General features: G+C 37.4%; 1 protein-coding gene across 1 annotated transcript; it reads left to right on the top strand.

The window, feature by feature from the left end:
* The first annotated feature begins 50578 nt into the window (after positions 1–50578).
* Positions 50579–109580, top strand: TAOK1 (TAO kinase 1). The gene is made up of 19 exons (XM_052657470.1): positions 50579–50710; positions 65382–65453; positions 68674–68775; positions 69984–70029; positions 70573–70669; positions 72661–72774; positions 77408–77499; positions 80785–80878; positions 82471–82552; positions 85203–85370; positions 87452–87655; positions 89403–89537; positions 91996–92232; positions 94433–94561; positions 94649–94852; positions 96495–96734; positions 102631–102843; positions 103717–103899; positions 109119–109580. Exons 1-19 carry the CDS (start codon positions 50579–50581, stop codon positions 109578–109580), a joined length of 3006 nt encoding a protein of 1001 aa, XP_052513430.1.
* Positions 109581–121896: the final 12316 nt, after the last annotated feature.

The following is a 121896-nucleotide window of genomic DNA, read 5'->3' on the forward strand; positions in this document are numbered from 1 at the left end:
ACACACAAATTTATAACAAAAATCCAATCTATAGACAAAAATAGTCAAGCATTTGGAAACTGGGTATCATGTGTGGAGAGGAGGAAAGGAGAGACCAAAAGGGGCAAACATCTGACAAAGTTCTTTAAATTCCTGAGGCACTGGACTTTTCCGTTACAGGGTTTAATGCATTTCCTCCCCCTCACCCCCTCCAAGCTGATTTGAACTGTCACTTTCAACCAAAGTCTTCTTGCTAGTATTGCACTACTGCCCAGCAAACAGAAGGCTCAAAGACGAAGCCCAAAGATAATCTTAGGCCAATAAAATGTCAACTTGTTTGATGTTTTGATTGCCAGCTGTTTGTTTCATATCTTATGTAGCACAACTCCCTTAGGACTTTGTGTTTTTGTTTTTAATCCTGGCAGATGTCAGCAAAAGACAAGGGCATGACAAAATCACCAGTTGATCCAGAAGTGCATTCCAAAAACCTCTCAGTCTGCAACCATGCAGCCCAACCCTTGCCACATTCACAGATGTCCCAGACAATTGTGATGTACTGATCATGGGTGCCTGCCAGACAGTAGCATCAGAGAAGAGTGATGAATATTTACCTCCTGACATACACACACACACACACACAACATCTACCACTTGAAAACATTTCCCATGGGTTAGGCACTTTACATATTACCTTATTATTTTTTAAATAATTTTAAAAATTTATTTATTTTTGGCTGTCCTGAGTCTTTGTTGCTGCACAGGTTTTTCTCCAGTTGGAGTGAGCCGGGGCTACTTGTCATTGCATTGCACAGGCTTCTTATTGCAGTGGCTTGTTTTGTTGCATAGCACAGGCTCAAGGGCACCCAGCTTCAGTAGTTGCGGCACGTGGGCTCGGTAGTTGCAGCTCCCTGGCTCTAGAGTACAGGCTCCGTAATTGTGGCACATGGACCTGGTGGCTCTAAGGCATGTGGGGTTTTCCTGGATCAGGGATCAAGCTCGAGTCTACTGTTTTGGTGGGTGGATTCTTGACCTCTGAGCCACTAGGGAAGCCCCATGTTACCTTATTTAAATCCTCACACAACCCTGTGAGGGAGGTAATGTCAACCCCGTTTTACAGAAAAGGAAAGCAACACAGCCGGGTTATGAAGTCAGCACAAAGTAACATACTCACTGACAGGAGTAAGAGAGGGAGATGGAACTCCACAGTCAATTTTTTTTGTTGTTAGACACTTTAATTTTCTTTGTTAATATACATGCATTGCTTTTAGTTGTTAAAAATAATTTAATTTTGTTTTTAGTTATCTTAATATATATGGTTAATTGGCAACATTGTTTACAACATATTGTGTCAAGTGCACCACATGGAACATTTAACAAGATAGATAATATCCTATTTATATTCTCACAATACAATGAAAAGGATTCAACTCAAGCCAGAGCCTGTAAGAAACTATTTGCATATCATGTACATCTGATAGAGAACCTCTACAGCCCGTGTTTTTAACTCCGGCCGTATAGCCTTCACATCTACTGCCTGATATCTTCAGGGCTGGCTTTCTTTAAGACTCCGGGGCAGCTGCTTTAATTTATTCATGGCTTTTGCTACAGATGCTTATCTGATAGATACCTGAGACTGAAAGTTTTCTAGGGCAGGACTTTCTTGAACTAAATTGTATTCTACCATCCTTAGAGACCTTGGCCCAGCGTTTATTTCTGTGTGGTAAAATGGAACAATCTGGGACTTCCCTGGTGGTCCAGTGGCTGAGACTCTACAACCCCAGTACAGGGGAACCTCAGTTACCTCAAGTGAGAAACAGGTATGAACCACCACAGCAGAGGCCATGGGGATGAGGAACCAGGCCAATTCAAGAACTGTTCAGGAGTTAAATCCACAGAAAGCACAGTCCTTGCAACCATTCTAAGTACTGACTACCACTGATGAGTGTAAATTTCTTTTCTTTCTTGGATAAATTCTAAGAATTGAATAACATATATTTTACAGTATCTACTAAAAATACCTTCATGTTGAACAAATCTGACGTTGGGATATGCCCCTGTAGGTGTGTGTGTGTGTGTGAAATTTGAAGAATTTGAGGAAAGAGGCCTATTAGCACAAGATCAGAAGCACAGATCTGGAATAATAATAATAATATTAAGACAGCCAGAGTCTCTTAAGATGCCCTATATATTGAGGAAACAGAGTGGGGTGTGGGGGAGCTGTAATTTAGGCAGAGATAAGTGTGAGAACAAGGTCATGGCTGATACAAAATTCTATAAAAACACTCCCTATACAACATCAAACCTTTATTAGTCTTAAAAAAATTTTTTGGGGGGCTATGCCATAGGTCATGCAGGATCTTAGCTCCCCAACCAGGCAGAGTCTTACTCACTGGACTGCCAGGAAAGTTCCCAACATCAAACCTTTAGATTTAACTCCCAGTTTACAAGAAAAATAGTGACTGAAGCAAATGTGAAATGACATCGTAAGGATGCAACTGGCCAAGTCCAGAATGTGGAAAGTTCTTAAGATATGTAATCTGGTTTCTTCAACAAATAGACTGTGTGTGAAAAAGGAAGGAAGACGAAAAAAAGGAAGGGAAAATGTTATACATGAAAAGAAACTTGAGAGACATATTTATCAATCAAGTGCAAAGTGGAGATCCCGATTCGGATAAATAGGGTATGAAATAATATTTTGGAAACTATTGGGGAAAAAACTGAACATGAGTTGGGTATTAAATCGTATTAAGGACATATTGTAAAGGTGTGATAAAGAAATCATGGTTATGTTAAAAGTATTTATTAGAGATACATATTCAGTTCAATTGCTCAGTTGTGTCTGACTCTTTGCGACCCCATGGACTGCAGCACACCAGGCTTCCCTGTCCGTCACCAACTCCCAGAGCCTGCTCAAACTCATGTCCATCGAGTCAGTGATGCCATCCAACCATCTCATCCTCTGTCATCCCCTTCTCCTGCCTTCAATCTTTCCCAGCACCAGGGTCTCTTCCAATGAGTTAGTTCTTCTCATCAGGTGCCCAAAGTATTAGAGATTCAGCTTTATCATCAGTCCTTCCAATGAATATTCAGGACTGATTTCCTTTAGGATTGGCCAGTTTGATCTCCTTGCAGTCCAAGGGACTCTCAAGAGTCTTCTCCAACACCACAGTTCAAAAGCATCAATTCTTTGGCACTCAGATACCAGAGTTATCAGAAAACAGAGATACATATTAAAGTAAATATTTACAGGTGAAGTGTTATCATGATTTATTAGAGATTTACTTAAAAGTGCATGGGGGTGGACTTCCCTAGTGGTACTGGATAAGAATGGACCTGCCAATGCAGGGGACAGGGGTTCCATCCCTGGTCAAGGAAGATTCACGTGCCACAGAGTAACTGAGTCCATGCGCCACAAATATCGAGCCCGCATGCTACAACTACTGAAGCCTGTGCACCTAGAGCCTGTGCTCTACAACGAGAGAGATGCTGCTGCAATGAGAAGCCCATGCTCAAGAAGAGTAGCCCCTGCTCACCTCAACTAGAGAAAGCCTGTATGCAGCAAGAAGACCCAGCACAGCCAAACAAATAAACCCCCATTGGGGTGAGGGAGAAGGTTGTGGGAGAACAGGTGAAACAAGAATGATGAAGTGTGATAACCAGTGAAGTTGGGATAATGGTCATGAGGTTTACTATTCTGACTCCTTTTTTTGTTTGAAATTTTCTGTAAAAAATTAAGAACAAATATTACAGGAAAGCATGAATCTCTTTCCATTCCCAACTGTATAAAGCAGCCAGAAGAGAACATTCTTGCTGTAACACTTTCAGAAAATGGGATCAGGATTGGAGGGCATTATTTAAGGAGTATGTGGCGGGAGAGGGGCTCCAGGAACAGGACGGTACAAGAAAAACTGTTTCTGAGCAGTGCTGAAAGAGCCATGCTGCTGCTGCTGCTGCTAAGTCACTTCAGTCGTGTCCAACTCTGTGTGACCCCATAGACAGCAGCCCACCAGGCTACTCCGTCCCTGGGATTCTCCAGGCAAGAACACTGGAGTGGGTTGCCGTTGGAACACAAATTTCAAGGTGAAAGGAGTATCAACTACGCCAACTATTGTAAATGTCAAGAAGAAAGGGATCAAAATGAAAACTCCACTAGATATAGCTAGGAAGTCACTCTTGACCTTGGCAGGATCAAAGTTTTCATTTTCAGTGGAGGTGGGATGATATACAACTTTTCCACGAACTTGTCTATGAAGGAGAGGTAAGGTGAAAATTGTAATCTCTCCTTCAACCTCAAAGAAGAAGAAATTAGGGCATTTTTTTGGTTTTTCATGTTGAGGGGAAGTTGCCCCTTTGAGAATGATTGATGATATAGATGAAACGAGTAATGACTGACTGATTTGCAAAGCAAGGAGTCTTACTAGGAGAGGGAACATTGAGAACAAATTATACATACATCCTGCTGAAGCAGAGAGCTAGTTTTTTTCTGATCACAGCCAATGTACTTGCCTAGCTTAACTTCCAATTATTGTTCTGGTGTACATATTCACTCACAAGTCCCACACGGCAGATCTATTTATCTCAGTTTTATACGCTGAAGAAAAAAGATTTTTTTTATGACTGCACTTTAGGCATACCTTTTGGTTCTTGAATAAAATTGCTCTCTTTGTGGCCTACTGAAGAGGTTTTCCCCTTTAAAAGGTTTTCATTACAAAAACTGAGAAGCACTGCGTCTTCTCTTAGAACTCTTCAGTTTGTTTACTGTTCTTATTACTCAGCCTACTCACTCTACAAAAACTTTTCAAGAATTTCTCCTTTTTCTACCATCGCTAACATATAGGACGGTGTAGATTTGTATTTCTCTTATTAACGTTCCAAAAATTATTATAAACTTTTCGAATCTGAAAAACTCAGTTCTATACTGATTAAGCTGACCAGCTTATCTCCGAATTCCAAGGAGGCATTGAAGTAAGGTGTGTAAGAAGGGGATTATTCAACACGTCAGGGAAAACTTCATTCTCAGGTTTATTGGGGAGGGGGGTGCACATACTTTGGGAGTGGGAAAAGCAGAGGCGGAGGAGAGCAGATAAGCTCTTCTTTCTTAGGTTTCAGGGTGAAATAAACGCACCTGACGCCCGCGTGGCAGAAAAGCTCCGCCAGCTGAGCGAGCCAGGGCTGGACAGAGGCTGTAAACTCGGGGACACGCGTGAGACTCCGCCCAGTGGAAGCACTCGCGCGTTCCCGTGAGGGCGTGCACGCGTACGCAGTCTTGTCTCGCGCAGGGTCGAGCCTGTCAGGCGGGAAATCTCGCGAGATCGGAGACTGGGATGACTGTCGGGAGGAGGGGAGTGGTGTCGGGGAAGGGGGGGAATCTGGGCAGCGGCCGGGCTCTGTGGCTTCAGGGCTCGGAGAGAGAGAGGGAGGGTGGCAAAGAGAGTGAGTCGGTGCCGCCGTCTGCCTAAGCAGAGAGGAGGGGTCCCGCTTGCCTGCGCCCTTCGCGGGCCGAGAGCGCGAGGCACCCGCAACCTCTGAGGCCTCCGGCCCCTGGGGACCCCGCCCCGCCGCCGGCCGGCCGGCCCGGGGCCTCTCTTCCCTTTGTGAGCGCCCCCTTCCCAGGGGTGGTGGTGGTGGCGGAGGGCTGTGCGTGGGCCCGCCCGCCGAGGGGCCGCGGCGGGGGACCGAGAGGGCCTCGGCTGTGTGAGGACAGGAGGCGGCCGAGGCCCGGGCCGGTTCCCCCGAGGCGGCGGCGGCGGCGGCGGCGGCTCCCGGCACTTCCCCGCGCCATCTTAGCTGAGCCCAAGCGCTGAGGGCGCCTCCTCGACCCCGGTCGTCCCCTCGCCCCCCCCCCCCCCCCCCCCCGCCCCTTGTCGCAGAGCTTGGGCTGGGCGGCTTGCTGGGGCTCCGGGGGGGGGGGCGGCGGTCTGTCGCCTGGCCCCCTCCTCCTCCTCACTCCTTGCCCTCCAGCGTAGCGGCTCCCCCGGCGCTGCAGGGGGCTGCGCCTGCCTACTCCGCCCCAGACCTGTCGGCGAAAGGGTAAGGGCACCTCTGCTTTGGGAAAGGGAGACATGGAGGGGGCGGGGAAATTCGGCCCACTCTGGCCGCTGCGCGGAAGCTGGGATGTGGGGGTGGGGTGGGGGAGGGAGACAAGGAGGGTCTGTGATTCTGTGGGTGGGGTGAGGAAGCTGGTGAGCGAGGCGCCCTCCTGTTTTGAGGGGCAAGAGCAATTGCATTCCTCTTTCCTGAGGGTCACCGGAAGGGGTGGTGGAAGGGGATGTCTCGAGGAAGGTGTGGCTCTCCTAGGGAGACAGGGTTGATGTGCACCCCGACTTAAAGGCGCGGGGTCCCCTTCCCTTCTGATCCCTCTGCTCCTCCCCTCTTCTTTGTAGTGTCTGTGTATTCTTGAGAAGGGAGACTGCTCTGGGTAGTCTACTGGGTAGATTCCTCCCGCCCCCCAGGAAGTCTGTACCCCACTTCTGTAGGGGTGATGGAAGCGTTTCTTTCCCCCTACCCTTCCCCATCCTTTAGTCTGCTGCAGTGCTGCAGAAGTCCAAGGCAGTTTCTTCATACATAGGCCCGTGTATACACTGAAGGGAGGGGGAGCGGGAGAGGGAAGTAATGGCGCTTCCCTTAGAAAGGTTACCCCTTTTCCTTTGGTTTCAAATCGATAACAGTACCGGTTTAATACTCTTCCTCTGAGATCTGTCCGTGGGAAGTATATCTGTTTCTGTTGTTACTGCGAGGATATGGCCACTCAAGAGGGACCCTGCCATGTTAGGAACCGTTTTGATGGTCTCTCTTGCTCTCTCATTTGAACACTAGATTGACTGTGTGAGCATATTGGGTTTTCGTTAAGATTTAAGTAAAATAATTTTGTTTTCTCTGATTTCCCACTTTTTCTCCCCTCTTCCTATGACTTTTGTAGTACTTGAAGAATTATTCAAGATTGTTCTGTACAGACAGGATGTCTGATGGACATTGCTTCTCCCTGAGCTGTGAATTTTTAGGGTTAATACTATTTTGTATACATCGAAATTGGAATTTTCCCGAAATGATTAGGCCACACACTTTTCTATTGCAAATGCTTTGTTTCTTAGTGTAAGGGAAAAATAAACGTTAATTTGCCTAATTATGCTGTAATAGAATATTCTGTAGTCAAAAAGTCATTTTCCACTTTTGCTTCAGAATGTCATATTTGTTTAAGACAAATCATCTTATCTGGTTTACAATAGTACTTATTGGTTTTGCTTAGTAGAATAGAAATAAATTTTTTAAAAATTACATTCTAGAAGTATGTTGCCAAGTTCTTGTGACCAGAGTAGTCTTGAAGTCTATAGTTGATACTTTTCTCTTTACTGATGGGTGAGTTCAAAACGTTCCATACTTGAATATTCATATAATTAAAAAACTGTTACACAGAGTGATGAAGATGACTAAATACAGAGATCATGTCTTGACATTTTACTAGCAAGTTGTATTTAGTGTTTAAGTTTTACTTGGTGGCTGACTTGTTTTTAAATACTTCCCTGCCATCTACATTTTACATTGTCCATCAGAGCTCTTTTGGTGTGTGTTGCATTTTGAAACCCATTTTAAGACAAAGATTTAAAGATGTTAGAGGCAGTAGTAGTGTTAAGCATTAATTTAGTTTTTGTCTTATTTCATGATTTTAATATAGGAGGACACGTTAATGCTATATTAAGTCAGTTTTTATTATTTTTACTTGGCAAATGGAATTCTCCTTGCTTTCTTTATTCTCTTGATTTTTTATCTGAATTCATTTAAACAGCACTTCTCATTTGAATCTTTATTTCATGGCACGATGCTGCATGTTGTGGTGGGCAGTTTTTCCCTGTATGGCAGACTGTGATGTAAAGTTTAATTCTCTATGTTATGGCTTGTTGTTGATAATTAATTCATATATTACTAGCATGTGTAAACCCCATCTTACTGCTTATTAAAGAGTGTCTGTTTTTGTCTTTCAAAGATGTAGAGAGAGGATTTATCAATAAGGGCTACAAAACTGAAGGATGTAGACAGGATATAGGTAAACTACTTGCTGTACATCAGAATGCTGGAACTAAGAAGTACTCTTTAGAACAATTATAAAGAGACCCTTGTCAATAGTTGGTAGGAATTCTGCTACAAGTGGTAAAATTATGTTCATGACCAATTAGATAAATTCATTTTTAGGGGAAAAACAGGGTTATGGCAGCTGAGTTTTGATGCTGCTGTCAGAAAGAGAATACTGAGAACTATTAGTGTGAGTTGGTTGATTCCAGATTAGTATGGTACCTCTTGTGTTTCTAAATAGTTCATCTACAAAATGGCAGTGGACATCACTTCCTGTTCTTTCACAACTGACTCTCTGAATTCCCTTTTAATGACTTAATTTTTGGCATTCTCGTATCTGATTTGCTAATTTTGTTGTATTTCTCATGCTTTATAGATGGAAGAATTTGTTAGAAAGAATTTGGTTTTAAAAGGTTTTATATAGAATTATCTTGACAGTAACTAAGTATCCTTCCAAATTAAAGGTTATTTTCTCAAACATTTAAACTCTGAGAGGTTTTAAAGAAACATAACAATATACAGGACCAAAGGTATGAGTGAACTGAATAGAAAGTAGTTACTGTATTTTCTGTAATATATATTTTAGGAGAACAGTAGATATGTAGTTAATTGACCATGTTACTATACACCATGCTTTCTGCATATCAAAGTATATGCATGATACTTGATCCCATGTTATGATGCCATCCCACTAGTATGAAGGAAACTAATTACTTGCAAAATACTAGAAGAACCAAATACTCTTAACCATAAAAAGTGTAATTTAAGAATTTGCTAGTACTTAGTAGATATGGAGCTGAAGGAGGGCACAGCAACCCATTCTAGTATTTTTGCCAGGAGAATTTCGTGGACAGAGGAGTCTGTGGGTGACGGTCCATAGGGTCACAGAGTCGGACATGACTGAAACGACTTAGCATGCACGCAGTGGATATGAATACTTAGTAAATCCAGAAGTTATCTAGAGGGCCAACTGTTGGCATTGAATTTACATTTGAGATTAATCTGTTATTCAGATTACCTGGAAATAAATTCTGTTTTTCATTTGACCACTTCAAATATTAAAATCATTTTATCTCTCTTGTGTATATCTTTTTGGTTATCGGTAGTCTGTTGTAATAATTGCACTCATACTATTAACCTTTTAGAAATTAGGAGCTTTTTTATATGTATAGTTAAGGGCTGGTGTTCAGTTCCGGATCATATATGAATGAATCTCTTCTAAAGTGTCAATTCCGTAGTCAAAAATAAAAGTGAGATTGTTGTATTAGAATGCCAACGTATGTTCATCCACCTTTAGGTTTCTGAACTTGTTCATGGCTGGATTATTTTTTATATTGTTCAAGGTTTCAAATTTTAAAATGTGAGTGTAAGAGAAAGAAATGGCAACCCACTCCAGTATTCTTGCCTGGAAAAGTCCATGGACAGAGGAGCCTGGCGGGCTATAGCCCATGGGGTTAGATGACTGAGCATGCATGCAAGAGGGTGGAGGGAGATGGGTTGGTAGCAATAAACTGGTAGAACTAAAAAATAAAATGTAAGTGTAAAAAATACAAATCCATTATATTGGATTAAAATTTTTAATTTTTAATGATAAAATTAATATTTAATATCATTAAAGTGTCTCATACCTTCTTAAAAAATCCACATGAATTTAAAAATTGTATGGAGGGACTAGAAACAATTTCAATTGGGATGTTCTGTCAACATTTGGTAACAATTATTTCTATATCAGTCTCTCTTGCTTGTGCTAGAAGATGACTTTTTGTTCTGAAATAGAGTTTAAGGCTGCATCCTCTTACCTAGTGACAAAATTGAGTGGTCCATAAAATGCCCATATTTCACAATATGAAGTACTTAGCATGTAAATAGACTTAGTGAAAGTACAGGTTACTAAATACTTTACATAGTAAATATATAGCCTGTTAAAAATCTCAATGACAGTGGCATTGTTACGTAAACATAACTACATTTAATGTACCCTAATTTAACTTTAAAGTTAAGAAGGGGATGGTTTTTACTTTTGATAAAATTATTCTATATGTTAGTGTTGTGCAGATTCAGAAATAAATGAATTACTTCATTTAAGGAAGACATATGCGAAGTTCAGTTTTTGAGAAAAGCTGCTGCTCCTTCTGCTAAGTCGCTTCAGTCGTGTCTGACTCTGTGCAACCTCATAGACAGCAGCCCACCAGGCTCCCCCGTCCCTAGGATTCTCCAAGCAAGAACACTGGAGCGGGTTGCCATTTCCTTCTCCCATGTGTGAAAGTGAAGTCGCTCAGTCGTCTCTGACTCTTCGAGACCCCATGGACTGCAGCTTACCAGGCTCCTCCGTCCATGGGATTTTCCAGGCAAGAGTATTGGAGTGGGGTGCCATTGCCTTCTCCTTTGGGAAAAGCATCAACAGATAATGGTATGGAGCACAGTATTTCGATCTGTAGTCATCAATAATAAACTGGTGCTTAATGTATCTTATTTTCACCATTTATTAGCTGTGTGACTTCTTTATGTCACTTTTTTAAGCCTCACTTTCCCTGGTGGCTCAGAGAAGGAAATGGCAACCCACTCTAGTATTCTTGCCTGGAAAATCCCATAGACAGACAGGCCTGATGGGCTACAGTCCATGGGGTCTCAAGAAGTCGGACACAACTGAGTGACTAACACACTTCCCAGTTGGCTCAGACGGTGAAGAATCCGCCTGCAATGGAGGAGACCTGGATTCAGTCCCTGGGTTGAGAAGATCCTCTGGAGAGGGGAATGGCAACCCACTCTAGTATTCTTGCCTGGAGAATTCCATGGACAGGAGCATGGCAGGCTACAGTCCTTGGTTGCAAAGAGTCGTCAAGTTGTCTGACTGAACACTTTTTCCTGGGCTATAAAATGAAAATAATGTCTACTTTATAAGGTGGTTAGGTTTAAATGGGATAATCCTTGTTAAGTACTTAACATATTGCTTGATACGTAGTAAGCACTCAGTAAGATGTTGGCTTTCACATACTGGCCACTTAATAATTTTACAGATGAAGATAGGGAGTCTTAATTTTTAAGAATGAATTATATTCCATAATTTTTATTTGAAGTTGGATTTATACATTTGGAGCTCTCTTTCTCTCTATATATCTGTGTATGTGTGTATATGTATAGACCTATATATCTGTGTATGTGTGTATATGTATAGACGCATATAACATATTTTTGAAAGAAATCGTTAGAATTTCTTTTTTTAAATAATATTTATTTGGCTTACTGAGTCCTACTTACCATGTGGGATCTTTGATCTTCATTGCTGCATGCGGGATCTTTAGTTTCGGCATGTGGAATTTAGTTTTCTGACCAGGGATCAAACCCCAGTGCCCTCCATTGGGAGCTCAGAGTCTTAGCCACTGGACCATCGCAGAAGTCCCAGAAAAGGTTACACGTCCTAACCAAGGGTAGCTTGCAAACTTTTTGTACCTATAATGAACTACTATGTGGTTCTGTAAGAGATTTTCTTTTTCCTTTGCTGGATGTAAACCTGTCTTAAAGACAAAATTTCCTTTCCCTTTGGTGGTTGTTGGTGTTCGCTGAGTTTGCATCTAGCTTTTTGCAACGCCATGGACTGTAGCCCGCCAGGCTCCTCTGTCCTCCACCATCTCCCGGAGTTTGCTCAGATTCATGTCCATTGAGTCAGTGATGCTATTAATATCTAACCATCTCATCCTCTGCCACCCGATTCTCCTTTTGCCTCATTTCCCCCTGCATCAGGGTCTTTTACAGTGAATTGGCTCTTCGAATCAGGTGGCCAGAGTTTTGGAGTTTCAGCGTTATCAGCAGCCCTTCCAATGAATATTTGAGGGTTGATTTTCTTTAGGATTGACTGGTTTGATCTTCTTGCAGTCCAAGGAGACTTCTAAGTCTCATACACTACTTCCTGAAACTCTTTTCAGTGTCCCTGGCTTTGAAGGAATTCAAAGTAGTTATGTTCTCCTAAGGCTTTTTCTAGGTATGTTTTGTAGGTATGTCCCACCTTGAACATGCTTTATATTCCACAGTATATTAATTCAGCAAATGTTAAGTGATGATTATGTGCCAATAAGACTTGGTCCCTGCCGTGGAGGAATTCTATCTTTTCATTTTTTCCACTTAAATAGTTTTCTCAAACTAGATATTCAGAGGAAAGCAGGGACCTTCCCGTGGTTGTCAGTTCCTCTAAACCAGTTCTTTTCAAATTTTAGGTTGTGACCCATTAGTGACTTGTCAATTCAATTTAGTGGATCACAACACCAGTTTTTTTTTTTTAATGAAAAATAATGGGGAAATGTCAGAGTGTGATGTGTAAGTAAAGGTGAGCATTGTAATGGGAAACTTCTTTTGACTTTATTTTTATGAGTTCTGGGTACACAGTTAAATTGTTTTGAAATTTCTTTTTGAACCCTCATATCTGAGTATGCTTATTTTTTCTTTTTCTTTCAACAACTCTACTTTCAGTCTCTCCTGATTCTAGTCTCTCATCTATTTGTTAGTTATGTTGCACATATTTACCTTCCCTAGGTCTTAAATCTTGTAGGGTACTGAAGACTTTGTCTAGTAAGTCCTGGGCAGGATGCCAGCAGTTTGGGATAGGATGATAACTTCTGAGGTTTTTATTTTGGGGAATATATTATCACATATCTAATGTCACATCTTACTTACGTGAGGGCAGTTTCTCACGAATTGCAGAATTTATTTAAAAAAAACTTTATTGGAGCATAATAAAATATATTTTTATTTGAGGCATATGTAGATTTAAACTACTAGTTGTAACATGTAATTCAATAAAGTTTGTTATATGACTAAATGTATTGAGTATATTTGAAAAATTTCAGTGTACTTCTGTGCATTGTCTAATGATATCCTTATGTTTTGATGTTTTTAATTGACTTATGATAGTAGTTACAAGTCTCTATAGTTTGTATTTTGGATTGATTTCTTCCAATTTATTCCCATGAAAACTGAGAAAAGTTTCAAAAAAAAGTTGATGAACAGCATTATTAAACAAGGTCAAGGTTTTTTTCCTTTTTTACACCTGGGAATTTAGTGTCACTCAAAATTGGAAAAGCTTTGTCTCTTTGCCAAAAGCATCCATAATCCTCGATTGTAATAACTTATTAATATGTAATTGTACTTGATAAGGAAACTTGACTCTTCAACGTTGCACAGAAAACTGTATGGTATCTATTATAGTATTTAATATATAGAATTTAAATAAACTCTTGCTGTGTAAATGGTAGATGATGATTGTGATATTTTATACAGACCATCACTTCACAGGAGTATACTATTTCAGTTGTTTCTTAAAATTCAAGGGTTCTGAGTCCTGGGGTGCAGTATAATGTGCTCACTTTCACATTCTTTACTTTATGTGATTATTAGTGATGGTAATTTTTCCGTTACCTGGAAAAGCACAAATAATTTAAACATAGAGTAATGAAAAGATCCTTTTATCTTTAATTTAGAGACTGACAAAATCGTTTTGTGTATTATGAAAGTTCAGTTCTATGAAGTAATGCCGCAAAACTTAAGGCTAAAAGGATTTTAAAAAGGAAAAGATGTGAAAATTTTCTGTTTAGGAGAGAAATGTTCTGTAGTAGAAAAACTTGAATGCTAACAGTAGAAAGTATAGAATTTGGATATTTCTTTATGTGATACTTTGAGCTCATTGTAGATATGCATGCAAATGTAAACTGGAAAAATCACTGTGTTCAAAAATAGCATGGTTTTAGGGGAAAACAAAAATAGTGATACATGAATTTTGTTTTGTAATGTATATTAGATACTTTGATAAGTTAGAAGAATAAGCTTTACAAGAGAGTTTATTCCTGTAGTAAAAGAAGTTTTACTAAAACCCTAAATAATGGATTGTTACCAGATGAGTTTTTCTTTGGTTGAATACATAAGAAATAGATATTGTTTATTATTTAATCATCAAATCAATGATAAGGGTGGTGGGTTTTTTAATTTATTTTTTGTTTTGCTTTTGCATTTGGTATTAATAGGTTCAGTTCAATCGCTCAGTGGTGTCCAACTCTTTGTGACCCCATGGACTTGCAGCACACTAAGCCTCCCTGTCCATCACCAACTCCTGGAGTTTACCCAAACTCATTTCCATTGAGTCGGTGATGCCATCCAACCATCTCATCCTCTGTCATCCCCTTCTGCTCCCGCCTTCAATCTTTCCCAGCACCAGGGTCTTTTCCAATGATTTTGCTTTTTTTTTTTTCCAATGAGAATGGACCCACATTGGCAGTTAAATGTTTTGAGAACTTTAGATAGGAATCAAATTAAGAACTTTCATTTTTATTTATCAGATTTGGAATACAGATAGTTTAATAATAAATCATTATCTCAAAAATTTTCCTTCAATTGAATACTTAGTCTCCTAACATTTTACAGTCTGTCTACTCTAAACAACTAAATTTAACAAGGCATCTGGTTAATTTAAGAGCCTTGTAAATACACATTTTCTTTCAACCTTCCAGGAGATGACATGGAATATATTAGGGGAGGAATAGTGAAATAGATACAGTAGGCAAACATCTAAAATGTATTTTATGGTTATCTTAGAGGTGATAAATCCAGTCATCACCAATAAAATGGTTCTGTTGTTGAGATACAAAATGTTTATTAAGTAATACAAAAAGTGTAATTGTTTTTGACAATACATTAAGGTATACCACCATTATGTTTTTTTTTTAATGTAAATTAATATTAAGTGAAATGGTATCCCACATTTTAGTTTTCTATTATTCTGCTTTATCTTATTCAGGTGGCATTGTGATATGTGATTAAAACATTTTTTTTTAAGTTTTATTCTTTTAATCCTTTTCAAACATAGTCATTAAGCTATTTGGTTTACTCATATTTGGTCTAAGCTTAACTTAATATCGGAGAAGATAGCAATGGCACCCCACTCCAGTACTCTTGCCTGGAAAATCCCTTGGGCAGAGTAGCCTGGTAGGCTGCAGTCCATGAGGTCGCTGAGGGTCGGACACGACTGAGCGACTTCACTTTCACTTTTCACTTTCATGCATTGGAGAAGGAAATGGCAACCCCCTCCAGTGTTCTTGCCTGGAGAATCCCAGGGACGGGGGAGCCTGGTGGGCTGCCGTCTATGGGGTCACACAGAGTCAGACACGACTGAAGTGGCTTAGCAGTTAGCAGTAACTTAATATAGATATCAATTTCAATTTAACTACTTGAAATACATAGATTATAGTTTATGATCTGTTGGTTTGTACTATGAAAGCATCAAATCAGAATGGTAATTGATGGAATTTAAATTTAAAGACTACCAGTGTAGCTAGTATACTGTATAGCTTTAGTATTAAAATAAGATTCTGTAATAACACATGTACTTGTTATGTACCTTTTGAGTGCTACATTCCAGGCACTGTGATTATCAAAATAGGTTCAGTGATGATATCTCTTATTATACATTTTTAAATGCTATTTGCTAGGTACTATGGAGAAGACTCTTGAGAGTCCCTTGGACTGCAAGGAGATCCAACCAGTCCATTCTGAAGGAGATCAGCCCTGGGATTTCTTTGGAAGGAATGATGCTAAAGCTGAAACTCCAGTACTTTGGCCACCTCATGCGAAGAGTTGACTCACTGGCAAAGGCTCTGATGCTGGGAGGGATTGGGGGCAGGAGGAGAAGGGGACAACAGCGGATGAGATGGCTGGATGGCATCACCGACTCGATGGACGTGAGTCTGAGTGAACTCCAGGAGTTGGTGATGGACAGGGAGGCCTGGCGTGCTGTGATTCATGGGGTTGCAAAGAGTCGGACATGACAGCAACCGAAGTGAACTGAACTGAACTGATGCTGGAATACTGAAATGAGTATGATTTAATCTCTCCTGTTTTTTTTTTTCAGTTTAGCAGGGAAACAGACTTGCAGACATATTGTATCATACAAAAACGTAGTGCAGAACTTCTCAACCATGGCAATATTGACATTTTAGGTAGAATTATTCATTGTTGTGGGGGTCTGTGTTGTATATTTATAAGACCATTTGCAGTATCCCTAGCCTTTACTTTTAGATACCAGAAACACTCCCTCTCCCCAGTTGTGACAATTAAAAATGTTTCCAGACATTGTCAAATGCCCCCTGGGGAGTAAAATCACCTCTTATTGAGACTCACTGGCATAGTGAATAAGTTACAAAGAGCTGTTATTGTACAAGTGAAGGAAAGTCAAGGAATGTTTGGGTGGAGTGACCCCTTATGGGAGTGAAATATTGTATGAATCTTGAAGAAAAGTAGGAGTGGAAAGGAAATTGTATACGTGAGAACATGAAAGATCAGTGTCTAAGAGTGTAATTACTGATAGTTTGTGGCTGTAGGCTGTTTATGTTGTTTGGAATGGAAATTCAGTAAAATGAAGCTGAAAAACTAGGGCCATGTATCTTTTAAACTATTTAATTGAGTTATAATTAGTGCAGCAAAATGCATAAATATTAAGTGTAAGCTTGTTGAATTTTTGCAAATTTATATGCTCATGTAACTCCCATGCACAACAACATATGGAACATTTCCAGCATCTCTCACAGTTATTTCTTTTTTCCTTTTTTTAAAAAAAATTAATCCGTGTTGTTTTTTAAAATTAATTTAGAAAAATATTTGTCTGCACTGGGTCTTAGTTGAGGCATGCAGGATCTTTTAGTTATGACATCTGGAATCTAGTTCCTTGACCAGGGATCAAACCCAGGGCCCCCTGCATTGGGAGTGTAGAGTCTTAGTCACTGGACCACCAGGAAAGTCCCTCTGACAGTTATTTCTTGAAGGCCCTTTTTTGCTGTGCTCCTATTTGATATGAAAACCATATAAAACCAAGGGTATGGTATGATCAGATTTATGTTTTGAAAAGATTATTCTGAAATTATTGCAGAGAATAGATGGGCAAAAATTATACATAGAGAGGTTGGTTAGAAGGTCATTACAGAAGCCTATAAATAAGGAGTAGCGCTCAGATGATGGATTTGAGAGAGATTACAAATAGCTGTGAAAAGAAGGGAAGCAAAAAGCAAAGGAGAAAAGGAAAGATATTCCCATTTGAATGCAGAGTTCCATAGAATAGCAAGGAGAGATAAGAAAGCCTTCCTCAGCGATCAATGCAAAGAAATAGAGGAAAACAACAGAATGGGAAAGACTAGAGATCTCTTCAAGAAAATTAGAGATACCAAGGGAACATTTCATGCAAAGATTGGCTCGATAAAGGACAGAAATGGTCTGGACCTAACAGAAGCAGAAGATGTTAAGAAGAGGTGGCAAAAATACACAGAAGAACTGTACAAAACAGATCTTCACGACCCAAATAATCACGATGGTGTGATCACTCACCCAGAGCCAGACATCCTGGAATGTGAAGTCAGGTGGGCCTTAGAAAGCATCACTACGAACAAAGCTAGTGGAGGTGATGGCATTCCAGTTGAGCTGTTTCAGATGCTGAAAGATGATGTTGTGAAAGTGCTGCGCTCAATATGCCAGCAAATTTGGAAAAGTCACCAGTGGCCACAGGACTGGACAAGGTCAGTTTTCATTCCAATCCCAAAGAAAGGCAGTGCCAAAGAATGTGCAAACTACTCCACAATTGCACTCATCTCACATGCTAGTAAAGTCATGCTCAAAATTATGCAAGCCAGGCTTCAGCAGTACGTGAACCGTGAACTTCCAGATGTTCAAGCTGGTTTCAGAAAAGGCAAAGAAATCAGAGATCAAATTGCCAACATCCGCGGGATCATGGAAAAAGCAACTGTTCCAGAAAAACATCTATTTCTGCTTTATTGACTATGCCAAAGCCTTTGACTGTGTGGATCACAAGAAACTGTGGAAAATTCTGAAAGAGATGGGAATACCAGACCACCTGACCTGCCTCTTGAGAAACCTATATGCAGGTCAGGAAGCAACAGTTAGAACTGGACATGGAACAACAGACTGGTTCCAAATAGGAGAAGGAGTACGTTAAGGCTTTGTCACCCTGCTTATTTAACTTATTTGCAGAGTACATCATGAGAAACGCTGGGCTGGAAGAAGCACAAGCTGGAATCAAGATTGCCGGGAGAAATATCAGTCACCTCAGATATGCAGATGACACCACCCTTATGGCAGAAAGTGAAGAAGAACTAAAAAGCCTCTTGATGAAAGTGAAAGAGGAGAGTGAAAAAGTTGGCTTAAAGCTCAAGATTCAAAAAACGAAGATATTGGCTTCTGGTCCCATCACTTCACGGGAAATAGATGGGGAAACAGTGGAAACAGTGTCAGACTTTATTTTTCTCGGCTCCAAAATCACTGCAGATGGTGATTGCAGCAATGAAATTAAAAGACACTTACTCTTTGGAAGGAAAGTTATGACCAACCTAGATAACATATTAAAAAGCAGAGACATTACTTTGTCAACAAAGGTCCATCTAGTCAAGGCTATGGTTTTTCCAGTGGTCATGTGTGGATGTGAGAGTTGGACTGTGAAGAAGGCAGCAGCTGCTGCTGCTGCCAAGTCACTTCAGTGTGTCTGACTCTGTACGACCCCATAGACGGCAGCCCACCAGGCTCCCTCGTCCCTGGGATTCTCCAGGCAAGAACACTGGAGTGGGATGCCATTTCCTTCTCCAATGCATGAAAGTGAAAAGTGAAAGTGAAGTCGCTTAGTTGTGTCCGACCCTCAGTGACCCCATGGACTGCAGCCTTCCAGGCTCCAAAGCTGAGCGCAGAAGAATTGAATCGTTGGAACTGTGGTATTGGTTGTAGAAGACTCTTGTGAGTCCCTTGGACTGCAAGGAGATCCAACCAGTCCATCCTTAAGGAGACCAGTCCTGGGTGTTCATTGGAAGGACTGATGCTAAAGCTGAAACTCCAATACTTTGGCCACCTCATGCGAAGAGTTGACTCATTGGAAAAGACCCTGATGCTGGGAGGGATTGGGGACAGGAGGAGAAGGGAACGACAGGATGAGATGGCTGGATGGCATCACCAACTCAATGCACATGAGGTTGGGTGAACTCTGGGAGTTGGTGATGGACAGGGAGGCCTGGTGTGCTGTGATTCATGGGGTCACAAAGAGTCAGACACAACTGAGCGACTGAACTGAACTGAAGGTAGAAATATTGATGGAAATCGGTTTACTAGAGGTAGGGGAAAGGATAATGTGAAGAATGACTCTAATTTTTCAAGAAAAGGGAAAGATAGTGATTTTGGCTTTGGTTGTGTATCCGTCAGGAGAGACCAGGTTATGTAGTGGTAACAAACAGTTCAAAGATTTCAGTGACTTTTAACAGGACAAATGCTTTTTTGCTTGACATGATGTGTATATAGTGTGGGCTGGTGGGGCATTCTGTTTGTTCTTACTATGTAGGATCTCAGATTAATGGAGATTCCATCACATGGTTCCATGATCTTTGGCCATGGGAAGGAGACTTAAGAACTCACTGGTTCTTAAAGTGCCTTTCTAGAAGAGGATCATATCATTTTGGCTTATCATTTATTGGCCAAAACAAGTTAAATGGTCTTAAGAGATTTCACAGAGAGGGTAAAAAAGTACAGTACGTCCTGAAAAGGAGAACTGAAATATTTTAGCTATGATAAATATATGTTGATATACAGCTTATTTAGTCATTTCAAAAATGAATTATGTGACATTTATGATTAGAATTTTAGTAGTAAAAAAGACCCACTGTTTATTGAGCATTTAACTGTGGGCCAGGTACTACTTTATATGTGTGTGTGTACACACACACACACACACACACACACATATTAATACATGTTTTATTTAAGTTTTTCATAACATCCCTGAAAGGTAAATAGCAAGTTGCATTTTATAGGGGGTAACTGATGCTCTTGAAGTTAAATAACTTAAGATCACATAGCCAGTAAGTGATGGAGCCAGGAGTGTCTGTAAAGCCTGAGTTGTACTCTTATTTGGTTGGGTAGAAACTATTTGGTGTAGGGTAGAAGGAGGGGAAAATACTGATTGATTAATCAATCAAATATTGTTGATTCGACTTAATATTGTTAATTAGACTTAAATGAATTAGTGATATTCTTGTAAATAACATTTTTTGTCTAAGATTTTTGCAAAATGTTACAAGTATAGACTAATTTCACTGCATTTTAAAGTTTCACAGATTAATATCTGCCGTGTCTTATTTATTTATTCTGTTTTTTACTGCCTTCTCTCTGGGTTTCTGCCTGTATCACTCTACTGAACCTTTTCTCTAATTTTTTTCACTCTTCTTTTAGATTTTTAAAATTTTTAATTGAAGGATAATTACAGTATTGTGTTGGTTTCTGCTGTACATCAACATGGATCAGCTATAGGTATACATATGTCCCCTCACTTTTAAGCCTCCCTCCCACCCCATCTCACCCCTCTAGATTGTCACAGAGCTCTGGTTTGAGTTCCCTGAGTCATCCAGCAAATTCCCACTGGCTGTCTATTTTACATAGGTTAGTGTGTATGTTTTCATGCTACTCTCCACCTGTCCCACTCTCTCCTTCGTATTCACTGCCCCCCACCATGTCCACAAGTTTGTTCTGTGTGTCTGCATCTCCATTGCTGCCCTGCAGGTAGGTTCATCAGTACCATCTTTCTACATTCCGTTGTTGTTTAGTCACTCAGTCGTGTCCGACTCTGCAACCCTGTGGACTGCAGTATGCCAGGCTTCCCTGTCCTTCACTATCTCCCACAGTTCGCTCAAACTATCTGCTGCCCCCTTCTCCTGTCCTTAATCTTTCCCTGCACCAGGGTCTTTTTCAGTGAATCAGCTCTTCGCATCAGGTAGCCAAAATTTTGGAGCTTTTGCTTCAGTCCTTCCATGAATATTCAGGATTAATTTCCTTTGGGATTGACTGGGTTGATCTCCTTGCTGTCTATATGTATTAATATATAATTTTTGTGTTTCTCTTTCTGACTTACTTTACTCTGTATAGAAGGCTCTAGGTTCATCCACCTCATTTTCTCTAATTTTTTGAGTGTGAGAATCTTTCATCAGTTCTTTGTACATGAAATGCTAGTGTATGTGATATGCCTTTCTGTTACTCTTAATGAGCATTTCTTTTTAGGTATGTGAATTGCTGGTCATAGGGGTGTTGGTAATTAGAATAAGAGGGAGTCTAGCTGTTGAGAATAGAAAATTCAAGTTGAAAGCTGAGTCAGGAGTAGGAATTTTTATAAGAAAACTTAGAAAAGATTAAAGGAAACAAGTAACTCTGATCTGTAAAACTGTCTTCTTACCTTGGTTAGAAGAAAAGGGCTTATTTTTAGATTATCTCCTTCTTAAGAATTTGTTTTACTGGTTCTTTCTGACTTCCCTTAACTGTAGATGTCTCTCAGCACTTGATATTTTTCTTTCTCTCTCTGGTCGTCTTTTTCTCCCTGTTCTTTCCAGTGCCTCTCCCAACCCCATCCTGTATATCCAACTGCCTGTCTAAGAAGTTTTGTACTTCTTGGTTATCTATAGGCACATCAGGTTCAACATATCTAAAAAGAACTCATCTTTTTCATCTCTTCTTGCAAAACATTTCTTTAAAAAGTTAACTTTACCAAGGGCACAACTTAGTGACTAAACAAACAATTTACTTGGCAGTAAAATTCACATTTTTAACGTACGGATCAGTGACTGTAACCGTCAACCTAGTGAAATTTAGAACATTTTTATTTCATCTAAAAATTCCTGAACAGTCTCATTCTACTCTTATTCTTAGACAGCCACTGATGTGATTTCTGTTATTGTGAGTTAGATTTGTCTTTTCTAGAGTTACGTAGAAATGGAATCACACAGTATGTGTTTTTGTGCTTGGCTTCTTTCTCTTGGCATAATGTCTGTGATATTTACCCATGTTGTTGTGTGTATCAGCAGTTCTTTTTTATGTTCCTTAGTAATATCCCTGTGTTGTGATATACCGTTAATTCACTTATTGGTTGATAGTTGCATCATTTCCAGTTTTTGACTATTGCAAGTAAAGCTGTTTTGAAAATTTGTGTGCAAGCTTTTTATGGACATTTATTTTTATTTCTTTTTTCAACCTTTCTAAAGTCTTGTAACTAGAAACTGGGATTTTTTTTTTTCTTTTAGTCTCTTTCCTCACCTATATTCATCCAATAGATCATGAAGTCATGGAGTTTCTTTTTTAAATGGTTTTACCCTTATGTTCTCTTTTCCAAAGATCTTTAGCATTCTTGAAAAGTTTTTTAATTTTGTGAAGCCTTATTTTAGGAATAGGGCATGTAAGGGTGATTAGGAAGAAGGTGTCCTTGCTAAGTGAGGTTTATAGTCAGCTGGGAATGCTGACTGAAACTGGGGAGAGGATGGTGTTGACATTGAAGTTATAGGATGGGGGAAAAGGGATGTTGCTGCTGAATGCGCTCCATCCCTGCCTGATAAAGCACTGTTGTAGTCCCTATTCTTGTTGGTAGGTTGAGATTGCCATTTTTAGTTTTTTGTTTTGTTGTCTATTTATAGGTATATATGTAGTGTGACTGACGAAAAGAAAGTTCTTTTTTCATGGATATGCTCATTGCTAAGAGATCTTCAGCCAGTTACTTAACCTGGGCCTTGGCTTCCTTATCAGTAAAATGGGGATAATAATAATAGGCTTGTCACATAGGGTTATTAAGAAGATTAGAAGCATTATTATATGCAAAGTTCTTAGAACAGTACCTGGCATATTGTGTTCTATAAGTGTTTGCTAGTATGATTACCTTAGTTCTGAGTTACTTAAAAGGCTGACTTTTCCTCTCCCATTTCAGTTCCTCTTCCATATTACTGTAAGATGTATCTCCTAGCACACCACCCTTCTGTTACCTATTCACACCTACAGAACTGCTGTATTATTTGGCAACTATTTATGTGTCTTTTTCTTTTTTTCAGTTGTGGTAAAGTATACAGACTACTAAAGTGCACAAATTAAATTTTACAAATTTATCAACCATTCAGACTAAGCTATAAAAGTTTCTAACATTCCAGAAGCTTCCCATTTGTCCCTTTCTGTTCCCTCATCTGTTTTGACTTTGTTGTTGTTGAGTTGCTAAGTTGTGTCTGACTCTTTGCAACCCCATGGAATATAGCCTGCCAGGTTCCTCTGTCCATGGGATTTCCCAGGCAAGAATACTGGAGTGGGTTGCCATTTCCTTCTCCAGAGGATATTCCTGACGCAGGAATCGAACCTGCATCTCCTGCATTGACAAGTGGATTGTTTACCACTGAGCCATCAGAGAAGCCTTTTGATTTTTTTACCATAGGTTATTTTTGCAAATATGTCCTTTTTAAAATTGAGGTATAATTGACATACTAGTTTCTGGTGTACAACATGATTTGATAGCTGTATATATTGTAAAATGATCACTATAATAAGTCAGGTTAACATTTGTCATCATACATAGTTATAGATTTTTGTGTGTGTGTGTGTGATGAAAACGTCTATGATCTACTCTTAGCAACTTTCAAGTGTGCAATACAATATTATTAATTACAGCCACCCAGCTGTACATTACATCCCTGTGACATTTGTTTTATAACTAGAAGTTTACACCTTTTGATCCACTTCACCTCTTTAGTTCACCCCCAGTCCCTGCCTCGATTCTCTGTATCTCGAGGTTGTTCCTGACCCCTCCCCCACAAGATTCCACATATAAGTGAGATCCCATGGTGTTCTTTCTCTGACTTATTTCACTGAAGGTCCATCTATGTTGTCCTAGATGGCAAGATTTTCTTCTCTTTTTTGGCTGAATAGTACTTCATTGTGTGTGTGTGTATTTATGTGTATGTGTGTATCTCAGATTTTCTCTGTCCATTCATTCGGTGATGGACATTTAGGTTGTTTCTCTATCTTGGCTGTTGTAAATAATGTTGCAGTAAGCATGGAGATGTATGTATCTTTTAGAATTTTCATTTTCTTCAGATAAATACTCAGAAATAGGATTGTTGGATCATATGGTAGTTGGTTTTTTTTTTACACACCCTCTACTGTTTTTCATAGTGGCTGCTTCAATTTACATTCCTACTAACAGTATGGAAGGGTTCCCTTTTCTCCACATCTTTGCCAACACTTCTTTTTGATAATAGCCATTTTAACAGATGTGAGGTGATATCTCATTGTGGTTTTGATTTCCATTTCCCTGATGATTAGTGATATTGAGCAGCTTTTTATGTACCTGTTGGCCTTCTGTATATTTTCTTTGGAAAAATACCTACTCACATCCTCTGCCCATTTTAAACTTGGATTGTATGGTCTTTTTCTCTTGAGTTGTATGAGTTTTAAAAGCTGTATATTTGAATATTAACCCCTGGTCAGATATATGATTCATAGATATTTTTTTGTGTTCTGTAGATTGTCTTTATTTTGTTGTTGGTGCAAATAATTATTTTGTTTAATTTTAAGCTTATCTGTGATTGGCCCCTCCATACCTATGAGGTCTTATTTCTCATTACTGCCCAGCATACAGATTTTATTATACCTGTTCTGCCTATGTTCATGATGTCCTGTTAGTACCCTTTTGATCTCATCTGTTCTTCCTGTCCACTCCAGTGTTCTTTCATGAGATTGTCCCCAACTGGTCCAAATTATTATTGTCTTTGTCCCCTTGGACCCTCTGGGATATTCGGCACGTGGGATTTTAGTTCCTTGACCCCAGATTTCATCCATGCCCCCTGCGATGGAAGAGCAGTGTCCTAACCACTAGACCGCCAGGGAATTCCTCCTGTCCTTGTTGTTATCTAAATTATTTTTGGCTCATTTTCACTATCCCAGGTTAGTACTTAATGAGGTATTTTCTTTTTTTGTAATTACTTAATTGTCTTAACTTTAGTGGTACTGTGGTTATTTTCTGTTCCTCCCTTATGATGCCTAGCATAGGATACATAGCACTAATTGTTGAGTAGAATCTAACTGAATTTTTGATATTTAAGTTCTCTTAAGTATTGGATAGCAACTAGCAGTCATAATAAACAGCTTGTCAGTGAACTAGGATAACGATAAAACTACACAAAGTATAAAAATCACATTTTCATGAACCTGTGGAAATCTTGAGGCTATTCCAGTATTAGACTGCATTAGAATGGGAAATTTAAAACTGAAAGGATCATAGAGATAAGCTAACTAGGTATCCTTCAGTCAGTTCAGTCCTCAGTTGTGTCCAACTCTGTGATCCCATGAATCGCAGCACGCCAGGCCTCCTTGTCCATCACCAACTCCCGGAGTTTACTCAAACTTGTGTCCATCAAGTTGGTGATGCCATCCAGCCATCTCATCCTCTGTCGTCCCCTTCTCCTCCTGCCCCCAATCCCTCCCAGCATCAGAGTCTTTTCCAATGAGTCAACTCTTCGCATGAGGTGGCCAAAGTATTGGAGTTTCAGCTTTAGCATCAGTCCTTCCAATGAACACGCAGGACTGATCTCCTTTAGAATAAACTGGTTGGATCTCCTTGCAGTCCATGGGACTCTGAAGAGTCTTCTCCAACACCACGGTTCAAAAGCATCAAATTCTTTGGCGCTCAGCTTTCTTCACAGTCCAACTCTCACATCCATACATGACCTCTGGAAAAACCATAGCCTTGACTAGACTGACCTTTTTTGGCAAAGTAATGTCTCTGCTTGTTAATATGCTATAGGTATCCTTATCCCCCACCTTAATGCTGAACCCATGAGAATTGCTTGCATGAGTTACAGTAGTTCTGTGAACTTCTTGAGATTGTATGTAATTTGCTATGTATATATGTGCATACATACATTTTTCTAGGGTAGATAATCTATAGCTTAATTAGACTTTCAAAGCTGTCTGTGGCTCTAAAACTGTTAAATATCCTGTGATCAAACCAAAATATGACATTTCACCAATAAGATAACTGAGGCTCAGAGATAATTAAAACAGAATAGGGGTGACTTACTCATATATTCATTGTTGTTCACAATGATGATCCTGAGTCAGTGGGAAAATATTAATTATGTTCAGTGTGCTTTTCTTTATAGAAAGGGAAACAACTATACGAAAGAGTCTAATGCAGCTAGTAAATATTTCTATCCCAGTGGTTAGAATGGACTTTTAAAAATTTGAAGTGAAATTCATATAACATTAAATTAATACTTTTAAAATGAGTGATTCGGTGGTATTTAGTACATTCATAGTGCTGCATAATTACCACTTCTTTCTAAGTTCCAGGGGCTTCCCTGGGGTGGCTCAGAGGTTAAAGCATCTGCCTGGAATATGGGAGACCTGGGGGGAGACCCAGGTTCGATCCCTGGGTCGGGAAGATCCCCTGGAGAAGGAAATGGCAACCCACTCCAGTACTCTTGCCTGGAGAATCCCATGGAGGGAAGAGCCTGGTAGGCTACAGTCCATGGAGTCGCAAAGAGTCGGACACGACTGAGCGATTTCACTTCACTTCTAAGTCCCAGAGCATTTTACTTACCCCAGAAGCAAACCCTTTACACATTAAATAGTTACTTCCTCTTCCCTCTTTTCCCTGCTGCTGATAACCATCAGTCTGTGTTCTGTCTCTGTAGATTTACCTCTTCTCAATATTTTATATATGTTGAATCATGAAATGTATGTGTCTGACTTTTTTCACTAATGTAATGTTTTAGAGGTTCCTCATTTCAAGACCATCCCCAAGAAAAAGAAATGCAAAAAAGCAAAATGGCTGTCAGAGGAGGCTTTACAAATAGCTGTGAAAAGAAGGGAAGCGAAAAGCAAAGGAGAAAAGGAAAGATATACCCATTTGAATGCAGAGTTCCAAAGAATAACAAGGAGAGATATGAAAGCCTTCCTCAGCTATCAATGCAGAGAAATAGAGGAAAACAAGAGAATGGGAAAGACTAGAGAACTCCTCAAGAAAATGAGAGATACCAAGGGAACATTTCATGCAAAGATGGGCTCGATAAAGGACAGAAATGGTCTGGAACTAACAGAGGCAGAAGATATTAAGAAGAAGTGGCAAAAATACACAGAAGAGCTGTACAAAAAGGGTCTTCACGACCCAGATAATCACCATGGTGTAATCACTCGCTTAGAGCCAGACATCCTGGAATGTGAAGTCTAGTGGGTCTTAGAAAGCATCACTATGAACAAAGCTAGTGGAAGTGTTGGAATCCCCATTGAGCTATTTCAAATCCTGAAAGATGAGGCTGTGAAACTGCTGCACTCAGTATGCCAGCAAATTTGGAAAACTCAGCAATGGCCACAGGACTGGAAGAAGTCAGTTTTCATTCCAATCCCAAAGAATGGCAGTGCCACAGAATGCTCAAACTACCGCACAATTGCACTCATCTCACATGCTAGTAAAGTCATGCTCAAAATTCTCCAAGCCAGGCTTCAGCAATATGTGAACCATGCACTTGCAGATGTTCAAGCTGGTTTTAGAAAAGGCAAAGGAACCAGAGATCAAATTGCCAACATCCGCTGGATCATGGAAAAAGCAAGAGAGTTCCAGAAAAACATCTATTTCTGCTTTATTAACTGTGTCAAAGCCTTTGACTATGTGGATCACAAGAAACTGTGGAAAATTCTGAAAGAGATGGGAATACCAGACCACTTGACCTGCCTCTTGAGAAACCAATATGCAGGTCAGGAAGCAACAGTTAGAACTGGACATGGAACAACAGACTGGTTCCAAATAGGAAAAGGAGTACATCAAGGCTGTATATTGTCACCCTGCTTATTTAACTTATATGCAGAGTACATCATGAGAAACGTGGAGCTGCAGGAAGCACAAACTGGAATCAAGAGTGCCGGGAGAAATATCAATAACCTCAGATCTGCAGATGACACCACCCTTATGGGAGAAAGTGAAGAAGAACTAAAGAGCCTCTTGATGAAAGTGAAAGAGGAGAGTGAAAAAGCTGGCTTAAAGCTCAACATTCAGAAAACTAAGATCATGGCATCTGGTCCCATCACTTCATGGGAAACAGATGGGGAACCAGTGGAAACAGTGTCAGACTTTATTTTGGGGGGCTCCAAAATCACTGCAGATGGTGACTGCAGCCATGAAATTAAAAGACGCTTACTCCTTGGAAGAAAAGTTATGACCAACCTAGATAGTATATTCAAAAGCAGAGACATTACTTTGCCAACAAAGGTCCGTCTAGTCAAGGCTATGGTTTTTCCAGTGGTCATGTATGGATGTGAGAGTTGGACTGTGAAGAAAGCTGAATGGCGAAGAATTGATGCTTTTGAACTGTGGTTTTGGAGAAGACTCTTGAGAGTCCCTTGGACTGCAAGGAGATCCAACCAGTCCATCCCAAAGGCAATCAGTCCTGTGTGTTCATTGGAAGGACTGATGATGTTGAAGCTGAAACTCCAATACTTTGGCCACCTGATGCGAAGAGCTGATTCATTTGAAAAGATCCTGATGCTGGGAGGGATTGGGGGCAGGAAGAGAAAGGGACGACAGAGGATAAGATGGCTGGATGGCATCACCGACTCGATGGACGTGAGTCTGAGTGAACTCCGGGAGTTGGTGATGGACAGGGAGGCCTGGCGTGCTGCAATTCATGAGGTCGCAAAGAATCGGACACGACTGAGCAACTGAACTGAACATTTAGTAGTTCATTCATTTTTATGAGTGAGTAATATTCTATTGTATATATAACACATTCATTTATCCTTTTATCTGTTAATGGACATTTAGGCTGTTTTTACTTTTTGGCTGTTGTGAATAGTGCTGCTGTGACCATGTGTATACATGTACTTCTTTAAGAACCTGTTTTTAGTTCTCATGGATATATACCAAGAAGTGAAATTGCTGGGTCATATGGTAATTCTCTGTTTAGCTTTGAGAACTGCTAACTATTTTATACAGTGACCGAATGCACAGAGGTTCCAGTTTCACCACATCAATGCCAATAGTTGTTATTTTTCATTAAAAAGTTTTTTTAAAATAATAAGCCATCCTCATAGATATGAAATGCTTCCTCTTTGGGCTTTATTTTATATTTCTCTAGTGACTAATGATGTTGATTGAACATCTTTTCTTTTGTGTATTGGCCTTTTCCATATCTTCTTTGGACAAACATAAAATAAACTTTCGGTTCTCAAAGAGGAATGCTTTGGTTATGAAGACAAATCTTTGAAGATATAAAATATTTGGTGTTAATATATAATTAAGTCCCAAACTGGTGTAAATACAACATACTATGGGTAATTAAAAGGAGGATATGTGGTAAGACTAGGTTAAACTTTAAGACCTCTTCTAACATTATGTACAGTGATAAATTTTAATGCAGATAAAATAACTGGGGCTCTTCTTCAGATATTTGATTATTGTTCTCTGACTTGGCATTGAAAGATGCGGGTTTGATTTTGGGCCTAAAAACATAACATTTGAAGTTATACGTACCAAAGTACTTGATTTCAGGGGACTAACATAAAAACATACAATACATTAAATGGACAATAAAAATAAGCAGGTGAAAATAAAGGTAGGATACTAAGAGGCTTATAGTAAAACACTCTGAAAGCATCCATGATATTTTTAGCTTTATTGAGGTACAATTGATATACAAATAATTGCACATATTTAGTGTATACATTTTGATGGATTTGGACATAAGCGTACACCTGTGATACTATTACCACAATCAAGGTATCCGTCACCTCCCAAAATTTTCTTGTGTTCTTTTGTGGTATTTTTGTTTGTTTGCTTTGTGATAAGAACACTTAACATGAGAACTATCCTCTTAACATATTTTAATGGTATTCACAGTTGAAAGAACTGGATTGAGAATTCATTCTTCCTTGCTTCTTTTTCAAAGTATGGAGGGAATCACATATAAGATTCACAGTGCCTATTAGACTTAAGAGGAAAAAGCCTGTTATTCCATGAGAAGTCGTAGAGGAAATAATTGGATCATTAGAAAAGGGGTGGTTATATTTTGGAAATTATTACAATGAATCAAATAGAATATATTGAATAGCTTCTTGCATTGATGCCAACTGAAGGAGTATATTTGCTATCCTTTAGCCTTGTTTAATTAAAAACTATTTGTAAAAAAAAGAGGCAGACTCACAGATACAGAGAACAAATCAAGGGAACCAGAGGGCAAAAAGGAGGAGGAAATTAGGAAGTACAAACTATAAAGTATAAAATGTGTTATAAGGATAATATTGTAAAACATGGGGAATATAGCCAATATTTTATAATAACTGTAAATGGAGTATAATTTTTTAAAAATTGAGTCATTATATTGTACACCTGTAACTTACATAATATTGTACATCATGTGAACTTCAGTTTAAAGAAAAGCAGAAAAAAAGACTTTCAATATGTTGAGTATAAAAATGATTCAAGACTTTCCCTCTTTGCAGTTAAATTTTGTACCTTGTTTGGTACTTCATAAAGGCAGATTTTGAACTCATTGATTTTCTGAAAGGGGCACACTTTTCAAGGTAGGGTTATCTTTTACTCATCTTCTACTATTAATATTTAATAAGTATTTGTTAAGTCAAATTCTCCTATATTTGCCTTCCCAGTTAATCATTTCTGAATCCCTAGCATCTAGGACGGTGTGTAGACTTGGTAAAGACCAAGTAAATACTGAATGAATTATGCTTATTCTGGTTTACTAGTTTTGCTATTGTCTTGTTATGTCAGAGGAAGGCAGATTGGTTCAAGCTTGATAGAAATAAGAATGCTTTATTTACATGTAGTTCCTCTTCCTGTATGAATTATTGTATATATTTGGATATTAGAACATGGAGCACTATTACACCTCAGTGTTAATGATTTGCTAAGATAATTATATCCTTTAATGTATGGTCAAACTGATATTTCTCCCCTTAAAATTTTATATATTTTAAAGGGTTATTTTGCCCCTCATTTTAGGTAATCATCCTTTTATTTGAACTATTACAGTAATTACTGAGAATAAAATGTATTTCTCAATTTGCTAATATTTTGGCATACCATAAAAATTCATTAACTGCAGAGGAATCAGTATTAATTATTTTAATATTTCTTCCATAGAATTAAGTTTCAATTGTAGAAATCAAAGTAAATGCTAGAATACCATTTTAATACATAATTATTGGTAAGGGTTCTAAGTTTGGCAATTTCACTAAAGAGTCAGGAGGTTTTAAAATTTCTTATTGCAGTATAATTGATTTAGAATGTTTTGTTAGTTTCAGGTGTACAGCAGAGTGAATGGGTTATACATATACATATATCCTCTCTTTTTTAGATTCTTTTCCCATATGGATCATTACAGAGTCTTGAGTAGAGTTCCCTGTGCTGTACCATAGGTACTTATTAGTTATCTGTCTTATATATAGGAGTGTGTATATGTCAATCGCCATCTCCCAATTTATCCCTCCCTCTTTTCCCCCTAAGCATAAGTTTGTTTTCTATATTTGTGACTCTCTCTGTTTTTTAAAGAAGTTCATTGGTACCATTTTTTAGATTCCACATATAACCAATATCATATGATATTTGTCTTTCTCTATCTGACTTTCTTCACTCAGTATGCCAGTCTCTAGGTCCGTTCATGTTGCTGCAAATGGCATTATTTTTTTACGGCTGAGTAATATTCCATTGCATATATGTATCACATCTTCTTTATCCACTCCTTTGTCAGTGGACATTTAGGTTGCTTTCATGTCATGCCTATTGTAAATAGCGCAGCAGTGAACACTGAGATGCATAAATCTTTTCAAATTGTAGTTTTTCCTGGATATGTGCCCAGGAGTGGGATTGTTGGTTCATAAGGTAGTTCCATATTTAGTTTTCTTTTCCAGGTTTTAAAAAACTTATTTATTTTTGCTTCTTTTTTGGTTGCAGTGGGACTTTGTTGCTGTGCATGGGCTTTCTCTAGTTGCAGAAGCAGGGGCTACTCCTCACTGTGGTGTGCAGGCTTCTCATTGAAGTGACTTGTTGAGCACAGGCTTTATGCACGTGGCTTCATTTGTTCTAGCCTGTGGCTCTAGAGCGTGCAGGCTTCAGTAGTTGCAGCACGTGGGCTCAGTAGTTGTGGCATGTGGGCTCTAGAGTGTGGGGTCAGAAGTATTGGCACCTGGCCTTAGTTGCTCCGTGGCATGTGGAGTCTTGGGATCAAGCCTCTGTCCCCTGCATTGGCAGGTGGATTTTTATCCACTGCACTACCAGGGAGGGCCTATGTTTAGTTTTTTAAGTAACTTCCGTACTGTTCTCCATAATGGTTATACCAGTTTGCATTCCCCTAATCTTCCATAACTACAAAATAATTACCAAGGCAAGAAAATTAACGTTGGTATAATACTGTGAACTTAACCTCAGCCCTTATTTGAATTTTACTTTTTTTTTTTTTTTTAGTAATAACCCTTTTCTGTTTCAAGACTTCACTCTGCAATTCTTCATGAGTCGTTGCTCTCCTCCAGTCTCTTGGTGGTTCCTCAGTCTTTGTCACTTTTTTTATCCTTGTCATGTTTAATGAGTACTGATCAGTTATTTTAAAAATATCTCTCAATTTGGGCTTCTCTGGTGTTTTCTCATGATTAGACTGACAATATATTTTTAAGAATATTGCAGAGTATATTGTGTGGCCTTCTCAGTGCATCATCATATCAGGGATCTGATATGTGATGTTGATAGGTTTTACTGTTGATGTTAATCTGGTTTATTTGTTCCATTTCTGTACTGTAATTTTCCCCTTTGTAAATAGTAAATATCCTGAGACTGTGTGTTTAAACGTACCTTTGTCAAAAACTAAGAAACTGACGTGAAACAACATGGTCTTACCTGTATAGCACAGGGAACTATATACAGTATCCTGTAATAAACCATAATGGAAAAGAATATGAAAAAGAATATGTATGTATAACTGAATATTTGTTGTACATCATGAAGTAACACAGCATTGTAAATCAGCTATACCTCAGTTATAAGAAAAGAAACAAACTGACATGAGTATATTACCTATTTAACTCACAGGCTTTATTTGGATTTCACCAGGTTTTTTTCCCCACCAGTTTTTCCATTAATATTCTGTTTCTGTCACAGTCTCCTCTGAAATATGATAGTTCCTGTCCTTTATGTCCTTGGTTTTCATGACCTCGATACTACTGATTAGGTATCTTGAAGAATGTCACCAATCTAGGTTTTTTTTTTTCCTTATGATTAGCCTGAAATGATGGGTTTGGGGAAGAATACCATAGTGCCTTTCTTATCAAATCATGGGGTATAAGATAGGCCACATGACACACTGATAACGTTAACATTCTTCTCTCGGTTAATGTAGTGTTGGCCAGGTTTTACTGTAAAGTTAATGTTTCCCTTTCCCTACTCTATTCTTGGGAAGGGAGTTACTGAGTCTGTGTGTGTGCTCAGTTGCTCAGTCACGTCCGACTGTTTGTGACCTTATGGACTGTAGCCTGCCAGGTTCCTCTGTCCATGGAATTTTTCAGGCAAGAGTACTGGAGCGGGTTGTCATTTCCTTTCCCCGGGGATCTTCTGGGCCCCGGAATCAAACCCATGTCTCTTGTGTCTCCTGCATTGGCAGGTGGATTCTTTACCTCTGTGCCACGTGGGAAGCCCCACTAAGTCTAGGTCACCCCTTAAAAGAGGGGGGCGATTCATATTTTGGTTTCCACTTCATGTGCTTCAGTTCAGTTCAGTCGCTCAGTCACGTCCGACTCTGTGACCCCATGAATTGCAGCACGCCAGGTCCATCACCAGCTCCCGGAGTTCACTCAAACTCACGTCCATTGAGTTGGTGATGCCATCCAGCCATCTCATCCTCTGTCATCCCCTTCTCCTCCTGCCCCCAATCCCTCCCAGCATCAGAGTCTTTTCCAATTAGTCAGCTCTTCGCATGAGGTGGCCAAAGTACTAGACTTTCAGCTTTAGCATCATTCCTTGCAAAGAACACCCAGGACTGATCTCCTTTAGAATGGACTGGTTGGATCTCCTTGCAGTCCAAGGGACTCTCAAGAGTCTTCTCCAACACCACAGTTCAAAAGCATCAATTCTTCAGCGCTCAGCTTTCTTCACAGTCCAACTCTCACATCCATACATGACTACTGGAAAAACTATAGCCTTGACTAGACGGACCTTTGTTGGCAAAGTAATATCTCTGCTTTTGAATATGCTATCTAGGTTGGTCATAACTTTTCTTCCAAGGAGTAAGCGTCTTTTAATTTCATGGCTGCAGTCACCATCTGCAGTGATTTTGGAGCCCCCAAAACTAAAGTCTGACACTGTTTCCACTGTTTCCCCATCTATTTCCCATGAGCTTAGTTGCCATCTATACTCTTTATAGGCTAAGTGTCTTCAAATTATTTGCCCATTTCCTCCATTTTAAAAATGGGCTGTTTGTTATTTAGTTAGAAATTCTTTGTTTATTCATTTATAAGCCCTTTATTAGATATATACAGGTTTTGCCAGTATTATCTCTCAGTCGTGTCTTGATTTTTATTTTCTTAACAGTATCCTTTAAAGAGCAGTTTTCAGTTTTGATGAAGTCTAGTTTGTCAGTTTCTTTTAAGAAATTTTTGTGTAAACCAAGGTCACAAAAAATTTTTGTCCTTTACTTCCTTTTAGAAGTTTTAAAGTTTTAGGTTTTACATTTAGGTCCATTATTTGTTTTGACTTGAGTTTTTGTTTAAGGATGAGGTAAGGGCTTTAAAACATATATTTCATTACATTTGTTGAAAAGATTGTCCTTTCCCCTTTTGATTATCTTTGTACCTTTGTCTTAAAACAACTGACCATATATTTATGGGTTTGCTTCTGGTCTCTATCCATTCCATTAATTTGTTCCTAACACCAATGTCACACTATCTTGATTACTGTAGTTTTCTGGTGTCTTGAGTTCAGTCACAGTGAGATTTCCAGCTGTATTTTATTCAACATTGTTTTGGTTATCCCAGGTGCTTTGCTTTTTAATGTAAGTTTTAGAACCAGTTTCTCCAGAAAAGACTACTGGTCTTTTGAGTTTGTGTTGAATCTTTGTCTCATTTTGGGGAGTATTGACAACTTAACAATATTGAGTCTCTATTTTCATTTTTTTGTCATGAATGAATTGAACCTTGTCACATTTTTGGTTTTTTGCATCTACTGAAATCATATGGTTATGCTTTTTCAGTCAAATAGAGTGAATTACATTGATGGATTTTCATTCCTGGGATGAACTGTACTTGGTCATGATACATTATTTTCATAATTTGCAGGATTCTATTTTTTATTTTTTCAGAATTTTTGCGTTTATATCAATATGGGATACTGGTCTTTAGTTTTCTTGTTCATCTCTGTTTTGATATCATGGTATTGTTAACTTTATAAAATAAGTTAGTAAGTGCTTAAATGCTGGAAGAACTTATGTATAACTGGTGTTATTTCTTAAGTATTTGGTAAAATACGCCAGTGAAACCATCTGGGCCTCATATATTCTTTGTTGCAAAGCTTTTAACTGTAAAGTTAGTTTACTTAATAGAAACAGAGCTATTGAAGTTAGGTTTTCTATTTATTCTTGAGTTAACTTTGATAGTTTGAGGTTATTATATACTCTGTCTGTTTCATCTGAGTTATCAATTAACTGGTAAAAGTTATTCATAATATTCCCTTATTCTTTTAATGTCTTTAGGTCTGTAGTGATATCCTCTCTTTAATTGCTGATACTGATAATTGGTATCATTTTTTTTCCCTGTATCAGTCTGCTAGAGATTTCACTGTTTTATCTTTTCAAAGAACTGGAAATTGATTTTTCTCTTTTAGTTTCTTCAGTTTTTAATTTCATTGACTTTTTACTGTTATTATTACCTTCTTTCTGCTTTGTTGTGTTGAATTTTCTCTTGTTTATTTCTTAAGCTGGAATCTTATGTTACTGATTTCACATGTTTCTTGTTTTCTAGTAATAGGATTCAGTGTTATAAAATTTCCTAAGTACTTCTTCAGCTGTGAACTATAGAGAGTCTGATATACCATGTTTTCATTGTTACTCAGTTTAGAGTATTTTCTAGTTTCTCTTATGTCCTGCTGTTTGACCAACCATGTGTCATTTAGAAGTATGTTGTTTAATATCCAAATATTTAGGAATGTTCCTAATTTAATTTTTAATTCTGTGTGGTCAGACAACACACTTTGTATGAATTTAATCCTTTTATATTTACTAGACTTGTTTCCTGGCCCAGTGTATAGTTAAGATTGGTTCCATAAAGCTAAAGAAGAATGTGTATTCTGATTTTAGTCATGGAGTTTTTTTTAACTGTGAATTAGGTCAGATTATTTGATTGTTAAGGTTCTGTACACCTGTTGGTTTTCTATACTTGTTCTCTCAATTATAGAGAGGAATATTGAAATGTCAGCTATAAATTATTCATTTGTTTTCATGACTGATTCATGGTATAGCATGTCTCAGAATTTCCTTCCTTTTTTAAAAAAGGCTGAATGATAAGTATATGTTTATCCATTCATCTGTTGATAGACACTTGGTTTGTTGTTGGTGGCTCAGATGGTATAAAATCTGCCTGCAGTGCAGGAGACCTGGGTTCGATCCCTGGGTCAGAAAGATCCTTTGAAGAAGGGAATGGCTACTCACTCCAGTATTCTTGCCTGGAGAATTCCATGGACAGAGGAGCTAAAGTTCATGGGGTTGCAAAGAGTTGGACACAACTGAGTGACTAACACTTTGCACTTTCTCTTTTTTTTTATTTTCACGTTTTGGCTATTGTAAATAATGCTGTTTCAAAGCTTGGTGTGTGTATTCTTTGAGCCTCTGCTTTCATTTCTTTTGGGTGTGTACCTAAGGCTACCCTGGTATTCATAACAATGTTTGCATGGTATATCTTTTTATATCCTTCTGTTTTTAAGATATTTTCGTCTTTGTGAGTTTCCTGTTGAGAGCTCTTTTTTTAATTGCCTTTTTGAAAAGGGCTTTGCTTTGTAATTCATTCTGTCTCTGCTTTTTTAGAGTGTTCTTAGACCATTTACATTTAATGAAAATAACAATATGGTTGGGTTTCAGTGTTCCTTCTTGCTGTCTGCTTTCTGTTTGTCTCATCTTTTGATTATTTCTTTTGTCATTTTTCCCCCTCCTTTGTTTGGATTAAGTATATTTATTTATTTAATTTTATCTCTACTATTGTCTTAACAAGCCATATATTTTTTAAAGTGGTTATACTAAGATTACAATAGGCCTTTTAACTTAACACATTTCACTTTCAAATGTTATAACACTTCACATGTAATGTAAGAGCCTTACAATGGCATTCTTATATTTTCCCCTCTAATCTTGTGTGCTGTTGTTTTCATACATTTTTCTTGTGTGTTAAAAACTCAGGTTACATTGTTGTTATTGTCATGTCAACAGCCTTTTGTATTTTAAAGGGTAATTTAAGATTATTTTTTAAAGTCTTTTGTATTTATACCATATATTTGCCATTTCTTTTGCTCCCCATTTCTTTGTGTAGATTTGAGTTTCTGTTCAGTATCATTTTCTTTGTGCTTGAAGAACTTGCACTGAAGTGAAGTGAAGTCGCTCAGTTGCGACCCCATGGACTGTATGTAGCCCACCAGGCTCCTCTATCCATGGAATTTTCTAGGCAAGAGTACTGGAGTGGTTTGCCATTTCCTTCTCCAGGGGATCTTCCCGACCCAGGGATTGAACCCGGGTCTCCCGCATTGCAGGCAGACGCTTTACCATCAGAGCCACCAGGGAATCAGGAACTTGCATTAGGACTGGTTTAAATTTTATTGTAGTAGTATGGCCAATATTATGGCATCATTATTGATTGAATTTTGACAGCACATACTTGACATTTTTCTACTCTGTCTTCTGCATTATGGAAAAGTTAGTGGGGGCAGTGGAAGAATGTAACTCATATAGAAATAAGTGAATGCAGATATGTAATAAAACAGATATAGAGTGGCATGAGGTTTTCCTACAATATCCTAGTGAGTTAGTGGAATCGATAAGAATTTACATACAGGGGAGCAATTGAAATAGATTTAGAAGGGTAGATAAGATTTTTAGGCAGAGAAGGTATTTGATAGATAGCATTGCAAGTGGACAGAATAGCACTAATAAATATATGTCATGCCATTGGTGAGAAATAAGTTTAAAATCTTAGATTGGACTCAGATATGGAGAACCTGGAAAGGTCTGTCTGGTGAAAATTGTAATGGTGAGAAGTTGTGGGCCATTTAAAGTTTTTGAGTAGCAGGATTGAGTGGCGCTGTAGAGGTACTTAAATGAGTCGGGGGGTGCCCTATCCATTAAGATTTTAGTTTGAAAATAGACTGCTTAAGGAGAAAAGAAGTTTATTATGAGAGTATTAAATTACTCATAAACTCAAAAGGAAGGCTGGAGAGCTTGTCTCGGGCAGTTCCTGGGGTCTTTATATCAGGAGTGTATTGATAGTCTAATCAGGATGCCACCTAAATGAAAGCATGTCATCCATTTTTTCCCCATAACTTTGGTCATTTTTCTCAAAATTCAGAATCCCCGGAAATACTTTATTGGCTTGTCTTGGTTGATGTCCATTCATCTGTGAGGTGATAATTTGGCATCTTTGTAGATAGTGCTGCCTAAGCAGAGGAGAGGTAATTTCCCAAAAGGAAATCAGTGCCATTACTGAAAAGTGGGGATAGATATTGGGAGGCCAGCAAACAACTACCAAATAGTACATCAGAATGAATTAAGGAGGAAAGACTAGAGATTGGAATGCTCATTTGGGAGGCTTTCTTCTGAAGAACTTGTGAAGAGGTAACAGAGATCTTAATAAAAGGTAGTGGCTGTGTGATTGGCTAGTAATGGTTTTGATATGAAATACTCTGGAGGTAGAATCTAAAATTTAGTGACAAATGCTTCTTATTCCTGTAAATATATAGATAACTAAAGTTAACAAAAGTTAAAGTTGATGACGTATAGTGGAAACCTGGGTCTGTTACTAAGCTATGTGATATAATGAGCAAATTAAATTACTTAACTTTTCTGAGCCTCAAGTATAATTTGGGTTGATAATTATTTTAGGACAGTTGTGACAATTCATTAAACTAAGAAAAATGCTGTAATATAAGAAGAATTCAGTGAATTTTAATTTTCTTCATTATTAAACAGAAAAACAGGATTTCTTTTGATTTTTCTTTTTTTTGTTAGGAGATGCTTTAGGGAAGTGCTGTGCTTTGTTACTTGGTATTATATACTCTGTACACTTAGTATTAAAACTTAATTCCTTTATGTTTTGAGATTTTCATGGAAACAGAAGGGAAACATTCAGGATTAGAAATTAGCTTCAGAGTTAAACTTTTTATTTTTTTTATTTTTATTTTTTTTTTAGAGTTAGACTTTTTAAACTAGGCCTTTTATTTTTAAAATTTTAGACTTAGAGAAAAGTACAAAGATAATACAGAGAGTTCTCACATACCTTTCACTCAGCTTCCTCTAATGTTAACATTTTAAATAACCATAGTATATTTGTTGAAATGACTAAGTTAACATTGATATGACTATTAATTAAATTACAGATTCTATTCAAATTTACCTGATTTTCCACTGATGTACTTTTTTTCTGTTCCAGGATCCAATTCAGGATACTACCTTAGATTTAGTAAATTCAGATTTTAAATTCCACTTCTGCAAACCACTTAACCCGTCAGACCCTCATGCATAAATTTTGACTTAAAGAAGATCTATCTGAACTACCATTCATAATGCTGATGTTCTGAGTCTGTTTATATCTGTCACATGATATTTTTATTTTTGAAAGAGATTCTAAGATCTAATCCATATACCAGATCTTTTGACAGAAAAAAAAAATTCCATTTATATCTTGTAATTTTGCTTTATTATTAAAGGAAAACTATAAATTTATTGAGATTTGGGAAAACTTAAAGAACTTTTTCTTCCATTTGAACAAAAATGACAGAAAAGCAGGGTTTGTGTCTATTCAGTTGTGTAATAATTGAAAGGAAAGTTATAAAATATGAGTATTGTTAAACTGCCTCTTTTGAGGGGCAGTACTAGGGAGGGCATAAAGCTTAGAAATGTAACTTGAAAGTGAATCTTCATGTAGTGGAATTTATAATGGAAATAATTGAGAGGAGATATATCTTTTCTCAAATAATCCAAAGTACTTCATATAGCTGCTTGTTAGTTCTTCTCAGGTGTGGGCATGGTTTGGTATAGGTTAAATTGTTTATCTATTTTAAATTGTTGTCCCTTTTTCCTTCCAAGCTATGTCTGTGTTAGGGAAAATATCATATTGGAAATAATCTCAAGACAGTTGTCTTTTATCCCACAGATTCCCCTGTTCAGAAATTGTTGAACCTACCAACAGTCTTGGCTTATAAATAATCAACTTTGATTCTATAATAGGTTCGGTTAAATAACTTCATTATTTTTAGGGGCATTGCAGTAGTATTTTGATTAATTTTCTTATTTAAATTTACTTTTAATAATTGGGTTAGCTTTTGTTATTCTAATCCAGTGACTCTTAACATGCTACACAATTCTCATGCAGGTGGCTAAGGATTACACTTTGATAAAATATGAATGTGCAGCAAAATTTTGTATATAGTGTCTCAATTTCTGCTTGTTAAAACCATATTTTTCATTGTTTACCTGTGTAATATATATATTCAGTCTGACACTTTGTTTTTACTCTGACACTTCTTGAATGCCTACTCTCTATGAGAGATATTTTTAGGTATATAAGATCCAAAGATAAGTAAGGTAGCCTCTGCCTTTAAGGAACTCAGTGGTAGGTAAGATAGATAGATGCTTAAATAATTCAGTACAACGAGATGTGTTAGTTGAGCATAAGCAAATTTTATGGAAGTATCACACAGAAAACCGATTAATTGTGCCTGGAAGAACTGGATTGGGAAAAGTTGCCCTCTGGAGATGACAACCAGAAATCAAAAAGCAGAGGAGTTTGACTTAATAATTGTGAGCACTATGTTTTATCTGCATATTTCATTTAACCCTCACAAACCTCCCATGACTTAGAGGCTTCCTTGGGGGCTCCGTGGTTAAGAGTCTGTCTGCTAACGAAGGAGATGTGGGTTCTATACCTGGGTTGGAAAGGTCCCTTGGAGAAGAAAATGGCAACCCACTCCAGTATTCTTGCCTGGGAAATCCCCTGGACAGAGGAGCCTGGTGGGCTATAGTCCATGGGCTCACAGGAGTTGGACACAACTTAGCAACTACAACAACAACAATTTTAAAGATGGGAAAACTGAGGTTGGAAAGATTAAGTTACTTGTCCAACAAGTATGTTGGCAGATCCAGTTTGGGGACTTAGATAATATGATTTCAGGACCTGTGTTTTTAGTCACTGTGTGTTCACCACTCTGTAGAAAGAGGAGCACAGTGATAAACTGGGAAGCCCCTGTCATCAGAGCACAGGAAGTTGGAAGGAGATGAGTGTAAAGAGTAGGCTGTGTCAGACCATAGAGTTTCTTGAAAGTCATGGTAAGGATTTTTGTTTCAACCAAAGTAAAGTGTAAAGGCATTGAGCACTTAAATAGAGGGGATGACATAATCAGATTTGCATTTTGAAAGGTCGTTTTGGTTGTAGGAGACCAAATGAATTGGAGGGGGGCCCTGTTGAAGTTCATGATAATGAGCAGCCCAGGTAAGATAAACGGCCTGGATGGAGTAAATAGGTGATTGTTGAGATGGAGGAAAGTGGGCTGGTTTAAGAAAGATACAAAAGGTAAGACTGCAAGACATGGTTATGGCTGCATATTACTTATACATTCCATATCTTTATCAATGCTCAAAATTAAGCAATATTCATAACTGCCCTATGTAGGCTCTCCTACCCAGTGACCCAGTGACATCTCATTTATTTGGCTGCATTGGGTTTCAGTTGCTACATGTGGTATCTTTCATTGTGGTGTGCAGGCTTCTCTCTAGTTGTAGCACCTGGGCTACAGACCTTGTGTGCTCAGTAGTTGTGGCTCTCTGCAGCTTGTGGGATCTTAGATCCCTGACCAGGGATCGAACCCACGTCCCCTGCATTGGAAGATGGATTCTTACCATTGGATGACCAGGGAAATCCCTTCAGAGACTTCTTTAACAATATTATTTTTGCTTTTTACCTTTTCCCTTTTTTTCAGTTTGACGTACTTAACAGTAGTTCAGAGGATTGATTCTGTATTTTCCACCATTAATTTACCATGTGGTTTTGAGAAAGGCATGTGACCTTTTGAAACCAAATACTCTTTTAATGTCTTCCAATCCTAAAATTTTGTAATTATATGTAATATTTATAAGTAGGTTGAGGCACCAGACATCAAATGAGTTCTGTGTCGGTTAAGCCTGATGGGAGTTCCTGTAACGTCAAATTTATCTCACTGGTGGCATTTCTCAGTTGTATTTATCATTTCTAGTTATTGGTATGGAGAAGGCAATGGCACCCCACTCCAGTACTCTTGCCTGGAAAATCCCATGGATGGAGGAGCCTGGTAGGCTGCAGTCCATGGGATCGCTAAGAGTCAGACATGACTGAGCGACTTCACTTTCACTTTTCACTTTCATGCATTGGAGAAGGAAATGGCAACCCACTCCAGTGTTCTTGCCTGGAGAATCCCAGGGACGGGGGAGCCTGGTGGGCTGCCGTCTATGGGGTCGCACAGAGTCGGACACGACTGAAGCGACTTAGCAGCAGTTATTGGTATAGTAACTGGTATACATGTGTGTTTCTTTTGAGGGAAGACATAGTAGACAGTATAATGTGTGTCTGCCCATTCTCTGTAAAGAGACAGTTTTTCTTTCTCTAAAGTGATTGAACGTTTGACTAAGTTGGGTCGTTTCTAAGCTTGAGCCCTCTGAGTAACAGATGTAGGGAAAAGGGCGTTATGGTATTGAAGCAGTTGCTTAAAGCCAACAATGTCCTTTTTGTGAAAATCTGAAGGTTCTTTAAAGATGGAATACCATGACATCATCACTGTTCATCTAAGGAGCATTCCTCAAGTAATACTGAATATGCTGTGATTATCAGTACCCTTCCCCCCTCTTTCTATTGCTTGACTGATGTTATTGTCAATTATTTGACTATTTTTGCAAATGTGGAGCAGTTACTTAATTCTGAAAACCCTAAGAGCCTGAGATTTTAAAGTATATTGGGTTTTAATTCTAGTTTCATCAGCTTTCTTAGAGATTTGTGTTTTAGGATTGAATAAAATGATTTCATCCACAGAAACTGTGTATCTTTTACATTCAGCCCTCAGTAGCCTAATAAATGATAGGCTTCTCTGGTCTATTTTAATGGAACCAGAAACAAATTAGATCTCATTTGCTGTTTATAAGATTCTTAATATCTTTTACTCTTCTCTTTTAGTAGGAAAGATATGGTGAGTTATAATAATGATATTTTCCCTGAAGAACAGATTAGATATCTTTAAAATATAATCTAATAGTCTGTTTTTTTCTTTTGTACGGAAGATTATTGTAGTCTCATAGAACTTTTTACACATGCTCATATCTTTTAAGCCTGAACACCAGTCCATCCTAAAGGAGATCAGTCCTGGGTGTTCATTGGAAGGACTGATGCTGAAGCTGAAACTCCAATACTTCGGCCACCTCATGCGAAGAGTTGACTCATTGGAAAAGACTGATGCTGGGAGGGATTGGGGGCAGGAGGAGAAGGGGACAACAGAGGATGAGATGGCTGGATGGCATCACCGACTTGATGCACATGAGTTTGGGTGAACTCTGGGAGTTGGTGATGGACAGGGACGTCTGGCGTGCTTCGATTATGGGGTCGCAAAGCGTCGGGCATGACTGAGTGACTGAACTGAACTGATAGTTTAGCAAGCTGTATTAGTACTGTACTTTGGGTATTTATTACTTAATATTTATGTTCGGCAGAAATTAAGGAATTTATGGTTAAAGTTGCTGTGAAAGTTCCTCTGCTGTTTTCTTTTCCTGTAGTTTTTCATGACAGCTTTTGAAGATGGACAAGATTCAAATCAAGTACCTTTGTCAGTTTTACACTGATGACTCTATGTTAACTCTATCTTAACAGTGTAAAGTGTAATCTTTGCAGAGACTACATTTGAGTCTCAAACAGCATGGATTTGATCTGCATGGGTCCACTTATATGCAGGTTTTTTCCAGTAAATACATGTAGGTACTGTTTGTGTATTCTCTCTTCCTCATGATTGTCTTAACATTTGTTTTTCTCTAACTTACTTTATTGTAAGAATACAGTATATAATGTATATAATATACAAAGTATGTTTAATTGACTTTGTATTATCAGTAAGACTTCTGTTCAACAGTAGGCTATCAGTAGCTAAGTTTTTGGGATTGTTGTTCAGCTGTGTCCGACTCTTTGGGACCCTATAGACTGTAGCACACGAGGCTCCCCTGTTCTTTACTATCTCCTGGAGTTTGCTCAGATTCATGTCCACTGAGTCAGTGATGCTCTCTAACCATCTCATCCTCTGCCACCCTCTCCTATCACATTCATTGATAGTGGTGTTCTACAGTGTTCTGTATATTTTCAGACTACTTTTAAAGTTCTGAAAGGAGTGTTGGAGGTTCTCAGTATAATTATAGGCTTGTCTTACTTCTCTTTATCAGTTGTATCAGTTTTGCTTCATTTTATTTGAAGTTCTTTTGTTATTCAGGTGAATACAAACTTAGGATTTGGTAATGGCATACCATCATTATGTAGTGTCGTCCTTATCCCTTGTGGCTAACCCAGTTCTGAAGTCTGTTGCTGATATTAATGTAGCCACTCCAGATTTCTTTTGTATTTCTTTTAGAGCAGATCTACTGGGAACAGATTCACCTTTTAAAGATATTATTCTACTTTCTGGGACCTCTGGTGTTTCTTAGCAAAATCTGTGGTCATTCAAATTCTTGTTTACTTTTTTTTTTTAGCATTTTGATTATGATGTGGACAGCCCTGATTTTGTTTGAATTTTTCCTGTTTGAAATTTACTGAGCTCCTTGAATCTCTAAATTTATATCTCTTGTCAAATCTTGGACGTTTTCTGCCATTACCAAAACAATTTTTTTCTCTACCAATTTATTTTTCCTCTCGTTATGTGAATGTCAGTGATGTAAAACTTAGTTTGATATTGTCCTATGATTCACTAAGGCTCCATTCATTTTTTTCAATCATTTTTTTCTTTTCTTATTTCATTTTAGATAATTTCATTTGCTCTCCTTTCAAGTTTACTGACTCTTTCCTCTATCATCTCTGTTACTCTTATATCTCTGTTACTTTTACATGAAAAGTAATTTTGGATTTTTTTCCTGGACATTTTGAATATTGTCATTTCTGATCCTGTTCGTATCCTTTGGAGAGTGTTGATTTGTTCGTTTCAGACAGCTACCAGTTAGATGGCAAGTTCTGTCTCACTTTCTGTGGGAAGTAGTTCTAATATCTCTGTTTTCAAAACCTTTGCTGTGCTCTTTGGATTTGCCCTTCAGTGTACCTCTCAGTGATAATCTGAGACATGGGCAGTGGTGTTTGTCATTGATTAGGTCCTCTTTAGCATAGTCTTTGCTGCACCTCTTTGAGTCTGTTTTACACAGACATAAATCATAATTGTATTGGTTTGTACAGAGAATTAGGGGATCTCTTTTCCAGCTCTCTCCTCTCCATGATTTCCCCCATGCTCTTCAGTTTCCAGGGCCTTATTCCCAGTTCCAGAAAGACATGTTTCTGGCAGAGCTTTTAGACCTCTGCATTGTACAGCTCCCCATATCTGGGGTTGCCCTTAAGTGAAGTGGGGAAAGGAGAGAGATGAGGGGAAAAAAATAATGGGAATTCCCCTCATACTTTTTGGATGACAGAGGCCCTGTTTTCCCAGTTTTTCTGACCAGAGAGATTGGTTTTCTCATTGGGGTTTTTTTCTCTTGCTGGGACAGTGCTATTCTATGGCTGAGGAGAGAAAAAAAGACCAAAAAGAAGGCATTCCCTCTTGCCAATCTCCAGATCACAGGATTCCCTTTTCCTGGTCCTTTGGACACGGGGAGAATTTCTTTAAGTGTTTTTTGTCAGCACCCTAAACATAGTTTCATAACTTAGATCACACTCTTAGGTCAACACTGGGAGATACAGGGATAAAGGAGAAAAATGGAATGAGAAGACTCATGGCCATACTTTCAAGTTTTGACTCCTCTCCACAGTCATTTATATTACCTGTTTTTGGAATGTTTATATATATCCTTTGGTCATTTATATTTTGGTGGATTAGTTATTTCTTCAGTGATTTGGATGATGCCACTATATTTAAGGAATAATAACCCTTAATTTTGTGTGCTGTGGATATTTCAGGTTTTGTGTTCAACTCAATTTTTTATATACAGATTTTTTTTAATGAATTAGTCTTTTGTAAGTTAAAGTGCTAATAGCCTTTTAGATGTTCTCTCTAGTTGGAGTGTGTATGCTTCTAGTTTAAAAAAATATATTCTATTTTATTTTTCTCAAAATTTTTTTAATTTTTAGAAGTGGTTGGTATAAAAATTCAGATAATATAGATGTCTAGGTTAACAAGTAATGCTGTTCATAGCCTTTATCAAAGAAAATGTTAGCATTTTAATACACATCCTTCTATACCTTGTTCATAAATTTGTTGTATATACTTACATATTTTAGATTTTAAACCTTTTTATTTTTTAAAGTTTTACTTTAATTGCGGTATTATATACATAAATGCATCCATTTTAATATAGTTTGAATTTGACAGAAGTGATTCTCTACTGAAATCAAAATACAGAACATTCTAGAACCCTAAGCAGTTCCTGTGAGCCCTTCTGTGGTCAGTTCCTCTTTTCTTCCCAGAGCTGATCCAAGCAACCATGAATCTGTCACTGTATACTAGTTTGGCCTATTTGAAAATTTGTCAGGGAAATCATATAGTTTTCACTGTTTGATTTCTGGCTTTTTTTTTTTTTTTTTTGATTGAGAATAATGCCTTTTTTTTTTTTTTTTTTTGGCTGTTCCATCCCACCCCCACCCCCTACCCACATGTGGGATCTTAGTTCCCTGACCAGGGATCAAACCCACTCCCTGAAGTAGAAGCTTGGATTCCTAACTTCTGGACTGCCAGGGAGTTATGGAGCTTAATGCTTTTTATAGTCTTCTGGGTTGCTGCATGGATCAGTAGTTTATTCCTTTTTATTGCTTTGAAAAGAATTTCATTGTGTGACTATACCACAGTTTTTATATAAATATATTTGTTGATAGACATTTGTATTATTTGCAGTTTGGGGCTATTATGAATAAAGCTTCTATGTACAAGTCTTTTTGTGTGCCTTTGTTTTTATAACTTTTGAATAAGTGATAACTAGTTAAGGAACTGTTACATCACATAATAATGTTTATTTAATTTGATAAGCATCTGTTAAATGGTTTTCTAGAATGGTTGTACCTTTTCAAATTGCCATCAGCAGTGTAACTAGTTCCAGTTCTTCACTATGTTTTTTTAATCTTTTTATTTAATTTGGGGGTGGGGGGAGTGTGCGCAATACTTATGGGATCTTAGTTCCCCTACTGTGGATCAGCCCAGGCCCCCAGCAGTGGAAGTGTGGAGTCCTAACCACTGGACTAGCAGGGACTTCCCCCAGTTCCTCATTTTGTGCATTTATCATTTCTTATATTTTATATAAGTGTTTTTGATGTGGGTTCCTTAAAGTTGGATTTTTGTGTGAAATGTTAAGGGTACATTTGATTTTTGTAGAATTTTTCTCTGTAGGTTTTGTACTGTTTTTGCAATACCACTGCCACTGTATAAAAGTGCATATTTCTCTTCCACCACATATCAGTGTGTGGTGGATTTTTGCTGTTCTGATAGGTATAAAATTAAATCTTAGGATAGTTTTAACTTGTATTTCTTATACTTTGAATGATGTTGAACATATTTTCACATATTTAATGACTGTTTCTTTTCTTTCTGTTTTTTTCTTTCTTCTGTGAACTACCCATATCTCTGCTGAGTTGTTGGGATAGTGTTTTCTTTGTGTGTGTCTGTGTGTGTGCGCGTCCATGCTGTTTAGAAACTATATATTAAGAATGTAAGATTGTCAGATTATTGCCTTGTTTTTTGAAACTTTTTACCTATTAGAAGTACTAACCCTTTATAAATGTAAGTTTCAAACATTTGTTTCCCCAAGTTTATTGTCCCTTTTGTTTGAAGTCTTCCCATGGCCCCTCCTTCCAAGTTTAATATTTGCTTCTCTAATCCGTATGTAATTCTGATGTTTAGTTTGAGGAATAGATGTTTTTTTTCCAAATAGCTATTGGTGTCTCTCAACAACACTTATTTTTATCAAATACTTTTTTTCACTCATTGATTTGAGAGGCCTGGTTAAGCCATTTAGCAGTAGTGTTTATATAAGGTATGTGATAGGGATATAATTTCTCTAATTTTTTCCAAATGGGTTCTTAGTTCTCTCGACAAAATTTGCTTCTTCTTTATTGTATGCTAAATTCCTAGGTACACATACATGGATTTGTTTCTGGACCTTTGTAGATACCTGCTTAAAAGCTTTATGAAGTGGAGAAGAGTTAGAATCTAATGACATTAATTAGGAGGCAAATGAAATAGCTTTGGGAGATTTTTTTTTTAATTGGTGAATTTATTTAGTTAAGTGGCTAATATTTAATGTAGTGCTTACTATGCCTGAGTACTAATCTATGCTTATATTTATTCATTTAACCTTCACCAACCACTATATTAGGTAGGCTATTGTTTTCATTCTACAGTTTAGGAAAATAAGGCTACTCAGTTCACAGCTTGTAATTAGTGTTGCCAGGATTCATATTCAGGTAGTGTCATTCCAGAACCTAGATTCTGAAGCTTCTCAATTATGACAGCCATTTTTTAAATTAGGTAATCTGATATAGGGGAACTCATAACCAACAAATTCCCTGGTAATTCTGCTTATCTGTAATGTCTACTTAAATGAAGCAGATTTGATAAAGGCTATATTTTAATGTGAGTCATGTTTATAGAGAAAGCAGTTAGTTGTCTGTTAAATCCATTACTTTCTCCTGTTGTATTTTTCTTTGGAATGTCTGTGTTAAGAGTTGATTAAACACTGGCATATGAAAGGGAAAGACAACTTACTGAGTTAAATTCTTTGTATATTTTCTTACATTTGAAAATCATTAATAGATGGGACTCTAACCTTTCTGTTGTTAGAAACTTCCTATGGGTACACCTTAAGTTGGCATGTATACTTTTTTAATAGCCTGTGTCTTCTGCCAGTGGGCTCACTACCTCAGAATTAGGTAAGGATTAGATAAACCTTCTAATATGTAAACATTTATTTAATTTTTTAAATTGTGTGTCTGGTAATACTTACCCTATGTGTAGTTGAGTTCAGTTCAGTCACTCAGTCGTGTCTGACTCTTTGTGACCCCATGAATTGCAGCACGTCAGGCCTCCCTCGCCATCACCAACTCCCGGAGTTCACTCAAACTCGCATCCATCAAGTCGGTGATGCCATCCAGCCATCTCATCCTCTGTCATCCCCTTCTCCTCCTGCCCCCAGTCCCTCCCAGCATCAGAGTCTTTTCCAATGAGTCAACTCTTTGCATGAGGTGGCCAAAGTACTGGAGTTTCAGCTTTAGCATCATTCCTTCCAGAGAACACCCAGGACTGATCTCCTTTAGAATGGACTGGTTGGATCTCCTTGCAGTCCAAGGGACTCTCAAGAGTCTTCTCCAACACCACAGTTCAAAAGCATCAATTCTTCGCCGTTCAGCTTTCTTCACAGTCCAACTCTCACATCCATACATGACCACTGGAAAAACCATAGCGTTGACTAGATGGACCTTTGTTGGCAAAGTAATGTCTCTGCTTTTGAATATACTATCTAGGTTGGTCATAACTTTTCTTCCAAGGAGTAAGCGTCTTTTAATTTCATGGCTGCAGTCACCATCTGCAGTGATTTTGGAGCCCCCAAAACTAAAGTCTGACACTGTTTCCACTGTTTCCCCATCTATTTCCCATGAAGTGATGGGACCAGATGCCATGATCTTAGTTTTCTGAACGTTGAGCTTTAAGCCAACTTTTTCACTCTCCTCTTTCAATTTCATGAAGAGGCTTTTGAGTTCCTCTTCAGTTTCTGCCATAAAGGGGGTGTCATCTGCATATCTGAGGTTATTGGTATTTCCCTTGGCAGTCTTTATTCTAGCTTGTGCTTCTTCCAGCCCAGCGTTTCTCATGATGTACTCTGCATATAAGTTAAATAAGCAGGGTGACAATATACAGCCTTGACGTACTCCTTTTCCTATTTGGAACCAGTCTGTTGTTCCATGTCCAGTTCTAACTGTTGCTTCCTGACCTGCATATAGGAATCCTTTATTTTTTTAAGCCCCACAGGTGATTGTGATGATGAGCCAGATTTAGGAACTCCTGTACTAGTAGATTATACTTCCTTCTCAGTGAAATTCTAGGCCTGAAATAACTTTATATATGCTATCAGAAAATGATCTTACACAAATTATTCTTAGCAGCTTTTCCTGACATTTTTCTTCTTTTATTTCTCTACAATAGCTTATGCCAGCGTGGCTTCATTCATACAGATGAACCAAGGATTGGGATAGCAGTATAAAATTAGAATCAGACAGCTGATTGCCCAGCAGGATGCCATCAACCAACCGTGCGGGCAGCCTGAAGGACCCTGAAATTGCAGAGCTCTTCTTCAAAGAAGATCCAGAGAAGCTCTTCACAGATCTCAGAGAAATTGGCCATGGAAGCTTTGGAGCAGTTTATTTTGTAAGTGTTAAAGGCTTAAATCAGTGACCAGCATTTACTTAAAATTCAGTCATGGAAAAATAAAAAATAATAATATAAAGAGACAGAGACCATAGTCCATTTTATAGTCACATGTATTGCTTTGTGTATATAATATGAGAGTAGTTTTAGTTATTGAGTTTCTTGGCTTATTAAAAAATGGGAATGAATGTATATCGTCCTGAGCACTTCTTTCACTTGGTTCCATAAGTTTTGATGTGTTGTATTTTTTTATTCATTCAACTCTCAGTATTTCTAACATGCCTTATGACTTCTTTGGTACATTGGTTTAAAAGTGTGCTGTTTAATTTTTACAGTCTTGTGAATTTTCCTTTTTTTGTTATTGATTTCTGATTTAATTCTGTTGAGGTTAGAGAAGATACTTTGGATGATACCTATCTTTTAAAATCAGTTAAGACTTGATTTTTGGCACAGCACGGTCTATCCTGGAAAATATCCCATGTGCACTTGAGAAAAGTCTGCATTCTATAAATCTAGTTGGTTTATTATGTTAAGTCTTCTGTTTCCTTACTTATTTTCTGTCTGGTTGTCCTCTCCTTTCGAATATTGAAGTTTTCAGGGCTTCCCAGGTGGTTGAGTGGTAAAGAATCTACCTGCCAATGCAGGAGCTGTGGGTTTGATCCCTGAGTTGAGAAGATCTTTTAGAGAAGGAAATGGCAACCCACTCCAGAATGCTTGCCTGAGAAATCCCATGGACAGAGGAACCTGGATGGGCTACAGTCCATGGGGTAGCAAAAGAGTTGGACATGACTTAGCAACTAAATAACAGTTGAAGTCTCCAATTGTTATTGAAGAACTGTCTATACATAATGATCTGTCCATAGGTGTGTGAATGTTTACAATTGTTGTATCTTCTTGATGTATTGAACCTTTATTAATACATGATGTCCTTCTTTGTTTTTAATAACATTTTTGAATTTAAAGATTTTTTATTTACAAAAGTCCACAAAAGTCTTTTTGTGGACCCAATTTTTCATTTCTTCTAAGTAATTACCCAAGATTTGTTGAAGATGTATATTTAGTTTTATGGCCAATTGCCAGACTTTTTTCACTAAGTAGAAAGTTTACACTCCCATTTGCAGTGTATGAGAATTCAGTGTATGTATCCTTGCCAGCATTAGATGTTGATGGTCATTTGGAGTTAATTTGATGGGTGTATAATGGTATTTTAGTTAGGTTTTAATGTGTATTTCCCTAATGATTGGTGATGTTGGGCTCTCTTTCATAGGCTTAATGGCCATTCACATGTCTTTGGAAGTATCTGTTCAAATATTTCATCCATTTTTTGAAAATAGGTTTTTCTTTTTAAATTGAGTTTTCAGGATCTCCTTGTTTATCTGGGTTGCTTGATCAGTCAATATATCTTTTGTGATTATTTTCTTCTAGTGTGTACACTGGAAAATTTTGTTGGTGTGATGATCTATGCTAATATTTGTAGGTTATAGTCTTCAGATCTTTTGAGTCTTTTGATTTTACTAGTTTGTTTTTGTGTGTTGTGTCAGTAACTGAAAGAGGTGTTTCAAAATCTCCACTGATATCTATTTTGCCTTTTAGCTCTATCTTGTTTTACTTCATACATTTCTAATCTGTTACTAGAAATATACAAATTTAGAAATACTGTATCTTGTTGAATTGTCCCATTACCATTAAGATTTCACTCTACCTTTTATAGTATTTCTTGCTTTAAAAATCTACTTTTGATATTATTGATAGGTTTCCTTGGCTAATGCTCACATACTATTTCTTTTTCCTTTTCATTATGTGAGAGCATCCTTACGTAGCCTTTGTGAGTCTGATATTTTTGGTCCAAGGACTGTTTTTAATACAGATGCCTACCACGTCTTTCTTCTGTGTGTGGTGACTTTTATCCTCTTGATAGTGAGTGCACTAGATGTTGAGCAGGGCCTCCTATTTGCTCTGTAATTGTCACAGCCCTATTGGAGATAAGGTCTGCTCCCCAGTTATTGCAGTGGACGCCCCCAAATTGGTTTCTGAGCTGTGGTATGAGGTAGGTGGGAATGGGGTGCTTCCACTGGTAGTGCAGCCACTGTGTCTTCCTCCAAAGAAGCTGTCCACCAGGAAGTGGGCTCTGGTGCTGCCAGTCACCTGCTGTGTATACTCACAAAGTACACTGTAGTTGTCACTACCCTTGGCCCCACCTCAGTTGAGGAATACAGGCCATCACCCTGGATATCCCTCAGGTTCTATGCTCACAAAACCAATAGGGCAGATCCACCACAATCAGGCACCTGGACCTGCCATGGGGGCTACAGAATCAGTCCAGATCCAGGCTCTGCCTCTGTGTGCCTGTGCCCTCAAATCCCACAGTTGCCAATACTGGACCTCCTCATCTTTGGAAGCACCACTAATCCCCCATAACGCCCCTCAGACACTGAGCTTACAGAGCCACCAGTAGAAGTGTGAATCCACCAGTGTTGAGCTCATAGAGGTGGGGCCACATCTACTGTGAGCTCCTGGAAAATGAGGCTGCTGTGGTAGGGCCCCATCTGTCCCTTTACATGTGTGTCAACTTGCGTTTGGCCCCTCAGTTGTGTCCAACTCTTTGCAACCCTATGGATTTCAGCACGCCAGACTTCCCTGTCCTTCACTATCTCTTGGAATTTGCTCAAACTCATGTCCATTGAGTCAGTGATGCCATCCAACCATCTCTTCCTCTGTCACCCCCTTCTCCCCCTGCCCTCAGTCTTTGCCAGTATCAGGGTCTTTTTGAAGGAGTCAGCTCTTTGCATCAGCTGGCCAAAGTGCTTCAGCATCTATATGAGTCCTTCCAATGAATATTCAGGGTTGATTTCCTTTAGGATTGACTGTTTTGGTTTCTTTGCAGTCCAAGAGACTCTCAAGAGTCTTCTCCAACACCACAGTCCAAAAACATCAATTATTTGGCGTTCAGCTTTATGGTTCAACTCTCACATCCATATATGACTACTGGAAAAACCATAGCTTTGACTAGACAGACCTTTGTGACTTCTGTTGTGGCCCAGATGTGCATTTTGGGGTGGGGAGTAAAGGGAGGTGGCCAGGACCATCGGGGCTGGTGCCCTGTCTCCCGCAGGCTGGTTGCTGGACTCTCTCTGAGCCTGTGAAGCTCACTGTCTGTCCCAGCCCATCTCCAAAGAAGTGAAGGGGATTCCCAGACTGAGGGAACTTTGTTCTTTCATAGCTCACCCCCAGGGGCACAAGTCCTGTCCCAATTCCTTTTTTTTTTTTTTAATTCACCCTACCCTGTTACATGGTGATCATTCTTGCAGCTTTGGTTGTATGAGATCTTTTTTTGTTTGTTTTATATGAAGTCTTCTGCCAGTGTTCAGTAGATATTCTGTAAGACTTCTTCCACATGTAGGTTATTTTTTTTAACGTTTCATTTTATATTGAAGTATCAGTTCAGTTCAGTTCAGTCGCTCAGTTGTGTCCGACTCTTTGAGACCCCATGAATCACAGCACGCCAGGCCTCCCTCTCCATCACCAACTCCCGGAGTTCACTCAGACTCACGTCCATCGAGTCAGTGATGCCATCCAGCCATCTCATCCTCCGTCGTCCCCTTCTCTTCCTGCCCCTAATCCTTCCCAGCATCAGAGTCTTTCCCAATGAGTCAGCTCTTCGCATGAGGTGGCCAAAGTATTGGAGTTTCAGCTTTAGCATCACTCCTTCCAAAGAACACCCAGGGCTGATCTCCTTTAGAATGAACTGGTTGGATCTCCTTGCAGTCCAAGGGACTCTCAAGAATCTTCTCCAACACCACAGTTCAAAAGCATCAATTCTTTGGCATTCAGCTTTCTTCACAGTCCAACTCTCACATCCATACATGACCACTGGAAAAACCATAGCCTTGACTAGACGGACCTTTGTTGGCAAAGTAATGTCTCTGCTTTTTAATATGCTATCTAGGTTGGTCATAACTTTTCTTCCAAGGAGTAAGCGTCTTTTAATTTCATGGCTGCAGTCACCATCTGCAGTGATTTTGGAGCCCCCAAAAATAAAGTCTGACACTGTCTCCCCATCTATTTCCCATGAAGTGATGGGACCGGATGTCATGATCTTTGTTTTCTGAATGTTGAGCTTTAAGTATAGCCAGTTAATATTGTGACAGTTTTAGCTGCACAGCAGAGCAATTCAGCCAAATATATACATGCATCCGTTTCCCCTCAAAGTCACCTCCCATCTAGGCTTTCTGGAGAAATGTATCATTTTCTTGCAGGGAGGGAACATAAAAGATAAGCCTTAGAAGACCCTGTATCAGAAAGCTAAAAAGTGCTTTTATTTTATTTATTTATTTATTTATTTTTACTTTATTTTAATTTACAATACTGTATTGGTTTTGCCATACATTGACATGAATCCACCACGGGTGTACATGCGTTCCCAAACATGAACCCTCCTCCCACCTCCCTCCCCATAACATCTCTCTGGGTCATCACTGTTTACCAGCCCCAAGCATGCTGTATCCTGCGTCGGACATAGACTGGCGATTCGATTCTTACATGATAGTATACATGTTACAATGCCATTCTCGCAAATCATCCCACCCTCTCCCTCTCCCTCTGAGTCCAAAAGTCCGTTATACACATCTGTGTCTTTTTTGCTGTCTTGCATACAGGGTCGTCATTGCCATCTTTCTACTTCACTCTGTATGATCGGCTCCAGTTTCATCCATCTCATCAGAACTGATTCAAATGTATTCTTTTCAATGGCTGAGTAATACTCCATTGTGTATATGTACCACAGCTTTCTTATCCATTCATCTGCTGATGGACATCTAGATTGTTTCCATGTCCTGGCTATTATAAACAGTGCTGCGATGAACATTGGGGTACATGTGTCTCTTTCAATTCTGGTTTCCTCGGTGTGTATGCCCAGCAGTGGGATTGCTGGGTCATAAGGTAGTTCTATTTGCAATTTTTTAAGGAATCTCCACACTGTTCTCCAAAGTGGCTGTACTAGTTTGCATTCCCACCAACAGTGTAGGAGGGTTCCCTTTTCTCCACACCCTCTCCAGCATTTATTGCTTGCAGATTTTTGGATCGCAGCCATTCTGACTGGTGTGAAGTGGTACCTCATTGTGGTTTTGATTTGCATTTCTCTAATAATGAGTGATGTTGAGCATCTTTTCATGTGTTTGTTAGCCATCTGTATGTCTTCTTTGGAGAAATGTCTATTTAGTTCTTTGGCCCATTTTTTGATTGGGTCATTTATTTTTCTGGAATTGAGCTGCATAAGTTGCTTGTATATTTTTGAGATTAGTCGTTTGTCAGTTGCTTCATTTGCTATTATTTTCTCCCATTCAGAAGGCTGTCTTTTCACTTCGCTTATATTTTCCTTTGTTGTGCAGAAGCTTTTAATTTTAATTAGATCCCATTTGTTTATTTTTGCTTTTATTTCCAGTATTCTGGGAGGTGGATCACAGAGGATCCTGCTGTGATTTATGTCGGAGAGTGTTTTGCCTATATTCTCCTCTAGGAGTTTTATAGTTTCTGGTCTTACATTTAGATCTTTAATCCATTTTGAGTTTATTTTTGTGTATGGTGTTAGAAAGTGATCTAGTTTCATTCTTTTACAAGTGGTTGACCAGTTTTCCCAGCACCACTTGTTAAAGAGATTGTCTTTACTTCATTGTATATTCTTGCCTCCTTTGTCAAAGATAAGGTGTCCATATGTGTGTGGATTTATCTCTGGGCTTTCTATTTTGTTCCATTGATCTATATTTCTGTCTTTGTGCCAGTACCATACTGTTTTGATGACTGTGGCTTTGTAGTAGAGCCTGAAGTCAGGCAAGTTGATTCCTCCAGTTCCATTCTTCTTTCTCAAGATTGCTTTGGCTATTCTAGGTTTTTTGTATTTCCATACAAATCTTGAAATTATTTGTTCTAGTTCTGTGAAAAATATGGCTGGTAGCTTAATAGGGATTGCGTTGAATTTGTAAATTGCTTTGGGTAGTATACTCATTTTCACTATATTGATTCTTCCCATCCATGAACATGGTATATTTCTCCATCTATTAGTGTCCTCTTTGATTTCTTTCACCAGTGTTTTATAGTTTTCTATGTATAGGTCTTTAGTTTCTTTAGGTAGATATATTCCTAAGTATTTTATTCTTTTCGTTGCAATGGTGAATGGAATTGTTTCCTTAATTTCTTTTTCTACTTTCTCATTATTAGTGTATAGGAATGCAAGGGATTTCTGTGTGTTGATTTTATATCCTGCAACTTTACTATATTCATTGATTAGCTCTATTAATTTTCTGGTGGAGTCTTTAGGGTTTTCTATGTAGAGGATCATGTCATCTGCAAACAGTGAAAGTTTTACGTCTTCTTTTCCAATTTGGATTCCTTTTATTTCTTTTTCTGCTCTGATTGCTGTGGCCAAAACTTCCAAAACTATGTTGAATAGTAGCGGTGAATGTGGGCACCCTTGTCTTGTTCCTGACTTTAGGGGAAATGCTTTCAATTTTTCACCATTGAGGATAATGTTTGCTGTGGGTTTGTCATATATAGCTTTTTTATTATGTTGAGGTATGTTCCTTCTATTCCTGCTTTCTGGAGAGTTTTTATCATAAATGGATGTTGAATTTTGTCAAAGGCCTTCTCTGCATCTATTGAGATAATCATATGGTTTTTATTTTTCAGTTTGTTAATGTGGTGAATTACATTGATTGATTTGCGGATATTGAAGAATCCTTGCATCCCTGGGATAAAGCCCACTTGGTCATGGTGTATGATCTTTTTAATGTGTTGTTGGATTCTGATTGCTAGAATTTTGTTGAGGATTTTTGCATCTATGTTCATCAGTGATATTGGCCTGTAGTTTTCTTTTTTTGTAGTATCTTTGTCAGGTTTTGGTATTAGGGTGATGGTGGCCTCATAGAATGAGTTTGGAAGTTTACCTTCCTCTGCAATTTTCTGGAAGAGTTTGAGGAGGATAGGTGTTAGCTCTTCTCGAAATTTTTGGTAGAATTCAGCTGTGAAGCCGTCTGGACCTGGGCTTTTGTTTGCTGGAAGGTTTCTGATTACAGTTTCAATTTCCGTGCTTGTGATGGGTCTGTTAAGATTTTCTATTTCTTCCTGGTTCAGTTTTGGAAAATTGTACTTTTCTAAGAATTTGTCCATTTCTTCCACGTTGTCCATTTTATTGGCATATAACTGCTGATAGTAGTCTCTTATGATCCTTTGTATTTCTGTGTTGTCTGTTGTGATCTCTCCATTTTCATTTCTAATTTTATTGGTTTGATTTTTCTCTCTTTGCTTCTTGATGAGTCTGGCTAATGGTTTGTCAATTTTATTTATCCTTTCAAAGAACCAGCTTTTGGCTTTGTTGATTTTTGCTATGGTCTCTTTTGTTTCTTTTGCATTTATTTCAGCCCTAATTTTTAAGATTTCTTTCCTTCTACTAACTCTGGGGTTCTCCAATTCTTCCTTTTCTAGTTGCTTTAGGTGTAGAGTTAGGTTATTTATTTGACTTTTTTCTTGTTTCTTGAGGTATGCCTGTATTGCTATGAACTTTCCTCTTAGCACTGCTTTTATAGTGTCCCACAGGTTTTGGGTTGTTCTGTTTTCATTTTCATTAGTTTCTATGCATATTTTGATTTCTTTTTTGATTTCTTCTGTGATTTGTTGGTTATTCAGAAGTGTGTTGTTCAACCTCCATATGTTGGAATTTTTAATAGTTTTTTCCTGTAATTGAGATCTAATCTTAGTGCATTATGGTCAGAAAAGATGCTTGGAATGATTTCGATGTTTTTGAATTTATCGAGTTTAGATTTATGGCCCAGGATGTGATCTATCCTGGAGAATGTTCCATGAGCACTTGAGAAAAAGGTGAAATTTATTGTTTTGGGGTGAAATGTCCTATAGATATCAATTAGGTCTAACTGGTCTAATAATTCATTTAAAGTTTGCATTTCTTTGTTGATTTTCTGTTTAGTTGATCTGTCCATAGGTGTGAGTGGGGTATTAAAGTCTCCCACTATTATTGTGTTATTGTTGATTTCCCCTTTCATACTTGTTAGCATTTGTCTTAAATATTGCGGTGCTCCCATATTGGGTGCATATATATTTATAATTGTTATATCTTCTTCTTGGATTGATCTTTTGATCATTATGTAGTGGCCTTCTTTGTCTCTTTTCACAGCCTTTGTTTTAAAGTCTATTTTATCGGATATGCGTATTGCCACTCCTGCTTTCTTTTGGTCTCTATTTGCGTAGTATATCTTTTTCCAGCCCTTCACTTTCAGTCTGTATGTGTCCCTTGTTTTGAGGTGGGTCTCTTGTAAGCAGCATATAGAGGGGTCTTGTTTTTGTATCCATTCGGCCAGTCTTTGTCTTTTGGTTGGGGCATTCAACCCATTTACGTTTAAGGTAATTATTGATAAGTTTGATCCTGTTACCATTTACTTTATTGTTTTGGGTTCGGGTTTATACACCCTTTTTGTGTTTCCTGTCTAGAGAATATCCTTTAGAATTTGTTGGAGAGCTGGTTTGGTGGTGCTGAATTCTCTCAGCTTTTGCTTGTCTGTAAAGCTTTTGATTTCTCCTTCGTATTTGAATGAGATCCTTGCTGGATACAGTAATCTGGGCTGTAGGTTATTTTCTTTCATCACTTTAAGTATGTCTTGCCATTCCCTCCTGGCCTGAAGAGTTTCTATTGAAAGATCAGCTGTTATCCTTATGGGAATCCCCTTGTGTGTTATTTGTTGTTTTTCCCTTGCTGCTTTTAATATTTGTTCTTTGTGTTTGATCTTTGTTAATTTGATTAATATGTGTCTTGGGGTGTTTCGCCTTGGGTTTATCCTATTTGGAACTCTGCGTGTTTCTTGGACTTGGGTGATTATTTCCTTCCCCATTTTACGGAAGTTTTCAACTATTATCTCCTCAAGGATTTTCTCATGGTCTTTCTTTTTGTCTTCTTCTTCTGGGACTCCTATAATTCGAATGTTGGAGCGTTTCATATCGTCCTGGAGGTTTCTGAGATTGTCCTCATTTCTTTTAATTCGTTTTTCTTGTTTCCTCTCTGATTCACTTATTTCTACCATTCTATCTTCTATTTCACTAATCCTATCTTCTGCCTCCGTTATTCTGCTATTTGTTGCTTCCAGAGTGTTTCTGATCTCATTTATTGTGTTATTCATTATATATTGACTCTTTTTTATTTCTTCTAGGTCCTTGTTAAACCTTTCTTGCATCTTCTCAATCCTTGTCTCTAGGCTATTTATCTGTGATTCCATTTCGATTTCAAGATTTTGGATCATTTTTACTATCAATATTCGGAATTCTTTCTCAGGTAGATTCCCTACCTCTTCCTCTTTTGTTTGGTTTGGTGGACAACCCTCCTGTTCCTTTACCTGCTGAGTATTCCTCTACCTGCTGAGTATTCCTCTGTCTCTTCATCTTGATTATATTGCTGCGTTTGGGGTGGCCTTTTTATATTCTGGTAATTTGTGGAGTTCTCTTTATTATGGAGCTTCCTCACTGTGGGTGGGGTTGTATCAGTGGCTTGTCTAGGTTTCCTGGTTAGGGAGGCTTGTGTTGGAGTTCTGGTGGGTGGAGCTGGGTTTCTTCTCTCTGGAGTGCAGTGGAGTGATCAGTAATGGGTTATGAGACGTCAGAGGTTTTGGAGTAACTTTGAGCTGCCTGTATATTGAAGCTCAGGGGTGTGTTCCTGTGTTGCTGGAGAATTTGTGTGGTATGTCTTGTTCTGGAACTTGTTGGTCCTTGGGTGGAGCTTGGTTTCAGTGTAGGTATGGAGGCATTTGATGAGCTCCTATTGCTTAATGTTCCCTGAATTCAGGAGTTCTCTGATGTTTTCAGGCTTTGGACTTAAGCCTCCTGCTTCTGGTTTTCAGTTTTATTTTTACAGTAGCCTCTAGACTTCTCCATCTATATAGCACTGATGATAAAACATCTAGGTTAAAGATGAAAAGTTTCTCCACATTGAGGGACACCCAGAGAGGTTCACTGAGTTACAAGGAGAAGAGAAGAGGGAGGGGGTAGTTAGAGGTGACTGGAATGAGATGCGGTGAGATCAAAAAAAAGTAAAAGAAACTGGGGCCTGTCAGAAAGAACATGGAGCCAGCTTGGAGGGCCAAATCTGAAAGAACTTGAACATCAGTATAAAGATAATAGTGAATTATACCCATTTAAGAAAAGGGAATTCATAATTTCCATAATAGAGAAGGATGGATGGATGAAAAGGGAGAGCTTTTCCTTAAAATAGAATGCCTGACTGATACATGTGAAAGGAATGGCATAGGTGTTTATGGGGGGGAAATCAGCATTTTGTTATCATCATAGTGAACTATCATTTTGTTTGGGGCCTCAGTGTTTGCTAAACCTAAGGGAAATTTTTGAGAGCAAGATGTTTACATGGTTTTAAAGTATCTCTGCACAGATTACTTGTTAGATACAAGGTAGGAAATGGTAACTTTAACTATACACATTGGAAAACCAGAGACAATGCCTTTAGAGGGTGAGTAAAATTGGTAATACCAGTGAGGAATGAACACATTGTATATCTCCAGATAAGATACCCTGGGAAGGGCACAATATTCTTCTAGTGTTCTGGCCAGGGGTATATAATCAGAATCTAATCTTGAAAAACTGTCAGACAAGCACAAGTTTAGTTACATTCTCTAAAAATACCACTGTATATTCTTCAAAAATGCCAGTATCATGAAAGACAAAGAAGGGTTGTGAAATTGTTCTAGATTAGAGGAAGACATGATAAGTAAGCAAGATATGTGATCCTGAAGGGAAGGAAAACGTGTTTACGAACATTTAATATTTTTGTATTTTGCTTTTTAAAAACATGAATAAATAAAAGTCCTATCTTGTTTTAACTTGGTCATTTAATTTGAATTCTATCATTACCTATGTTTGGATTTTATTAATAGTCATGTTTTAATTTAACATGTATTATTTATTCATATATTATTTATATCAATAAAATGAATAATTATTTTATAATGTGTTATTTTATGTTTTCTTTATTATGTAGGGTTTTATTTTTATTATTTAAAGAATTTTTTTTACTTTTGGCTGCATTAGGTGTTTGTTGTAGCCTGTGGGATCTTTTGTTGCACAGTGCAGACTTCTTTCTAGTTGTGCATGTGGGCTTAGTTGCCCCATGGCATGTGAGATCTTAGTTACCCAACCAGGGATTGAATTGGTATCCTGAGTTTTTCCAGATTTCCTGATTTGTCTCTTCTCTGTTCTAGAATCCAGTCCTGAATACTACATTGTATTTAGTGTACCCACTTTTAAATTAAGCTTTGGCCAATTAAAAGTGTAGCAGTTTATGGCTTCCCTGGTGGTCCAGTGGTTAAGAGTCCACCTTGCAATGCAGGGGGACACCAGTTTGATCCCTGGTCCCAGAAGATCCCACATGCCACCAAGCAACTAGGCCGGTGAGCTGCAGTTACTCAGCCCACATGCAGCAACTACTGTAGCCCGTGTGCCTAGAGCCTGTGCTCCACAACCCAGGAGAAGCCATCGCAATGAGAAGCCTGTGCACCGCAACTGGAGAGTAGCCTGGGCTTCCCCGGAGATACTAGTGGTAAAAAACCTGCCTGCCAGTGCAGGAGACCCAGAGAGATGATTCAGTCTCTGGGTCAGGAAGATCCCCTGGAGAAGGAAAGGGCAACCCACTCCAGTATTCTTGCTTGGGGAAGCTCATGGACAGAGGACCCTGGTGGGCTACAGTCCATGGGATCACAAAAAGTTGGGCACAACTGAAGCAACTGAGCACAAACATGCACACACCTCACACATTCCTTGTAGTATAGAAAAATTAGCTCAAAATGGACCAAAGACCTGAATGTCACAGTTAGAACTGTAAAATTCTTAGAAGAAAATACAGGGCTAGGCAAAGGATTCTTAAATGTGGCACCAGAATCATGAGCAACAAAAGAAAAAAATAAATTGACTGTAGTCAAAAATAAAAGTTTTATGCTTCAAAGTAGTGAAAAGACAGTCTACAGAATAGGAGCAGAAAAATTGTAAATCATATATCCATAATCTGATAAGGGACTTGTGTCTAGAATATGTAAAGAACTCTTCTAAATCAATCAAAAAACAATCTAATTTAAAAATGAATTGACATTTCTCCAAGAAAGATGTATTAATAGCTAAGAAGTGCATGAAAAGATGCTCAGTATCATTAGTCATGAATCTTGAAAAGAGTCAGTCACAAAAGACCACATATTACCTGGTTTTATTTATATGAAATGTCCAGAAAGGGCAAATCTCTAGAGAGACAGAAAAGTAGATTAGTTGGTGCTTGGCATTGCACGGGCAGAGAAAAGGGACAGGAGGGTGTTAGCTAAAGGGTATGGAGTTTCTATCTTCTTTTGTTAACGGAAAAGATTTTTATTGTACAGTACACACAACATTTACCACTTTAACTATTTCTAAATGAACAATTTGGACTTTGTTTTTGAGGTGATGAAAGTTCTAAAATTGGTTTAGTGTTGGTTGCATGTATCTGTGAATATTCTAAATGCCAAAATTGTATGGTATGTAAAGTATATCTCAACTGTTACAAAAGAAAGGAATATAGCTGTTTAGAAATGTTGATTAAAATAAAGGGGTTCGTAGATAAGCAGAGAATATTTTGGAAAAATAAATGTATTATATACTCAAGCCAGAGCTTCTGTGGATAGATCTGATTCACCCATTACAATAAGTGGTGCCAATTTCCTAACCAATTTACTGGTAATTGAAATTGGAGTGTGATTAAATTTCCCAGGGCCCACTTAACAGAGTCTTTTTTTAAGGCCACTGTTGAGATATAATTTACAGATGTGCTGTCTTTTTTAAAGTATAAATTATATACCATAAGTTCACCGATTTTTTGTGTGCATTTCAATCACTATCAGTAAATATGAGTTTAGCAGCCATCACTATAAAATAATTTAGAAGTTTTATCTTTGGGAACTCCTTAAAATCTGAACTGAAGATGTGTTCTTCCAAAAAATGTTTTGAGATGGTTCTGATGCTTTTAGTGAACCCACTTTAATTATTTTGCAGCTATTCTCATGTACCATCTTAATATATAGATTATAATTTTTTAACACATAGGAGTTTGGCTTTTTCTTTTCTAGTTAGATAGAAACTGGAACTTCTAGTTCTTTCCTGTTACATTTTGTTACTTTTTTTCAGGCTGACTTTAGCACTGTTAAATAATAATTCTGATAGCATTTTAGCAGTCTTGTCTTAAGCCTGATTAATAGTTGTTTACAATAGAGGTGGTTTATCATGTTAAGAAAGGGCTTCCCTGGTAGCTTAGTTGGTAAAGAGTCTGCCTGTGATGCAGGGGACCCTGGTTCAATTCCTAGGTGGGGAAGATCCCCCGAGAAGGAATAGGCTACCCACTCCGGTATTCTTGGGCTTCCCTTGTGGTAAAAAATCCGCCTGCAATGTGGGAGACCTGGGTTTGATCCCTGAGTTGGGACGATCCCCTGGAGAAGGGAAAGGCTACCCACTCCAGTATTCTGGCTTAGAGAATTCCATGGACTGTGTATAGTCCATGGGGTCACAAAGAGTCGGACACTCTTGAGCGACTTTCATTTTCATCATGTTAAGAATCTATATTTCTAATCTGTGTTTTCTAAGAGTGTGGCCTTTTTCACATTTGAATACATTCAGAGTGGGGCCCTTTCTGCATTTTCAGCATTTATGAAGTACTTATATATTTCCCCCTTTACAAAAATGTGGTAAATTATGAAATTTTTTCTAGTAACAATCTTTGGCATTTCTGTAATTATAGTATATTTTATCTAAATGAAAAATTCTTCTAACGCTTTATAATACTTTAAAAATTTCTAGAGTTTTCTTGTCTTTATTTGGGTTTCTCTGATAGCTCAGTTGGTAAAGAATCCACCTGCAATGCAGGAGACCTTGGTTCAATTCCGGGGTTGGGAATATACGCTGGAGAAGGGATAGACTAGCCACTCCAGGATTCTTGGGCTTCCTTTGTGGATGAGCTGGTAGAGAATCTGCCTGCAATGTGGGAGACTTGGGTTCGATCCCTGGGTTGGGAAGATCCCCTGGAGAAGGGAAAGGCTACCCACTCCAGTATTCTGGCCTGGAGAATTCCATGGACTTCAGGGATCAAACCCACACCTTCCACAGTGAAAGTACAGAGTCTAACCACTGGACCGCCAAGAAATTCCCCACTCGAGTACTTTAAAGATAGTTCACTGATGTTCTTTTCAGTCTGGCACCATTGTTGCTTTTACTCATATTTTCTTTAGATCAATTGAAGTAATTTATTCCTTCCTAGAAAATTGTCCATTTCATTGCAGTTTCAAAATTGATTAGCATAGGCTTGTATGTATATATACTAGTCTCATGTTGTCTCTTTGTTACAGTGCTGTTCAAATTTATGTTTTATCCTTAACTAGATCTCTGAAAGTTAAACCCTGCTTTATATTTCTTTCCAAAATACCAGCTCCTGGATGATTTGATAAGTTTCACTATATGGTTATTGGTGGTGTTTTTAATGTTCTTCAAAGTCAGTTTTGATGTCCTTTTTGACAGGTAGCTTATGAATGCTTTTATTCTCAAAGAAATTATTGCCCAGATTGTTAATTTTTACAATAATCTTTTCTTTGTTTTTTTTAAGGCCCGAGATGTGCGCACCAATGAAGTGGTCGCTATCAAGAAAATGTCTTACAGTGGAAAGCAGTCCACTGAGGTAAGTGAAATATTTACATACTTATTCACATGCTAGAAAAAGACATGCTATTTTTAATTGAGGATATTTTGAATGTTTTTCTAAAAGTATAACATACCTGAAAGTATGTATAAATTTTAAGAGTATATCTCAGTCTGTTTTTTTTTTCACAAACTGAGTGTACCCATTCAACTTGTACCTAGAGCCCATTATCAGCACATTACTGGCATCTTAGAAGCTTCCCAACTTGGCCCAGTTTCTCATTGTTTTAAACTGTGGTATAATATATTATTCTACCATAAAAGGATTATCAGTTTCTAAAGGAGTAAACTAGAATAAGATGCATTTAATAGTAAATTATCTTGGATGTAATTTTTTTAATGATTTGGAAATTAAGGGCTGATTTTAAAAAACTAGTCTGAAAAAATTTTTAAATACAATTATTAATACTATGCTAAGTATACTTTAGTTCATTAATATTATGATTAATGCTTTTCAGTATATTTATTTAATTGCATGAATTTATTTTGTGTAATATAGTCTGTTTTTAAAAACTGGGATCTGTAAGTCTTTAATTTTTCAACATAATTATTTTTAATTGTGGTAAAATACGTATAACACATTTACCATTGTAATCATTTTCAAGTATTCAGTTCACTGGCATTAAGGACATTCATATTGTTTTGTATCCATCAGCACCACTCATCTCCAGAGCTCTTTTTCATCTTAAAAGACTAAAATTCTTTGCCCATTAAACAGCAACTCCCCATTCCCTCCTGCCCTCAGCCCCTGGAAATCACTATTCTACTTTCTGTCTGTATAAATTTGACTAAGTATCTCATGTAAGTGAAATCATGCATTTGTCCTTTTGTGACTGGCTCATTTTACTTAACATAGTGTTCTCAGAGTTTATCCATGTTGTGGTATGTATCGAAATTTCCATCCTTTTTAAAGCTGAGTAATATTCCTGTGTGTGTGTATGTGTATGTGTGTAAAATACCACATTTTGTTTATCCATCCATTCATCTGTAAGTGAATGCTTAGGTTTCTGTTGCTGCCTTGTTATTGTGAATAATGCCACTATAAACATAGGTTATGCAAATACTTTTTTTGAGTCCTTAGTTTCTGTACAAACTTTCAGGTGTTTGATCAGAGTTGAAATTGCTGGATCAGTCTTTAACTTTTAAAGACTTTCGTTTTCTACTTGTTTGGAATTTCATTATTTTATGATAAATCTTGTTTTCATGGTGATCATACTATGAGTACAGCAACACTATTATATTACTGTTCCATCATTTTGATACCTAAAAAACTCAATTTCTTACACGGTTACTCTCTTTTATTTTCCATTCTGTAACACAACTTTAGAAGTAGCTTTCATAGGTGTACTTGTACTGTGTTGGAATCTGTTTGATTAGTCACACCTACAACAAAAAGTTTCATTTAGAAGTCATCTTTTCTCATCTAACACTAATGTCCTTCTTGACATTATTTTACACTGAAAAAATGCTGGGTTTTGTTTTGTTTTAAAAGTGTCAAATATCATTCAAATTTGAAATTTAAAAGCTGTGAAACATTTTCTGAGTTTAGCATTTATATTTTACACATTTTATATAAAACATTATGAATATATTTTGCTTTTATATAAAACATATTTTGCTTTATTTTGTTGAGGGCTTATGAAATAACATTGGAATTATGTGGTCTTACATTCTAGTACAAAACATTTTCTAAAGTTTTCTATTATGCTAGTTTCCCTGGCTTTGGAAATATGGCCCAAGTCAATGATAAAGATTGAAAACTAAAACAAGGACAAAAATAGACTCCTAGTTCCTATCCTACACCTGCCAAACCTCTGGAGTCTGTGGATATGGACCTAGTATCCTGTATTCTGAGTTCTCTGGTTGCTTCTTAAGAGTAACTATGTTTAGGACATGGCCTAAGTGTCTAAGGTTGTCATGGAGTAGCTTATAACTGAAGATTTATGTGTATTTCTTGGTATGTGTCATTGAGGAATGCTGTTAGTAAAATATGTAGGAAAATGTTTTTATACTGTTTTTTTTTTCCTCTGAACTTTCCCATATCAGTTCAGTTCAGTTCAGTTGCTCAGTCATGTCCAACTCTTTGTGATCCCATAATTGCAGCACTCCAGGCCTCCCTGTCCATCACCAACTCCCGGAGTTCACCCTAACTCATGTCCATCGAGTCGGTGATGCTGTCCAGCCATTTCATCCTCTGTCATCCCCTTCTCCTTCTGCCCCCAATCCCTCCCAGCATCAAGGTCTTTTCCAGTGAGTCAACTCTTTGCATGAGGTGGCCTAAGTATTGGAGTTTCAGCTTCAGCATCAGTCCTTCCAAAGAACACCCAGGACTGATCTCGTTTAGAATGGACTGGCTGGATCTCCTTGCAGTCCAAGGGACTCTCAAGAGTCTTCTCCAACACCACAGTTCAAAAGCATCAATTCTTCAGCGCTCAGCCTTCTTCACAGTCCAACTCTCACATCCATACATGACCACTGGAAAAACCATAGCCTTGACTAGATGGACCTTTGTTGGCAAAGTAATGTCTCTGCCTTGAATATGCTGTCTAGGTTGGTTATAACTTTCCTTCCAGGGAGTAAGCGTCTTTTAATTTCATGGCTGCAGTCACCATCTGCAGTGATTTTGGAACCCAACAAAATAAAGTCTGACACTGTTTCCACTTTCCCATATAGTAATGAATTATTCTCTTAATATTTTATTTTAGAAGGTGTGCACTTAGGGGTTTAAAATCTTCATTTGAATTTAAAAAGCAAACCAAACTTTAATGTTTGGCAGACAACATAAGCCAAAAACACAATAGATGAACTTTGTGCTATGTAAATTATACACCAAAAAGCTACAATTAAGAAAGTGAAGTTGAACTTTTGAAGAAAAATCACTAAATATGGTATATAGTTTTCATCAACATATCTGATGTGTGGTTGTAAAATTTTAATAAGACCCATTGATGGTAAGTTTTACAAAACTAAAATTTGTCCTACCCTGAATGGAATAATTTTATAAGTTATGTAAATTGAGTTATATACTATATAAACAGAAGTTTACAATTTATTATTTTGATATTTAAGTATTACAGGTAAAGTTGTTTGTCCTTGATAACCCGACTTAGTCTAATAATTATTTTTTTCTTATACAACTTGCTAAGGAAAAGCAGCTGTTCATAATTTTTTCCTTTATTCATTTTTTTTTCTCCCCACAGAAATGGCAGGATATTATTAAGGAAGTCAAGTTTCTACAAAGAATAAAACATCCCAACAGCATAGAATACAAAGGCTGCTATTTACGTGAGCACACAGCATGGGTAGGTATATTCTTTCCCCTTGCTGTAATTTTACTTGGCTGAAATGTTAGTTCTTATTGAGAGGAGGAGCAGCTTTTCCTAGAATCCTAGGCAAAGAAGATAAGACAGGTTTTGCAGATTTATTGCAGAGATTTAGCTAACCTTTCATGTACCTAGTAAAATGTTCTCAGACATTTTTAGTAATACCATTCTTCAAATGGTTTATCAGACATTCGTGAAAGCAGTTCTGTTATTTGAGGATGCATATGTTTGACATAAATGTAATCTATTTAACCACAAAGATCTTGGTGAAGTCCTGATGAGTCCTGGTGAAATTTAAACTGGTTATGATTCCTTGGCTGAATAATAACTAATGTTAGAGAGTTGAGACACTTTGTTATAAGAAGCGGGAATTAATTTTGCCCCATTGTTACCATTCAGGTGATAATGGTAGTAATATTGTAGCAGTATGGGCGTAATAACTGTATTTTTTAAGAGAAAGGCAAATTTTCTTTAAATAAGAATGAGTCCTTATTTTGAGTAATTAGTCACAATTAATTTTCATTTTAGTATACTGAACTTAGATTTGTAACCTTGGGTGCATTTTCATCCATTTTAATTTTGATGGTGGTCATGGTGGTACTCAAATACAAGGCTGTGGTTAAAGAAAAACTTTGACCTTTTTTTTTTTTTTTTAAAGTGACTTTGGGGAGATTACCTCTCTGTCTCTCAAGTTTCTCCATTTGTAAAATAAGCATAGTGATAGGGTCTTCCTTATAAGGTAGTTGTGAGGATTTACCTAGCACGTAGAAGATGCTCAGGATGCTCTGTGTTTGCTTTATCTGTAACCTAAGCTTTATATATATAGTTTCAGAGAACGGTTTTTTGCCTCCTAGCAATTTTCAGTATGCTGCATACTATATACTATAGATTAATAGTAACAGCATATGTATATTCCTTTATAATTTTAGTAGTAGTTACATCCGAAATACACATCTTGTACAAGTAATTGAATGTTGGTATTATAAAAGATTAATGTACCATTAACACTACTTACACATTTGACAAATTACTAAATACATAAATATTCATTTTTTTAAGGTAAATGGTGACTAGGATTTGTTTTGCTTTAAGCTGTCTTCTTGAACTCTTTGGTAAATTTATTTAATCTCAAATTGAGTCTTTTAATAATATATTTTAATGCTTTCATAACTTTTCTTCCCATGTAGCTTGTAATGGAATATTGTTTAGGATCTGCTTCAGATTTACTAGAAGGTAGGTTTCCTTTAATTATTAAGAAAAAATAATATTAGCATGATAAAATGAGAATTCAATGAGAAATTTCTTAAATAATGTTCAGATTTTTCAGAAAGAATAAAAATCTTAAACTTTTCTATGTTCTCAGCATAATATGCACTGTCATCATTAAATATTATATAGTAGCATAAAAAAGGTGATTTTTTTCTCTCATTATGACTGAAGTTTTTTTGTATTCTTTGTCATTCACCTTAATCTGTTCTTCTGTTCACGGTGAAGGTATATGAGAATAAAGGGAGAACATTTATTATTTTTGTTTTTGTAGTCACCAAGTAATTGTTTATTTGTTGTCAGGTTAGTCAAAAATTGGTTGTGAACTATACTTCAACAGCTAGGTACAGCTATATACTAGTTGTAAAGTTCAGTAGGCTTATTTTATTATCTTGGGGAGAATATCCCTTCTTGCACAGTGTTAGTTTGTAAAAATTGCCCTATATATTAGGTATGCATATTTATCTTTAAACAAAAATAAAAAGTATTTTCAAATAACTTTTTTTTAAGTTCACAAAAAGCCATTACAAGAAGTGGAAATAGCAGCAATTACACATGGTGCTCTCCAGGGATTAGCCTACTTACATTCTCATACCATGATCCATAGGTAAGTACTTTGAAAATCATTATATACTAATAAGCAATGACTTGTTGCATTTACCAACCCTGAAACTTACTAACCCTGAAATTTTGTTGGTTATAGCCAAATAAAAGCATTTCTTCTAAACTCGTTTTTTAGATTGTCCATGTTAAGAACGACATACTGGTACACTTGATCTCTCTGTTTAAGATAAGTTTTATTTTTGTCTGTACATGATGCCAGACTTTCTGAAGTACAGGCATACATTTTATTGTGCTTTGCTTTATTTCACTTCACAGTTATTTTGTTTTTACAAATTGAAAGTCTGTAGCAATCTTGTGTCAAGCAAGTCTTTCAGTGCCATTTTTCCAACAGCATTTGCTCACTTTATATTTCTGTCACATTTTGATAATTCTCACAGTGTTTCAAACTTTTTCATCCTTCTTTTTGTTATGGTGATCTGTGATCAGTGATCGTTGATGTTACCATTATGATTGTTTTGGCATTTTTTAGCAGTAAAATATTTTAACATTAAGTTATGTACATTGTTTTTTAACGTAAGGCTATTGCACACTAAGGAGCCTACACTGTAGTGTAAACATAACTGTTACATGCACTGAGAGGCCAGAAAATTCACGACTTGCTTTATTGCATACTCGTTTTGTAAGGATAGTCTGGAATCAAACCTTAATATCTCTTAGATATTGCCTGTATGTACGCTTTATAGATTTGTGGTAGAAATTTAATTATGGAGTCATTTAATTTGGGGAATGGAAAGGACAATAAGGGTTACATAGTCTTATAAGAAACTGATCTCCCAATTTGTGACTAATTTCTCAAAGTTTACAAAGCCAGATAGATTTAGATGAGAACTAAACCAAAATCTTCTGAATTCCTGGTACATGATAATGCCAGATTTATTCCATTCATTCCATGCTTTTGAGAAATAAAAGATACTTAATACTTTTTATGCTTTTGAGTATTAATCGTCGATGATCCTTGATAATGAATAGTAGCTTTAAGCAATTCTATAATGCATTTTTAGCGTTGATATTAGTTTTGCCTATTTTAGAAGAAAATTAGCATGTTTTGATTATATATGTGAATCAGGGAATACATGTTAAACTTTATAGTAGCATCAGGTCCTAGAGTAAGGTCCAGGAGAAATTTCCATACTAGTAAATAAGTGAGTAGAAGATTTGGAATTATAACCTAACTTCTTTGCACTTCGTGGCTTGTGGGATCTTAGTTCCCCTCCAGGAGTAGAACCTGGGCTCACAGCAGTGAAAGTGCTAAGTTCTACCCACTGGGCCACCAGAGAATTCCCTAAAGTACTCCTTCACTTAAAAAAAGAAATGAATAGAAGGAACATAGATTAATTTATGTTTGCTACAGTACTGTGGTAAGAACTGTACTATAGTAAGTGCTTAAGAACTTAGTTTTTCTGTTTTTGAAAGGATAATTGTATGTTATGGTGCTCATTGGACTTACAGTCCCATTTTATAAATATCTGTAGTTTTCTACAATCATGGATATTACATTATCCAAATCTTTGTTTTCATTTTATATTTAGTTAGGAAAACTATCCTAAGGTTTAGAAATGATTGGGGACATGAAATGCTTTTCTTTTTTTTTTCTTTTATAGTAAGTAGACTGCTCAGAAATCTTACCATTGTAAAGGAGTGGTCAGCTATTTAAATTTAATTTTTAAAGCCACTTAAAATCATATTTGTACCAATAAACAGGACCTCAAATTATAGACTTTACACTTTAATCACCTGAATTTCTGTCTTCTATTGCTGTTTTGCCTCTTTTACAAAATTGTTACTAAGTAGGAATTTTGTATTTTTTGTTTTCTATTTTAGATCTTAATTCTACCCCAATTGAGAGATTATCCTAGGACTTAATTATCTTGATTTCTCCTTTTCTGTTTTACAAATTTTTATTTTATTTTTATCATGGTTTTACACAATCCAGTGAAGGAAAGAGAAATAATTTTTTGTGTTCTTTAAACTCAGAGATATCAAAGCAGGAAATATCCTTCTGACAGAGCCAGGCCAGGTGAAACTTGCTGACTTTGGATCTGCTTCCATGGCATCTCCTGCCAATTCTTTTGTGGGAACACCATATTGGTAAGAATAATCTTATCTGGATTTGATCCTCATAATTGAAATTGTCTGTGGTTGTATATGGTTGTGCATTTTTTAAGGTATCTTATCTTTTTTCTGAAAATAAAATGTTATTTTGGACATTTTAAGTTTAAATATTATAGTTAGTTTCAAATACAGATTTGGAGTGCTCCCTTTACATCCCCCAATTTTTAAAATTTGCCTCTTTCTACATTCTTTTCTGTTATTTGCATCATGTTGGGTGTGGGGACATTTAATAAAAATTCAAGTTGGGAGAAGCTAGAAATGTTAAGTGGAAATTTTTGCATTTTCTTTAGATTTATGTTTACTGTATATCATTGATCTTCATACTAAGAATACCTGAAGACTGGTAGTGGACTTGGAGTTCTCTGGAGTTTTTTTGTTTTTATTTTTATTATGGAGAATTTTAAAGATACATAACACTTGGTGGAAGTATAACGAACCCTTATCTACCAGTCACTCAGCCCAACAATATTATCACATGGTCTGTCCTGCCCTATGCATTCACCTCTCCCTCTCTTCCTCTCTCCCCTAAGTTTGAAAGAAATTTTAGACATCATCTAAGTTTGTTACTCAGTTGCTATGTCATGTCCGACTCTTTGCAACCCCATGGACTGCAGCACGCTGGGCTCCCCTGTCCCCCATTATCTCCTGGAGTTTGCTCACATTCATGTCCACTGAGTTGGTGATGCTATCTAACCATCTCATGCTGCTGCTCCCTCTTCTTCAGTCTTTCCCAGCCTCAGGGTCTAATGAGTTGGATCTTCACATAAGGTGGCCAAAGCATTGGAGCTTCAGCATCAGTCCTTCCAATGAATATTCAGGGTCGATTTCCTTTAGGATTGACTGATTTGATCTCCTTGCAGTCCAGGGGACTCTAAGAGTCTTTTCTAGATCTTCAACTTTCAAATGTGTCCTCTTTCTCTCTGTATACTGAAAGTGGTGTCTTAGGCCCACTATGTCATCTTTTCACCTGCCTCTCAAATCTCCCTTCTGCTTTATAAAAGAAAGGCTTCTGACCCACCCTGAATATTGCAATGATTCGTTGCTCTGGAATGTCAAAGCCTCAAAGTAACACCAGAGGAACAATTTGAGAACATACAGGATCTGTCAGATATATTGAAGAGTCAGGACACAAACTCTTGGCAAGTCCTTGTACCTTTCCAGTCATCTCTCTTCTGTTCCTTTTACCCCTTGCTTTTTCTTTCTCCCCAGTTATCCCCCTTCCCTTCTCTTTTTCTAGTGTAGAACTTATAACTGTGACATGGTTGTCATGGGGATGCATTAACATGTTATTTGCATTGAATTCATATTTTCTGGCACAAAGTGATTCTGGTTTAACTGATTGATATGACCATGAAGACTGCCTTTGCTAATTATATTACACAGCAGTGTTTTTAACAAATTGGGTGAACTAATTCTGCAACCCCAAGTTTTGAGTATCTTTAAAGCATATATACTCTGTGTGTATGTGTGGACATATACTGTGCATTATATCCTTTGCAACTATTTATAAAATGTATATATCAATTCAAAAATGTGCAAGGGATACATAGGTTTTATAAATTAACTGAAGGTAAATAATGAATAAAAAAATTTGAAGACCACTACTCTAGATGACCAAAAATTTCTTATGTAAAACCCTTGTTTAGATAGAGTGTCCTCTTCTCTATAAAAAAGGGTTCTGTGAGTGAATGATATTTCTTAGTGCTTCCCCTCTTTAGACATCAGTATATTAAATATTAAAAAGACCCTCAAATGTTCTGCAATAAAGAACAAATTACTCATTTAATTTTTCCTAACTATAATTTCTCAAACTTACTTCAACATCTTAAAGAACACATTGGAAATACCCTGCTATTGACAATAGAAAGTTTACAATAAAGTGAATATATTTTAAAATTTGTTTATAGTACATTTGGAACACAGGAACTAAGCTCATATTTATATGTCTTTTCACAAATGCACATGGGTACCTGCTACCCACATATACAAGTGTACCTGGTAATAATCTTACTGACTCAGTCAGCAACTGCTTAATACCAAATTACATACGAAGTAAAAGGTAAAGTATCATAGGAACATTAGATCCTAGTTAAAGACAGGAGAAAAGGAAAGATATCCCTTTTGAATACAGAGTTCCAAGGAATAGCAAGGAGAGATTAAAAAAGCCTTCTTCAGTGATCAGTGCAAAGAAATAGAGGAAAACAATAGATGGGAAAGACTAGAGATGTCTTCAAGAAAATTAGAGCTCCTCAGGGAACATTTCATGCAAAGATGGGCACAATAAAGGACAGAAATGGTGTAGACCTTACAGAAGCAGAAGATATTAAGAAGAGGTGGCAAGAATACACAGAAGAACTATACAAAAAAGATCTTCATGACCCAGATAACCACGATGGTGTTATCACTCACCTAGAGCCAGACATCTTGGAATGCAAAGTCAACTGGGTCTTAGGAAGCATTACTACTATCAAAGCTAGTGGAGGTAATGGCATTCCAGTTGAGCTATTTCAAATCGTGAAAGATGATGCTGTGAAAGTGCTGCACTCAGTATGCCAGCAAATCTGGAAAACTCAGCAGTGGCCACAGGACTGGACAAGGTCAGTTTTCATTCCAGTCCCTAAGAAAGGCAATGACAAAGAATGTGCCAGCTACTGCACAATTGCACTCATCTCACATGCTAGTAAAGTAATGCTCAAAATTCTCCAAGCCAGGCTTCAACAGTATGTGCACTGTGAACTTCCAGATGTTCAAGCTGGTTTCAGAAAAGGCAGAGGAACCAGAGATCAAATTGCCAACATCTGCTGAATCATGGAAAAAGCAAGAGAGTTCCAGAAAAACATCTGCTTTATTGATTATGCCAAAGCCTTTGACTGTGTGGATCACAACAAACTGGAAAATTCTGAAAGAGATGGGAATACCAGATCACCTGACCCACCTCCTGAGAAATCTGTATGCCGATTAAGAAGCAACAGTTAGAACTGGACCTGGAACAACGAACTGGTTCCAAATGGGGAAAGGAATCTGTCAAGGCTGTATATTGTTACCCTGCTTATTTCACTTATATGCAGAGTATTTCATGAGAAATTCTGGGCTGGATGAAGCACAAGCTGGAATCAAGATTGCCGGGAGAAATATCAGTAACCTCAGATACACAGATGACACCATCCTTATGGCAGAAAATGAAGAACTAAAGAGTCTCTTGATGAAAGTGAAAGAGGAGAGTGAAAAAGCTGACTTAAAACTCGGCACTCAAAAAACGAAGATAATGACATCCAGTCCCATCACTCTATGGCAAATTGATGGAGAAATGATGGAAACAGTGAGAGACTTTATTTTCTTGGGCTCCAAAATCATTGCAGATGGTGACCGCAGCCATGAAATTAAAAGATGCTTGCTCCTTGGAAGCAAAGCTATGACCAACCTAGACAGCATATTAAAAAGCAGAGACGTTACTTTGCGAACAAAGGTCTGTCTAGTCAAAGCTATGGTTTTTCCAGTAGTCATGTATGGATGTGAGAGTTGGACTATGAAGAAAGCTGAGCACTGAAGAATTGATGCTTTTGAACTGTGGTGTTGGAGAAGACTCTTGAGAGTCCCTTGGACTGCAAGGAGATCAAACCAGTCAGTCCTAAAGGAAATCAGTCCTGAATATTCATTGGAAGGACTTATGCTAAAGCTGAAGTTCCTATACTTTGGCCATTTGATGCAAATAACTGACTCATTGGAAAAGACCCTGATACTGGGAAAGATTGAAGGCGGGAGAAGGGGATGACAGGATGAGATGGTTGGATGGCATCACCGACTCGATGGACATGAGTTTGAGCAAGCTCTGGGAGTTGGTGATGGACAGGAAAGCCTGGCGTGCTGCAGTCCATGGGGCTGCAAAGAGTCGGACACGACTGAGGGAGTGAACTGAAAGACAGGAATTAGCTTTTTTTGGCCATGTTGATCTCTCTGGTCTGGGAGCGTGGAGTTTTAATTGAACTGCCAGGGAAGTCCCGTGTTTCATTTTATAACCAAGACTTATGTTGGTTGGTTATAAAGTTAATAATTTTGTGATGATTTTAGTTATCAGCTACCCTAGCCACTTTGGAACACTATTCTGATTTGAAAGAAGACTGATAAGCTATGGTTATTCATTGTTGGATAGTGTGACAGATACTTTCTGAAATACATGGAGTGAGCTTGTCATTTCAAGGGAAACAACTGATAGTATTCAGTGCCAGTGATAAAATTCCCTCTTTCAAGCAAAAATCAGATGGAATCTTGAGACCAAAATGTTTGATACTCACTGGCCTAAAGGATATACAATATTTGAACCTGCAAACTTGAACAGATGCAGAATACAGCCTTGCTCTCAGGCATGCTTCCTTTAGGATGCTGTTACATGATCATGATAGATGGTGAGAATGAGTCTCACACTATACAGGCAAAGTTAAATATTTACCTCACAACCTGTAAAGCATTTATTTCTCTTTTTCAAAATTATTACGTCTAGATGTCTTGCCAGGAATCCACACAAGTGTTTTCCATATAGATAGTCATTACATTTTGAAAGAATAGCATACATTTTTTTAAACTTTAATTTAAATGACATTTTGTTTTTTAGGATGGCCCCAGAAGTAATTTTAGCCATGGATGAAGGACAGTATGATGGAAAAGTAGATGTATGGTCTCTTGGTATAACATGTATTGAATTAGGTAAGCATGTTCTTTATTACTATGTAGTAAGTTTTGATCTGTGTTTTACCTCCGTTTCTATACCAAACTACAGCTTTTTATTTTTTATGTTGGTCGCTAAAGGGAGCAATATATTTTAAAGGTTTCATTTTGATTATCTGATATATATATTAGGTTATGTATATAGGTTATATATAATATATATATTAGGTTATATATATATTTGCTCTGTTAAATTAGATCTTAAATAATTCCCCACTGTATAATTGTGTTAATATTAACAAATACTTGTTAAACCCTTGATTATATGTGTGATTGCTAGATTTGCCATCCACAGATGGTCTCTAACGCATTTATGAGTTACTTACCTTTACCTGAGGTCCTTACTACTTTGAGTTAGATATGTGAATCTATGTGTCTGCCCACATATTGTAGCAGTTTGATTTTATGCATACATTTTGTTCTGTTGCATATAAATGGAACTGTGTTTAAAGCAGTGGACCATCTCATAGCTTATGTCTTAATGACCAAGAAATCTTAAAGTGCAAGATTTTCCATAGGTGGGTTTATATGTTTCATTACAGTTAATCTGAAGAAGATCTCTAGTTTGTTGTTTGGAGGCATAATTATACAGTGGTGTTTATAAAAATAAATGTACCACTTTTTCTGATTATGAAAGTATATATTGAGGGTATAAAAGGATTAGAAGGAAAATAAAAGAACTATTAACTACAGTAATTTGTTCATGGAGACACAAGATAGAAAGATGTAAACTGCGACGTGAAAGATACAGAGAAAGGAGTCCAAACTGAACACTAAAGACAGTCATCAGATCACGAAGGAGGAGAGCAAGAGAAAAGAAAGGAGCAGAGGAATTATGAAACAGCCAGAAACCAATTAACAAAATGTAATGGGTGCATATGCTTATCAGTAATTAATTGTAAGTGAACTAAATTCTCCAATCAAAAGAAATGAAATGACTGAATGGATGAAAGAACAAAACCCATCTATATATTGCCTACATGAGACTCAGTCCAGATGTGAGGGACACATGGAGACTGAAAGTGAGGAACGGAAGAAGATATTCCATGTAAATAGAAACCAAAAGAATACTGGGGTTCTTGTTCAGTCTCTTAGCTATGTTCAATTCTTTGCAACCCCATAGACTCCAGCTCGCCAGGCTTTGCTGTCTTTTACCATCTCTCGGAGCTTGCCCAGACTTATTGTCCATTGAGTCAGGGATGCCATCCAACTCTCTTGTCCTTTGTCGTCCGCTTTTCCTCCTGCCTTCAATCTTTCCGAGTATCAGGGTTTTTCCTAATGAGTTGCCTCTTAAGATCAGGTGGCCAAAGTATTGGAGCTTCAGCTTCAGCATCAGTCCTTCCAATGAATATTCAGGGTTGATTTCCTTTAGGATTGACTGGTTTGATCTCCATGCAGTCCAAGAGACTCTCAAGAGTCTTCTCCAACGCCATAGTTCAAAAGTCTCGAACAAAACAGACTTTATAAATATCAGACAAAACAGACTTTAAAAACAAAGACTATCAGACAAAGTAGACTTTAAAACAGAGACTGTGGAGGAGGAAATGGCAACCCACTCCAGTATTCTTGCCTGGAAAATTCCATGGACAGAGAAGCTTGGTGGGCTTCAGGCCCTCAAAAATTGTAGGATCTTAGTTCCCTAAACTTCATCCCACAGCTACGAAAGCACCAAGTATTAACCACTAGACAGCCAGGGAATTCTTGTCACATCTTAAGATGTCAGTTACCTGAGTGTAAACCTCATCGCAGCACCACATTATATACTTGAAAGTTGCAAGAGACTGGTCCTTAAATGTTCTCATCACCAAAAAGGAAATAAGAATTGTGTGATAGGATGGAGGTGTTACCTAATGCTATGGTGGGAATTATTTGCCATATATAAATCTATCCAATCAACACATTGCACTCCTTAAACTTATACAATGTTATATATTAATTATGTCTCAATAAAGCTGGAGAAAATTTTTTAATTAAAAAAGAGGCTGCAATAAGAGGCAAGAATATTACATAATAACAAAGAGGTCAATTCAGCAGAGGTAATAACATTTGTAAATATTTATGTACCCATCATAGCATCACCTAAATGTATAAAACAATATAAACAGACCTAAAGGGAGAAATCAACAGCCACACAATAATAGTAGCATAGATGGACAAATCTTAAACAAAATATTAGCTACCTGGATGCAATGATACAGTAAAAGGATCATACACCATGATCAAGTGGGATTTATTCCAAGGATCAAGGATGGTTCAAAATCCACAAATCAATCAGAATGAGACATTACATTAACAAAATGAAGGGTAAAAGTCATACAGTGATCTCAATAGATGCAGAAAAAAGCTTTAGACAAAATTCAACATCTTTTTTGATTACCTTAAGTGATCAGTGAATACCATCAAAAATGGAACCATTTGAAATTATATATCATCTCATAGAATAAATTTGAAAAATATATTATTTACTTCTGTGATATTTCTATCAAAGTTATATGACCCAAATTTAATCATTAGAACCAACCAAAATTGAGGGATATTGAAAAATCTTCTATACTTCAAAATAATCAAGGTAATGACTTCAGCTGTCACCTTGAGTCTGGATAAAGAAAGGGAAATTCAACCCAAAATAAGCATAACAAAGAATAAAAATATCAAAGCAGAAATCAGTTAAATAGAAGCAGAGAAGCAGTAGAGAACATCAGTGAAACTAAAAACTACTTCTTTGAGAAAATTAATAAAATTGATAAACCTCTAGTCAAACTGATCAGGAAGAGAAGAAGACACAAAGCACTATCAGAAATAAGATATGACATCACTACAGGTATTAAAAGAATCATAAGGAAATACTGTGAACAACTTTATGTTAATAAATTTAACAACTTAGATAAAACAGTTTCCTTGAAGGATACAAAGGACTAAAGGACACTTTTGCTACTGAGGACATTATTGGCATACTTGATTGAAACTTAAATGGGGTTTGAGGATGAGATGATAGTCATGTATCAGTGTTAAAGGTCTAATTTAGTGGATGTGTTACTTTTTTTAGTGAAATATGAGAATATGTTTCAGAAAATAAACACTAAAGTATTTAGGAATGGTGGAGCATCTGGCCAGCAATTTATTGCACATTGATTGACTTGAAAAAATTCTTTGAACTCTACTTGAAGTTTAAAATTATTTAAAAAAAAAAAACAACAAAAAACAGTACTTGTGTGTCCCTGTTTAATAGGCACATATTTTAACAGGAAAATTTTTCTTTTACAGCGGAAAGGAAACCTCCTTTATTTAATATGAATGCAATGAGTGCCTTATATCACATAGCCCAAAATGAATCCCCTACACTACAGTCTAACGAATGGTAAGTATTGCTAAGAGATATATTACTCAACATTGTACAAATTAAATGCTTTTTCATAATGTTATCAAAGTGATTTCATTTCAATTAGGTAAAATGTATTACTGAAAAAGTATTAAAACAGGTTCTATCGTGTATCCTTTATTATGTGTGCTTTTCTTAGCAGATACATGACTCAGTTCAGAAATAAAGGATAGATGATACCACATAGAAGCAAGAAGTATTTGCTTTTTACAAAAAAATATTTAGTTTTTTGAACTTTGGAAACACATGTAACCCTGATTATATGATAAATAGCATGATTTAAACATAGTACTTTACAACTAAAATATCGATTGCCACAACCTGTAGTGATGTTCAATTGGGGAATGGCTTATAATTTATATAGCATATGACATAGGTAAAACGGTTTGATTTATCAGAATTACCAGATAAATTCATAACTTTGGAATCATTCTAATTGTCATTATGACATTATTATTCAGATTGCTTAATGTTTTTCTCTCCTATTGCTTCCTTGATTTGAAAAATTAAGTTCATTTGTGTAAAAAGCTTATAGAGACAGTTTTTAAAAACCAGGATTTCATCAGTGATAGAAAATTTTAGTGGGAAATTAATTCCTCATGGGTATCAAACATTTGAAAAATTCTAAGGAAATAAACAGCATATTTAATAAATATTGTAAAGTTCAAGATAGATACATTAGTTGCCAATTTATTTTAATAAATAATTATTGAAGAAATTTAATAATAAATAATTTTAATTGTTCCAATGATAAGGCTTAACTAACACATTCATAGGTCTCAGTACTTAAGTAAATACACATAAAAGGAATCTTTTGGCACAGAGTTTAGTATTATGATACATATAAATAATAAATCGAACACAGATTGTCTACACACTGTGTTTGATACTTCAGGGATTCAAAAGAGAATCTTTTTTGTCTATAAGGAATTTAAAATCTTACTTAGATATTGAAGACAAACACCAGTGGAGTAGTAATTACTTAATACTCTTTGAACTCTCATCCGTAACATTTTACAATAATAATGGGTTACAGACTTCCAGTGTTTTAAATGTTTTAAAAAGAAATCTCAGCTGGTTTTCTGGATTTAATGGAAGTTATATCCATTTGCTCAGGGATACCAAATACTTAGCTGTATGGAGTACTGCTTCCAAAGCAAATGGAGTAATACTCTGAATCACACTATACAGAAGATGATCCAAGGGGCAAAGAAGAGAGAGAGGTGGTTTATAGGGAGAAAAATAATAAGAAAGTTATCCTAGATTTGAATGCAAAAAAGAAAATACTGGCTTGTCTAACTTTCCCTCAATATAGAATGAGCTGTGATATTTTAATTGCGGGAGCAGAAATTTAAAATAATCTGTGCAAATTTATCTTTGGAAAATGAAGAAGATTCATTGGCTGTGCTTTAGATAACTTTTCATAGACATATATGAAATGTATCTATATCTGCTTTTTTTTATCATTTCATTTCCATCCCCCCTCCCAACAGTAGGCATATGCTTTGTTTTGCTGGTGTGTTTTTAAAGGAAATAGCAATATGTTCACTTGATACTTTCCTTTACAATAGGTCTGATTATTTTCGCAACTTTGTAGATTCTTGCCTCCAGAAAATCCCTCAAGATCGCCCTACATCAGAGGAACTTTTAAAGGTCAGTTCAATTATACTGTTTTCTACCCCTAAGAAATTTTTTTAATGTGTCATTCTTCTTTGATTTGGAATCAATATGGTATGCGCTACTGGTTTTTAACTAAAATACTAATTGTGTATTCTATTAAAGTAATATGAAGGAAATAGAAATGATATGTGATATATTTACATAAATATTGTGAGAGAAAAGAGATTTTAAAAGAAATTGTTAAAATGGATGTCATATTTTTGTTTCCATTTTGAAAATAAATTTTTCTAACTTAGCAATGAAAAGATTTTTAAAATCATGTGTACTTTCCAGATTTCACAAAGTTTCATTGCCTCGTTTAAATATGAGATTTATATGCTTCCTGTTCTCAAAAATTTATTATTTCATTTGGCAGCTGACTATTGTATCAATAGCAGTAATAGTGTGAATGTGAAGTTGCTCTGTCGTGTCCAACTTTTTGCGAGTCCCCATGGACTGTAGCCTACCAGGCTCCTCTGTCCATGGGATTTTCCAGGCAGTAGTACTGGAGTGGATTGCCATTTCCTTCTCCAAGGGATCTTCCCAACCCAGGGATCTAACCTGGGTCTCCCGCATCGTAGACAGACACTTTACCATCTAAGCCACCAGGGATAGTGTGTTGAGCTTAATATAGTTCTTAAAACATCTAGATAAAGCAGTGGTAAAATGGGATTTGATTTTCTTGGTGACCCTAAGAAGTCTTACTGGTTTTTCATTATAAAATCTAAGTAGCCTATTTTTGCATGAATGTTTTACAATTTCAGATGGATTAAGTTTATTTTCATCAATGGACCTCAGTTAAAGATACAAAGAAATTGAAAGGATCTTATTATATATATTCAGTAGTATTATTTGAAACTTTAATGTGTAGAAGAGCAGTATTGATTTTCAATAATGCTTGAGGAATTTTAGGCAATAAGCTCACTCATACTCTACGAAATGAAAACTTGACTAAATTGGTACTCAAAATAGCAACAAAAGGTTTGGTATAGTTGGGAATTATATTAGTGAAAAATAAGCAAGAGCTGTATGTAGAAAACTGGCAGACTTAGAAATATAAGATATGAAGTTGGGATAAGAAGATGGAATATTGTATTGATATATAGTGATACATACCAAGCTAAGGCTCAGGAAAAAGGAAGAATGTGACTTGTTTCTCATGAGTGAGTGAAGTCGCTCAGTCGTGTCCGACTCTTTGCGACCCCATGGACTGTAGCCTACCAGGCTCCTCTGTCCATGGGATTTTCCAGGCAATAGTACTGGAGTGGATTGCCATTTCCTTCTCCAGGGGATCTTCCCAACCCCTCATACTTGCCCAATATAGGTGAAAGAAGCTCTTTGGGTATAACCCAACCTACCAAGCCCAGGTATTTGGTATTTGGTGATTAGGTTCCAAGTCTGAATATTGTTCATTTACCTAGTTGATAGCATATATTGGCACAAGCCTTACTGGAAATGATAGGAAATATCTAGCAAGTGTTTCTTTCCCTTTGGCCTGACATTTCTTTCATGATTCATCATAAAGAAAAAAATAGAAAAAAAAATCTAATGAATTTTTAAGTTTTTTAAAGAATTCTATGAAGCTATTTATCTCTGAATTAAAAGTTGGAAATAACTGTCCAGAATTAGGGTAATGGAACTTTGGCACAAGCCTTTGATGAAATATTCTGTAGGCATTATGTTTACGAATTTGAAATAACAGTCTTATGATAGTGAAGCAGAACCAAATACGGTATAATTAGAAGTCTTTACATAAGAAGTAAGTTTGGCTAACAAAAAAGGTAAGTGTTACAGAAATTCAGGGCCATCTCATGAAGTCAAGGGCAGAAAGTGTCTTTCTGCAATCTATATATTTATTTATTTATGATCTATAAAACAAAAATCTGTATATAGAAAATTTCTGAAAAGAAATCTATCAATGTAGTAGTGATACTCTAAAGGTGGAATTATTCTTTGTACTTTTCCTCATTTGATAAGGTTAAGTTTCATTCAGTGTTAGTAAAAATCACTAATAATATGCCTTTTAATCAACTACTAGTGTTTTATGAAGAGTATTGTTTATGTAACATATAAAGGAACCCACAATATCCATGTTTATATTATATAATTCACCAGCAGTAAATGCATTTCTCTTGAAACCTAATAAAACTCAGAACTGACATCCCTTTTGTGTGAAATCAACAGTTCTGAGAATATGTAAACCTATTTTTTAGCATCTGTTTAGGGCTGTAATTGGGTTTACTTCTTAGTATTTAATTAAACCCTTTTATCATTTCAACTCTACATTTTTAGTTGACCAGAGTTTATATAAAATGTAGGCACAGAGTAAATATATATAAATAATGATTTTGTAAGTATAAGAAGTCAGAAATAGAATAGCTATAGATTATATGCATTGTCTATGATGATTATTTAGGATAGTAACTCTGGAGTCTAAGAAGGGGGGGCATGTGTGCATGCTCAGTTGTGTCTGACTCTTTGCATCCCCATGGACTGTAGCCCAGTGGGCTCTTCTGTCTATGGAATTTTCCAAGCAAGAATACTGGAATGGGTTGCCATTTCCTTCTACAGCTAAGAGAGGTGTACATTTGTATTAATGGAAAAATAATAGGTTTCAGCTTGACTTTTACATTCTTTTATCCAGCACATGTTTGTTCTTCGGGAGCGCCCTGAAACAGTGTTAATAGATCTTATTCAGAGGACGAAAGATGCAGTAAGAGAACTGGACAATCTGCAGTATCGAAAGATGAAGAAACTCCTGTTCCAGGAGGCACATAATGGACCAGCAGTAGAAGCACAGGAAGAAGAAGAGGTAATTTATAAATGAATCAAATATTGAGCTCTCTTCATTGGCTTCTTTCCTTGTGGAACTCGTCTTTTACATCATGAATCTCTTATATCAGTGGTTCCCATTTGTGTTTTCTTAACACTGGTCCTATAAAATCACATGTGGGAAAAACAGTTCTGTGTTCTTTAAATTCAGTCCCTTTGTTGTGCACATTGGCATATATAGTAAAGCTCAGCAACATCTTTTATTAAATAAATGCAACTTTGTTTAATCTTGTCCCTTTCAAATTTCTTAGCCACTGAACCCTTTTTTGCCTTATTGTCTCAATTGCGAGAGACATGCTTTTGAAAATATATAAAATTATAGACTCTGGAAGTTGACAGCACTCACTGACAAGTCATTAGCAAGTTACTAAGCATTCTGCTCTATCACCAAGGACATTTCTTTTCAGTTCTGCATAGTTTCATTCCATCTACACAGTTCTGAAATACTTATTTTCAGTTCAGTTCAGTCACTCAGTTGTGTCTGACTCTCTGCGACTCCATGGTCTGCAGCACACCAGGCTTCCCTGTCCTTCACCATCTCCCAGAGTTTGCTCAGACTCATGTCCATTGAGTCAGTGATGCCATCCAACCATCTTATCCTCTGTCGTCCCCTTCTCCTCCTGCCTTCAGACTTTCCCCAGCATCAGGGTCTTTTCCAATGAGTCGGCTCTTCTCATCAGGTAGCCAGAGTATTGAAGCTATGTGTAAAGCAAGGCTCAGTGGTTTACTCAGTGTAGGTAGAGGCCTATGAGTTCAAATTCAGATAGCTCTCACTCTCAAGGTCAGGTTCTTTCTATGTTGCTTTTTAGGGAGAATGGGAATACAAATTTGCAATGGATACGTTATAGAACTTTCTCATGTTGAAATATACATATAAAGCTTTTACTATAAGTAGTTTCACTTTTCTTTGCTTCTGTCAGAATTCCAGAGCTTTGGTTTGTTTTTTACTGTTTTCCAGTGAGAAATGTCATTTTACATTTTGAAACTAGAAGCAGTTACTTTTTAATAGTGCTGCACAATTACTGAACTATAAAATGCAAGATTTTCTTAACCGACAGTTTTGGGTTTTTTTCATTTTTTAGTTCTAATGATAGTCTTTTGAAAATTGCTTTGGGTTACTTTATTGTGGGGTATTTTAGATACATGAAATAAAACTTTTAATAAAATTAAGTTTAAAAATTAATAAATTTATCATGTAGTTAAATCTATAACAGCATCTCTGTTAGGCTAGAGATACGAGAAAGGTTCCTCTGTATATACCATATGTCTATATTAAATTCTCCATATCTTAGAGAATTTTGGTATGGTAACACTACTAAAATGTTGGTACCTAGATACCTTGACTTTCCTGGTCACTTCAGAAAAACATTCTTGTGATTTTATATATATGTGTGTGTATATATATGTATATGTAATAGATAATTTTAATTTAAGAAAAATAGGAATTCTTTGGTGGTAGAATTTTTAAGTAAGAAAGAAAAATATACTTACAAAAGACTTCAACAAAAAATAACTAAAAGGAGGTGTTTCTAGGATTTTTTTTTTTTAATTTGTGGCTTGTTTTTCTGATTTATTTTTTTTCTACGCCCTGTGGCTTGTGGGATCTTAGTTCCCTGACCAGAGATTGAACCCAGGCCCTCCCTTGGCAGTGAAAGTGCTGGACTCCTAAACCATACCACCAGGGAATTCTCATGGTTGGGGCTTATTTTAACCATGGGAATTATTGAGAAATGAGCAAAATATATATGCCCAATGAGATGTGTGGTAAAAATGGATTTCAAAAAATGGCAGTTTAGAGAAAATGCTTTACTTCGGAAGTAACCCAAAACTGATAAATTGACTTCACATAGTTGGTCAGGTTTTTGTTATGTACTTGTTGGTCATTTTTATTTGTTTATTTTTCTGTTACGGATTAACTTCCTGGTTTCACCAAATAAAGGGAATATCTCATGATAGACCTCTGACTTTCTAAAGACTGTTGGCCAAGCAGTGTTTGATGCTTCTCTTCAAGAAATCAAGAGAGATAGAGATATTTGAACCTATTGGTCTTTTTTTCCCTAGGAACAAGATCATGGTGTTGGACGGACAGGAACAGTGAATAGTGTTGGAAGTAATCAGTCTATTCCCAGTATGTCCATCAGTGCCAGTAGCCAAAGTAGTAGTGTTAACAGTCTTCCAGATGCCTCAGATGACAAGAGTGAGCTAGACATGATGGAGGGAGACCACACAGTGATGTCTAATAGTTCTGTCATCCACTTAAAACCTGTGAGTATTTGGATTTCAGTGAAAAAAATCAGCTTTGATAAATAATTTTCTTCATCTGGTTAGATTTAAGAGTTAAAAATTTTTTTTTTCTGTTTCAGAAGTTGGGAACAGTTTTAGGTAACTTATTGGAAGATGGCAATAGGCTTGTTAATTTCCAGTATAATATCTGCATTTGTAAAACTAATGTCTTGAGAATATGGAAAGAATATTTTTAAAATATCTTAGAAGAAATATTATATATAATGTATTATTTGAAGTCACTTAGATGGAAAATTAAGTACTTTAAAAATAGTAGGTATACTCATGAAATTCATTGTAATATTAATACAATATTTTTGAAGCGTGGGAAAAAGAATTAGGATGGATGGTGACCACAAATGATTTTGGTCACTTTACATTATCTATATAATGTTTACAGCTTTAAAATAAAACTTAGAGTCTAATTATGGAAAAATATAAATTCTGGGTTTAGGAAATAATGAGTATTTACTACATTAGTCATTATACTTTTGAATGCAAAATTTTAAATGTTCTTCAAAATATTTTAAGATTGGATAGCTCCTTTAACAATAGGAATGCTTCCTTTTTTAACTTCACAGCTTGCAGTGTTACCTAAAAAGTTATTAGGCACAAATAGATGAAAGGTGGAAAGAATGGATAAACAAAACCATGGTATATATATATGGTGAATATTATTCAGTTATACAAAGGAAGGAAATTCTGATAACATGATACAACATTAGTGAATTTTGAAAACATTATGCTAAGTGATATAAGTCAGATGTAAAAGGACAAATATTCTATAATTCCTTTTATAAGAAATACCTAGAATAGGCAAATTCATAGAGATAGAAGATGGAATAGAGGTTACCAGGGGCTGAGTAGAGGATGAAATAGAGAGTTTATATTCTTAGGCAAGAGGATCACCCATAAAAAAGATTATTCCTGTAGCTGCTGCTAAGTCGATTCAGTCGTGTCTGACTCTCTGCGACCCCATAGACAGCAGCCTACCAGGCTCCCCCGTCCCTGGGAGAGGGGGCAGGCAAGAACACTGGAGTAGGTTGCCATTTCCTTCTCCAATGCATGAAAGTGAAAAGCGAAAATGAAGTTGCTCAGTTGTGTCCGACTCTTCTCGACCCCATGGACTGCAGCCCATCAGGCTCCTCCGTCCATGGGATTTTCCAGGCAAGAGTACTGGAGTGGGTTGCCATTGCCTTCATGTAACTAGTTGGTTGCTAATTGACTTCCTTTTCAGTAATTGAAGTAATGTATATATCAAGAAAGTCATTGATTCTTAAAATTTTTACAATTATTTGTTGTTTACTTAGTTTGGACCGGTGGCAGGAGTATTACAAAGTTTTTTTAAGCTATATTATTACTTCTTAAACCCAAGAGCCCTAAAGTAATTAATTTTATTACTGCTATTTAAAATACTGGCTGCATGTTTTATTATCTTTGTTTTTAAGTTATATTAAGGCTTTGTAATTTTGCACTTAATGAATATTATATAAATCTAGCCATAATGTTTCATTATCCTGATTCTGTATACTGTTTCATACATTGAGGAGATAATGTCTCCTGATTCAAATTATGTTGAAAATAAAATGTCAGCATTCCCATTTTTTATTTTTGCTTTTTAGAATTATGTCTTTGAGATTTATTGATCCATTTGTCTTTAAAATTTAATTTTCTTGAAAGTTCACCCAAACTGTGTTTGTTCACAATAGATGTTTGTTTCTTTGCCTAGGAGGAAGAAAATTACAGAGAAGAGGGAGATCCTAGAACAAGGGCATCGGATCCACAATCTCCACCTCAAGTATCTCGTCATAAATCACACTACCGTAATCGAGAACACTTTGCTACTATACGAACAGCGTCACTGGTGTGTACTACCCCAAATACGTTTTTCATGTTAGACCTTGGCATCTATATTCAAGTATAATTATATCTTTTTTTTTGTATTTTGTATTTCTAACATTTATTCAACATTTAACTGCCTGTTATAAGAAAGATCTTATAGAAAGCACTCTGAGAGATGTGTATACAAATAACTAATATATTAGAATATATTAAATGCTTAAGAGGGCTGAAAGTGATAGTTGCTCAATTGTGTCCAGCTCTTTTGATCTGTGGACTGTAGCCTGCCGGGCTCCTCTATCCATGAAATTCTCTAGGAAAGAAGTGGGTAGCCATCCCCTTCTCCAGGGTATCTTCCCAACCCAGAAGGCTAAAAGGTACTAAATAGGAATTCAGATTACCTTTGATTTAGGTTGAGTATTTATAAATCATTTGAGCCTTTAATAATTAGTTGGTTTTAGGCACAAGGGGAGAGAAAAAATGTAGTTTCCACCTAAGAGTTGACAGGCTAACAAAAATGAGGGGAAGTGTTTGTGAAATAGCAAGTAATCCAATTTGATATAATTAAAATGTAGTTCTCCTGACTTCCCAAATAATGAAAATGGATTATTTGTTCATTACAAGGATGTTGTTATACTGGGGTACTTATAACCCTGATCAGTCAGATATGTAGGACCAAAACATGATAAAGGTGGGGATAGAAAGATGTTAAGATAGCAAAAGGAAATAGGTTATTAGTAAATATGACAGAAAGAAAAAAAATATATAGAAATTGTCTGAATTATCAACTACATAACAGATCTTGTAAATCTCATGCTGTGGCCCATGAATCTGAATGACATCTAGGGTCAAGAACACCATCCCCTGGACTTCCCTGGTGGTCCAGTGGTTAAGAATCCACCTGCCAGCACAGGGAACATGGGTTCAATCCCTGGTCTTGGAAGATCCCACAGGCCAAGGAGCAAGTAAACCCATGTGCTGCGACTACTGAAGCCCAACCGCCTAGAGCTCATGCTCCACAGCAAGAGAAGCCATCGCAATGAGAAACCTGTGCTCCACAACTAGAGAGTAGCCCCCACTTGCCACAGGTAGAGAAGGCCTGCAGTCAGGAACTAGAGCAGACCCACCCCAGCCAAAAATAAAAATAAATTCAAAAACAAAAAGATAAACACCATCCCCTATGATAAGTCAAGTCATTCCTACTGGTCTTCAACATGTAAATAATTCTTTGAACAGAGAAAGTAGCAAAGATTGCTTAGTTTTTTCATGACCATTTTAACAAATACCTGGACAAAGCCAGCTTGTTGGGAAAACATCTTTATGACTGGGTACATATTAATGTTTTCCAAACAAGCCTTCTGTGTCAAATTTTAGCTCCCTCAAATTAATTGAGGAAACTTTTTTTTTTGGTTATACTACTCAGCTTACAGGACCAGGGATTGAACCCATACCCTCAGCATTGCAAGCACAGAGTCCTAACCACTGGACCACTAGGGAATTCTTGAGGAATTCTCTTAAGTTATGGATTTAGACAACTTAAGATCCATGTCCCTAAACCTATTAAGTCTATTTATTTCAGATAAAACATTCACACAGTAGGTAGATTTGTGTTCAAAGATATGCATAGCTATATTTTTCAATAAAAGTACCCTGTACTATAATTCAGTCTGATTGCTCTGCCTTGGGTTTTTTTCATACAATAAAATACATAGATCTTAGGTGTTCAATTTGAAGTATTTTTAGTGGTATGCATTATGCTAACCATCAACGAAGAAAATACATATACATACTAAATGCTAGTGTTGTTCACTTTAAAATAATTTATTTTATATTATGTGAATTTTACCTCAACTAAAAAAATCAGTTTACACATTTTTTTCTTTATTGTCAGTGCTTTCTGTGTCCCACCCAGGAAATACTTGTCTGCCCTACAGTCATAAAGATATTCTGTGATTTATTCTACTTTTATGATTCTGGATTTTGTGTTTATGTCAAATGATTCTTTTCAAATTAATTTTGGTATAGAGTGATACAGAAGTCAAGGTTTTTGAGTTTTATATACAGAGAACCAGTTATAATTTGATAATACATTTATTTCCTCTTTGACCTAACTTGACTTTTTGGTAGAAAAATCAGTTGACTAAGTATATATGATCTGTTTCTAGATTTTATTCTGTTCCTTTGATCTGTTCAGCCTGTCCTTCCACCAGTACCACACCATTTTGATTACTGAAATGTGTGTCTTCCAACTTTTTTTCGCTCAAGAATGTTTTGCTTCTTGTAGCTGCTTTACATTTCTATATAAATTTTAGAACCAGATTGTCTATTTCTTTAAAAGATTGCCTGGAATTTTAATTGGAAACTGCTCATTGGAATCTCTTAGAGTAATTGTTTACTTGGATAACTAATAGAGTGGTCTAAAATGCTTCTGAAAGAAAAAATGTTTTGTTTTATTGTTTTCTCTCCGTTGTTTGTGTGTCTAGGTTACAAGGCAAATGCAGGAACATGAGCAGGACTCTGAGCTTAGAGAACAAATGTCTGGCTATAAGAGAATGAGGCGGCAACATCAAAAGCAGCTGATGACTCTAGAAAATAAGTTGAAGGCTGAGATGGATGAACATCGCCTCAGATTAGACAAAGATCTTGAAACACAGCGTAACAATTTTGCTGCAGAAATGGAGAAACTTATCAAGAAACATCAGGCTGCTATGGAAAAAGAGGTGGCTGATTCACTACCATTAATTTTTTTTTCTTCTTTTGTTGATTCACTGTTATTAATTTATTTACTGTAGATCATAAGCATCTCAGAATTAACCAAGATGGCATTTCGATGTTAGGATATGTTCCCTAGAACCAAGCCAGTTCAATTGGAAATAGGGAGAAGCATTTATATAACATGTGTAGTATCAGGTACTAAGTCTGGGAACCAGTAGGCGTGGGATTATTTCCTAATGCTCATAGTTTTATTGTTACCACAGTGGGTAAATCATGCAACCATTCTAGGCCCTAGGTACTCTGATAGTATGAGGAGTTTCTTAATCATCTATCAATAGGTGATTTAGGTCTCAAAAAATCATGTGTTTTTTGGAAATCTTCCTTCACTTTATAGTAGCATTTTAACATCAGAATAATTAAAGATTACTGTAATATAACAGAATGTTGGAGATAATAAGAGAGGTTCAAATTAAGATTTGGCCCATTTTGTTTATTTATAAATGTGTCATTCTACTGTATGATTTAAGTATATATTTTTTAGGATTCTTATGGGAAACCTAATGTTTTTGATGTCCCATCAGTTAAATTTTATTTTGATAGTCACATTTGTCAAGTAAAATGTAAGCTTCCCAGTAAATTAACACAATATCTAGAAATATATCTAGCTAGTCCACATTGAGGCATTATTTATTATAGTTACCCTGCTCACCTCCCCCCCCCCCAAATTAAAAGACCCACTCTCATAATAGTAGTTCAGTTCAGTTCAGTCGCTCAGTCGTGTCCGACTCTTTGCGACCCCATGAATCGCAGCACGCCAGGCCTCCCTCCCCATCACCAACTTCTGGAGTTTACCCAAACTCCTGGAGAATCCCCGGGATGGCGGAGCTTGGTGGGCTGCTGTCTATGGGGTCGCACAGAGTCGGATACGACTGAAGCGACTTAGCAGCAGCAGCAGCAGCATGTCCATTGAGCCGGTGATGCCATCCAGCCATCTCATCCTCGGTCGTCCCCTTCTCCTCCTGCCCCCAACCCCTCCCAGCATCAAAGTCTTTTCCAGTGAGTCAGCTCTTCACATGAGGTGGCCAAAGTATTGGAGTTTCAGCTTCAGCATCAGTCCTACCAATGAACACCCAGGGCTGATCTCCTTGAGAATGGACTAGCTGGATCTCCTTGCAGTCCAAGGACTCTCAAGAGTCTTCTCCAACACCACAGTTCAAAAGCATCAATTCTTCAGCACTCAGCTTTCTTCACAGTCCAACTCTCACATCCATACATGACCACTGGAAAAACCATAGTCTTGACTAGACGGACCTGTGTTGGCAAAGTAATGTCTCTGCTTTTTAACATGCTGTCTAGGTTGGTCATAACTTTCCTTCCAAGGAGTAAGCGTCTTTTAATTTCATGGCTGCAATCACAATAGTAGAGAATTGGCAAAATAATTTATTGAGTAAATAATTATTTAATTTTGAATTATCTTGAGTAAAGAATGTATAGATATTTAGAATCCTGGTGGGCATTAGAAAGTATTTTTAATAACTTGGGAAGAGATAAATACTAACATATTTAGAAAAGCAGATCATGACATAGGATGTGCAGTGTGATTACAGATTTATTTAAAATGTGTGCATACATAGAAAAAATAGGAAAGGTGTGTATCAAACTGTTTTTCTTGTTTTTCTCTGAATGCTAAACTCATACAAAGTTTTTTTTCCTTTGTGTTTTTCTGTATTTTCTAAATGATCCACAATGAATATACATTGCATATGTAATCATATGTAATCAGAAATAAAACAGTATGATATATATGTATCTAATATTTAACATTTTTATATAATATATGTTAAAGGTCAAGGTTTACTTTGGAGAGGAGTATATTATTTAATATACAAGTCAATCTAAATAAAAGGTCATGATTTTATTATATTTAAAATAAATACTTATTTTTTTATTGGGGGGCATATTGTTAAGTTTTTTAAAAGGTGAAAGCTTTTTAATTCTGTAATAGGTCAACATTTTAAAGATGAGTCCCATTTTACTGGTTCTCTGAAATTCAAATAAGATGCTAAGTAATACTTATTAGTAATTTGTTGGATCTTCTTATTTTGGTAATGCTTATACAGATTTTATCCTAAGTGGTATATATTAAACTGTTGTTTTCAATCTGTCTACTTAACTAATTCGATCCATTTTTTAAATTTCTCATAGGCTAAAGTGATGGCCAATGAAGAGAAAAAATTTCAGCAACATATTCAGGCCCAGCAGAAGAAAGAACTAAACAGCTTTTTGGAGTCTCAGAAAAGAGAATATAAACTTCGAAAAGAGCAGCTTAAGGAGGTACTTTTTTAATACCAAATACCACATGATATATTTATGCAGTTGATTTTTACGTATTTTGAACTGAGTTGTTTTTTATGTTACCAGGAGCTGAATGAAAATCAGAGCACCCCAAAAAAAGAAAAACAGGAATGGCTTTCAAAGCAGAAGGAGAATATACAGCATTTCCAAGCAGAAGAAGAGGCTAATCTTCTACGGCGTCAGAGACAGTATCTAGAGTTGGAATGCCGTCGCTTCAAGAGAAGAATGTTACTTGGGCGTCATAACTTAGAGCAGGACCTTGTCAGGGAGGTGTGTTAGAAACGCGAATCTTTTCTGAAAATATGTTAGTCCCTCTCAGTGTTGCGGCCTTTGCGCTTGTGCCTCCCTCAGCCTGATTCTTCTTTCCTAGATTATCTACATGGCTTGCTTCCCCCCGTTCATGTCTCTCCTCAGAAATGCCTCCCCTAATATCCAAATCCTCCTCCTTATTTAAATATTCTCTGCACTTCTCTCTCCTACACACACACACTTTTGGGGGAGAAGTTTCTCTTCTTGCCTAAAATGAAAATTTTATGAAGTCACTGGTTTTGTTTTCTTCCAGTCTTTATATCCCCTACGTGTTACCATTTAATACTTTCTTTATAATCATGTACTTAATTGAGCAAACATAGAAACTGTTGTGTCAGGGAAAACAAATATTCTCAGTATCAGGGATACCTCTGAGCACAGATTAGCTTATTTCCAAGAGTGGCTTAAAATAAACTTCAAGTATAGCATAATTGTTCAAATTTACTAATAATTAAAGAAATTCAAATTAAAGTAGTTGCATCAGTTAAATAAGAACAGTTTAACAGACTGGCAACATTGAATCCTAGTAACAGGTTTGGGAAATGTGCAGTGTTTGTAAGAGTATAAATTGATACTGCCCTTTTGGAGCTCATATGCTTTTACCTACAAATCCACTTCTAGAATTCTATCCTAAAGAAATAATAACATGATTATATGATGCATGATGCATCAACATTTAATGAAAATTTTTTTATAAAGCAAAAAATGGAAAATTATAGTATTTCAAAGTAGAAACCTATGGTGAAACTTAAAGATCTGTATATACTGATCAGATCTGGATATATGTCCATTATATTGTTAGCTGAAGAAAGCACATCACATGCCTATGTTGTCTCAGTTTTTTAAACTATATGCTTTTGTATAATAGTTGTTTCACAGTAGCATGGGGAAGGTTGGGAAGCATTTTCTTCAAACTGTTGTCCTTTGCAGAAGGTTTTGCAGGGGCAAAGGGAACAAGTTTGACGTGTATGTGTTTTACACTTGTTCTTTTTAATCTGAAAGAAAAAAAAGGGAATTAAAACATTTATCGAGCATCATGTGCTAGGTATTATTCTGAGAACTTTCCGTTTATGAATTCATTTCATCCTCACATTAAATCTGTACAATAGCTATACTATTATTTCTTTGAAAAGTGATGAAACTAAAGCACAGCAGGTTTAAACAACTAACCCAAGGACTCGGTGACTGTAGGTAGCAGAGCCAGGTCCATGTTCTTATCCATTACACTATACTGGGTATACTGCATGTAATAGAATTGGATAGGACACTCTGAAGAAATTCATAAAATGGCTTCGGGGTTCTCTTCAAATACAAAATTCAGAAAGAAGGAAAGAAAGAAAGAAAGAAGGATATTAAGTCTACTGAGATTTGATATGTTTTAAGCTTATGGCATAAAATAGTATTAATAGTAAATACTAGAATAAGGAAATTTGTCTTTACTAATTGCGCATTTACTACTCTGTAGGTCTTAAAATCTGATATTAACTGTGCAGTCATTGAATCTGGGATTACATCTTTTTCCTGGTTAATCTGTTTCTTAGGGTTTTTTCCCCTGGCATTGTTCAGCGATAAATATACCTTTGTCTTTTGTATTATGGATTAGGAGTTAAATAAAAGACAGACTCAGAAGGACTTAGAGCATGCCATGCTACTACGACAGCATGAATCCATGCAAGAACTGGAGTTCCGCCACCTCAACACAATTCAGAAGATGCGCTGTGAGTTGATCAGATTGCAGCATCAAACTGAGCTCACTAACCAGCTAGAATATAATAAGCGAAGAGAACGAGAGCTAAGGCGAAAGCATGTCATGGAGGTTCGACAACAGCCTAAGAGTCTGAAGGTACCTTTAGCCTAAGCTAAAGTTATTTAAGTAATGTGTCTATGAAATGAATGATGATTTTAAAGTTAGCAGCAGTAGGGCTTGGTATAGAGTTGTTTGGTGTTTAACCTTTTCTTTCTCTTTCTTATTGTTAACGTTTTCAGTTTGAAAGTTTATAAACAATAGTGTGATCTTTGCAGATACGATGTAAAAAGTGAGGCAAAAAACGTTTCCCAATTATAGTCAGGCTTTGAATAGAATGTCTGCTTTTGATGACAAATGAGCTCAAGATTTTCTATAAAGGAGATTGTTGTTACTTTACTAGGGAAGAAAATGACCATTTCCTCTTAGTTATGTATCTGTATCTACTTACTCAGTTTGAACCAAACTGGCTTGATTTTAACATCAAGTTATTCCATTTTTGTTTCCCTAATAGTTGCAACTTCCGACTTTCTCCAGGAATTTAAAGGAGATCGGGGACATCAGTTTTAGCACTTATGTGATTTAACTGGTCATCTGAATTAAATTCACCCATTCCAGTCCATTTTAGTTTGCTGATTCCTAGAATGTCAATGTTCACTCTTGCCATCTCCTGTTTGACCACTTCCAGTTTGCCTTGATTCATGGACCTGACATTCCAGGTTCCTATTCAGTATCACTCTTTACAGCATCGGACCTTGGTTCTATCACCAGTCACATCCACAACTGGGTATTGTTTTTGCTTTGGCTCCATCCCTTCATTCTTTATGGAGTTATTTCTCCACTGATCTCCAGTAGCATATTGGGCACTTACTGACCTGGGGAGTTCCTCTTTCAGTATCCTGTCATTTTGCCTTTTCATACTGTTTATGGGGTTCTCAGGGCAAGAATACTGAAGTGGTTTGCCATTCCCTTCTCGCAGTGGACCACATTCTGTCAGACCCCTCCACCACGACCTGTCTGTCTTGGGTGGCCCCACATGGTATGGCTTAGTTTCATAGAGTTAGACAAGGCTGTGGTCCGTGTGATCAGATTGGCTAATTTTCTGTGATTATGGTTTCAGTGTGTCCCCCCTTGGATGCCCTCTCACAAAACCTACAGTCTTGGGTTTCTCTTACCTTGGTCGTGGGGTATCTCTTCAGGGCTGCTCCTTACCTTGGACAAGGGGTTATCTCCTCAGGGTCACCCCTCCTGACCTTGAACGTGGAGTAGCTCCTCTCGGCCCTCCTTTGCCCACGCAGCCGCTGCTCCTTGGACGTGGAGTTGCCCCTCTCAGCTGCTGCCCCTGACCTCAGGCGTGGGGTGGCTCGTCTCGGCCGCCGCCCCTGACCTCAGGTGTGGGGTAACTCACCTCGGCCGCTACCCTAACCTCAGACGTGGGGTAGCTCCTCTCAGCCGCTCCTGGCGGTCACAGCCTGGCGCTCTCGGTCACCGCCCCGACCTTGGGTGAGGGGTAGCTCCTCTCGGCCACGCTTCTGCTCAGTCCATCACAGCCGGGACGCTTCTGCGTGGTCCATTGACCATTATATCTACTACGGTGGGCAGGAATCCCTTAGAAGAAATGGAGTAGCCATCATGGTCAACAAAAGAGTCTGAAATGCAGTACTTAGATGCAATCTCAAAAATGACAAAATGATCTCTCTTCATTTCCAAGGCAAACCATTTAATATCACAGTAATCCAAGCCTATGCCCCAACCATAACGCTGAAGAAGCTGAAGTTGAACAGTTCTGTGAAGACCTACAAGACCTTTTAGAACTAACACCCAAAAAAGATGTCCTTTTCATTATAGGGGACTGGAATGCAAAAGTAGGAAGTCAAGAAACACCTGGAGTAACAGGCAAATTTGGCCTTGGAGTACGGAATGAAGCAGGGCAAAGGCTAATAGAGTTTTGCCAAGAGAACGCACTGGTCATAGCAAACACCCTCTTCCAACAACACAAGAGAAGACTCTACACATGGACATCACCAGGTGGTGAACACCAAAATCAGATTGATTATATTCTTTGCAGCCAAAGATGGAGAAGCTCTATACAGTCAACAAAAACAAGACCAGGAGCTGACTGTGGCTCAGATCATGAACTCCTTATTGCCAAATTTAGACTTAAATTGAGGAAAGTAGGGAAAACCACTAGACCATTCAGGTATGACCTTCATCAAATCCCTTATGGTTATACAGCAGAAGTGAGAAATAGATTGAAGGGACTAGATCTGATAGACAGAGTACCTGATGAACTATGGACAGAGGTTCATGACATTGTACAGGAGACAGGGATCAAGACCATCCCCAAGAAAAAGAAATGCAAAAAATCAAAATGGCTGTCTGAGGAAGGCTTACAAAAAGCTGTGAAAAGAGAAGTGAAAAGGAAAGATATAAGCATCTGAATGCAGAGTTCCAAAGAATAGCAAGAAGAGATAAAAAAGCTTTCCTCAGCGATCAATGCAAAGAAATAGAGGAAAACAACAGAATGGGAAAGACTAGAGATGTCTTCAAGAAAATTAGAGATACCAAGGGAACATTTCATGCAAAGATGGACTCGATAAAGGACAGAAATGGTCTGGACCTACCAGAAGCAGAAGATGAGGTGGAAGAATACACAGAAGAGCTGTATAAAAAGGATCTTCACAACCCAAATAATCACCATGGTGTGATCACTAATCTAGAGCCAGACATCCTGGAATGTGAAGTCAGGTGGGCCTGAGAAAGCATCACTATCAACAAAGTGGAGATGTTGGAATCCCAGTTGAGCCATTTCAAATCCTGAAAGATGATGCTGTGAAACTGCTGCACTCAGTATGCCAGCAAATTTGGAAAACTCAGCAGTGGCCACAGGACTGGAAAAGGTCCGTTTTCATTCCAATCCCAAAGAAAGGCAATGCCAAAGAATGCACACACTACTGCACAATTGTACTCATCTCACATGCTAGTAAAGTAATGCTCAAAATACTCCAAGCCAGGCTTCAGCAATACATGAACCGTGAACTCCCTGATGTTCAAACTGGTTTTAGAAAAGGCAGAGGAATCAGAGATCAAGTTGCCAATATCCGCTGGATCATGGAAAAAGCAAGAGAGTTCCAGAAAAACATCTATTTCTGCTTTCTTGACTATGCCAAAGCCTTTGACTGTGTGGATCACAAGAAACTGTGGAAAATTCTGAAAGAGATGGGAATACCAGACCACCTGACTTGCCTCTTGAGAAACCTGTATGCAAGTCAGGAAGCAACAGTTAGAACTGGACATGGAACAACAGACTGGTTCCAAATAGGAAAAGGAGTACGTCAAGGCTGTATATTGTCACCCTGCTTATTTAACTTATATGCAATGGCACCCCACTCCAGTACTCTTGCCTGGAAAATCCCATGGATAGAGGAGCCTGGTAGGCTGCAGTCCATGGGGTCAGACACGACTGAGCGACTTCACTTTCACTTTTCACTTTCATGCATTGGAGAAGGAAATGGCAACCCACTCCAGTGTTCTTGCCTAGAGAATCCGAGGGATAGGGGAGCCTGGTGGGCTGCCGTCTATGGGGTCGCACAGAGTCGGACATGACTGAAGCGACTTAGCAGCAGCAGCGGCATAATACATCATGAGAAACGCTGGGCTGGAAGAAGCACAAGCTGGAATCAAGATTGCCGGGAGAGATATCAATAACCTCATATAGGCAGATGACACCACCCTTATGGCAGAAAGTGAAGAGGAACTAAAGAGCCTCTTGATGAAAGTGTAAGAGGAGAGTGAAAAAGTTGGCCTGAAGCTCAAGATTCAGAAAACTAAGATCATGGCATCTGGTCCCATCACTTCATGGGAAATAGATGGGGAAACAGTGACAGACTTTATTTTTGGGGGCTCCAAAATCACTGCAGATGGTGATTGCAGCAATGAAATTAAAAGAGACTTACTCCTTGGAAGGAAAGTTATGACCAACCTAGACAGCATGTTAAAAAGCAGAGACATTACTTTGCCAACAAAGGTCTGTCTAATCAAGGCTGTGGTTTTTCCAGTGGTCATGTATGGATGTGAGAGTTGGACTGTGAAGAAAGCTGAGCCTGAAGAATTGATGCTTTTGAACTGTGGTGTTGGAGAAGACTCTTAAGAGTCCCTTGGCCTGCAAGGAGATCCAACCAGTCCATTCTAAAGGAGATCAGTCCTGGGTGTTCATTGGAGGGACTGATGCTAAAGCTGAAGCTCCAGTACTTTGGCCACCTCATGCGAAGATTTGACTCATTGAGAAAGACTCTGATGCTGGGAGGGATTGGGGGCAGGAGGAGAAGGGGACGACCGAGGATGAGATGGCTGGATGGCATCACTGACTCGATGGACATGAGTTTGGGTAAACTCCAGGAGTTGGTGATGGAGAGGGAGGCCTGGCGTGCTGCAATTCATGGGGTCGCAAAGAGTCAGACACGACTGAGTAACTGAACTGAAGTGAATTTAACTGGGATTTGGGGAGTTCTGGGGTTCCCATGTCAATGGAATAGGTGATTGACACCTGTTACGTGCTCTGCTGTTTCCTCTGCCATCCAGATGATGATTTGTCAATGTTAGATGAGTAACTTAACATTCCTCTTGTGTTCAAAGAGTCAAACATTTGAGTCAAACATTAAGGGGTATAGTTTATTCTTGGTACAAGTATTACTATTCTTATAGGAAAAGCACATTTTTCAAGGGTTTTATTTTTCCCTCTCATTAGACTAGTGGTGTGGAATAATTACAGTGTTTTCTTGACACAATATTTAAAAATAAAAACTATTAAAAGACTGAAGGCTGTTATACAGAGGTAGGAAAGAATGGCTAAATGTCATTGTCCCATTCCTGGCTAACTTGAATATTATTTCAATATTGTTAACCAAGAACAGTATTTAAGAGTGGTGCCACTAAACGTAGCTGAACTAAGAGTTTCTCTTTGTAGCTAGGCATTTCTTTACCTTTCACAGGATGGTGGTAACTTAATGACTTGGTTGGTACAAAATATGGAAAGTGTGTATTTGATATTTTGGTATTTATTGGCAGAGGTGGTGGAGAGAATGAATAGTTACTTCCTTGAAAAGTATGTTACTTTGGTTTTATATGCATTTGTTGCACACTGAATCAACCAGTCAATATTTCAGCTATAATTTCTGCCTTGTGAAGTACATGAGTTAATTCTCACTTGTAGGCTTGAACAATATACCTTATAGAAATATATCTCATCTTCTCAAATTTTGTTCAGACCTGAGTTCATAGAAATAACTAGCCTGTGATTAACCAAAAAATAAAGCCAAACCACTTTGTCTCTGAACTCAAATTGTTTTACCTCCCGAATGTTTATGTAGTTCATGTCTTTTATCATCACCTCAAGAAGGGCTGTCCCCTCCCTTGCCCCATAGTTTATTCCCCTTAAGGAAAAGATAATTATAATAATGTTAGTCAGTTACTGATAGCCTGCTTTTGTGGGGTCTGTCACAGACTATGTAGTTAGAGTTGAGATTGTCATTAAAAGAAATTGGAGCAAGTTGTCTCAGATAAGGAACAATAAATATGCTTATTTTCTGCCTTGGAAATCTGGTAAGATATTGTCTGGCCAATAAGAAACTTTTGTATCTACTATTGTTAATGCATGAGAAGAAATTTAATTTTGTGTCATCAATATAAATAGCAATCAAAATTAATTTTAATATTTATTTGTAACTGTTACCAAAATAATGAGTACTACCTGAAGTCATATGAAAAATGAGGTACTTGGTATTCTAATGTTTTAAATTAGAGCTTTTGTAATACATAGAATCTAATGGTTTGCCCTAATAGCCAAGTAGAAACATACTGTACCTGCAAGCTTATGATCTAACCATTTTGTTTTTCCCTCTTCCTTTCTCCTAGTAGCCTTTTTTTTTCATATAAGCATCAGGTATACCAAATGCCATATGTTAAAAATTACATATATCTTTTTTTTCCTTCTCAGTCTAAAGAACTCCAAATAAAAAAGCAGTTTCAGGACACCTGTAAAATCCAAACCAGACAGTACAAAGCATTAAGAAATCACTTACTGGAGACTACACCAAAGAGTGAGCACAAAGCTGTTCTGAAACGGCTCAAGGAGGAGCAGACCCGGAAGTTAGCCATCTTGGCTGAACAGTATGACCACAGCATTAATGAAATGCTCTCCACCCAAGCAGTGAGTTTGTGTTATTTAGGCAAAACAAATTCAGGGCCCCTTTCCTTCCACCCCCTGAATGAAGTCTCGGTAGTTAAAACACTAATAGGAAGTGGTAACTCTCCTACGGCCTGGGAAATAGTAGTGGTTATCTGTATTTTTCCTGTCTCTGCATTGTTTGGAAGTAGGCATGATTTATATAGAATTCTCATTGATACATTTAGACATGAGATTCTAAATAGGCTCCTTGCCAGTGCCTCTCAGGTGTTTAGTGCATATGCCAAGAGTATACCAAGATTAGAGCAACAGCTTTGTTAGGCATTGGACAAAAAGTAGTACTGTATTAGAAATCTAAATGGTCACATTTTAATGGAGGCAAATACAAAGTATTTTCTATATAAGTTTTGTGAACTTGTTCTTAAAGGGCCAGTAAATATTTTAGATTTTGTGGGACAGGATACAAAATTGAGGATATTATGTGAGTACCTATAGCCATATAAAATATAAGAATCATTAATTAGCAGACTATAAAATTAATTAAAACAGGCAACTGTGCAGACTTGGTCTGGAGCTATAGTTCGCTGGTCCCTGTTCTATAATTATTTTCATTGTGGAGAATAGATTCAGGATCTTATATCACTTAATCAGATTCTAGATTTTTCTTAAGTATGGTTATTCAGACATCCTCCAAATAGTATATGATAGCTTTTATCTTCTTGTTATCATCATTGGTTACTGTGCCTTCCTTTTTCAGAGATGTTTACTCCAAGATACAAGAGAGAACAATTGTCTGTCCTATAAAAGAGTAGTCTGCCTTTTCTCACACCTTCTTTCCATAGGTCTTGAATAAATAGTTCACAGTAGGATATATCTGTTTTTTTCCCTCTCTTTCAGCTGCGTTTGGATGAAGCACAGGAAGCAGAGTGCCAGGTTTTGAAGATGCAGCTGCAGCAGGAACTGGAGCTGTTAAATGCATATCAGAGCAAAATCAAGATGCAAGCGGAGGCACAGCATGATCGAGAGCTTCGGGAGCTTGAACAGAGGGTCTCCCTCCGCAGGGCACTCTTAGAACAAAAGGTATAGATGATAGAAGGAAGTTATTTGCTAACATTTGCTTTCATCAGAAGAGTTTTATAAATATATTTTCATATTGAGAGAGGTGGCATTTGGTTGTTTTCACCATACCATATTTCCGTAATTCTAATTTTGTAGTGTTTTTCTTTAAAATTATTGATTCAGTAATGAACCTTAATGAACTCTAAACATCAGGGAAATATAATTAAGTAGTTAATACTGCTACTGCTGCTGCTGCTGCTGCTGCTGCTGCTGCTAAGTCACTTCAGTCATGTCCGACTCTGTGCAACCCCATAGACAGCAGCCCACCAGGCTCCCCTGTCCCTGGGATTCTCTAGGCAAGAACACTGGAGTGGGTTGCCATTTCCTTCTCCAATGCATGAAAGTGAAAAGTGAAAGTGAAGTCTCTCAGTCGTGTCCGACTCTTAGCTATCCCATGGACTGCAGCCTGCCAGGCTCCTCTGTCCATGGGATTTTCCAGGCAAGAGTACTGGAGTGGGGTGCCATTGCCTTCTCTGGGTTAATGCTAGAGGAAGGATATGGAGTTATGTGAAGACAGTTGAATTGTGAGTGAGTACCTCTGCTGTGTTCCGCACTTTTTTTGTGTACCTAGCTTTACCTAAAGAGGTTGGTGAAAAACTTAGATAAAAAACTTCTTTTCTTAGAAGAAAAAGAACTTTAGTAGTTGCCTGAGAGAGGCAGAGGCAAAGGATTTGGAATATATACTTTACTCTTATATCCTGGGCCTAGAACCATACAGACTGGTGGAAGAGTACTAGGGCACCGAAGGTAAAACTTGTTCTGCACAAGCTGAAAATGTTACTTCTAGATGTATCTCCCGCTCCCCCCACCCCCCCCGGCTCTTTTCTCTCTTTTAACTTATTCTTTGTCAGATATATTAGAGAATAGAACTAGAAGCCCCAAATTAACTTCCATTTTTTAAGGTATTATATCTGTGTTTTGTGTGTGTGCGCATATTTGTGGGAAAAGCTAATGGACAGAGATTTAAAAATTTTGAAAGATAAAGGAAAGTTTTGTCATGAGAAGTAATAGATTACCAGTTGTACCCAGGATTCAGAGCTATGTTCAGAATTCCTGAGCCATAAGTTCCCAGCAGGTGATTAGTCTTAGGTCCAATGATCCTTTGTATGTTAGTACTTGCCTAATTTATTTAAAAGTTGTCATGGTTTCTAGACCATTGATCCATAGATTTTCCTCTACTTCCAGTAGTTCTTCTGATAAAAATAGAATGCCTTACTAAATTAAAAATATAGTCTTAAAATATAAATAGGATATTACTAATAGAATACCTAAATAAAATATTCCTTTCTGTCACAATTCTTATCAGTGGCTTCTCCAAGTGGTACTTGCCTCTAAAAATTATCTCACTTATGTTTCCCATTCATAATGGGAAAGATAGAAATGCATATAAATTTTGAGAAAAGTCTAGTATGTCCCACGTACAGGTTTCATAAATCTGATTCGAACTTGCGTATTAAAATTCAGTCTGAAATATTGTCTCTTATGCTTCAAGAAATTACCATTGGACTTTTGTGATGGTACAGTGGTCAAGACTGAGTGACTTCACTTTCACTTTTCACTTTCCTGCATTGGAGAAGGAAATGGCAACCCACTCCAGTGTTCTTGCCTAGAGAATCCCAGGGACGGCGGAGCCTGGTGGGCTGCCGTCTATTGGGTCGCACAGAGTCGGACGCGACTGAAGCGACTTAGCAGCAGCAGCAGCAGTCAAGAATGCACCTCCCAATGCAGGGAACATGGGTTTATCCCCTGGTCCGAGAACACCCCATATGCTGCGAGGCCACTGAAGCCTGAGTGCTACAGCTGCTGAAGCCCACACGCTGAGAGCCAGTGCTCTGCAGCAGTAGAAGCCAGCACCGTGAGAAGCCCGCACACAGCTACTGGGTTGCAGCCCCCACTTGCTGCAGCTAGAGAAAGCCCACGCAGTGAAGCCCAGCAGTGAAGACCCAGTGCAGCCTAAGATAATAAATAAATGATTTATTTAAAAAAGGAAACTCCCATGGTGTTGTAAGAGAAATATTGGCACGATTTCCAGTCAGCTCCCCCACACCGGTGGGTTCTGCATTCATGGATTCAACTGACAGATTATGATAAAAGTATTCGGGGGAAAGAAAATTCCAGAAAGTTCCCAAAAGTTCCGGAAAGCAAAACTGCAGTTTGCTGCAAGCCCCAGCAGCTATATACATAGTATTTACATTGTATAGGGTATTATAAGTAATTTAGATATGATTTAAAGTACTGGAGTAGGGCTATGTATTTGTATTTTTAGCTCCACCTAGTGGTTCAGAGTTAGTGCTAATTAGTATCTTACACAGTCTTATTTCAATATATGAACTAAGTGGCCATGTTCTACAGAACCCAGTAAAATGTGTGCATAAAACTGATATGCATTGGTCAGGGTGCAGTGGCACTCTCATACATAGTTAATGCATTTTGCAAAGCAACTTGGAAGTATATATTGAGCTTTGGAAATGTTACATATTTAAGACTTTGAAAATTTATTCTAAGGAAAAGAAATCCAACTATAGGAAAAGTAAGATGCATAAATATGGTAATTATAGCATACTTCATAATGTTTTAAAATACATAACCATCTAAAACAGAGCTATAATTAATTATAGCCAAACCACTTAATAAAATCTTAAATGATGGCTATAAAGATAGTATTAATATAGAAAAATGCTTATGATGTATTGAATAAAAGTGAATTGAAGTAATGCTAGTAGTGGCTATATTAATATGGTAGAATTTTTTTTTCTTTTTTTACTTTTTTTGTGAGGGGAAAAGGGCATACCGTGCAGCATGTGGGATCTTAGTTCCCTGAACCAGGAATCAAACCTGTGCCCCCTGCAGTGGATATGCAGAGTCCTAACCACTGGAGCCAAAGAATTCCCTCTATTTTACTTTTTTAATATGGCTTATAGTAATTTCATAAGAGAAAATACGTTCAATTAGTATTACAAATAATAAAGGAACAGTAGAGTGATAAATCTATAAATCTATTTTGAGTTGCTTCTTGATTTTTAGGGCTAATATTTACATTTCAACTGAAGTGCATGACAGTGAAGTAGTTTGGGATCAGTTGGCAGCTACCAAGGCAAGGTACCCTCTGTACAAAAACCAAAAAATCTTAACAACTATATTTTCTGCACTTTGTACTTACTGGCTATACAGATAAGAAACAGTCATCTGAAAATAGAGGTGGGACCAGAGTGAATATTAGTTGTTTCATGCTGGGTAATTATCTTTGAAGATTACTTTACTCTCCAGAGAATCAAGAATTGTTCCTTAGGTTTGGCACTAACAGAGTAGGGTTAGGGTTAGGGCTTCCCTCGTAGCTCAGCTGGTAAAGAATCTGCCTGCAATGCAGGAGACCTGGGTTCGATTCCTGGGTTGGGAAGATCCCCTGGAGGAAGAAATGGCAACCCACTCCAGTATTCTTGCCTGGAGAATCCCATGGACAGAGGAGCCTGATGGGCTACAGTCTATGGGGTCATAAGAGTCGGACACAACTTAGCGACTAAGCCACCACCACTAACAGAGTATAACAAGTAAACCTCATTTGGCTCACATGAAGCCCTTTACGACTTTTCTCATTTCATTTACGTTAAAATTTCAGCAAAATAGCGACATAACTATACATGTTAAATTCCTTATTTGGATTAGGGTCCAAACAAGGTCCAGATACTGCTTTTGGTTAATTGTCTTTTAAGTCAATGAGTCTATAATAGGACCCTCTTTCCCCCATGTTTTTTTTTCCCATTTGAATTGGATCATTTGCTCTGTAGGAATTCTGGTTTGGGCTTATTGTGTCCTCTAGTGTCTTTAAAAATATATCCTTCTCTCTTTTACTTCATATTTCCCATCCGCTGGTAATTAGATCCAGAAATATGATTAAATTTAAATTATCTTCTCTTTTTAAAAATTTTTTGCAAGGAATTTTCATGAGGGTTACTATGTACTTCCTTTTACATTACATCAGGAGATATATGATGTCTAGCTGTCCCCCTTTTAAGTGATATTAATATTGGTCAGTGGGTTTAGGCAATTATCAATTTGATCATTCATAAAAAAGTTCTCCATGAACTTTTTTCATTGCCTATTGAGTTTATTATGAATTATTTTACATTAAAAAAAATGTATGTACAGTTAACTACACTTATTTGTAATACCTTCCAGTTTTCCAGAAATGATTATGATGGCTACCGAACCACTAATTTCTAGGTATATAGAGTCTCCTAACTTTTTAATGAAAACTTCATGGTTTGTGTTTGTTTGCTTTTTACTTAAGGCTTTGGTGTATCTGGAATATGGTGTAAGATGGAGTTCCATTTTTATTTCCTTCCAGATAGTTGGCCATTGTGCCTGTGTTATTTGTTAAAAACTCATCTTTTCCCCACTGAATTAATTAATGCTCTTGCTTTAAAACCCTACAAACTGAGATCTTTATTTGTGTTTCACTAATAATTTGTCCCTACACTAATACCACATTTAATAGAGTGACATTTTGGTGTGTCTGATAAAGCTAGTTTCCCTTCACCCATTTTCATTTTTTATTCAGTGTTTTAGGCTTTCCTGGTGGCTCAAATGGTAAAGAATCTGCCGTCAGTGCAGGAGACCTGTGTTGATCCCTGGGTTGGGAAGATCCCCTGGAGAAGGAAATGGCAACCCACTCCAGTATTCTTGCATGGAGAATTCCATGGACAAAGGAGCTTGGCAGGCTCTATAGTCCATGGGGTCGCAAAGAGTTGGACACGACTGAGTGACTGTCACTCACTCACTCAAAAGTCATCCAGTTGACAATCTAGAGACAGAGATGGCTAAGGTATTGTTATTTACAAGATTGGCCAGGAGAGTCCCAGGTGTCTTCAGTGTTTTACCTAATGATCCAGTGTTTTACCTAATGATTTAGTAGCCATTGATGATAATTGCCTTGATTTATTATTTCAATAGAGGTTATTGCCTTTGTTTTTAAGAACTTGGTTTTACACATCTTAAACATATAAATTGTATATGATTTCTATAGTACATCTCTTTCGTTTTTAAATATGCATCCACAAAATAGCCATTGTGAACTTTTTAATGATTCACTTCAAAGCTGACTAATTATGACTTCCTTATTAGTTTATAGATTTAAAAATAATAAATCAGCTTTCTTTTTGCTTCCCCCTAACCCCCAACAGATTGAAGAAGAAATGTTGGCTTTGCAGAATGAACGCACAGAACGAATACGAAGCCTGCTGGAACGTCAAGCCAGAGAAATGGAAGCTTTTGACTCTGAAAGCATGAGGCTAGGTTTTAGTAACATGGTCCTTTCTAATCTCTCCCCTGAGGCGTTCAGCCACAGCTACCCGGGAGCTTCCGGTTGGTCTCACAATCCTACCGGGGGTCCAGGACCTCACTGGGGTCATCCCATGGGTGGCCCACCACAAGCTTGGGGCCATCCAATGCAAGGTGGACCCCAGCCGTGGGGTCACCCCTCGGGGCCAATGCAAGGGGTACCCCGAGGTAGCAGTATGGGAGTCCGCAATAGCCCTCAGGCTCTAAGGCGGACAGCTTCTGGGGGACGGACGGAGCAGGGCATGAGCAGAAGCACGAGTGTCACTTCTCAAATATCCAATGGGTCACACATGTCTTACACATAACTTAATAATTGAGAGTGGCGATTCCGCTGGAGCTGTCTGCCAAAAGAAACTGCCTACAGACATCGTCACAGCAGCCTCCTCACTTGGGTACTACAGTGTGGAAGCTGAGTGCGTATGGTATATCTTACTCATTTTTGTAAAGAGTTCTGTTTTGTGTTTACTAATTGGGATGTCATAGTATTTGGCTGCCAGGTTTTTTGTTGTTTTTTTTTTAACTTCTGAAGAAATTTTGAAAAGGGGAATTGTCATGTAGGTGTGTATACAAATACATACACACACATATATATGTATCAAGCCTGTGGTTATAAGAAATTGGGTAGATAGGGGGTATTTTTGAAAACTGCAAAAATAGAATGCAGCAGTATATCTTGAGTCATCACTTTCGGGCAATGATATATCCTCAGGATGTGAAAAGATCTAAAGCCTTTCTACATACCCCAGATTCTTATAAGCCACTCACAGCAGGCAACATATGCTGAAACAAGTTCTTACTGAAACACATCTGTATCCCCTTACCAACATATTTTCTTTATTAAATTGGTCTGACTTCTCAGCCTCATTTGGAGTGAAAAAGAACATGGAAATCCATGAACACTAAAGGGTTGCATTGACTTTTTCAGAGAGTAGGAAACAATTTAGTTCTTTTTCTGAATGCTGCATAGATTTGTCAGTGATTTTTTTTTTTTTTTTTGGTGCATTCAATTGTGCCTTCTTTGTGGCATGGTGAGATGGAGGTGCTTAAGGAGATGACAAGTGGTGTGGGAATTGTATCAACGAACCCGTGAGCCTTTAAAGGGGAAGACAAGAAGGGTGAGAGAGGCCCCTGAAAGTTCATATGGTGGGTATGTTCAGCAGCAAGAGTGAGGAGATGAAGCCTCTGTATCCAGACGTTTCGTTGCTTATACTGTGATATCTCATCCTAGCTAAGCTCTATAGCTTCCAAGACCCCAAACAGTACTTATACTTTGTACAAAAACAATGATATATAGCCAATACAAATTAAATGCCAGAGGTATTTGAATGATGCCATATTTGCAAACTGCCATCTATTGGAATTTTCACCACACTACATAGACATAATTTGATTACCCCCTTTTGGCTTATGGGATTTCCTGTTTACAAGTAGAATAGCCAATTATTTAAATGTTTAGTTGCCATAGTGAACCAGGAGTCACTGAGCCAATGACTTTGCCAGCTGCTGACTAATCCTCATCACCACTGTAGATTTTGCTGCATGTGCAGGTCCTCCTTTTTTTTTTTTTTTTAATTGCTGTTTTTGTTGCTGCAGTACTTTACAAACTTCTAGTTCCTTGAGACTTAGTGACCATTCGGCATCATGTTAACATCACACGACAGGAAACACCACTCCCAGAAGTCTCTAGCCTCAGTGCTAAAGTACTACTGAAAAGGAACTAGCTAGTTTGGCAAATTAGAAAAAAAAAAAGTAAGTTATAGTGGTCAGGGAATCTCTTGACAAACGCTAACTTTTTTATTTTTTCCCACAGAGGGGCATGTTTTGTTTTGTTTTGTTTTGTTTTGCAATGAAGGATCAACCCAGTGCTGAAAGTTAGATGTTACTTGGTATTCCACTGCTAGTGTGGAAATTGAGTTGAAGGTGGGTAGGAAGCTGTGAGTATGACTTGAAGGAAAAAAATAAAAGTTCTTTTCAGTGATAGATCAGAGTTTCTTACAAGTTACTGTTTTGCCCCCTCCCTTGTCTTGAAGAACCCTTGCTGCTAATTCTGGATCCTGCTTTTCATATAGTCAGAGGACTCCCAGGTAGAATTTTCTAAGGCCCTCTCAATGATACTTTCACCTATCCAGGCTAATGACCAACCAGTAATCTGTTTGTTGAAATATTGGTTTTCTCAACCAAATTTAAGTCTTCCCCAGGTATATCAGTCTAATCTCCATGAATCCTCCCTTTTAGGAATTTCTGGCATTCATTTAAAGGTAACTGGAAGAAAAATTAATATAAATCTTTTAAAAACCAAGATCACAGTAGAACTCACTCACAATTTTAGGCAGTGTTTCAGGTAGCACTCTGGTACATTGTCCTCTTGGCCAGGCTTGAAATCACCAGTTTTTAGGTGAACATGACATGTACTTGCTTGTCTGTCTAATGAAAGGGGCTTTTAATTTTCTGTCTTCTTGCATTCATGTTGTATACAGTTTTTCAAGCAAACTGAGGTATCTACCTATTTGGAGGAAAATGATAGGAGAGAGCTTTAGAATTAATAAAATGTATAAAATATAATGAATTTGATACCTTTTATAAAAATTCTTACTAGATCTGGCCCCTCTGTTCTACTGGAGGGGTGGAATAGAAGTGCAGATCAATTTTACATATAAAAACTCTTTAAAACAAAAAATACTACCAATAATACATGTTAAAGTCCACTTGTGGACTTGAATTAGTCAAACTGAGTTATTGAATTCATGCAGACCGTATGTACTTGTAAAATTGTGATTGAATACTGACTCCAGATGTCTATCCAATAGGTCTTTGTATCTGATTTGTGTGGCAACCAGTTTTACATGTAGGTCATGACTATACCTGGATTATTCCATTAAGTTAATTTTAATTAAAGTATGTATAGTTTGCAAAAATGGTTCAAATTAATTGTGTGTGTTTGTAAGATCTAACTTCTGAAGAATATCATACATAGTAGGAATCATCAGAGTAAAGCTTGTAGCAAGAAAATTTGAAAGGTTTTGAGAGATCCTAAAGAAAGAAGCAGGCACTTTCTGAATCAGTGTACAGATGTCAGCATTTGATCAAAGTACTACTACCTCCTCCCCAGTGTTGGTGTTCATTATATATAAACATGTTTGAGAAAATAAAAAGTATGGGAAATTTGTCCACGCATATCAGAAAAGTCATATATGCTATGTCTGGCATCCAGAGCTTGGCAGTATAAGTTTTTTACGTTCACTCTCTCCCCCCTTTTTAAGTTAGCATTTGAAAAATGCAAAACCTCATACCTTGATATATTGTTCCTAATGGGGTTCCCTTCCTTTTGCACTTATTTTACCCCTTATTAAAGTCAGCTCTAACCCCAAATTAAAGTATCTGAAAGTATTTTCATTATATAGATAACATTAGCTGGGAAATATGTTTATATTTTATTCAGAGCTGCCATTCTTTTCTAAGTCATTTCTGTGCCTAGAGATGAACAGTCCTGGAATTGAAGCCACACCCACGGATATGAGATGCTTGGTACTCTAGGCCAAGGGTTTATTGGTAAATTGAACTTTTTAGCATAGTCATTATGATTTTCAGCTGCCTAGACATCAAATAAACACCATTTAGCACACTAAAGAAACTGTCCTTGACTCTCTCCCACTCCCACCTATTTTTCCTCTCCCCCTTTTCAAAAATCAAAAACACTTTGAGTATCTTTTTCAAACCATAAGGCCGACTTTAGTAACTTTCTACTTCTTTATGTCTGGCATTTTAAACTTTTATAGAATACATTGTGTTGGACACTGGAATAATACTGTTTATTTTCACCTGTGAAAAATGACTCTGTTGTACTTGAAACACCTCCTTTGCATTTCTCCATTTGTGCCATTCACTAGTGGAAATAAATTGTATTATACCATAATCTACTGGCTTTTAAAAACTGTGTTAAATATGCACATTTTTGGTATAGCTTATCATTTGTATGTATATATTGTATATACATATGAGTGTCTATATGTGTGTATAGATAGATGGATATAACTCATACTGTACATTTCCATCAGGGCACTTAAGGTTCTGTTATTTTGTTTCGTTATTTCAGTCCTCAGTTAAGGCAAGAATGCATGTGTTTCTCAGTTGAATACTCTGGGTTGATATTTATGAGAAGGTGGTCATTAGATGCAGTCTTTTCTCTTTTGATCCTTTCTTAGCACTTGAGTGGGTGGAAAGAAAGTTAAGTAAATTGTGGAACCATAAGTTGCAGTGCAGTAAAGTAGTGCTGGGGAAGGAACCAGTTAGTGTTCCTGTGAGTTTGTGTCGTGATGCAGTGAAAGATAGTGGTGCAGAGAGAAATGAACCATGGAAACGAAAAACCACTGGTGGTGATTCCTCTGCAGAGATAGAGAACCAGTAAATCACGTAATCTTCATGTGCACTCCATACATATTTCTTAGTAGTGGTGCCGTTGATCCTTTTACCCTTTTTGTTCCATTAATAATGATGATGATAATTATAAACTTTGCTAAGGACCAAAACATCCAAGAAAGAAATTACTGCTAAAGCATCTAAGGTTCTCCTAAACAATAAAATCAACAGGAAATGGCCACTGGGAGAGAAGGATTTGGTATTGGTGAGGGGCTTTCTCCTTTCAGCTGCCTCTTCTTGCTTGCTAATAGTGAGTTCTTCATGTACTGTCCACCCCTTCAGAGGCAAATCTTTTTAAGTGCAGATTTGGCCCCACACTGCAACCCTTTCCTAGGAAGTTTATATGGCCCTGCATTTTGTTCCATGCTCACAATGTGAAGTGTCTAGTGTGTATTCAAGTCAGAAAATAATATATTTAAGGTGTTTAAGTGTGAATCTCCTATAATGATGAAAGAGGAGGCTCTTATGTCTTAAAAAAAAAAAAACTGTCTTCTCTAAGGAACAGATCTAAAACTTGGGCTGTCATCTTGGAGTTGCTTACCAAAATACAGATCATTATTGTTAAAGAGAAACTGATTCTCTGTTTTCCCTCTGTCATGATAGTGCCCCCAACCAGGTTGTAGCATTACCTTTGAAAAGGCCCTCACTTACTCTTAGTTGTTAAGAACTGGAAATTTTCCATCCTCAGATTCCTTAAAGGATGAAGAGTATGCTGTACACTTGGCAGACTTGCCTCTTGTATGCAGGGACTACTGATTGAAGTCTATTTTGCTGTGTGTCTGGTTATGTTGTCTGCACTTTTATTAAATCACTACAATAAGTCTACATTGGAAATGACTTAATTTGTAAAGAAGTTTTATTAAACACTGTCTAGAAAAAGAAAGTGAAGCTGAGAACTCTTCCTTTGTTGTGTGTTTATATTTTCTACTGAATTCTGGTAGCCCCTTTTAAAGTCAGTTGACTAATTTTTTCCTCACTTATATTCAGATTTCCAAAATTTCACTCATGCAAGGGAAGAGAATCCATTTGGCCTAATAGTAGTCCTCAAATCATAAATGCATAAATTAGTATGCACCTTATCTGTCTGTTGTGGGTTTCTTAAACTTGCACTTCCCTCTCACCCACCCCAAAATAGATATCCTTTAAAGAAAATAAAGGCAGAGAATAAAAACTGGGGAGCCATTTACTATGTCACCATCACTGATAACTGTTACCCAACAATCAGAACTTTTTGAAGTTTCAGAGGATGTGTGCATGTGTGTGTGTGTGTGTGTGTGTGTGTATGTATCCGTTTGATTGTGTTGGGTTTGTTTTATTTTTAAATATACAAGAGATTCTTTTTTAAATAGAGAAAAAGGTTAATTCTCTCTGAAACAGGATGCCCATTGGATATATTAATCTAGACATCTGTAGGTAGTTTGCCATGAAAAAGTGGAGAGAAGATGAGACTTGTGAATGAATGAAAAGGGTATCTTGATACCCCAGAATTCCCCCCAAAGTACGGGTAATTCAACCTGCACAGTTTCCTTTTCACTCATAGTTTTTAGCAATTGTGAGTGAAGAAATCGTGTAATTATCTGTAAATATGTAGCTAACAAATTGACCTAGTTTCTGTATTTTTTTTTGTTTTTGTATTAAAGTTTATAAGTCTGTGCCAGCTAGAGAGGAGTTGCTGTCATTGCCAGTTGTGGTCCTAGCATCTAACCCTGAAACCATCCTAGGTGACATTTTTAGAATTAATGCTTCAGTGTTGTTAAACAGGGGGAAGTTAAGTTTAATCATTGGTCAGGTTTAAAATTGTTTGAAGCAAAGTCATTTTATTTAATATAATGATTACATGTCCTCAGTCATGAATGAGGTAGGGAGCCTCCCTCCCCCAGTGGCCATGTTTACAGAAGTGTGTTTTGTCTATAAAGTGCAAGAGTTTTAATGTTTGTGTAAATTACACAGGTGATAACATTGGAACTGTTTATTGGGCTCTCTTGCTGAATTTTCAAATGAACTATGCTTATTACTGGCACATTGATCCCATTTCTGGAGCAATTTTCCTATTTCCAGAACTACATATGTTCCTTTGTCATTATCCCTTAATATGCCTTGTAGCCTAAGGTATTAAAAGCTGGTAAACATAGATGAGGGAAATGCATTTTTTAAAATCCATGAACCTTCACTTGTATGCTTTCATTACTCATGTTATGTTTCTATGGCAACTCTGAGGTCAGTGGAGTTTAGAAATGAGATACCAATATTAATGAAAAGTGTGTACTCTTTGCTTTTGCATGGCTTGGCTTAGCATCAAAGGTATATTAAAGCCACTTGAAAGCATGAAGACCAGTTGTATGGGAACAGGTTTCTCTTGGTGGCACATTTTGCTTTTTCTGAGCCCTCAAATACATTGCCTCAGCGTGAACATTATTGTTTCTATAATTACACATGGTCATGGAATGAATTATGTGACTTAAAAGGATAGAACTGCTTGATGTTTGCAGATTCTAACTGGCCATGTGACTGTTTGGCACATATCAAACAAACCTGGGGGGAAATATTGGAAGCCTTCTAACCCCTGTTTAGTCGTAGACAAGTGTATTTAGCTTATCAAGATATTGACTGCCCCTGTTGTGTTGCCAGAAAGCTCTTTTTTGGTGTCCATTCCAAATGTGCTTTCTTGCATTTCATAATATCAAAGAAACCACCGCCTCTTCTCTCAAAAGCATTTTATATGTCATACCTTTTATTCTATATTAAATGGGAATTGTGCCTGTTTAGAGTGCCCCTCCAATTAATTACATACATGTGTCTAAAATAATCCAAGCCGGAGGCACAGGTGGGAAAAACATTTTTTTTCTTTTAAGTCCACTTGAGGCCAGTAATTTATCTGACAAGGTATTTTACCACATTATCTTGACATGTGATGTATGAGCCTATTAGAAATTGCAGGTGGTTTCATAGGGCAAAATCCAAGTGGAGGGGGATATGCGGAGTTTCTATTAAGAGAGAATTTTGTTATTGTTTTACCTCTCCGTTTATGATCCTCCCCTGCTAGGTTAGAATGGGTTAATTCTCCAAATTTGTTTTTTATCTTTTAGGGAAATTTTTACAAAAGCAATGGTCTGATGTAAATAACATTTTGAAGTATAGTGCACATAACTTCCCCAGACTATTCCAACCTGATAATTTGTAAATGCTTTAGAGTTTTTTAAATTAACACTTGTGTTGCTAAATCCTATTTATGTAAGTCTGCTAAAGGATTTTAACCCATTTAAAACTTAAACACTTAAATAATGGATGGGTTGCTCTGAACAATTTAGCTTTCAGAAACCCCTTGTTTTAGTATATGAAAAGGATAGCCTAATGCGCATTAATGAGGTTGGAGAGACTATGAGAAATATGTATAGTGTATATTTTAAAACAGCTTTGCTTGTATTGTGAAGATTTAAAAACAAACTTGAGATTTTTAACGTAACTATTAACACAGTTTTAACATAAGTTATCCCACTGGGTTTAAGAGCATCTTGAATGTATAATCCTTTTTGTAACCCAGGTTGGTTTCTGCTTTTACCAGTCATCCAAACATATTATTTATGATTTTAGTTTTATATACTCATTTACTTTTGTTTTCCTCAACCAGCATGATTTTTTTGCACATGTATTGTAGAAATTTTTAAAAAGAAAAATCAATACATCATTTTCTCTGAATTTTCTTCACTTCTCTCTTCCTTTCTACTAACCCGTTATCTTAAAGGCCATATCGCTCCATTTGCATTATTTGTGCAAATGCCAGGGTTGGTTTTTATTTTTATTTTTGCTATTTACTGAAAAAAAGAAAAATGCTTCAGTCAATTGCTTTTTTATTTAAAAAAATTTTTTTAAAAGAAAAAAAGCTGTAACCTTATCATTTCTGAGTAGACCATTGAAAGATGAATGCACACCTGTAATAGAACAGGACCAGCTTTGGTGGCTAAATGGAATATTTTCAGCAAAAGTTTCTCTTCTAAAAATGGTGTATATAATCCACAGTCTGTTTCAGTTATTCCCACAAGTCAGGAGTCCAGATAAAATGAGGGTTATCAGCTAACTGATATGTTATCATTGAGATGCATCAATGAATTTGTACATTTCTAGTTCCCTTTGGTGAAGGGGAAAAAAAGATTTTGCAAAACCTAGATTTTGGCTTGGTTTATTGCCTCCTTTTTTGGCAGCCTTCATCTTCTCTTCTCATCTCCCAAAGCCCTTGAGCCTGTCGGGTTTTCATGGTGGACAAAGGACCGTGGTCTTTTAAAGCTGGGACGTGATTTTTTTTTGGTGAGAGATTATCATGTTGAAAGTGATGTTCTGCCACTTTCCATATGACTAATTTTAAGTCTACACAGTCCTCTTAATTTTTGGACCAAACAGACGCCCACAGTGGAGGCTTCCCAAGGGTTCCAGTGGAGAAGAAGCCTCTCCCCCTCTGTCAGCACCAGCTGGTAAAAGTGACTGTACAGATGTGCATTTTCCTTTTGGTAGAAATGGTTTGCAGCACTAACTGGTAAGGCTTATTGTACAGTATATTGTCAGTATTCTTCTGGTTCAACATACCTTATAGTTCATATATAACCTGTATTAATTGTATAGATTGTGCATTTAAAGCTGTTACCAAGTTGTCAGAACATAAGAGCGAAAACAAGGTCATATGTAATATTTTGTTTGTAAGTATCCTTTGTATCATAGCAAAGGAAATGTTTAAAAAAAATCAACTGTAATAAAGTAATTTTAGTACATGAGTGTCTGCTCAGTTTTTTTAAGTAATTGCATTTCCATAAAATATATTTCAGTTCAGTGACTTGATTGGATAATCACTGGAGTGAGATGCGGCTAAGAATGAGCTCCCTGATGTCGGCTCTAGTCTAATTGCCTCAAATTCTGTGTGCCCAGGCAATGAAGTAGCCTATTGTGTTGCGGCTGTGAGATAAGATTCTAGTTTAGGTTCTGATGGTTTGATGCATGTTCTTAAGTTTTACACAAACGTATGTTGTGGTCTGTATTACAGCTCCTCCTGTACACATGGACGCCCCGCTGTCTGTAGTTCTTGGACATTGTGCAAAGAAAGCTTCTGAAGGTGATTTCATCTGGGTTTATCTTCCCAGATTTTAAAATCACCACATTTTAGCCCTGAATGAGGTAGATCATCTAATCTGGTCCTGTTAAAATGACATTTTTTGGTCCGAAGGCTTGATTTGGAGGGATGGAGTTTCATGGACTGGGGCTTCTATGTTTTTTTAATTAGAAAGTAGTTTTAAGTGTCATTTTAAAAAGCATTGTTGAGATTACCTACTTTATTGAATAGAAGACTATCAGAAAAATGGCACTTTTCAACATAGCTTTTAAACTAGATTGTTGATATTGAGCTATTTTGAGGTTAATTAGCATTTACATAGGGTTTAATTTGCCTGGGTCAAACAGCCAAGATTAGATTCCAGGTGTTCTATCTCTAGCATTTCCAGCATCCCACCTTGAATTTGGTTGAGCTATAAAAAGGGATTTAAAAAACAAGATTTCTTTTTATATCTCTACAATTGGGCTGTTCAAACTGCAGTGAAAGGAGAGTATCATAAAACATGTGCTTCTAACCATGTCAGCAACTCAAAAACACATGTTGTTATTGACCAAACACATCAAAGATGCTCTAAGTTAATGCATAGGGTTTAAAGCCTATCCTGACTATAAAAGAAATTTGAACAGAAATAAAAAATCAGCACAGTGGTCTGTTAGCTCCACAGCCCCAGGGTTATAAGCTAGCACTGTCATCTACATCTGACTGATGAAAAACTGCTAAACCAGGGTTTCCTGTATGTGTCCCAGGCAATTAGTGACTATATTTTCATATACTTGTTCTTATGGGTAAGAGAGAGACAAGGCCGCTGGGGGCAGGGGGAGGGGGGTTGCTAAGGCTGTGCAAACTGCAATAAACTTTAGGGACACCATTCACAGATAGATGTTGACTCCGTCACAGAGTTGTGCAGCAGCTCTGAAAAATTCTTTCTCCTTTTGTTAACACCTTTTACATTATGGAGTTTAAGATAAGCATTGCTTACTGTCATCTCAGCCAGTGATTGACTAGGAAAAGGCAAAGTATGGCATGAAGAGCAGTGGTTGGGGTTCTGGTCTTTAGCCCTGTCACTACTAACTGAGATCTTGAAAGGCACATCCTTTCTGACATCACTTATAAGAAGAAAGCAGATGGTTTTTTGGCTGGAACAAATGAACCAATGATAACATGGTTATCAGTGTGTGTGTGTGTGTGTGTGTGTGTGTGTGTGTGTGTGTGTACGCGAATGTGCTTGGGAAGGGGCTGGAAAGAGTTTGCTATCAACTGGGCAACCCAGCACCCAGTCTGTGAGCCTCAAATGTGCTGCTCTTCCAGGTCCTTCCCTACTTTGCAATAGAATTAATAATTAGAACTTCTTGGCCTTATAAGAATCGGAAAAAAATATTCTGATCTGAAAGCAGATGTCACCTCATTACAGAGATCTTTGAACTCTATGGAATTAAATGGACTTGCAGAACGGGATCCATCTGCTCTTATTTCATTTTAGCCTAACAGACCTAAATTAAGGCTTTTTTGTTGTCTCAAAGTGTTTTCATGTGGAATAACTCATAACTTGCCCAAAAGTCCTATGTGTCACTGACGAAGGAGAAACTAGAATCCACATCTTCAGAAACTATTTCAGTGCTCTGTCCAACACACAAATTAGTAATTGCCCCTGGAAAATATCTCTATTTAGGTACCATTGATGATCAGGGAATTTTGAGCCTACTGGGAAATTATTAGCCCAGAGCAGGAGGACTGGTTATTGATTAAACAGAGCTGCCAGTGGTTAGTGTTAGGGGACACAAACCTAGATCTATAGAAATGAAGCAACACCCAGCAAATAGTGTGCAGCGAGGCTCTAATTAACTCAGGTAGGTAAGTGTGGCTCGGTACATAGAGGACTTGAGACAAATAGCGTGTTTGTTTCTGGAGATTTAAAAATGACATTCCATTGTTGCAGGGAGACTCCAATTTATTATTCAGAGGCAAACAAGTTGGTGAGAATTTTTTGTTTAATCACACTAGTGATAGACACTAGAATAGGATATTATCTTATTATACAGGAAGGCTGGAGGAGCTAGAGATACTTGTTTTCAAAGTGTTAATATCTTTTATTGTTTGTTTTAATGAAATTCCACTATTTATCACCACCAGTCCCCTCCACGATGTGTGCCAAGTGGCTGTCTAGGTTGCATATTCTACCAGAGTTGTGGGACCTAGATCTGTAGAAAGCCTGCTTCCTAAGGCATTCATTCCATCTCTGGGCACTCGGACACTCCCTGGGTATAACTTCTCAATCTTTAACTCTGTAAAATGAAAATGAAAACAGTTTCTGATGCCATCCATTGTGGCTTGGCTGTAGAATCATTGGTATCACTGAATCACTGGTATCATTGGCAAGTTCTGCCAAAGTGGCCAAGTATATCCGTTTATTTAATCATGGAGAAGCTTTAAAGTTCATTTCTAAAGGAAGAAACTTTGGCATTACTAAGCGTGACTGACTGACAAATTATCCTGTGGTCTGGGTGGAAGATGAGTACAGAAGACTCTCTGGCTCTGGTGTGGTTTTGAGGTTGTATATAAAGCTGAAATGACACTTCCTGTGTCAAGATCTCTTTTATAACAGCACTCAAGTCTTAGCAAGGATATCTTCACACACAACAGAGACAATGTCTTCTCAAAAGGAGGATCTGGTGCTATGTTTTTTTCACATTGTCATCTCTGGCCAAGCCACCTTGGAAACCCATGTATAAATACATAAAATACTAAATCTTTAAGAGAATTAAGTTACAGCTTAAGCACAGTCTTTGATATCAAAGGTCAGAACTTAGTAGAACTCAAAGAAACTTTGAGAAGCAGTTGTGGGCTTCCTACATTCTGGTCCAGTGGATGGGGACAACTCAGTTTCTACCTCAGAGATAATGTCTCCTTTATTGTCATTGGGTTGTGCTTTTTCCCCCTTTACCATTTGAAGGTGTTTATAAATAATGAAGAGACCAAAAGGGGAGGCGAACAAATGAATGAGACCTGAGTGGATTGCCAGTCATGCTACCTGGAAAACTCCCAACTCATGGTACTTCTTTGGGTTTTGTTTGTTTCATTGTTTTCTCACCTCCCCAAGTTTGTAACTTGTC

Source organism: Budorcas taxicolor, chromosome 19 (genome assembly GCF_023091745.1).
Source record: "Budorcas taxicolor isolate Tak-1 chromosome 19, Takin1.1, whole genome shotgun sequence".
Taxonomy (NCBI): domain Eukaryota; kingdom Metazoa; phylum Chordata; class Mammalia; order Artiodactyla; family Bovidae; genus Budorcas; species Budorcas taxicolor.

Excerpts from the sequence above, each read along its gene's own strand:
- TAOK1 (XM_052657470.1), top strand. The coding sequence starts at position 50,579 with ATGCCATCAACCAACCGTGCGGGCAGCCTGAAGGACCCTGAAATTGCA. Across the intron at positions 70,670-72,660 it reads TCTCATACCATGATCCATAG|AGATATCAAAGCAGGAAATA; the intron begins GTAAGTACTTTG and ends CTTTAAACTCAG. Across the intron at positions 92,233-94,432 it reads AGGCTGCTATGGAAAAAGAG|GCTAAAGTGATGGCCAATGA; the intron begins GTGGCTGATTCA and ends AATTTCTCATAG.